The 116,209-nt window shown below is 48.6% G+C and overlaps 1 protein-coding gene across 4 annotated transcripts; it reads right to left on the bottom strand.

Moving 5' to 3' along the window:
* Positions 1–9,463: 9,463 nt before the first annotated feature.
* Positions 9,464–109,389, bottom strand: SEMA6C (semaphorin 6C). 4 transcript variants are annotated; one of them, XM_060269548.2, is made up of 19 exons: positions 109,093–109,389; positions 50,082–50,260; positions 49,643–49,757; positions 49,286–49,343; positions 48,937–48,993; positions 48,448–48,549; positions 47,440–47,530; positions 46,001–46,123; positions 45,438–45,526; positions 44,381–44,598; positions 42,960–43,091; positions 41,330–41,485; positions 40,518–40,691; positions 36,574–36,711; positions 34,809–34,886; positions 33,086–33,147; positions 32,255–32,305; positions 28,086–28,241; positions 9,464–12,927 (listed from the first exon to the last, which is right to left on the bottom strand). In XM_060269548.2, exons 2-19 carry the CDS (start codon positions 50,179–50,181, stop codon positions 11,681–11,683), a joined length of 3,147 nt encoding a protein of 1,048 aa, XP_060125531.2. In that variant the 5' UTR covers positions 50,182–50,260; positions 109,093–109,389; the 3' UTR covers positions 9,464–11,680. The 4 variants fall into 4 exon arrangements, with proteins under 4 accessions (XP_060125531.2, XP_088515865.1, XP_088515864.1 ...); XM_088659739.1 differs by lacking the exon at positions 109,093–109,389 and adding an exon at positions 87,838–87,898; XM_088659738.1 differs by lacking the exon at positions 109,093–109,389 and adding an exon at positions 55,566–55,688.
* Positions 109,390–116,209: the final 6,820 nt, after the last annotated feature.

Here is a 116,209-nt window from a genome sequence, read left to right as displayed (position 1 = left end):
GTACAGCTTTTTACAGCTGGAAGTGGGGATGTGCTACTAAAAACACTCGGGGGGGGGGGGCTTTACGGGCAAAGCTACTCCCCTGCCCCTCCAGCCCAGCTCTCACACACAACCAAAGACCCCCCCATTCCCTGCCTTTTTCAGACTGCAATTTTCATTTGCTCTGCAATTGTCCACCTTCCGATTTTAAACCGGGGAGGGGGGGAAGAATCCTGTCAAAAACCCGGGAGAGCTGCTACCAGTCAGTGTAGGCACAGACCCTCCAAGTGTCCCTATTTTCCAAGGATGCCCCAGATTTACAGAAACTGTCCCAGTTTCTGATTTGATCTCAGAATGTCCCTTAGGATGCCCCTATTTTCTTTGGAGAACTGTTGGAGGGTATAGGGAAGTTTTTTGATGTTTAATGTTTAATTAAGTTTTTATATATGTTGAAAGCCACCCAAAGTGGCTGGGGCAACAGAGTCAGATGGGTGGGGTATAAATAGTAACATTGACGTATAATAATAATAATAATAATAATAATAATAATAATAATAATAATATTGACGTCTCTATTTTCATTGGAGAAATGTTGGAGGGTCTGTAGGCAATACTGTAGTGGATGGGCCAGACTCAGAATAAGTATGATAAAAATGAAGTTTCTTCCAATCAGCTTGGGAATCAGGCTGCTTGGGCCTGTAATTTTTTAGCGAATCTGCACAGACAGGGAGGGCTGGTTTTTGTAGCTCCCTAGGCCCCCATGTTCTCAGACACCAGTCTTGAATTTATGAGAACCTACGCAGGAGTCATGTTTATACAGCCTGCGAGAGAGGGGCTCACGGCTCCCTTCTCATTCGAGTTCCATCTGATCTCACAGCAAGGAGATACTGTACCAAGTTTCCTTCCTTTTCAAGGTATCAAGCCACCAGTCTTCAGAGAAAAGCTGCCTTTTAAACAAGGACACAGATTGGGTATCAGAAATCGAAGCAGCCTGCAGCCCACCCAGGCTGGCAAGCTCTCCGCAGTGGCCAAACAAGGTGCCCCAGTGGGGAAACGTTTAAATTCCCAAAGTGAGGGGTGCTAAAAAGTTGTAATACGACTGGGGAACTCAGAAGACATTTTGGTTAAATTAATTTTAGTTTTGCTCGGTAGGTAAAATTGCAGAGAAAGCCTTAGAAATGATAGCCAGTTCCTGGCTGGCATCCGTCTGTCTCGAGAGACAATGGAGTTCGCCTCCGAGGGTGAAGTGGCACCGACATGACCTCGCTGGGGCGCAAAAAGAAAGAAAGAAAAGAAAAAGTACTTGCAGTTATTTATTTATTTAGCATTTCCTGGCATTTTCAGAAGGTAAAATTAAAATTCTTTGGTTTTTCCAAAAGCAGTTTGTGTGTTGCTTCATCAAATGCAGACTTGCCCAGCTAAATGTTGTCCAATCACATAAATAATAGATTTGAATTCCTCTCTCTCTCTCACCCAAATATTAAGACACCTCACTGAAGAAATTTGCAAAAATTAAGTTAGAAGGAGACACTTTAACGCAGCAGTAGGCAACTAAGTCCCATGGGCCACAAGCAGCCCACAGGGGTCGTTTAACCGGCCCCCGAGCCGAGCCGCCCGCTCAGTGAGTCCCCGTGCACTGCGCTAAACCGGCGCGGGGCGGGGACTCACTTTTGCGGCGCCGGAAATCATGTCTGCACATGCTCAGACGCCAGGAATTGCGGCCGCATGCGCTCACACGTGCGTGTGATCTGGCCCATGGAGGGATCTCTGCTGGAGTGAAGCAGCCCAGCCGAGGTAAACCTTGGCAATCCTTGCCTTAATGCCACAGGACAACTTCACACGTCGGCCTGTTGATGCTCTTCCAATGACCATCAAGGAGCAAAGGAACTTCAAAAGGAAGGTGGCAGCAGCAGGAAACAGCTGAACTGCGAATGATCTCGAGGTTCAATGCTATCATTTGTGGAGTGAATCAGGAGAAAAATTATTTTTTTAAAAATATCACAGTAGATCCATCACTAGACTCACCAATGCCTGGGTGTCTGTGTTATCGAGAACAAAGACTGGGTTCTCTTAATTGCCTGTTCTTCTCTGCAGTTTTCTTCTTTCCAACTTCATGGTTTACAGTTCCATCTGCCTGGCGATGGATGTGAACCTTGAGGCTGCAAAGACCCCCGAAATCAACCACATGCTGTTCAAGAGGGGCCTTCCTCCAGTCTGTTCTGACTCTCCTGCCTATTTCATTTCCGATGACGCAAAGTATCGCGAGAAACAAATCCTCTGTTCCTTCATGTCCTCCACACCTTGGCCAGTACTCAACAGGGCTGCAGGAACATGAAAGCATGGACTCCTTGAGCATGGGCAGAGTGCATTTCTTTCAGCATCCACGATCTAGAACGAGGTCGGTGGAGGAGAATAGCATCGAGCCCAGGAGATCCCTTTCTAGGCAGACTTGAGCCCGTTTGGAATCGACAGGAAGTACCGTAGCTGAGATTCTTGCATTGCAGGGGGTTGGACTAGATGACCCCTGGGGTCCCTTCCAGCGCTACAATTACGAAGCTGTTTCATTTTAAGTAGTTAGCAAGTGGGCGAGAAACCCCACTGCAGGGAACCATTTCTGACAATTTTTTTTCTTTCTTACCCTCTCTACCATTCCGGCAAATCTTCCTCAGGGGTTTTTTCCCCCCCTACTCCCCGCCCGTCTTTTAATCAGTTATTTGAAGTGGAGTTAAACAAAGACTCCGAGACAGCCTCATATGAAGTGAGCACTTAAACTTCCCTTAAGGCGCTCTCTGAAACATTTAGGAGGGAGCAGAGCATCTACGGTTATTTATGAGCTGGAGACGGGGGGGGGGAGAGGCAGGGAGGCCTGCTCCGTTAGGCTTAATGGGCGTCTCTTGGGGATGTTTACATCCCCCGCGGCCCAGGCTGGGCCGAACAAGGCACCCAAGGAGCTTCTGAGGGTGCCTGTAAATTCAGGGCGGCAATAACAGATGACTCTGGGGCAGCGCAGAACCAGACCCCAGCCCAGACCGTTAACCTAAAAAAACCCGGACGGTCAGGAATCGCTGAATTCAAAGATGGCGCTAACTCCCTATTAGCAAACGCAGGGCCTCCACAGGATCGGCTGAGTGTCACGCCTAAGGAGCAGAGCAGCTCGTTCCTGGCGGTCTTCTTTCGGGAAAATCCGTTGCTGAGACTGAAAGTTCCCGCCCCCTCGCCAGAGATTTCCCCAAGCAATCGGAGACTGCGCCTCCGTGCAGCCAATCTCTCCTCCGCCCTTTTCCTGCTTCTCCTGGTTCTGGGAGACAGTGCGGGACGGGTCAGTTGCCGAGACTGAAAGCGCCTGTCTCCCCACAGCCATCTACGTTCCCTCCTCTCCAAGTCTTTGTCCAAGCAATCTTGAGACAACAACTGCCACTGCTCCACCTGTTTCAGCCCTCTTCTGGTTCTGGGAGACAGTGCAGGAGGGAAGGTTATCTGCCTCTTGGCCTCCCTCCTCTCCTGCTTCAGCTTCTGCCTCCGATTCTGGACTTCTCTCTGCCACAGACTCTCCCCGCACGCTAAACGTCTCAGGACCGCAGTACCTCAAGGACCGCCTCTTACCATATGAACCTACCCGGTCCCTGAGTTCATCTTCTGAGACCCTTCTTCGTGTGCCGCCTCCTCAAGAGGCGGTGGCAACACGAGAACGGCAACACGAGAACGGGGCCTTCTCTGCAGTGGCTCCCCATCTGTGGAATACTCTCCCCAGAGACGTTCACCTGGCGCCTTCATTATACAGCTCTTAGCCTTCTTCCCTTGGGAGGTTCCCCAGCTGGTTCCTCCCACCATTCCCGAGTCCGACCAGTCCATGGGACATGGCTAGTAGCCCCGGATAGCCCTCTCCTTGATGGGTCCTCCTTGGCTCAGAGGCAGAGGCTCTGCAGGGTTTTGGGTGGGGGACACCCCAGCCCCGCCTGGAGATACCTTCAGGGACAGGACCTGAGATGTTCTTTGTAGAAACCAGGTGTGCGACCAATGAGGTATAGCCACTCCCTTAAAGCTCAGATTCTAGTCCTCTTGGTTCTGGAGAAAAGAGCTGATTTAGATAAGAGCAGAATGCAGAACCTTTTGCGGTATACCAAGTCAGGCTACGGGTCTATCTCGCTCAGTATTGCCTACACTGACTGTCAGCAGCTCTCTGACTCTCGCCCCACCTTAGCTGGAGATGCCGGAATCAAATCTAGGGGCTTCTGCAAACAAAACAATGCAGTGGCCCCACCGCTAAAAACAAAGCAAGAATCCAGTCCTCATTGTTCAGGGTGAATGGCTACTATTCCCGATGGCTAAGTACCACCTCCAGTATCAGAGGAAGAGCATGGTGGCTAGTATTCATCGACAGCCCTCTCTTCCACCTTGAATTCATAGAATTGTGGAGTTGGAAGGGACCCCGGAGGTCATCTAGTCGAACCCCTGCAAGGCAGGAATCTCAATCAAAGCATCCATGAGAGATGGCCATCCAACCTCTGTGCTTAAAAACCTCCAAGGAAGGAGAGTCCGATTCGTCCGATCTTCTTTCAGAGCCATCCAAGTAGGTGGTCCTTGCTGCTTCCTGTGGGAGGGAGTTCCACAGGCTAACTATCACAAAGTCCTTTCTTCTATCTGCCCTGAATCTTCCAACATTCAGCTTCGCCCGATGTCCCGAGTTCTAGTTTTAACACATCGGGGCATCTGCGGGGCCAGAGTGAGCTGCGAGAATGCCAGATTCGAGAGGTCTTTGGCAGGCACCCCCAAACTGCGGTCCTCCAGATGTTTTGGCCTACAACTCCCATGATCCCTAGCTAACAGGACCAGTGGTCAGGGATGATGGGAATTGTAGTCCAAAAACATCTGGAGGGCCGAAGTTTGGGGATGCCTGGTCTTTGGCCTCATCCGGCACACAAGGCCATTTCGATAAATTTTATTAAAGTGTGGAAGAAAAGCGTGCAAAGGTTTCCCCTCCTCGGGGTTTGTGTTTTCATTGAGATCCGTTTCTTTTATCTCCGATAACAATGACATTGGGCATTTAATATTAACAGGCACGGCCGTTATCCGCCCGAGTTTGCAGAGCGGCTGAATCCCCCCATTCCTTCCGGAGAGAATGAGGCCATCAGAGTAAATAATCAAAGAAAACTATGAGAGGAGGAGGAGAAAATGCAGCCGCCAATGGCAGTGGGCATCCATCGCTTTCTGCCCTGCCTTAGGAAATTAATTGAAAAATCTACTTGCTGCGGAACGGTGGGAGATTGAATTGTTGAGAAGGTGGGCGGCGGCAGGGGGGGGGGGAAGAGAGAAGGAACGCTTCGCAGCCCCCGCTGCAAGGTAATCACCGAGCAGAGAAAATCTCTGCTGGGTAATTTTCTGCTAAATCCTCCTAACAGCCGAGGAGAATTACACATCCTGTCTCCTTTATTACGTGTACACACACACAGTCGCTTGCCTAGGCCATATATATATATATATGGTTTTTAAAGGTGTGTTGTTGCTCCTTAAAAGTTATTTCCAAAGGAAAATCTCTGGAGGATCATCCCAGCTAAGTGCCGTGTATCATCTTGTAATGGGATTGGCAGATCACCCAGAACTATCGCCGGAAGGGAAAAAGCAATTTTGCAAACATCGGTGTACGTAAACATCGGCGTCAGGATGGCATTAAGAAAAAGAGAGATGGGAGGGAGGGGGCAGTCTGGATTAAAGCCCCCTTTCAGGTTTATTTTTTTGGGGGAGGGGGGCACTGAGACCCCAACAGTTTAATTTTAACATTGCATTTATATCCCCCCTTTTCCCCCTCCCTAAGGTGGTCCGCGTGGTTCTCCCTCTCATTTAACCCCCCCAACCTTGCGAGGTAGATCAGGCTAAGAGAGGCAGGGACTGGCTCAAGGTCACACCCTATGAACTCGGGTGGCTGGGTGTCAGGATTCGAACCCGGGTCCCTCCCAGGTCCTAGTCCGGCACTATCCAAACGCTACACCACACTAGCCCTCATTTAAAGTAGTTGCACTGCCAGCCTGGAGGGGACGGGATTGTGCTGCGTGACCTGCCATTGCCTACCCCAATGTGAAAAACCTCAAACCAGGAATATCCTCTCTCCCTTTCTCAAACCTCTCTGCCTTCCTCCTGCTCACTCAGTAGCCAGAGAGGCAAGCTGGTGGAGTAAACGAGGGGATCAGCCTAGACAACTGCATTGGTATTTACATGGGACTGCCCTTGGCGGTGCCAAAGGAAGCCACACTGGGAGACCCCGGTTCGAATCTTGCACACAGTCATGAAGCTCACCGGATGTGATCTGGATCTACAGGCCTCTCAGCCTAACGTACCTCATAGGGTTGTTGTAGACATGTAGGGATTAACTGAGGAGGGGCAGAACCACATACACCCATTGGAGGGGGGGATAGAAATACAATAAATAAATAAATACAGGAAATATATTTTTTTAAATAAAAAAACCCACTAAGGGCCTTTGTGATTTATTATGGCATCATCTTTTGTGAAGCATGACCAAGGGTGATGAACTGTAATAAATCTGTTAGGGTAAAATTATAAACAAATTATATTGCGTTCTAATAAATCTGTCTTATTTTCGGATGGGGTCGTTTTCCAAGCCTGCTGCGTTCTCAACCTTCTCCACCTGCAAAAATAACACGCCGCCCCTTAACTAATTCAAACAATGAATTCATCAATGGCTGGGAGATCAGGTGTTTCCTTGGTGAGTTGGGGGTCTTTCCTTACCCACCAGCCACCTGGGGTGGTGCAGGGAGAGAGGGAGAGGGAGGAGGAGAGAGAGCGAGAGAGAGGAGCCATGTGTCTGGGAAACAGGAAGGAACAGCAGCTGCCGTCCCCCCCCCCAAAAAAAAACCCATGGAGTCTCCGGCTCATAGCCATCAATTCTTCTTGCAGTCAATGCAAGTCAAGAGGGAGGAAAGGAGAGAGAAAATCTCGCCCAGACGTCTAGCAGGCGGCCCGATCAAACGGCGGCTTGGTGGAGGTCGTAGCAATTCACCAGATGTTCAGGGAGAGTTGAAACTTGCAAGGAGAGTGTATATTCCCCAGCAGCATCCGGCCTGAATTTTGCAAAAGGACCATGGTTCCAAAACTGACCCCTTACATCACCCCTACTAATTGCATTATTACTAGGCCAACCTAGCTGGGAGTGGCTTCAGAAATGAGACAAAAAGGAACGTGAGGAGAGGCCCCTCCCCATCTAGTCCAGCATACCCTCCAACATTTAGGGGCACCTCATCGACCCCATTGCTTGCCCCCTCCCTGTCACCCCTCTTAACTTCATCTGTGGCCTCTTCTTCCACTGCTTTGGGAGAAGCTCTGGGCCTTGGGCCTTGCACGGCCCACTGCTGCCAGCGCTTCCAGAAGTGCCGTTGGGGATGGAGGAAAGAGCACAACATAGGGGTCTTCCGTATTTTTGGTCCTGCGCTCTGGTGCGAGCTGACCGACTTGCGCCACTGCGTGGAACCCCAAAACGCCTGTCTTCTTGCAGCTCTGGTGTGGCCAGAGCACAGGAGCCAAAACAGGCCGTCCTGGATTGCGATCAGGAGCTTTTTGTCAATCTGGGGGTGTCCTGCGTAAAACGGGACGTTTGCAGGCTATGCTGTTGTCCCAGTGGCCAAGTAGCCCCAAAGACCTAGGAATCTAGATAGACTGCCTCTGGTCCTGCAGGTTCCATTAAAAAAGAGACTTGCGGGATCAAGCCGGTGGCCCGATTTGTCTGATCCTCTTTTAAAAACCCTCCAAGGTGGTGGCCATCACTGCCTCCTGTGGGAGCGAGTGCCAAAGTTTAACTAGGCGCTGGAGGAAGAAGAGATCCTTCCTCTTGTCTGTCCTGAGCCTTCCAACCTTCAGGTTCGTTGGAAGTGATGGCCTTAAAATGGCTTTAAAAGAGGATCGGACAAATTCACGGAGGGTAATACAGCTACCGATGGCTACTGGTCACGATGGATGGGGGCAGGGATGCTTCTGAATCCAAGTTGCTGGGAACCACAGGAGGGGAGAGTTTCCCATGTGGTGGGAATGCCGACCTATTAAACAATTCTGGAATGAAACAGATGAAGAAATCAAAAAGATGTTTTGGGTATAATTACAAATGATATTCCAGGCAATGAAAGGAAAGTATTCCTCTACGTGACAACAGCCACCAGGATGCTCATAGCAAAAAACTGGAAAGGGGGGGGGGAATCCCATCAATAAAAGAATGGCAAATTAAACTTTGTGAATATATAAATATATATATTATATACACATATATAATGTATAAATATATACAAATGAACTTTGTGAATATATAAATTTGGCAAGATTTACTAGGGCTTGCCGATCGGAAGGTCGGCGGTTCAAATCCCCACGACAGGGTGAGCTCCCGTTGCTTGGTCCCAGCTCCTGCCAACCTAGCATTTTGAAAGCACGTCAAAGTGTAAGTAGATAAATAGGGACCACTCCAGCGGGAAGGTAAATGGTGTTTCCATGTGCTGCTCTGGTTCGCCAGAAGCGGCTTAGTCATGCTGGCCACATTACCTGGAAAACCTGTCTGCGGACAAACGCCGGCTCCCTCAGCCAGTAAAGTGAGATGAGTGCCGCAACCCCAGAGTTGTCCGTGACTGGACCTAACGGTCAGGGGTACCTTTATCTTTACCTTTACAGCATTCTTAAGGGGGCAATCAGACCAAAAATTAGCAAAAGAATGGGATTGTGTCCAAGAATACATGAAAAAACATTGCTCTAGACTGGAGTAAGTATATCAGTATGTAATGAATGAAGCTTTGTAGGGTTGAAGAAATTGGGGAAAAAACAGTGCAAAAGGTATAAAGATTTACAATAGACACAACAATTCAGAAAGATTAAAAAATTTGAGAAGAAGGAAGTCAATGTGTACGTAAAGTTTAAGATAGTATGGTTTTCTATGTAGTTTTTTGTTCTTTTTGTTTCATCTTTTTTGGATTTTATGTTCGTAATTTTTGTTGTAATTTTGCATTGAAAATAAAATAAAAATTATATATATATAAAAAAGGAGGGAAGAGTTGCTCTTGTGTTCGAATCCTGTTTGTAGGTTTCCCACCGGCATCTGGTTGGCCGCTGTGAGAAAAGGATGCTGGACTGGATGGGCCCCCTTTGGCCTTATGGAATCAAACATGAAGAGTTGAGAGGCCACCCGGAGGGGCATGTATATTAAGGGTGCAGTTTTATGTACCAGAGACTGGGAGCATCTGTTTCTCTCCCCCCCACACACTTCTGGTGGTGCTAGGCTCCCTTCTCCTTTGCTCATCCCCTGTGGTCAGCATGACCAATGGTTAGGGCTGATGACGGGAGCCGGGACTCTTTCAGTAGCTGGAGGTCCCCCCCCCCCCACCAAACAAGATACAAGCCAAACTGGCAACTCTGGAGAAAACTCACAAAACGGGGTCTTCCACAGACGTCCCCGTTTCCAAATCCCCAAGGAAATGGAAAGAACGAAAAGAAACGGTTCTTCAAGACACAAAGAGATTATACATATATTTCAAGCATCGACTTGGGACAGATAATTCTGGATACCAAATGTACAGATCCTCAGCTCTGTCGTACAGGGCCTCTGGATTGGTGTTCCTACACAGTAGGATTAATTTATTGTTTCTGTTCTTTTCATATATGAAGTTAAACAAGGAAATATACACATCTATGTATACTTATGTACAACACTTTTTAAAAGACCTTCCGAGAGGAGTGTGCCAGAAAAAAACCACCATGTGTGCGTTTTCCCCCTCCTTTTTTTTTAAATAAAAAAATTGGAACGGAGGTTTTCGACCTCGTCTGACACCCGCTTGGTTTGTATTCGTGGCAGGATCAACTGTCCCTTTCAAGGCTGCGGAAGCAGACGATGGCTGCTGAATCCCTTCCAAGGGAGAGATTCCTCTCTGCTCCGCTTCTTGACTTGCTATCAAACCCATGAATGATGCAGCCAACAGTTTTAGGGACTGATGTAAACATCTGCAGAGATTCAAACTGGGGTCATTATTTTTAAAAAGAGTACCCCCCCCCCCCGCTTTTTAAAATATCTTATAATTTTTTAAATATGGTTGTGTCTAATCAATAAGGGAAATGGGGCTTTAGCCAGGCTTTCCCTGATCACCTCTGGCGAGTCAGAAATGTTCCCAGGTGACCAAGCTGAACTTTTGTAAACTGGGGAGCTAGCCAGTCCTTCCTGTGTTTTGCCTGCCGGTCATCAGCCCGTGCATGTTTTTATACGTGGGGCAAATTCCTTGGAAACGAGTCGGCCGGAGGTTTTGAGGACTAGCCACTTGTGTGAACTGGCTTGCAAAGCCGGCTCAATTCGCGGAGCTAAAAACAAAAGGAATAAAAAAAGGAGTGGTTAAGGGCCAAGGAATAAATGGACAATCTCAACTCCAGTGTCGGGAAGGTGGTGGTGAAAAGTCGGTGAAGGAAAGATACGAGGTTTAAGGGGATCTCAAATGCTACATTCTCCTCTCCGCACGGTCCAGAATATTCTTGCCGAAGAAGTAAATCGAAGTGGCATCCAGAGGACCGGGAGCAACTGTTCAAGTGTGAGCTACAAGCTTGTCCCTGTCCTGGCTCCACCGTCCTTCCAAAAGCCAAGCCCCAAAACTTGGAATAGTTCTGGAAACCTATCTCTCCAGGGAGATTGTCCCCACCTTTCAGAGTCTGCTACTTCACATTCCCAGGATGGCCGCACCAAAGAAATAAAATAAACGGACACCATGTTCTGGTCTCGAAGAAAGAAAAGTGCTACAATATTGGTTTGGGGGACAAGCTTTTCCCTCAGTGGGGGGCACCCAACATGCTACAGTCTAGACCCAAGGAAGGGTGCCCAAGCCCCCATGTACCCAGCCCCAAAGCTAGCAAGGCCTGGGCCATTGTGGCTTTCCAGCCTGCTCTGAGAATATGGTGAACCTCAAACGAAGATGGGAAGCCAATTCAAGGTGAAAATAGCTAAGCCTAAATTGGCCAAAGATGTGAGCCTACCGTGATTTTTGCCCAGAGGGTGCAGAAACTCGACATTCTAGAAAGCTCAGAGTTTGCGTTCTGCTTTAGCAAGCTTCTAGTCCTCAAGTCCTCAAACAGGGGGATCTGGACAGAGAAGTTGCCTAGATGTCTGCTACAACAACCAATTGCTACTTTCCTTCTCCCTTAATGAACCCCATCTCGGCCATCTGCTTCCTGCCCCCTAAACGAGCCTGCCCGAATTTTGGGAAGCAGAATTGCATGAAGGCGAGGCAAAAAAGAACTGTGGTAACCTCTTTTGGTGCATAAATGGCAGGTGCCCGGGATTCAGGCACGGCCTTTGCCCCTCAAAGCCACCTGTTTGAATGCCTTCAAAGACAGAGCAAGACAGGGAAAAGGAGCGGAATCTGCTTACTTTGGCAACATGGCTCAGTGGTCACGGGGAGGACCGGATAGGTCAAAGGAGCTGCCCGCAGCAGGAGGCAGCCAATGGGGAGAGAGGAAAACCCAGTGCTTCCCCTCCCACCATTTCCCGTATGCAAACGCCTCCCCCCTCCCCGGCGAAAGGCACGCTGGGAGTTGTAGTCCAGTTGTAGGCGGGTTGGGAGAAGCGGGTCTCTCTGCTAGCCTTCCATCTTGAAACGGCTACGGCGGGGGTCCCCATGTTAGACCTCGCTTGGCCCCAGGCACAGCTCCGGGCAACCGAAAAACAAACCCTGGAGGCTCAGTAACTGAACTGCCTGGAGGACTGGGCCGGGGGCGACGATGGCATGAAGAGCCCCTGGGCGCCCCCTCCTGGCTTGACCAGGGAGATCGAGCGCTTGATGCCCCCGTGGCCAGCCAGCGGGACCTGGTCGCCGTAGCTGTGCTGCCGGGAGAGGAAGATGGCAGGATGGGCTCCCTCGTGGGGCACCGAGGTCCCCGTGGAGTGCATGCGGGTCAGGAGAGACGAGGGCGGCCTGCCCGCCTGGCCCAGGCTGTGGTGCCGTGACAGCACGCCCCCGCCAACGTTCACCAGCTTGGGGGCCACGCAGAGCGAGTGTCTGTGTGCCGCGTGCGGCCGGGCGCCCGCTTTCTCGGCGGCCCCGGGCGGGTCCGGCGGCACGTCTAGCCTCCGCGGCAGGCTGTCCCTGGGCAGTGTGGAGGAGCTGTAGTACGGGGCGCTCTCCACGTCGGGGATCTGGGGCTGCACACGGTTGGCGAAGGACACGGCCGCGGGGGCAAAGCGGGGGCCCCCCAGGCCCTTTGCCGAGGAGCCCTCAGCCTCGTGGAGGTGTTTGAGGAGCTCCTCGAGGGCCGCCACCTCCACCCCTTTGGGCAGGTAGCACTGGGAGTGCCGCACCAGGACCCGTTCCGGGTTCGGGATCTTCTTCTCGTCCAGGTAGCCCGCCAGGGGGGCCTCGTAGCCGCGGAGGTGCCCAGGCCCCGCCATGGCGCTGGCGAAGGGGAAAGGGTGGGTGTTGGAGACCGGGGTGTGGAACAAGGGCACTTTCCCCTGCGACTCCTTGGCGTTGTTGAAATTCTGGTTCTTCTCCCACTGGTTGCGAATGGCTTTCATGTTCTTGACGGGCAACTCGGGGGTGGATTCCGGGGTAGGCAAGCCGGACAACTCCGGGTGGTGGTCCTTGACGCCCGCCTTGGCCGCAACGGAGGTGCCCGGCGGCTCCTTCTCACTGGGGAGCAGTGTGGTGTACAGCTTGGTGGTGGGGCCTTCTGCCAAGGCTTCTTTGGCCTGCGCCTCCAGCAGCCCGTTCATCTTGGCCAGGCTCCGCAGGGACAGCGGGCGCTGGAGGCCGCCCTCGGGGTCCTTGCCGGCCCTCTTGGCCTTCTGGAAGCTGTGGTTGCAGTAGCAGGAAACCAGCAGGCCCGAGAGGAAGGCCCCCAAGACAAAGGCCACGAAGATGCAGCCGATCAGGAAGGTGAAGTGGACCGTCGGGGCGTCCTCGCGACCCCCCGCCTCCTGACGCACGCCTGGAGCCAGAGAAACGGAGAGTTAGGGGGCTGGACGCCAACATGGCCGCCTCACCTTACCTGGCAGGTATGAGCGCGTCTCTGGCCCTCCAGGTTGGAGGTTGGGACAGCCACCTGACCTGCCAGGGATTGTTCAGATGTGATCCCTGCATGGCAGGGGGTTGGGCTAGATGACCCTCCGAGCCCCTTCCAGCTGCCCAGTTTTATGATTCGATAAAACTACAACTCCCATCAACCTCAGCATGCATAAGGCATACCTGTCAAGTTCCGGCCTGAGAAATAAGGGACTGGACTGGACGTAGCAGACCGGAAGTAGCGCTGCGGCCATTTTGGAACTGGGCGGAGCATGCTCAGAAGTGACTTTTGATGCTGCTCTGCCCTGTTCCAAAATGGCCGCCACACCAGAAGTCGCATTTTGGAACTGGGTAAAGCAGCATCAAAAGTCGCTTCTGAGCATGCTCCACCCAGTTCCAAAATGGCCGCCGCGCCAGAATAAACCGGGGAAAAACAAAAAAATCCATTTTTTTCGGCTGGGGACAGCTGGAAAAATGGGGGTTTCCCGGGGAATATGGGAGACTTGGCAGCTATGGCATAAGGAAAGATGATGGGAGTTGTAGTTCAACAGCATCTGGTGAGGGGGGAGCAAAGGTGCCTCATTCGTATTATACTGGGTTGTGGCCAGAGGAGACCCACTGGAATGACTAAGACTAAAAGTAGAATTGCAGAAGGAACCACGAGGGTCAACCCCCTTTGTCCATGGGACTCGAAACCACAGCCCTGAGATTAGGAATCTCGCGCTCTATCCTATAGTCATTAACTTCTATGGGTCTACGCTGAGTAGGGCTTGCGTGGCGTACAGCTCAGGTCCTTCCGAATACTAGGGAAGAACTGGGAAGCGTTTCAAGGAAGGGGCAGAAATAGTGGACTTGTTCCAAAGTCTTCTCGACTTTCCAGCACTTGCAGCCAATTTTTTAAAAATAGAGTTACTACCGAAATTTCACCTCAAGCAGACTTGAAAAGAAGAAAAGAAACAAACCCTCAACGTGGAAGAATCTCATATGTGAAATTTGGAGACCAGCCCAATGAGAGGAAGGTTTTGCTGTAAAGATTAGCAGAGCATCACAGCTAGGAAGAGAGCCGTTGGCGTATGACTAGCCAAATATCTCAATCTGTCTTGGATTTTCTCTCTTTCTCTCTATACACCAAAACCCACAGGGGTCACATCCACACCATACATTGAAGGCACATGACCTCCCCCAAAGAATTCTGGGAACTGTAGTTTACCCCCCTCAATAGCACTACAATTCCCAGCACCCTGAACAAACTATGTTTCCCAGGATTATTTGGGCGAAGCTAGGTGTGCTAAATGCGCTTCAAATGCACGGTGTGGGCGCGACTGCTATTCCTCCTCCACGGAGAGACAGAACGGCAATGAGGTGGGATGAAGAAGGTGGAGATGGCCGATGGAAAATGGAAATGGCGTTTGGTGGTTCAGCCACCGGGTGGATTTTGCAGGTGTGGGGAGACGGCGCCCCTCTTTACCCAGCTGCCACAAAGCTTCAAGGCTTCTCCTCCTCCTCCTCCCTGTGTGTCCACGGAAAGAGCCGGTACGATTCACAATGCGACCCTCTGCAGCTCTACTCGGAAGTCAGTCCTGCCGAGCTCCATGGGGCTGACCCCTGGGAAGTGGGGGGGCTGAACCAGGTTAGAGGGATTTCAGTCTATTTCCGGTTTGTGCCAATGCCGCATTGCCCACTCCACCCTAATATATTGCCCAATCCCCCCCCAGCAACCAGCCTGGTTAATAGCCAGAGAAGTTGGGTGTTATAGTTCGGCAACCCTTGAAGGGCGCCAGGCTCCCAATTGCTGTGGGGATCGAGAGCACCTGCCTTTCGTGCAGAAGGTCCTGGGTTCAGGCCCCGAGATCTCCCAGTGGGTCTGCCTGCTTGAAACCCTGGAGAGCTGCTGCCAGTCAGTGTAGACACTATTGAATTAGGCGAACCAGCAGCTCTGAATCAGGGCTCCCAGGCTCTGTGTATGCTAAGAAGCGCTCAAAGGTTCGCAGAGGCCTTGGCCCTGGAAGCACAGCCACAAAACCTTACGCAGATTAAAAATGCCGTATGCGTTTTTAAACATTATTATTTTAAGATCCCCTTTAAACGAGCCCTTTTAATGAGCTCAAACGGTACAATTAAAAGAAAATGGGTCATTTAAAATGGCTTTAAAAGGCGCTAATGTAAAATTTCCATTTATACCGCACTTTTAATGGACCAGAATAATATATATATTGCTATTTAATAATAATAATAAAAATCTTTATGCTATGGAAGATTGTGTCTCACTTACCCAGGGCACGGGAAAAGTCTAGAGTTTTATAACACAATATTAATCTCAATTATTTTTAATCTTGCTGCTTTCTTTCTTTCTACAGAAAAAGATCTTTAGTGCTGTGTCTCTATTGCAATTTTACCAGGACGGAAAAGGCAGAACATTATATGTATTTTAGTAATGAAGTTCATTTATTTTACTGGATTCCTGCTCTCCCCCCGTGCGCTCGGTTAATTATCTTTGATGCTTTCACTTTCGGCTTTTAAAAGTCTGAATGCCCCCATTTAATTAATTTCAGTATGTGAACCCGATTCTGCCTTCCCCTGTGTAAATAACAATCATTGAAGGAAAACACTTCCGAAAGGCAGAAAATACGCTATCATTTAATATGGGAGGAGGGGACCCTCAGGGCATTGCTCACAAGCGGCCCTCCATACCTCTCTTCTCTGGCCCTCAGAACTCCTCCATCCTCCTTGAGTGCTTTTGCCTGCCTGGAAGGAGACCTTGAAATACAATCACTCCTCTCTCTCTGTGCAAATATTGTGTCTTTTTTGTGGGCGGAGCCTACTATGCAACAGTCAATGGACTCTTTGGCCCTGCCCACTTTGGCTGTGACTCCGCCCACCATGTTCGGGGCGTGTCTGTGATGGAGAAAAGAGCACAAAAGCTCAGGAGAGCAAGAGATGGGCATTCTGCACATGCTCTGAGGCTTTCCATTATCCGACCTATTTTCCTAGAATTCCCTTTTAACTGTTCTGCTACTTTAATAGGTTTTATAGCAGATGCTATAAAAATGCTATATTTCCATGTTTCGATGCAACGGTTTGACCGTGTGTTTGAAATGCGTGCGCTTATCTTCTTTTGGCAAGTGATTTTCCGCTTTCAAACAGCTTGGGAGTCACCTTGACAATTAAACGGTAATATAATATATGATGATTAATGATGATGATGATACTACTACTAATAAATACCGTTGAATTATTAGGGTGACTTCCAAGCAAATTATTATTATTATTAATATTAATATTATTAATATTTAGATTGATATCTGGCACTGTCAGCAGGTTGAGAACAATGTCCCCAACTAAGTTTTACTCAGAGTAGAACCTATTGAAACCAATGCACGAAAGGAAGCAATGTCAATTCACGTCAAGGGCTCTACTCTTAAGGAGGACTAGCAATGGCCCCAACACTCTGGTCCAGTGGGAGCCTAGAACATTAATGGGGTGTTAGGAGAAAATTAGGTTTTTTTAAATTAAAAAAATGTTATTTTTTTGAGCGGGATAAGTTAGGGGTGTGTGTGCGTGTGTGGAAAGAATCCACATGCTTTAAATTAATCCAGAACCCGAGGCAAAGACTCGGCCAAATGGCTCTGGGATGAGATTGCACCTCCCAGACCTGGATGATCAGGAAAAGCCATCAAGACGCTGACCGTTTCGTAGTTAAAAATGTGGAAAAAGAATAAGGCTGGTTTTTTTTGGGGGGGGAAGAAGGCGAATAGCGGGGAAAGGAATAAAAGAAAAAACAGATGGCAGGAGGGGGGGGGGGAAGGGACAAAGGAAGGCCTAAAAAGCAAAAATCCGTAAAAAATAAAGGAATATACAAGGGGAAGATGAGAAGGAAAATGATAGCTGCTGCCTTTTCCTCCTTGAGAGGGTCAGTTCCACCCCGAATTGTGCCTGACAGTTTCTCTCTTTCCCACTTTAGGAAGAGAGGAGGAACGGGCACCTTCAAACTGGCTCAAACTGTGCAGGCACCCAGGTTTCACAGAGTTCTGTGTCACATGGGACGAAGAGCTCAGTGTTACCCAGAAGACTGGATTCAGCGACAGAGCTCCGCATGGCTTTGACCTCACCGCTTTTAGAGGGGTGGGATTCAGCTTCCTAAGGGGCTGTTGCTTCTGACAAGACACCTGTGCAGCCTCAGCTGTGACCCTCACCGCCAAGGTGGACCTGAACCGAATACATATTTCTTCCCTGTTTAGCCTCCCTGCCCCTTCTCCTCCCCTCCCCTCTCTAACATCTCATGTGTGGGTCAGTTTCACCCGCGCAGGCCTGGCCATGACCTGCAGAAATTGGGGGTCCATTTCAGAATGGAGGCTCCTAGGGGCCAGAGACCTACTTGCCTCGACAAACAACCTTCCCTTACCTGCGGATATTTATGCTGTTAAAGGGTACGGATCTTCAAAGAGGGAAGGTATTCGGGACACACAGAGAGGAAGAGGAGGAGGAGAAACCATGAAGCTTCAGGGCTCAATAATAGTCAAAAGTGGTCAGCTTGGGGGGGGGGGAATGGGGTCCCCTCTTCTTCCCTCCCCTCCCATCCTGTGATCCTTTTTCAGAAGTCTTGATGGTAGCCAGGAAGACCCCAGCACACACAAAAAGAACTAGCCCGCCATTCACTTGAACCAGACTTATTGGCTGCCGGGTGGTGGCTGGCTCCAAAATCTGGCTTTCTCTGCTCCTTGTGTGAGCAGAAGAGTTGGGAGATTTTTTTGTGATCACCCAAAGGCCATGAAAACCTCTGGACCAAGGCAGTTCCAGACACAAAGCCACATCCGGTGGGAGCCAAATGCGCCCCCCCCCGGCAAAACACATTTTTTTGTACGATGCACAACCTGGGATGGGGAGAATTGGGTGAAGCATTTTGCGGAACGGGCCAGCCTTTCCTCTCGAGGGCGCGATGAACCATGCGGTTAGTAACTGGGAAAATCTGAGAAGCGCAATCTCTTAGCCTCGCTTTTTCCCTCCCCCCCCCGGTTACCTGGAACAAACATGCACAAGTGTGTTAACACGAGGGTCGTGAGACACGTGCGGAAAAGGGCACCCATTCCGCGGGGAAGTTGCCAGGCTGTTAGAGGAGGGAGCAAGGAGCAGCGAGAAACACCGAGCCACGTCAGACCCGCTGCCACACATAACCAGACCACGTGCCTCAGCGGTTCACGTTCACTAGCCGGCAGCGTCGCACAATGGGGATGGAAAGTCCGTATTATCCAAACAGATTCTGCTTCTTTCGCTCATTTCAACAAATCTCTTGCCGGCACTTTCTGGGCCTCCATCTCGGGATGGCTGAATTTGAACCTGGTGCCTTCGGCCCCCAGAGTAGTGCTTGGCTCCTATTGCCCCTGCCCTGCCCCCCAGTCAGCATTGCCAATTGCCAACAATCCCCTTTATGGCACCAGTCGGATAAACACTACTCAGATAGATGCCTCTAGGAAGCATAAAGTCACACCTGTTAATTGCAAGGGTGCTACGCTCCCATAATACAGCCCTTCATCCTCTAAACTCTCTTTAAAAACCTCTCCCTCCTTCAATGCTAGAACCTAGAGGGTTATCTGAAGAGTCTTTTCAGACTCAGGAGTGGCTTGGTGATGGAATGCCTAGTAAGATGGAATAAACCTGCAGAACTCCAGGCCACAAGATCCGGCAGGGACCGGGGGCTTAGAGGGTTGGAAAAAGGATGAAGACAGGTCGTAAGAACCTAAGAAAAACCGTGCTGGATCAGGCCAGTGGCCCATCTGGTCCAGCATCCTGTTCTCACAGGGGCCAAAAAGATGCCCGAAAGCAGGACAGGAGGGCGACTCTCCCCATTTACGACCCCCAGCAACTGGTATTCAGTGGAGGCTGATGGGCCTTCCATGAGCTCATGTAATCTCCTTTTAAAGCCATTTAAGTTGGTGGCCTCTTGCAGCGGTGAGTTCCACAGTCTTATATCCATGCGCTGCACATGAATAACTCCTTCTTGAGTCTCCCAAACCTCGGCCTCCTTGGATGACCCTGTGATGGGTGACGATGGGGAGAAAAGCGCCCCTTTGGCCACTTCCTCAGTAACACAAATCATTCGAAATGCTCCTTACAGCGTCCCCTGTTCCCTGGATTTATATTTTGAGATCTCTTCCCCCTCCTCTAAGTTCATTTGCAGCTTAATAGCCCCAAAGTACGTCAGCCGGCGCAGCAGAGATGATCTCGTCTTCAGATTTTTCCCGTGGACAGACAGGCTCTCCCACTGGCTCTGCCCGGCAATTTCTATCTGCTGTGTTCTTCAGGGGTCAGCGGACAAAAGGATGGGTGTCTCCCCCCCCCGCATTATCCGTGCCTCAATTCCCGCCCCCCTCCCAGTCCACAGAACAAAGTACGAGGTGCGCAAGTGGGGGGTGGAATTTTGTTAGCTTTCGGGAGTTGCAAAAATCCCATCATTCTGTCGGAGAGACACGCGTAAGAAAGAAAGGCAAACTATTTCCCACGGAGAAAACAATGAAGCACAGAAAAAAGGCCCTCCATGGAAACTGAATTTCTTTCTTTGCTTTTTTTTTGTAAAAAGGAAAAACACTGGGTGAGCGGAGGAGAGGAGGACAGAAATAAACAAGACGGCTTTAAAACCCAATGAATGTCAAGGGCTATAGCTAGCTAGCACTCCAGCTTTTTAAAGAGAGGGCATTAAAAAAAAACCAACAAGAAAAGGTGGCAGTGCTTTCAATGAGTAGATTAACCAACTATTTGTCGAGTTGATTAACCTGTCAGGACCCATTTGTAAGCATGTGGGCCGGAGAGTTTGAAGGACAAAGCTGTCGCTTTTTTCAGAGGCCGCTTTGGCTTTGTTAACAGGGGAAGAGGAATGGGCAATATTTCCAGCCAGGCAGGCCTTTTTCTGCTAACAGCCTTCGTTGACCTAATCGTGGGCTGCACAAAAAAAAACAGGACATGGAAACTGTTGTTTCACCTGCTAGTCTGCTCCTGGACCTGGAGGCTCCATTTAAGTTCTCAAGCCTCTGATTGGCCCACCTGCCCTTTCCTAGCTGTTATATCCCTTCAGAAAACCTGAGCAGTGCCCCTTCTCTAACTCGCTTCAAACCCCCTCCTTGAAACCTTGTCTTTTCTGCAACCCTTTTGGCAGAATCCCCTGGTCTCTACATCCTGCTTTAAAACCAATAGAGTGGTACCTTGGTTCTCAAACTTAATCCGTTCTGGAAGTCTGTTCCAAAACCAAAGCGTTCCAAAACCAAGGCTCACTTTCCCACAGAAAGTAATGCAAAATGGATTCATCCGTTCCAGACTTTTAAAAACGACCCCTAAAACAGTAATTTAACATGAATTTTACTATCTAACGAGACCATCGATCCATAAAATGAAAGCAATAAACAATGTGCTGTGGTCCCACAATCAATCAATCAATCAATCAATCAGTAACTGAACTGGGTTCCAAACAATCGCAAAAAAAGAGCTGCAAAAAGAAAAATGCAAAATAAATAGCAAAAATAGACAGACCTCAAAGGAAGCCCCGTCAGACATTCCACTTCCAAAAGAACGTTCGAAAACCTGAACACTCACTTCCGGTTTCCAATCGTTCAGGAGCCAAAATGTACGAGATCCGGGGCGTTTGAGAACCAAGGTGCAAGTGTACTCTGTAAGCCCTTTGGGGCAGGGGGCTATAGGGTCCCCCATTGTAACACCACCATCTGCACAGACCATGCTACGTAAGCAAGTAAAGATAAATATTTTTCTAGCTTTAGGTATGTATATTTCCTGGTCTATCATCCTGTCCCCTAAAGCTGGAGGGGGGGGGGTTAAGCCCCACTGAAACCTTGCGACAGGAACATAACATTGCTAACTATTAACTATTATTTATTGACTATTTCCACCCATTGCATCAACAATCAGGACTAGCCGCTTTGGACGCACCATTCTGCAAACAAAATCCAGTTGTTGGGCTTGCGGGGAGGGGTGGGGTTTGAAGAAGAATATTTAACCATCTCCCTCCTGGAAAAGTCTGATTTCTCTCTCCCCTCCACTACAGTTCACCACTTCTTGTATAAAAATGGAAATTTTTACTCATCGGTTTTCCTGGGACTCACCCTCCACAAAAACCCCTCAAACATTTGGAGGGTTTTAGCAAGCAAGGCCCAGAATCTATTCAGATGCTGCAAGGTTCACAAGCATTTTTATAGGCAAGGTGGGTGGAATCTGTGGCCCTCCAGATGTGGCTGGAATCTCAACACCAGTCTTGACCATTGGTCAGGCTGGCTGCTGTGAGCTGGACTCCAGCAACAACATCTGCTCATTCATAAAACCCTGCGTGATTTTATTTTGTTGACTATTATAGCTCTGCACGAATAAAAAAAAAATCCAAACCACTCCCCCCTTTTAAGGACCTAAGTATAGAGTCTGGTTTCTGGATCAGGCCAATGGTCAATCGAGTTCAGTATCCTGTTCTCACATTGGCCAATCAGACGCCACTTTCGGGAAACTCAACATTTTGTTTGTCTTTTGGGGGCAAAGGGAAGAATGTCATTGCAAAATTCGGAGAGGTGTGAATTTCAAAGGGCGGCTGCCGTTCGGTTACTGTATTCTTTTGGGGAGTGCAAATTACTTTTAAACACAGGCTGAACTGAATTCCTTCCCCATCACTAAGCAATGCCTTGTTTTATAATGGGAACAACCTTGGAATGCTAAAATTATTACGGAGGTGCTTTTGAACACAGCCCTCCCTTTCGGAAAGAAGATTGACAAGCCACTGGTTCCTTCGATAAATTCTCTCTCCGAGACCCCTTTTCTTTCTCCTTAACCCCCTTCATGGAAAACAGGAAGTCTCAAGTCTGGCTTATTTTTCCTGCCTTTTCAAAACTTCACAATAAAAGTCACCCCAGCTGCAAGCCCAGATAGCAGCAGCCAACGGTCTTATTTCACTGCCTCCAACTCGCAAAGCTGTAACTTAAACCAGAGAGGCTTTTGCCCGGCTAAGCTCTACTTGTTGAAATTAAAGGACCTCCATTTGTCATGCCTGCTAATTGCAATGGGGCTACCCTGAGTAGGGCCCTTGCGTGCAACCCTCCTAAATTCTCTTTGAAAAATCTCTCCCTTAGAGGATAGTAGAACTTGGGGATCATTTTGGAGAAACTGCTTTGCAGCATATTTAGGAGTGACAAAAAAAGGGAAAGGCTTCATTGTAGAATGCGCAGTAAGATGGAACAAACCAGTGGAACTTCTGGGTACGAGATCTGGCAGCGGCCAGGGGCTTAAAGGGCTGGAAAGAGGAGGAAGAGAGTTCATCACCTAAGAAGAGCTTGCTGGATCAGGCCAGTCACCCATCTAGTAGTTCAGCATCTTCCTCCTCCATGATTTATCTAATCCTCTTTCAAAGCCCTTTGAATTGGTGGCTGTCACTGCCTCTTGTGGGAGGGGGTTCCACAGGCTAACTATGTGCTGGATCTATGGAAATGGAAACTAGAGAGGTGGCGGGATACGTTTAGCAGTAGTTGAGGGTTGCGTGTCAGGGCTCAAGTGGAGCTCTGCAAACTCCCACCCCTTTCAATGCCAACCCAATTCTTATTTCCCCTTCAGATGGGTCTTAAAACACTTTGGAACAAACTGTGCAAAAACTGCCCGAACTGTACAGGCCGCAGAAAACCACTTTCCTCAGCATGGGATTTCATTGTCCGGGAGCTTTTTTAAAAAAAAAAAAAAAGTGGCGTGCGGTCAAATAATTAAAATAATGCCGAACAAGAAGAGCATCTGAAAATGGTATACACAAACACCATCCCATTCACCCGTCCCAACGAGATCAGCTGAAGCAGGCCGAGTGGAAGGTTTAACGCTGAACAGCTGATCTCCAGGAAAAAAAAGGGAGAGCGTCCCTTTTAAAAATAAAACAAAAGACACGTTTGCCCCTTGGCAAGAATACCGCCAGCTAATTAATGGCGGGCCTCTGCCAAGACTGCCTTCCTCCTCCCCACCCCCAGTCAGGGCTGTGCAGTTTGATGTTTCGTTCCTTGAAAGCTGTTCTGTGGGTAGCTGTGCTTTTCTTTGCTCTGAATAGGAGGAAGCCCTCCTTTTGTTCAGAGGTTTGCCCCTCTAACTGCATCCCCGTTTCCTTGAGTGCTGTGGGGGCCTGTGTGTTTGGATCTGCACGCCAGGCAAATACGTTGAGCAGCACCCTGAGCTAAGGGTGGGGGAGCCTCAGGGCCAGGGGGGCTGTCTGGCCCTTGGAACTACAGGCAGGCCATTCGCTTTCTCTCTCAACCACACCCTATTTGCACCCCAAATATCATTTGCCTTTCTGGGACACGTATCTGGACTCTGAGCAATGCCTCTATCCTGCCTGGGTGGAAGACAGAGGGCGGGCAGGAGCTAGCCTGCAAAACACTACTAAACCTTAAAGGTAAAGGGACCCCTGACTGTTAGGTCCAGTCGCAGACGACTCTGGGGTTGCGACGCTCATCTTGCTTTGCTGGCCGAGGGAGCCGGTGTACAGCTTCCGGGTCATGTGGCCAGCATGACTAAGCCGCTTCTGGCGAACCAGAGCAGCGCACACAAACGCCGTTTACCTTCCCGCTTGGAGCGGTACCTATTTATCTACTTGCACTTTTACATGCTTTTGAACTGCTAGGTTGGCAGGAGCTGGGACTGAGCGATGGGAGCTCTCTCTGTCGTGGGGATTCGAACTGCCAACCTTCTGATCAGCGAGCCCTAGGCTCTGTGGATCAGACCACAGCGCCACCCGTGTCCTAAACCTTAGGTTATACATAAATACAATCCTAGTAACAACACGCACAACGTAACAGGCTGGTTTTGACTATGTAACTTCTATTTCAAACACGATTCAACCTATAATATCTCACAAAGTGTGATTCCATAGCCCAACACATCATGCTAACAGAACATGGTCAGGAGGCCATCCATCGGACTTTTAATTTCTCTTGACATGTTCTGTTTGCATGATGTGTTGGTCTATGGAATTACACTTTGCGAGATATTATAGGTTGAATTGTGATTGAAATAGAAGTTACATAGTCAAAAACAGCTTGTTACATTGTGCATGTTGTAACCAGGAGCTAGCCTGCGGCAGGAAGGTAACCTCTTCATTAACTGGATCACTCCCTTTTGCCTCTGGCTCCAGCCCCCATCAGAATGCGGCCCACTGGAGGTGGCAAAGAAGGGAAAGTGGCTCTCGGAGCACTGTTGGCTGTCAAAACGCTTTGGCAAGCCATAATTTGCTTTTACTTCCGAGGGTCTGGAAACCATGCCAGATGAGGAATGGTTGAAGGAGCTGGGTTTGTTTAGCCTGGAAAAGTGGAGACTGAGAGGAGACACGGCAGCCATCTTCAAATATCTCAAGGGCCGTCACATGGAAGAGGGAGCCATCTTGTTTTCTCCTGCTCCAAAGGATAGGGCTTGCAAGAAAGGAGGAGAGGGCCTTCTTGGTGGTGGCACCCGCCCTGTGGAACACCCTCCCATCAGATGTCAAGGAGATAAACAACTATCTGACGTTTAGAAGACATCTGAAGGCAGCCCTGTTTAGGGAAGCTTTTAATGACTGATGTTTTAATGTACTTTTAATCTTTCTTTGGAAGCCGCCCAGAGTGGCTGGGGAAACCCAGCCAGATGGGCGGGGTATAAATAGTATATTTATTATTATTATTAAACATCAGAAAAAAAATTCTGACAGTAGGAGCAGTTCAACAGGAGAATGGTCTCCCTTGGGAGGTGGTGGACTCTCCTTCCTTGGAGGTTTTTAAGCAGAGGTTGGATGGCCATCTGTCATGGATGTTTTAGTTGAGATTCCTCCATTACAGGGGGTTGGACTAGATGAGTCTTGGGGTCCCTGCCAACTGTACAATTCTATGATTCAGTGGATATGACACTTCATCGTATGTGGATTGTTTTACGAATGCCACAAAACCCCTGGACCTGTGCAGGATGGCTCTCAACCCTCCAAACTGAGGATTTTCCTGCAGCTACCCTATTTTCACAAGACCCAGACATGTGGGCAGGTGTGAGGATGAGAGAAGCTAAAACTGGCTGACCCAGTTTTGCCTTCCCAAAATAAGGATCTAGTCCTCATGGTGTTGGGGAGAGGTTAATGGCTGCCATTTATGGCAAAGGGGCAAAGTTGGAACAAGCCGGTGGAATCTCTCTCATTATATATACATATAAAGGAAGATGAGATAGCTCCCAAATTCCTTACAGGCTGCCTCCCCCACCCCTACCTTGGGCCATGATCTGTTTCCACATTCTGCTTTATTTAGGATGACCGGAACGTATACTGACTCAGGCACTTAGGCCTGTCTAGTTCAATATAGCCCACACTGACTGGCAGGCGCTCTCTAGGTTTTCAGGCGGGGACATTCTCAGCCCATCCAGAGAGGATGGCGATTGAACCCGGGGAACTTTCCCCTCTTCTGCCACTGAACTAGGTCCCTTTCCTCCTTGCAGAGATACAGCAAGGCCATATTTCTGCTAGAGGCAAAGTCTGCAGATTCACACCAAACAGATCAATCCATTTTATTTAATCCTCTTTTTAAAAAAGCCCTTTAAAGTGGTAGTCATTACTGCTTCATGTGGGAGAGAGTTCCATCGTTTAACTACGCACCATGTGAATAAATCCTTTCTTTTATCCGGATTTATCCGGAGACTTCCAAAGTTCAGCTTCATTGAACGTCCACGAGTTCCAGTGCTTGAAGGGAGCAGAAAAAAACTTCCCTCTTGCCACACAAAACTTTATAATTTTATAAAATGCAGATTATCACGTGAGCTTCCTCCAGGCGGTTGGCAGCATGTCTGCCTTCAATACTGATAACTGCAACCCTTATCCTAGTCTCTGCTAGACCAGCCCTGTGTGATTCTTCTCTGGAGACCTCTGAGTGGTTCAAAAATGAAGAGGTGCACAGACCCATAGGAATAGTATCAACATCTCCCACTGCCCTGCCGTGTGGGAAGGGAACCTCTGAGGACGTACAGAGAGGGACCTGGACTCAGAAGAGGCTGCGGAAACCATTCGAAAATCAGATTCTGCCTCAGGGCTGGCAGGAGAGAATGCTCACAAAACACTTTCCCAGGAGACCGGCTTCTCCCTAAATTGAAATACAAAATCCAGCTTATTTTTGGTGGCTGTTCTCTCCCCTCGTACACCTTTATCTTCCCTGCCAGCTTAATTATTTCATTTCTCCGCAGCTGTCTGGGGGCATTTTGTTTGCAATTTGAGGGCTATTTTGTCCCCCCCTGCCAAACACCCATCTCCTCACATTTTGCTTCGGAGTGGGGGGCGGAAATATACTGCGTGTGTTGTGTGTGGGGGTATACGCCTTGCTGTGTGCAGGAGAGTGCGTTTTTGCAATACGCATTACGCCTAATTCTCCCAAAATGGATCAGCTCTTAAGAGCTATTTCCGCTGGGGGCCATTTTTCTGTTCTTTCTCTCTTGCTTCATCAGGGTTATCTCCCCCCCCCCCCCGGACACACAGAAAGCTTGCGGTTCCCTTCCTCTCCATCCCATCAAGTCCTCCTCAAACTCTGCCTGCCAATGAGGCGATGGTGCCGACACACAACAACCCTGTGAGGTGGGACACACCAACATCCCCAATTTGATGTATTTTTAATCTTTTGTTGGAAACTGCCCAGAGCGGCTGGGGAAACCCTGCCAGATGGGTGGGGTATAAATAATAATAATAATAATTATTATTATTATTATTATTATTATTATTATTATTATTATTATTTACAGACGGGAAGACTAATTCAAAGCCTCCCCATGCCAGCTGAATCTCACAACTGAGCTGAGCCTAGAGACTTGAGAAGGAATTCGTTCCAGCTTGCACTTTAAAGCAAACCTCACTTCAGTTGCACCTGCTGAAAATATGATTTGTACTTCCCAGGATTTTACAAACTTGTGCAAAGAAAGGCATGCAAGCTGGAGGAAAGTGTGCATAATTAAAAGCACATATATTCAATGAAAATAATATAGGAGAAAAATGCATTTTAGGGAACACTGCTCAGGAAATGTGTACATCAGGCATCCCCAAACTGCGGCCCTCCAGATGTTTTGGCCTTCAACTCCCATGATCCCTAGCTAACAGGACCAGTGGTCAGGGATGATGGGAATTGTAGTCCAAAACATCTGGAGGGCCGAAGTTTGGGGATGCCTGGTGTACATATTATTAGGGCTACATTGAAGCTATACATCTAAAGCACTACAATACCACGTTAAACGGACACCGCTTCCCCCCAAGAGTTCTGGGAGAGGTCCTTTCTTAAAGGTGCCGAGAGTTGTCAGGAGACCCCTTGGTCCCCTCACCAAGCAATCCCGCAAGGTTGGTGATCTACCACGAAGCGACAGCCTTTGACGTAAACGCAAATCAAGGTTCTAGTCCTCATGGTTCTGAACTGGTTTAGGTAGGAGCAGAGGACGCTGCCTGAGACCAAGCCAGACCATGGGGTCCCCCCACCTCAATATTGGGGGTTTATCCCAGCCCTACCTAGGGATGATGCCAGATATCAAACTTGGGACCTTCTGGGTGCGAGGCATGGGCTGCCGCACTGAACTGCGGCCCTTCCTCATCTGAACGCTTAAAACACACGCCCCAACCCACAACTGAAATTTACAGAGGCCTCTCTCTCTCTCTCTCTCTCTCTCTCTCTCTCTCTCTCTCTCTCTCTCTCTCTCTCTCTCTCTCTCTCTCTCTCTGACACTCACAACTGCAAATAGAGAGACAAAGGTTTCACTTCCAGCGGGCGCAATCACACCTCCCATCCAGGATCCTAAAAAGACTCGCCAGCTTCGTCCTCTGCCTTGAGAGGGGCACCTGTAACCATGCACAGCTCACGCGCCCCCTGCTCCCTGACATGCAAGACACGGCGACGCAACCATTTCGCATGCCTCCGCATTCCAGCGCGTCCCCAGGCCCTCCCCGCGCGAGTTAGTGGTTCTTGCACAGCTCACTGTTATCACGGGGGTGCCATACTGCGGGGACGGGTGGGGTGGGGGGACACGGCACGTGTGTCTGTGTGTGTGTGCATGCGGGCGGAGGGGTGGGGGTCCAGGCGAGCGGCCCCTTCTTACCCTGCTTGCTCACAGCCACGTGGAGGGTGGAGTGTGGCCCCCCTGCGCCTGGGGCCAGGCGGGCGTCGGGAGCCAAGCTAGCGGGAGGAGACCCCGTGGGCACTTCTGGGAAGGGAGAGGAGAGAGCGGTGGCGGCTGCGGAGGTCTGCGTCTTCCCTGTGTTACCGGTGATAAAGACAGTGTCAGAATTAATGCGTGAAGGGGTTAAAACCACGGAGTAAGCTGGAAAAAGGTAATCAAGCCTTTCCCCCCCTATCCAGTCCACCTGTGGACTCAGTGTACGAGGAGGTCTGAGTTGGTTGCTCCAGCTCAGCCACATGGCTCTCACTAGCCTCTCTTGTGTTCCTATACCAATAGTTTAGGAATTTTTATCCATCTTGTAACTAAGCTACATTTTACTGTCTGTGCAACTTTTCTGACTGCTGTATGGAAATGCACATGAACCTGGCCTTTGGAGAGCTTGTAAGTAAACCATTTTTATACTATAAAAAAAACACGGCAGCAACGACGACGAGTGGAGGAAGGAATAAAATAATGACATTGGGGGTGGGGCAGCGGCCAGTTAGGGGGTAATGGGAGGAGCCCCCCCACAAGAGCCACAGCGAAGGCTGCAGACCCAGGAACGGTCTCCGCAAACACCTTGCAATCACATCTTATGCAGGGGATCAGTTCTGAGGTTTCCACAAAACCACATATATTCAAGCCACCCCTTTGGTTTGTGCCACCGTGCAAGGATTTCTAGGCTTCTGCAGTTGGCACGCTGAGTGGGCCTTGCAAGGCTGAGAGCTCAAAAGCTGTTCTTTTTACGCAGAGTAACTCATAGGGATCAGGTGTGGAAAGAGCTTTTATCCCTCACCTGCCAAGGCGTATGGGGAAACCGTCCTGAAAGGGTTGGTTGGTACCCAACTAAGTTCTACTCAAGAGTAAACCCACTGAAATGAATGGACCCAAGTTAGTTGTATTCATTCATTTCATGGCGTCTGCTCCGGCCACGACTAATGTTGGGTGCAATGCTAGTGCCGCTGAGAGGAGCCCCATTGAAAATAAATCAACATGGCTAAGTTAGTTCCATTCATTCCAGTGGGTCTACTCTGTGTAGGGCACACACCCTACGTTTAAGGCGCTGTGATACGGCTTTAAATGGTCAGGGCCTCGCCCAGAGAATTCTGAGGGCTGCAGTTGGTTGAGGGGGCTGAGAGTTGTTCAGAGACGCTACAAATCCCAGAGGGATTTAATGATTGCTCCAGGAAGAGGGATCACTCTGGGAATTGTAGCACCGGGAGGGGAAATGGTCGGCAGCTGCCAGAATTCTACAGGGGAATTCTATAGGGGAAGCCATGGTGGCTGAATGCGATTTAGAGTTTGTGCAACTGTTTTGCAATCCGCAGAGCCTCCGTCTGCTTGCGTGTCAGTTGCCCCCCCCCCAACGCCAAGCCAGCCAAGTTGCCTAATGAATCCCAGACGCATGCCCCCCCCACGTCCCCCGCCTGCCCCACTCTTGGCCCCCGCAGTCCTCGCAGGAAGTGGCGAGTGGAAGCGGCCAAGATTTGCAGCGAGACAGGGATAAGAAGAGGGGAGGGGGAGGAAGGGGGGAGGCCTGTTGCTCCAGAAGACCAACCCCCTCCCAACAATAATCACCTTCGGCTGACCCCGAAGCCCTACTCAGAGCAGACCTAACCTAAGTCAGCCGTGTCTGTTGCATTTCAACGGGTCTACTCTGAGTAGGACTGAGATCGGAGACGAGCCCGGAGAAGGACCGGTCTCAGGTCAGGAGAAAGGGGAGGCTTGAGAGAGGCCAGGCTTAACCCTGGGTAGGAAATATGTGTGCACCCCCAAATTTTGAAAAACCCCCCCCCGCAAGCGATGCTCACAGAACACAGCAGCCTCCTGTTCCTTCTGGGCTCCTTCCTCCCCCCACCCATTAAATCAAGAGATTTCTCCCCTGCTGGGTAATTAATGGAGTCGCTTCGGTTTTAATTTCCTTCCAGGCACCGGATTGGCTCTGCAGCTCTCTTGCTTGGGGGAGCTGGACTCAGGGGGTGAGGTGGGGAGGGCAGGGAAGCAGGGCCTCCTGCGGGGGGCTGATTGCCTGCGCAGAGAGCTTCATCGCCAGAGCTGCTCGCCCCATCTAAGCTCAGGAGTGTGCGCTTGTTGTCGGCATGCCAGGACGCCTGGGTTCTGCACAGCCTGGGCGCCTGGGTCTTGCATTCCCCAGGTGTCTGGGTTCCTCACACCCCGGATACCTGGGTCCTGAGTTTTGTGTGCCCTAGTCTTTTTTAACTAGAAAGTGTGCTGGTGTGTGTGAGAGAAGGTCTTTTCTACCCTACAAGCTCAAATATGAGACAAGAGGGGGAAATGCACTTTTTAAAAGGGTTCTGAGGAGATGGGGGGCCCTTGGGTGACATCACCCACCCATCCGATTTCAAGTCATGTAAGTGATGAGGAAAGGATTGAAAGGAGATATTTAGAGGCTTTAAATCAGCCATAGGCAACCTTGGCTCTCCAGATGTTTTGAAACTACAACTCCCATGATCCCTAGCTAACAGGGCCAGTGGTCAGGGACCATGGGGGTTGTAGTTCCAAAACATCTGGAGAGCCAAGGTTGCCTATGCTTGCTTTAAATGGTCCATATCCGTTCCATCCTTGACTTTGGCATCTTCTACTCCTCTGGAAAAAGCCTTCGCTTAGAGTAGAGGGAGCCTGAGAAGCTCAAGATGCTATTGGTCTCCCCCTCGGCAGAAATTGCTCCCTCATCAAATAAACAGAAGCCACATTTCAACCATGCATTTCATTTTCAACGGTAATGGCTCCCCGCCCAAAGAATTATGGGAACTGTAGTTTGTTTAGGGTGCTGAGAGTTGGAAGAAGGACTCCCCCCCCCGTTATTCCCCTCCCAGAACTACGATTCTCAGAGTGTTTTAATGGCCAATCCCTCTTCACGGGGAACCCTGGGAACCATAGCTCTGCGAGGGCAAACAGGGGTCTCAGCACCCTTATCAAACAACCCATTCCCAGAATCCTTTGGGAGAAGCCATGACTGTTCAAAGTTGCGTTACAGAGCTTTAAATGGCACAGCATGAACGTGGCCCAGAGTTGGTTCGATTTCAACCCTTCGGGCTCAACATAAAAACCGCAGCTGCGTTTGTGCTCTGATGAGGGAAGGTCAAATTCTGCCCCAGGAGAATCACACACACACACACACACACACACACACACACACACACACACACACAAGGAAAGGTTTCTGGGTTCACACGGAGACCATCCCTCTCAAAAGCCATAAAGGGGAGAGTGGGTTTTATACACAGCCTCTGGAAAGAGTACAAAGAGAGCGGCAGGGGGTTGGTTAACCGTAACAAGACCTTCCGCCCACCCCTGCAGTAAATGATGGGAGTGGGATGTTGGTGGGATGGATGAGGAAATGGCGCTTGATGTGACAGGAAGTGAGCAGTGATTTGTTCCTTCGAGGTGGTGTTAGTTTTGAAAACCAGTTTGTGGGAATTCCCACATTCCCCAGGCAACAGAAGTGGAGGGTTAGGGGTTCCGCTCCTCCTCCTCCTCCTGCTGCTTTTGAGGAGAGTTTGCCCCTGTTTTAAGAGAATAAACCTTCAATGGACTTGGCTGGCAGCCATCTTAGGCCTAAGCAACAGGTGGCTGGGAACCATGGCCACCGGGAAAGGCCTTGAACGGAGGTCGCTTTGTCCCAAGGGGTCTTTTGAGACCCTTGCGTGGGAGAAAATAGGAACATCCTGGCATCAGTTCACATACCAGTAGCCTTTTGGCTAAAAACCACTGGAAGCTGACTGGATCCTCTCAAGATGACGCCTCCAATTGGACACCATGGCGCCAACACGGAGGATCCCAAGATACAATGGCTTGGCCCTGCTTAGGCAGACCCGTTGAAATTGACAGACATGGCTAACGCAGGCCTATTAATTTCAACGCCTCCACTAGGAACAGAGCTGAGCTGGCTCTAACCCCAATAGTCCCATCCAACATGGCGGCCTTCCCCCATTTGAACCTCAATGGCCGAAACGCCACCGCTAGAGTGTGGGGCGGCGGGTGATTGATTTTTTGGGGGGCAGAATAAGCGGCGGAAGGAGACAGGAGGGGTAGGAAGGACGATGAGCTTGGGGAAGGAGGGAGGGAGGGGAGACGGACGTACTGACCATATGCAGAGTTGCTGGTGCCATCGCGGCTCCCGGGGGCTGTTACGACATCTAAAAAGCGAAGGGGAAGACAAGAGATGGGTACGGAAAAAAGGCAGAGGAACAGGGTGCAGCTAGGCAGCTAAGCATGGGGCAATCTGGAAAGGAAGAAGCAATTTGCTCATAGGTGGAGCGGGAAACATCAGGCCTGGCCCTCCAGGTCTCTCCATCTGGCCCCGGGAAGCCTCCTCACACTTCCCATGGCCCCTACTTTGCACCCCGAGGGTCCTCTCTGCCTGGAGTGTGCCCTTGAACCCAAGATTGTGCCTCTAGCGAAGAAACGTCTGCTGTGCAACCACTTTCTGCCTCCGGCCCCGTCCACCCCAAAATGCGGCCCTCGGGACAGTTGCTTGGAAAAGGGTGTGGCCCTCGGGGTGCAGCCCAGGAAGTAGCTGGTGAAAAGGGCCGGAAGAGGCATTTCCCTGGAGCGTCAAAAACAAGCTGACTCTGTGGTCAACGTCTCAGCGTTTCTTGAGAGACGTCTGAAGTGCAGCCCACTCAAGCCAAAAAGGGAGAAAAACCTCTTTAAGGGATGAGCACCCAAGAGCTGTTATTTCCTACGCAAAACAGCTTTTCAGACGCCCGCCAATGGAGTCGGTGTTTCTGTGCATGAGCAACAGGAAAAGGACACACGCCCAGCCATTTTTGTTTGGCTCAGTGAGTTTTATAGCCGGATCGGGACTCGGAGCAAGCTCCGGTTCTCTTCCGACGAGACTCGTGCGAAAACAGCAACGTGGCTTCCTGGCTGGTCTGGCTGTGGAAAAGACCCCCTTGTCCCCAGAGGACTCTCACCTTGGCAATTCCCCGTGTACTTGATGGAGCCTTCGACGTCTTGCTCGAACCCGCCTCTGTGGCTGGAGAGAGAAAGAGACAAGGGTGGAAGAGAGAAATCTCATTAAAACGGAGTCTGCCAGCTTGATTAAATCCTCCGCTAATTAATCAATTGGCTGGCACTCAGGAAAAAAAAAACGAGGTGGGAAATTAAAGAAAGCAGAACCCGACAAGTTACAAGCCCCCAAAGAGCCAGACAATTCACCCTCCTGTTCCCTTCCTTCACCAGTCAGAGATGTTTGAAGAGACAAGCTGGCGTGGGATGGCTTGTGCCGCAATGGCTGTGGGTCAAGGAGAATATTTAGAAAATGGAGTATACATGGAGCATTGTGGGGGGCTGGGGGTTTGTGGAGAGGGAGGAGGGATGGAATTCGGGGTGAGGGGCAAAAAGAAGCTCTTCGCAAAATCAGCTAAGTCCTTCAGTGACCCCCAAAGCCCCTTTGGTTCATTGTTTCTAAGCAACAGAAAGTAAAGTTTCTAGTCCTCATGGTGATGCAGAAAGGATGCTGGGGCAGAGTCAGTTGAGGATGCTCAAACTGACCAATCAGGGGGTGTCTTGGGGTTTCTAGGAAGCACCATAAGAGCCAAAGGGGGGGGGGTAGAAGTGAGGAGGAACTTGGCTTTATCTGTTAAATAAATATTTACATAGCCTGCTTCCCCAGTGTGCATTCAAAATGGTTCGCAACAGAGGGAACAGCAAACTTGCATGAAGATCAGCTTCCGCGATAGGAAATCATTAAATGCAGGAGGTAAAAAAGCAAAAGTATATATTTAAAAAAACCTCAAGAAAATGCATCTGTCAGCTGGAAGAGCAGCTCTTCAGGAGGAATTTGGTCCAATTGAGAGAAATAAGATGCTTTTACAGCCCTTATTTATATAACAGAATGTGTAAGGCCACTGAATCGTAAAAACTTCTAAGCGGATTGCACAAAATATGAAATATACATTAAGATGATCATAAAATATTCATTAAGAGACAAGTTCACCCAAAAGCAAATTATAAATGTAATCAGTAGTTGAAATATACATTGTAAAACAAAATTACGTATTAAAATGTGTGGTCCTGTCATATCTAAATAGGTTATGCTAAACCAGAAGTTTTTAGTAGGCGCTGAGAACAATGCAGTGAAGGTAGTTGCCTGGCCTCAATGGGCAGGGAGTTCCAAAGTTTAGGCGATACCACACTGAAGAAGAAGAAGAAGAAGAAGAAGAAGAAGAAGAAGAAGAAGAAGAAGAAGAAGAAGAAGAAGAAGAAGAGGAGGAGATCTCTTGAATTAGGTGTGGGGAACTGTTGCCCCTCCCTATGTGGCTGAACTACAACTTCCATCATCACCCCTGACTGCTGGCCACGCTTGCTAAGGCTGATGGGATACATAGTTCAAAATATCTGGAGGGCAGAAGGTTGCAGGCAGTGTAAGAAAGAGGAAAGAGGGTGTCGGAAGCCAAAGAAAGAATGAGAAAATGGGGTGTTAGAAAAGGAAGTCATGGAAGGAGAGGGGGTATCGGGAAAAGTAAGAAAAGGGAGGTGTTAGAAAAGGATGAGGAGAGAGAGGAACGGGTGACAGAAAAAGAGAGAGAAAGCAGGGCAATTCAGGGAAAACTTCTGGAGGGCCAAAGGTCCTTGCCCACCTGCTTCATAAGAACAGGGATGGCCTCCGAAATTCCTCCCCCCAGCCTGCCTCACCTGATCTCGCTGCTGAACGCAACGCAGGCCCCCGTGCTCAGCCAAACGCAGTACGGATCGCGGGATCCCAGGCAGCTCCTGCAAACGGAGAAGGAAATAAATGTGTTCGCTCGGAAAGCGGGAAGGTTGAAGCCCTCTGCCGACCCTCCCCGTAAGGCTGTGCAGTCAGGGCTGCACCGACTGCAGGGGGGGACCAAACCCCCCTGAACCCCCGCCCACCCCATGGGATTGCTTTTCACTGCACTGGTGATAATATATGGAGCTCCCATGTTCAAAAGCAGTCTACCGTTGAGCACCAGTTGCCAACAACAGGAGAGGGCGTTATAACCAGCTTGTCAGAAACCCCAATGCCCTTGTTCCAAAGGGCAAAACAAACCCCCAATATATATATTTTTAATGCACTCATATACGACTTTTTTTTTGGGGGGGGGTGCCACAGGAAACGTTGCTGAGAGCCGGCGTAGTATACTGGTTAGTGTCAGATTTGGATTCAATTTTCCGCTTGGCCCTGAGGCTCACTGGTTGTGACCTTGGGCCGGTGACCGCCTCTCTCAGCCTATCCTACCTCACAGGGTTGTTGTAAGGATTAAACAAGGAGCAGGGAGAAGCACGGACACCACCTTTAGTTCTGTGTGTGTGTGTGTGTGTGTGTGTGTGTGTGTGTGTGTGTGTGCAGGGGAAGTGGGATATGAATGCAACACACACACACACACACACACACACGCCAGCTTCCGTTTTGCTCTAGCCACTAGTCACCGCTTCCCTGCCCTGATTTCTGTGGAGCTGACAGGAAGGCGACCCAGGATGCCTCTCTCTCTCTCTCTCCCTCTCTGCCCCTAGAGATCTTTGGGTCCCTGCCACGCTGGGATTTGGAAAGGGGGACATGGCCTTTAGGAGAGAGAGAGAGCAGCTGGCTCAGTTGCCCATTAAAGGAAGCGGGCAGCTCTGGCCAGAATATCACGCCGTATGGCATTTCCTGGAAGCGGCGAGGTCTGGCACCCCACACCTGTTCGGGGCAGGAGGGGCTGTGTGGGATGGGTCACGCGAGGTGAATCAGGGGGCCATAGGACACGGCAGCCCCTTGTAAGGACCTTACACACACACACACACACCAAAAAAAAAAAAACCACACACACGAGCCTCTGTTGCCCTGTCGCAGCATGTTGAATGTTTCAGCTATCAAATTCCAAAAAGGAGGGGTGCTAAAAAAAATAGTAGCATGCCTTAGGAATTCAAAAGACATTTTGGTTGAATTTATATAATTTAGTTTCGCTTGTTAAGATTGCACAGAAATCATTAAAGATGATTGCCAATGAAAACCACAGTCAACTCCCCTGCAAAGAGGCCTGCAAACACCCTCTAAACCTTTAGAAACCCTTGTAAAACCCAAACTGCACCAGAGGAGGAGGATGGATTAATCGGCCTCCCCCTTTGGCTGGTTCTTCTGAGGTTCTTAGGAAGCCTTGGAGAGCCAGGTAGCATTCAGACAAACAGGCTGATTTGGTATAAGAGACCTCCCTAGGCTCCTGGTTCAAATGAGCCCATCACTTGGAATCATGAAGACAGGAATCTTGGCTTTATTTTTAAGGAGATCACCTGCTTTACTGGGGGTGGGGAAAGGCCCAGGTTCAATCTGCAGGTATGGGGCAGGGAGAAAGCGTCTTCCATCGTAAAATCCAGAGAGTTGCGACCAGTCAGTGTAGACGGGCAGAGTTAGGAAAGAAGGAAGAGGCAGAAAGCAGCAAAATTAGGTCACCCCACTAACCTGCGGCAGGCACTGTAGGCGGCGCAGCGACTGAGAGGGACTCGCACCACGCACCCAGAGAAGGCCACGTAAACGGCGTGGCTGGCTTTGTCAAGTTCGAGCCCCAGGACACGCCGGTCTTCCTTCCTGACACTACACCTGGGATGGGGGCAGAGAGGGGAAGACAACACTAAAGAAACCCAACATTATTGAAATCAAATCAAGCATTGCAGGGGGTTGAGCTGGATAATCTCTGGGTTCCCTTCCAACCGCACAGTTCTGTGATTCTCAGTCCATCTCTCCACCAGCTTTTGGGGCAGAAAACTGCCATTTTCCCTACGCACCAAATCGGTCTCCTCTACCCATTTCTGCCACGTCGTAACATTTACATTTCACTAACAGCCAGTGCCAGATTTACGTATAAGCTAAACGAGCTATAGCAGGCATTCCCAAACTTCGGCCCTCCAGATGTTTTGGACTACAATTCCCATCTTCCCCGACCACTGCTCCTGTTAGCTAGGGATCATGGGAGTTGTAGGCCAAAACATCTTGAAGGCCACAGTTTGGGGATGCCTGAGCTATAGCTTAGGGCCTCACTCTCTTGGCCCTCCCCCCCCAAAAAAAAATTAAAGGAAGAAAAATACTGGATGTACATTTCCAAAATGTAAGGTAAGTTCAGCAATTACTTTGATAAATATTTTGTTATGTGCAAATGGCTTTAGATACCTATTAGGTCCATAAATTACCATATAGCATATGTTCAACACAAAAAACAGCGCCCATTTGTGGTTGACAAAGGACAGCTGGGCATATAAAGGGCCCCGTTACCTTCAGGAGCTTAGGGCCTCATCAATCCTAAATCCGGCCCTGCCAACAGCACCCTTAAAGGCAGGGCTTGCCAATTCTGCCACATATGCGCCCGCAGCATTTCCGCTGGTAGCAAAACTGAGGATCTCTACCCCGTTAAACAAGGCTAAACGGTTCCCAGGATTCCTTGGTTGGGGGGAAAGCCATGGCTTTAAATCTATGGTGCCGACCTGCTTGGCAGTGGCTACTCACAGAATTCCATGGGGCGAGACAGACATGATAGGTTAAGGCAGGGGTCCCCAGACTATGGCCCCCGGGCCGGATGCGGCCCAATTGGCCTCCCAATCCGGCCCGCGACGCCCCCCGCCGCCTGCTGCCGCCGCCCGTTCTTACGGCGTGCTGCGCGGCGGCGCACTTCCAGATCTGAAAAAAATCGCCGAAAATCGTTTCTGCGCATGCGTATGGGCCTCTCCCGACCCAGAAGAGGTCATTTCCGGTGCACTTCCGGGTCGGGGGAGGCCCATACGCATGCGCACAAACAATTTTCGGCGATTTTTCTGGCCTGGAAGCGTGCCACCGTGCCAGTAAATGGGTGTGCGCATGCGCACTGGCGCGCACTCCCCCACCCTCCGGCCCACTGCGTGCGCACTCCCTCGCCCTTACCGGCCCGAAGGCGGGTAAGTCTGGGGACCCCTGGGTTAAGGCAACCTTATTTGGGCCATGCCCCACCTAAGCATCTCTAAAATCCTGATGCCCCCCACTGGGCATTATTATTCAAAAAGCGATCTCTTACTCACGTGGAGGAAGCCTAAAAGTACCTTAACTTAATAACTAATTCTCGAATTGCCCCCCTTAAAAATCAAATTGCAAAAATCAAATTGCATGTGCCCCACATTGGGAACCATGGGGTTAGGGCAGGCACCCCCAAACTCGGCCCACCAGATGTTTTGGGACTACAATTCCCATCATCCCTGAACTCTGGTCCTGTTAGTTAGGGATGATGGGAGTTGTAGTCCCAAAACATCTGGAGGGCAGAGTTTGGGGGAGTTTGGGTTAGGGTCTGTAGAGTTCGCCACCTAAGAGGAAATGGTCATATTTTACGAGGCATTCTAGCTGCGGTTGCAGAAAATTCAGTCGCTGGGAATGTTGGGGTTGGGTGAGTGGGGTCGGCAAATGGGTGGGCAGGGGGCACCCCGGGGAGATAAGGAAAATGGCAACGGGAAGTTGCGTAAAGGGGGATAGGAAACGGCTCGCCTCTCAAAACTCCTTGAAGCTCAAAGAAATTAAAAATGCTAAGACAGAACCCTCTCCCCCCTCCAAACTCCGATAAGATAAGGATGTTATTGCCAATTAAACTTGCTGTTCTATTTTTGCCTCGGTGGCTCCTGCCGATAATATTCAGAAGGCAAAAAACAGCAGAATTAAGGGGAGTTTGCATAGTGTGTGTGTGTGTCTGGAATCGTTGGGGGTAACCCCCCCCCCGCAAAAGAACCCCACCATGCCCCTTTGCTGAGACGGGAAGCCGAAAGAGACCTTCTACGCCTCCTCAGGTGGAGAGCGGGGCAGTAAATTTTCCCACACCTGCAAATGTGGTTAGTGAAGGCTGGGGAGAAGGTTTCAAATTCAAAATAAAGCACGTTCCTGCTGTGAGAAGGAGCCTATTTGAAAAGATAGTGTGGGTGGAGAAGGGCAGAGTTAAGCTTGCAGGAGGCGGGGAGGTTCTGGCAGGCTTGGGCTTTCTTATTATTATTTTTTAAGAGAAAGACTTGAAAGGCATGCAATGAAAGCTACCATTTGCTGGGACGTGCGCAGGTTATTATTTCCCCCTCCACAGATGACTTGGTCGAACAGGTCCGGCTGGCTTATGAGAAGCACGACAAAAACCTGCTGGACCTGATGTAGTAGGATAAGAACACTTGGAGGTGGACGGATGCTGTCCCCTTTCAGTCGCTCTCACATTTCTCATAGTTTCCTAGTTTTTAAGTTCAGTTTGCCACAATTTTTTCTTCTGAAAGTCCTCACAAAAACATCAGTGATTTAGTTAGTGCATGGTGCAACAGACACTTTTTTTTTGCAATCAGTTCCGTCCCCGTCCCCCCATGTAATGTGTGGTTTTTCTTTGTTATTTCCACTGACCAATGCATTTTAATGCATCCTCTTCCCCAAGCTGAGCAGTTTTGTACACTTCTCCCCACCCAAAAGATGGCGAAACTATTGCAAACTATTGCATTCAATTCCACATTAAGTTTTGCACTGAAATGTGCATTCAGTTCCACATTACGTTTTGCATTCAAATGTGCATTCAATTCCACATTAAGTTTTGCATTTCTCTATTGAAATGGGCATTAAAATTCACATTAAGATCGGCACTTCACACTGAGATTTGCATTAGATTTTGCGTTAAGATTTGCATTTTGCCTTCAAATATGCATCAAATTTTGCATTAGAATGCAGACCAAACCAAATTCTCCCCCATCCCAACTGTCAACACTCTGGAAGGAAGCAATGGCTGAGCTCCAATCCTGCAAGCAGAAGGCCTCGGGTTCAGTCCCATATACAGTGGTACCTCAAGTCAGGGCCAGCCCTAAGGCAAGGCTGGGTGGTGCAAGGTGCCAGGGCGCCGGGCCGCGCCTGCCACGCTGAAGCAGTGCCGTGCCCCGAGCCTCCTCCTGCTGTGGCCACTGAGGCATGGGAGCCAGGGAAGAGGCAGAGGCTGGATGCTGCAGCCGAAGCCTTCCCCTCTTCCCCTCCAGCTGCTGCCTGCCTCCTCCAGCCCTGCAAAACTTCCAGCAGCAGTGGAAAAGGTCAGCAACTCTGGGGAATGGCGTGGGGGGGGGGCGCGCCGGAGGGATCTTTGAACCACAGCGCTGGATAGGCTTAAGACGGCCCTGCCTCGAGTCGAGAACTTTGCCCCAGGATGAGAACGGAAGTCGTGTGCCAGCAGCGCCGCGGCAGCAAGAGGCCCCATTAGCGAAAGCACGCCTCTAGTTAAGAACAGTTTCAGGTTAAGAACGAATTAAGTTAAGAACAGTTAAGAACTGTTAAGAACAGTTTCAGGTTAAGAACGAATTAAGTTCGTAACTAGAGGTACCACTGTATCTCCGAATTAAAGGATCCAAATAAAAGACTGTGCATGGAAACAGAGGGTCAGGACTCACAGCGACGGGTTGTAGACAGACATCTCCTCCAGCAGCAAAGTCTCGACCGTGGAATTCTCAGTGGTGGTGGAGAGGACCTTCAGGACTGTGCCATCTTCTGAGCCCAGGAAGAGGACCGTGTGATTTTGAAAGGGGCCAGCTGTTGTGTCCACGCCCAGACGGGTCAGCTTGTACCTGGGAGGGGAATGGCAGGGAGGAGAGGAGGAATGGAAGGAGCAGGGAGAAAAGGCCACACTTTGTAGATTTTGCAAGGTTTTGCAAGGCTTGTTTTAAAGAACTTGCAAAAGGGACAAGGCTTTCAAAAGCTAGCAGTTCAGGTTGTACGATGCTTCGTTTAAAAGGAGGTTTCGCATGAGACTTTACCCCCTATCTAGCAGCTCAGGTTCTGCAAGGCTTATTTTAAAGGAGCTGGTTCACAAGGGGAGATTTTTCCCTAGCTAGTAATGGGAGATTTTTCCCTAGCTAGCAGCTCAGGTTCTGCAAGGCTTATTTTAAAGGAACTTGTTCACAAGGGGAGATTTTTCCCTAGCTAGCAGCTCAGGTTCTGCAAGGCTTATTTTCAGGTGAACTTCTTCCCTTCAGCTAGCAGCTCAGGTTCTGCGTGGGTTCTCTTCCAAGAAAAGGAAAGCTCAGGTCTTGCAAAGCTTCCCTTGAAATGGCTACTATCGTCGAGAGGAAAGCCAACCTCAGTGGAAACAGAGCTAACTCAAGAGAAAGGAATTCAAAAGTATCCCAGGAGCAGAGGGGGAAATTCAGCAGACCTGCACATGAGCTCCCAAACTTGGCTCTATCCACGACTGGCAAAAAGTTACCTGCTGGTGGTCTTCGTAAACCAGGGCTGCTCCGTGACCGAGGGCACAGCTTCATCAAGGAGAGGGAAGGACTTGATGAACCCAAGCATCTCATCCGGGAAGCTGTTGGAGGTTTTGAAGCTTGACGCTTTTCCGATACCAGCACAGCAGCCCGGTCTGGAAGGCATTGGGGGATTAGGAGCCAGGACAGGGTGGGCGTGGTAGGAAAAAACAGATCAACAGAAGAACCACACACATACCCAACCTCCAAGCCCCACTCCTGCTTCTGCACACGGCAGATTTCTACACACTCTGCCTACATGTTTGGAAACTGAGGACTAGAAACTTGCTTTTAAAAATAAATAAATAAATTGCAATGTGTGTGCAGGCCTGTGTGCACGTTTATGTGTGTGAGAGTGTCAACAATTATTTGAAATTTTGAGAGACAGGTTGATGGTGCATTTTCAGCTCTGGGCATGGCTGATTTCTTTAAACTCTCTGCCTTCCAAACATTTATTTACTTGAACCATGCAGCTTAAAAAAAACTAACAAAAAACCCTGATCTTTGGGGGAGTATATATATATATATATAGAGAGAGAGAGAGAGAGAGAGAGAGAGAGTCTCCTAGTAATGAAGCTCTGTAAACCAGAAAGTGAACAGCACACAGCACTGCTTACAATTATTTAAAAGAGTGGGAGAGGAGGTTAGCGACGGCTGAGGATGCAGTTTCAAAAACAGCTGCCATCTGCTCCTCAAATTCAATTTGAATCCTTTTTTTTTAAATGGCCACGTGTATCAGCTACCTCTGCATTGCATGACAATCTGCACTACTTTGCCCCCTTAAAATTAAGGTCTGCTGCGTCCAGGTGACCAAAACGCTGCACGCTCTGCCCGAATGATGTGAAGAATTGCTACTGCTTCTTCTGCAACTCTGAACAGCTGAGGACGTCAGGAGAGCTTGCTGGATCAGGCCCCTTTGAGGCCAGTATCCTGTTCTCACAGTCGCCAAGCAGATGCCTTTGTAAGGGGGGGGGATCTGCAATCAGGATTCGAACACAAGAGCGCTCTCCCCTCCTGCGGTTTCCAGCCACTGGTATTATTTAGAAGCAATTGCTACCTCTGACTGTGGAGTCAGACCATAGCCAGGGAGGCTAGTAGCTGTCGGTAGCCCTCTCCTCCTCCCTGAATTTGTCCAATCCTCTTTTCAAGTCGTGTCCAAGTTGGCTGCCCTCACTGCCTGCCTCCTGCAGGAGCGAGTCCCACAACTCGCTCCTGCAGTTGATTTCTACAAGGGCACCCCCAGCCCCTAGAAAACCTTATTTGCACCCTACTTTACGCTTCTCAAATTTCAGCAGGCATTCAAGCCTCTTTTCCCCCAAACGACACGGCCAGGAGCTAGATGTTAGGGGCTAGAAACCTGATCTGTTATTTTTAAAGATGAAAGCAGGGCTTCTTGGAAAGAAGGAAAGGCAGAAAGAAGAAGTGAAAAGGGGGAGAGGCCACCCTCCTTTGGCTCTTACCCTGCTCACAGCTGGCATGCGGCCTGACAGAGATTACCCCCTGTGGGAATGCCACCCTGACAAGGAAAAAAAAGCTTCTCTGCCCCTGATCTGTCAGTTCCAGGGGTGGGCGGGGAGGGGACTTTCCTACCTGGGCTTCGGTACTTTCTCCTCTGGGATGGGGGTCCACGCCGCGTCCACGTTCCTCTGCTCCTTGAACTTGCCGTTGAAGACCCTCTCTACTTCATCCATGTAGAAGGCACAGACAGCTGAGCCCGTGATGCTAGATGCAGGGGAGAGCAAGAACAGGGCCACCAATGAGGACTAGCAACTTACGACAATCTTTTTTGCCATTTATATTTTATTAAATTTCAAAAATTTCACATATGCACATAATAATGTTTTCTTTTGTTTTGTCAACTTCCCACCCCGTTTTCCACAGTATTTTTTTTAAATTTCTCCCCCTTTCTTCACCCTGTCTTCTCTCTATCATAACCACAATACAATAATCTCTAACTCCTTCTGTAGCTCATAGTTTGAATCCCGCTTGTGAATTCATCATGCTATAATCTTGCTTTAAATGTTAAAAAAAAAGTTTTCCATTCTTCCACAAAACAATCTTGATTAGGTTTTCTTATTTTTGGCTGTCAACTTTGCCAATTCTGCATAGCTCATTACTTTAATGATCCATTCTTTTTGGGTGGGAATTTCTGCTTCTTTCCATAAAGAAAGGATCCTAGCTGCTGTCGTTGCATGCATAAACCATGTGCCGTCTTTAGGAGAAAGAGCTATAGCTCGGTGGCAGAGCAGCCATGCAGACAGTCACAAATTCAATCTCCAGGAGAGACTTGGGAATATCCCCTGGGGAGCTGCTGCCAGTCAGTGTGGACAATATTGAGCTAGATCAGGCATCCCCAAACTTCGGCCCTCCAGATGTTTTGGACTACAGTTCCCATCTTCCCTGACCACTGGTCCTGTTAGCTAGGGATCATGGGAGTTGTAGGCCAAAACATCTGGAGGGCCGCAGTTTGGGGATGCCTGAGCTAGATGAACCAAAGGTGCATCTCCGTATAGGCCAGCTTCTTATATCTCTCCGAAGCAAAGCAGCCTAATCTTGTCGTGTGTTACAGCCGGCAGGATGCAAACCTGCAGCTCAGGTCTTGCAAGGCCTTGCCAGAAAGATGGGATTCGTACAAGCTAGCGGCTCAGCAAAACTTCCTGACCACCTGTCACATTTGTATCCTTCCTTTCCACCAAACGGTGGCTAATAGCAAAGAAGCCTTGTAAAAACAATGATCAGATCAGGTTCTGCTAGGCTTATTTTAAGGCTCCTGGAAAAGGCGCAAGACTCATTCAGGTTCTGCAAGGCCCATTTTAACCGCCTGAGCTCAGCGCAAGCTAACAGCTCAGGCCCTTTAATTCCCTTTAATTGCCAAAAGAGAGAAGATCCCTTCGAGTCAAGCGCTCAGGTTGGGCAAAGCCCATTTTAAGGACCCAGACAAGTTTCACCAAAGCTAGCAGCTCAGGTTCTGCAAAGTTTGGGGGAAGGCGAGGCTCTGCAGCAGCGGTTACCTGTTGGACTGGGTGGCAAAGACTGCGAAAATGGCCGCCCGCCCGTTCACCTGGGTCACGTCTGTGACAGCCTGAAGGACGTCGAAGTAGAAAAAGGAATCCCCAGGGACGGAGCAGTTGAGGCGAGCTTTGAGGAAGGAGGTCCAGTATTTCTCCAACACTCGGGGAGAGCCCCCCATGTCGTTCTTGCACACTCTGCCCACCCGGGAGAAGATAACCTGGAACCGGAGGTGGAGGGGAGAGAGATCAGGGCGAGTTGTTTCCCCAGGGGGACAAAATGCATCTCTGCCAGAATAGCTAAACAATGCTACCTTTGGATATTTAATAATGTTATCCGTGGCTACTGCTCCCCATTAGGCTTCCTTAGTCCCGTGTGCTATCATATCACAATTAAATAGCGCCATCATAAATTTGCTTTGTTTGTATATTGTCACGATCCACCTTGTAATAAAGACCCCCTCCCCCTTAAATTTAATAGTTTATACATTTAATAAGCTAGCACGCCAATGCTTCCGGTTACAGGAACAGGCTATTTCTCAGAACCAAATCTCTTAAAAATGAAGTTAAAGTTCCAGACCTCATGGTCAGGATAAGAAGAGAGGAAGCCACCTTATTTCACAGAATTATTGAGTTGGAAGGGACACCAAGGGTCATCTAGTCCAACCCTCTGCAATGCAGGGAATTTTTAAAAATTGATTTACATACTTTTATTGATTTATTGCTTTTATAGCCCACCCTTTTCCCTTCAAGGAGTTCAAGGCGATGTACATAGCTCTCTGCCTCCCCATTTCATCCCCACAACCTCCCTGCAAGATCGCCCTGCCCCAAGGTCAGCCAGGGAGTGTCATGTCTGAGTGGGGATATGAACCTGGGTCTCTCTCCCAGGTTTGACACTCTGACCACCAAAATAGTCTTACAGCAAATTCCCCCAGAGAGAAGAAGCCATGGCAGTTAAAAGCCAGCCGAGGGCGGGGCCCACGCATATGGCCCTGTCAAACGAGCACCACTCAAAACCCCAGAAATCTCATGCGCGCTTGCCGCCATCTTGGATGCTCACCCGTCCCAGCGTGGTGTATTCCATGGAGATCTCCCGGAAGAAGAAATAGACGTAATTCCCGTACTCGAGAGCATGCAGGAAATGTGGTTCTGGAAGGGTAGAAGTTGCTTTTTAAAACGTGGGCGCTTGGCGATTTCTCAGCAACGCCAGGCCATCCCGCCCAACCCTATTTCGTTGAGCAAGGGAAGGGAGCAGAAACTGAGCAGTTACCCCCATTCTTCCCTCAGGAGACGGGAGACTTCATTCATTTCCCCCTCCACCACACCATCTCCCCGCATATGCGCTTGGGGCGCATGTTCCCCTCGCAGAGGCATTTCCGCCAGAGAACCACACTGCAAAATTCAAATTTTTGCCTTCCCATTTGCAGATTGCTTCGGAAAGCGTAAACTCGGTCGGTTCCCTTTCCGTTTGCGAACCAAACCGAGCTGTTCTCCTTCACCCTTGCCCTAGACTCGCTCCCCTTTCATGGTCTCCGGAACATGGGCGAAAAAAGAGGGCTCTCTAATTGCATCTGTTGGTCACACTCCACCGTCAACATTTCCCGCTGCCCCCCCCACTCTCACCTCGCAGCCACTTGGAGTCATATTTGACAGTCCTCAACACTGGACTCCTCTCGCCCAGACTTCGGTAGATGACAGTGTCGCTGGCTTGGAAGTCTGCCACGGTGGCAGAATACAGATTCCCTTCTGTGAAGGAGAGGAAAAGGGGGGGGGGGGAGAAACATCCCAGAAATTCCCATGAGGTTGCATTCAATCGTGCCAAAACCATTTGCCACTTTGTGCTGCATGAACGCCATGTCGATGTAATGTTCTTTTTCGGGGGGTGGGGGTGGGGAGGAGCCTTTTATTCTAGTGAGGACTAGAATCTTGCTTTTAGGGAATCTTTTTGGCCTGCTGGGCCAGATATTTTATCTCCGCTACCCAGCACCACAGACCAACTTTGACAGGTAGGTGGGACCACCGCCCCATCTGTCATCTGCCTTCGGAACAATGCCAGGTGATTGACACCTGTCAAAGCACAAAAGCGGTTGCTAAAAATGGAAAATTTCCTCCTCTGCAGAAAAAACCTACATTGGCTCCCAGTATGTTTCTGAGAACAATTCGTAGTGTTGGTGCTGACCTTGAAAGCCCTAAATGGCTTCGGCCCAGTATACCTGAAGGAGCGTCTCCACCTCCATCGTTCTGCCCGGACACTGAGGTCCAGTGCCGAGGGCCTTCTGGCGGTTCCCTCCCTGCGAGAAGTGAGGTTACGGGGAACTAGGCAGAGGGCCTTCTTGGTAGTGGCGCCCGCCCTGTGGAACGCCCTCCCATCAGATGTCAAAGAGAAAAACATCTACCAGACTTTTAGAAGACATCTGAAGGCAGCCCTGTTTAGGGAAGCATTTAATGTTTAACAGACCATTGTAATTTAATACTTCCCTTGGAAGCCGCCCAGAGTGGCTGGGGAAACCCAGCCAGATGGGCTGGGTATAAATAATAAATTATTATTATTATTATTATTATTATTAAGCTTGTATTCCCATGGAGCATCTTTCGCCTTCTATAGAAATTTGCAGAGATCTTTGCACAATGCTTCCCCAAGCCCCCTCACCAGCCGGATATGGAAGTCCGGTGGGTCAAATTTAGCCGGGGGGCTGGAGGTTCCCCGCCTGATTTAGGGGAACAACCATAACTCACTCAGCATCTTCCAGGTAAGGCTAGGATCCCAAGGATGAACTCTTAAATATCCCATGCCACCTTTTTCTCCAAGGAGCTCAGAGTGGCGTACGTGGTTATTCCTCTGTTCTTTTCACCCTCACAACAACCTTGCGATGTAGGTCACCACATTAAGCTTCATGAGATTTGAACCCTGGTCTCTCCTGCATCCTTGTCATACACTCTCACCACATCACCACACTGGCTCTAAACTGGAGGCACATTGTTGGAGTCGAGCAATGGTCCAGGTACACACACACACAAAAACACACACCCTGAAACACACCATACAATTTTCAAAGACGGACCTGCGAAAAGCGCCACGTTGTTCTGCTTTGCGTCAAAGGGACACCGCGCCTGTCCGTTCAGCTCCTCGCCTTCCTGCTCCAAGTTGCTGATCTGGGTGCCGCAGAAATTGGGGTGAGTTTAGTCAAAGGCCGGCACCATGAGCCCCAAACCCAAGAAAGATTTCCCCCCACGCTCAGTTCCACGGTGCCACAAGGTCCCAGAATGCCTCGTGTTGCTGCCAAGTCCCCGCTCGATTTGCAGCAGGAAGGTGTCTCCCTTTGCGGGTGGGGAATCTTCCTCGGCTCAAGAGCCGCAATGACTGCTGAGGGCCGCATGCCAGAGGTAGGTGGGGCCAGAAGCAAAGGGTGTGGAGCAACACGTGCAAATTTTGCATGTGCAAATTTGGCTGTCATTTCAAATGCGTTTGCAAATTTCACCAGTGCAAAATTCGGAAAGGCAAATCTCACTGTTTCACGGCAGGTAGGGTTTCGATCTTGTCTTAAACCTATTCGTCGTTGCCGCTTTTAGTAATCTTATGTGTCAGTTGCCTTGAGGTGGTTTGTTAAGAAGGCAATTAATAAACCAATGAAGGCAAAATAAAATAAAATAATTTAAAAAAACGAAACAAATAAATTAAAAAAACAAAACAAAAATAATTTAATTTAATTTAAAAACAAAACAATAAAACAATTACATTAAAAACAAACAAAACAAAAATAATTTAATTTATTTTAAAAACAAAACAATAAAATAAAATAAAGAGAGGCTACCGTACTTTTGTCACACTCTCACATCCCCTTCTCCATCCAGAAAAGCAAGAGGCATTATCAGATATTATCCAGCTGGTCAAAAAACACTCTGGGAGGGTGTGACTCAAGGCCAGTGGAGGGGCGTGGCTTGGGGACAGGGGGCGTGGCAAGGGGCGTGGCGAGGGAGAGTTCTGTGGAGCAGAGACAGGTGGCTGCATTTGGCCCATGGGGTTACGGTTCCCGACCGATCCATCAACTGGTCCCAAACAAGCTTCCTACCTTGTAGGTCCGGCACATGGGGTTGAAAGCGTTTGTCCCACACGCCAAGAGGGTTTCTTCGTTCTTTTGAACCAATACTTTGATGTAGTTGTAACATTCATTCTGGAATCGGGGCAGAGTGAGAAAGGTCAAGGACTTACCCCAGAGTTGGGGGAACACTTAGAATAATTTTTTTTTATATTGTGATTTTATGTTGTAACTGCCCTGAGACCTGCAGGTATATTTAATAAATAAGTAAATAAAATAATAGAATAATAGAACCATATAGTGGGAAGGGGTCACGAGGGTCATCTAGTACTCCAACCCTCTTCAATGCAGATTTCTTTCGCTCCATGTGGGGCTCGAACCCACGGCTGGAGATCAAGAGTCTCATGCTCTACCAACTGAGCTACCCCACCTCACACAGGCAAATGCCACTGCCAGTCCCGAGGACAATCAGGATGCAGAAACCAATACAGATCCTAGAACCGAGATCCTCGCAGTTCTTACCCGGAGCTTTCCTCTCATCGCACAATTTTCCATGTCTTGTGTCTTCCATGTGAGGTGCTGAGGGGGTAAGGTGGAGGAAAGAGAAGCCAGAACAGGGCAATGGTTAGAGGGTGGTGAAATAGTGTTCTAGGTGATACATGATCTAGAACAAGCAAGGGACTGGTTTTTAAACATTGCAGACATTTAGCAGAATTCTTTCTAGGTAGTATGCTCTTCTCAGTGAAAGAGCAGTACTAGGCAACACACAAAAGATCCCACTGTGAAGGTGTTCTAGGTTCCTCATAGCAACGATGGCAGGTTTTAGGTAGCACAACCAGGCCTTAAGCCATTGGGTTAAAAAAAACCTCACCCTCTTTGGAGAGAAGTCATCCTTGGTCCGTTGGAGATCGAAGGCATAGACGTGGTCTCTGATGGCCAGCAGGGTGGTGGGGAGAGAGAAAGGAGAAATAGATAAATAACTCCCTCACGTATTACTCAAACACTGCTGAGGAAGGTAAAAGGTGAGAGCCACTTTGCATTTCAGGACGCGGTAGGTCCTCCACCTTGGAATCTCTGTATCCTGACTTTATTACGCCTTCTGCTGGTCCATGGCTGGTTCTCAGCATCGAAGGGCCAGATCCCAGCTCAGACCAGAACCCGGGACCCCAAATGTAGGAAACGCAAACAAAATGGCCGCCAGCACCACCTTCCCTGCCCTGTCACTTACCGCGCAGCAATGAAAAGGGTTTGGTTGAGTCTCAGCATACTCTGGAAATCCAGGCCTAGCTGGGCAGTGTCATTGTCCCCTGTGAGGCCACGGAAAACAGGATACTGGGATGTTCCTGGTGGGTGGGGAGGGGGAGAGAAAGAATGCCCTATTAGAAAAAAATACGTCCTTCTACAGAAAAAGCATCTTTAGGGCCAGTTCTCTCCCCCCCCCCGCCCTCCGTTCTTTCCAGTCGAGGGAGATGGGGAAAGCAACACCTGTTGAATACCTGTCCGCTTGTTAGAAAGAGTGCTTCCTTCCTTAGGAGACGCACCTTCAAACAGAGCTGATTGTTTTCCCACCCTCCAGTCAAGGGAGGATGGGGGAAGCAACACCTGTTGAATACCTGCCTGTCCTGGTTTCATTGTGCAAACAGCTTGAGACCGGGCTGCACACTCACCTGCCCTGCCGACAGTGCTGAGCGGAGTCAAATCCTTGGGGAAGGAAGTCGCAGACACCAGGAAGAATAAAAGGGCAGGCTGGAGGAAGGGAAGGATCATTCTCAGAACTTTCCCGGGAGGAGAGGAGAAGCGAGGGAGGCGGGTCCTAGGAGCGAAACATGCTTCCCTTCAGCAGGCCCTGGAAGACAGCAGGAAAGAGCAGGGTTGGGGTCTGAATGTGCAGGTTCTCTCCCCCTTTTCAGGGATAGTTCCAAAATCTGTTTTCATTTTAAAAAATATTTTTCCCCTCCCCATTTATTTTGGAGGAATGAGTTATCTATACTTAAAAATAAAAACCATTGCAACCTCCCACCCCAAATTTCACGAATGGTTCCCACACCAAATTCAACAGAGATTCTCCCTCCTTTTTTTTGTAGCTTTAAAATCTGTTTTTCTTTTTTAAAAAGCTATTCTTTTCCTATTTTGGAGGAACGACTCCTATTTGCATTTTTTAAAACAGCTGCAGGGGGGGGGTCTTCAACCCAAATGGCCCCCGAACCAAATTCAGTGGAGATACTTCTTTTTCTAAAGTTTTGGTACATTTTTTTAAACTAAAAAAAAGTTGCTAACAACTCTTAGCAGAGACCCTTAGGAAACTACAGTTCCCAGGATTATTGCAATAGGCCACAACTGGGATGATATTGCTTTGAACATACAGAACTTTACAGAAGTGTGTATATCAGGCAAAAATTCATGCAGACGTGCATATTAGGAGAGATTTGTTGATATATTTTCTTGAGGATTTTTTTTTTTAAAAAAAACTTTCCCAAAGTGATGTATGATTGCTAATAGGAGGAACAGCCCAAATATCAGAAATTAGATGGGAACGATTGGATAAAATAACCTCAGACATTGATACAGTGGTACCTTGGTTCTCAAACTTAATCTGTTCCAGAAGTCCGTTCCAAAACTAAAGCGTTCCAAAACCAAGGCACGCTTTCCCATAGAAAGTAATGCAAAATGGATTAATCCGTTCCAGACAGCAACTTAACATGAATTTTACTATCTAATGAGACCATTGATCCATAAAATGAAAGCAATAAACAATGTACTGCCTTCACACAATCAACCAACCAATCAATCAGTAGCTGAACTGGGTTCCACACATTCATAAAAACAAACAAACAAACAAAAAGAGCCGCAAAAACCCCAAAACAGGCAGACCTCAGTGTAACACTCAAAACGGAAGTGTAACACTCAAAACAGAGCGTGTTTGGCTTCCGAAAAAAGTTCGCAAACCGGAACACTTACTTCCTGGTTTGCAGTGTTTGGGTTCCAAGTTGTTTGAGTACCAAGGTACCACTGTATATCGGCCCCATTCCTCTCCAATTGCAGTCAAGCTGTGGGAAGGGCTAGGTAAATGAACTCTGCGCATGCTCAGATGCAACTGACACACTTCAGGTGCGAGCTGGAGCAGAGCTGAAAAACTGAAACAGCTTTTAGGGGGCAGGGAGGGTGAACCCACAGATTCCCGGGGGGGGGCAGCTGCGGCAGCAATCGAGCCCCCTAAAACTTTCCTGCTGACCCTGAAAAGAAAGGCGTTTTGCTAAGACAGCCTCAAAGCTCACAGAACCAAACGCTATAAATATCTAAGGTGTGCCCCCCCCCGATTCATTTAGTGAATTAACAGTGTGTACAATTTGTCTATTTCTAAATGCACGGCCACAAATCAGCGAAGGACAGCTGGTGTCCCGGATCGGGTTGCAATGGAAATCCCCTTCCACAGATCGGATGGAAACATGCTTCCCCCCCCCCAAAAAAAAAACTTTGGGGAAACGGGGACATCATCCCAGAGCCCTAGAGGTCAGATTGTGTGGGGCAGGCTGGAATCCGGCAAGGATCAATTAAGGCTCGGAGGTTCTCACTCTTTTAAGTTCCGTTATTTTTTTATATCTACATGATATGTATATAAATAGTCATTTCCTTAAACAAACAAGGCAATTACGAATCAGCACCACCAACACATAAGCAACAGGTATAAATTAGTATTCCCTATTGGTGTTTATTTATTTCATAAAATGCAAACACCGCTTGGTTGTAAAAAAATAAACAGACCTCAAAGCGGTTTACAATGAGAATTAAACAATGAAACTATCCGTAGAAGCAACTTTTTAAAACATCCAAATCAGCAATGAACTGAAAAGAGATTCATAGAATCATTTGATTTGGAAGGGACCCCAAACGTAATCTAGTCCAGCCCCTTGTAATGAAGGAATCTCAATACTACTACTACTACTAATAATAATAATTTATTATTTATACCCCGCCACTTTATTTATACCACTCTGGGCGGCTTCCAGCAGAAATATTAAAATACAATAATTTATTAAACATTAAAAGCTTCCCTAAACAGGGCTGCCTTCAGATGTCCTCTAAAAAGTTTGGTAGTTGTTTTTCTCTTTGACATCTGCTGGGAGGGCGTTCCACAGGGCGGGTGCCACTACCGAGATGGCCCTCTGCCTGGTTCCCTGTAACTTGGCTTCTCGCAGCGAGGGAAGCGGCAGAAGGCCCTTGGCGGCACTGGACCTCAGTGTCTGGGCAGAACGATGGAGGTGTAGACGCTCCTTCAGGTATACTGGACTGTATACTAAAACACATATCAACACACATCATTAAAACACATCATTCTCCATGTCTAGGCAGGGGCTTGTCTGAACAAAAACATTTTAAGCAGGTGTCGAAAAGAGCACAGCGAAGGCGTCTGGCTGATGTCAACAGGCAAGGAGTTCCAAAATCTAGGTGCCGCCATATTAGAATATCAATTTCTTACAAACGTGTGTGGAACAGGTATTATTTGGCCCCCTTAACAGTGCCTGTTCCACCGACTGAAGCCACCAAGTGCATACTAGCTTGGTAAGGAAATTTCACAGGTAAACTGGTCCCAGGTTGTTGAGGGCATTATAAACTAATAGCAACACTTTGAATTTGGCCTGGTAGCAAACTGGCAACCGGCACAGATCTCTGAGTCCAGGTGTCACAAGAGCCGTCCCAGTTTCTGATTTGATCCTGGAATGTCCCCATTTTCCTTGGGACATTCCTATTTTCAGCAGATAAATATTAGAGGGTATGGAGTTATGTGACCCACGAACCAAGGAGATAAGGAACTGTACAACCTTTAGAAGACATCTGAAGGCAGCCCTATATAGGGGAGTTTTTTAATGTTTAATGTTTCATTATGTTTTTATATATGTTGGAGGGTATTTAGTAGTAGTAGTGGTAGTAGTAGTAATGATGATGATGATGATGATGATGATGATAATAATAATAATAATAATATGTTGGAGGATTATTGGAGGATTATTATTACTAAATACCCTCCAACATATATAAAACATAATAAAACATTAAACATTAAAAACAACAACTTGGGTTTAATGTCAAAAAAAATTCTTGGGTTCCATGATCACTGCAGATGGTGACAGCAGTAACGAAATTAAAAGACGCCTGCTTCTTGGGAGAAAAGCAATGACAAACCTAGACAGCATCTTAAAAAGCAGAGACATCACCTTGCCGACAAAGGTCCATATAGTTAAAGCTATGGTTTTCCCAGTAGTGATGTATGGAAGTGAGAGCTGGACCATAAAGAAGGCTGATCGCCAAAGAATGGATGCTTTTGAATTATGGTGCTGGAGGAGACTCTTGAGCAGGCATCCCCAAACTGCGGCCCTCCAGATGTTTTGGCCTACAACTCCCATGATCCCTAGCTAACAGGACCAGTGGTCGGGGAAGATGGGAATTGTAGCCCAAAACACCTGGAGGGCCGAAGTTTGGGGATGCCTGCTCTTGAGAGTCCCATGGACTGCAAGAAGATCTAACCTCTCCATTCTGAAGGAAATCAGCCCTGAGTGCTCACTGGAAGGACAGATCCTGAAGCTGAGGCTCCAAGACTTTGGCCACCTCATGAGAAGAGAAGAATCCTTGGAAAAGACCCTGATGTTGGGAAAGATGGAGGGCACAAGGAGAAGTGGATGACAGAGGATGAGATGGTTGGACAGTGTTCTCGAAGCTACTAGCATGAGTTTGACCAAAATGCGGGAGGCAGTGTGCTCTGGTCCATGGGGTCACGAAGAGTCAGACACCACTAAACGACTAAACAACAACTACAACAACAACTACAACTACAACACAACCATCAGTTTTTCAGAGTATAATTCCTTTCCCAAGTTATCGCTCATCTTTTTTGTAAAGACTACAATCCACAGGCCATCGGCAGAGAAAACAAACATCTTATTTTCCGCTGCTCCCAGTACTAAATAATTGGCAACTGTGGCATGGATGGAGCTCTTATTACATACTGTACAGGCCTTGCTCTAAATAATTAGCATTTATAGTATTTATGAAGCTCCCATTACTTGCAGCTCCTAGCTCTATAATAACAAATCAGCACATTTATCGTATTTATGGAGCGCTGTTTCTGTACAGCTCCTAGCACGGAGTAATAACAGGCACTTCTAGCATTTAAACTCTTATTGCTTTCCTCTCCAAGTGCTTAATAATTAGTTAGCTTTTATGAAGCAATGATTATTATAGCAATTACAGGCTGCTCGATAGCCTGCGCCTCTCCCAGAGGTTTGCAGACCATAAGATAATTTTTTTAAAAGAAGAAGAAGATTGAAGTGGAAATCAACAAATCAAAGTAACGGAATTGTGTAAAATCCGCAATAAAACCAGCAGCGATGACTATAAAAATCAAATCACATCTCCCAGGTGGGGATTTCACTTTCCGGACAAACCTATAATGAAACGAAGGAAAGGCATCAGCTAAATATTCAGTTCACTGGGTTCGATACGAGCTGAGCAAGCCACTCAAAATTATCTAGGATTTATTACAGCAGAGGCGGCAATTCACAGGATCAGACACTACATAGAACTCCTGGTGCCAAACTGTTAAGACTGCATCTGAAAAGGTCCTACTCAGAGTAGGACTCTTAAGACTATCAATTTCAAGCAATTGATCCCCATCTTTTTGTAGCTGCCCAGTTCTACGCTGTAAGCTCCTTGAGGGCAGAGACTTTCCGCACCAGCCCTGATGAAGAGCAGTCGAGCACCGCCACAAATTACCATATTTTTCTGTGTATAAGGCTAGGGTTTTCCACTAAAAATGTCAAAAATTAGGGGGCGTCTTATACACGGATAGTGTATTTAGGATTTTCTTAAATCTGAGTCCCCAAAAATCCAGGGGAAAATATGGTAGTTCAGAATTTTAACAAGAGTTGTCTCCTACGGCTTCTCTCTCTCTCTCTCTCTCTCTCTCTCTCTCTCTCTCTCTCTCTCTCTCTCTGATTCTTTCTACTTTCCAGCACCGCTTAACCAGCACCCCTTCCCTCCCCACATGCCCCTGTCTCTCTGGATCCCCAAAGTCACAGAAGGATCGGCCACCAGCAGTTTGGTGACGTGAGAGGAGCCTCTTCTGGGAACTGTCTGTCTCCTTCCTCGACGTCTACCTGGCGCAGTTTTGCATCCTTGGGGAGCACAGCAGTCTCTCTGTGTGTCTGCATGCGCCAGAGGCCCAGATGTTCCTCCAATTACTGCGGGGAGAGAGTTGCACAGAGAGAAAACGGGATGCGTGCCTTAACGGCAGGATGGGACAACAAGATTCAATCCTGCTTCTCCGCAATACGGGGAGGTATTGTCGAAACGGCGCCTAGAATAGCCCTTTAAAAAAATATAAAAGGGGGGGGTCATAATAAGAGTAAAAAGTTGAAACTGTAATAAATACTGACTAATAATAATAAAAAATTAAATTATATATTGCTCTTTATCAAAAGATCTCAAGGCGGTGTACAACATTAGAAACATATTGCGAAGCATCAATGATAAAAACATAATAAAAACATAGTGAAAAGCATGCTGACAGGCAGCCTAGTTGCAGTGAAAACTACCTCTTGGAAATGGAGCCTCCTAACTCAAAAGCAGTCTATCTCCATTTTGGATCCTAACCAAGCCTGAGCATTGTGGCTACTGCCACATCGTATGGAAGCCAATCCTAAAATGTTAGACACGGTGTGAAGTGGAAAACAGAGGGCGAGAACGTGGTTAAGTCAACTTGAGTTTACACCCATTAGATAATGTCTTGCGGGGGGTTGGACTAGATGACCCCTGGGTCCCTTCCAGTAATTCTATGACTAGAGGCGGGCGCCCTTCAGGCATGTTTGATCCACAGTCCAGTTTCATGTGGGTGACAATTAGACAGAGAGAGAAAAGGAGTTAGCTCCGCCCACTTCCCAATCTGGCCACACCCACTTCAGACACTTTCTCCTTCTGCTGTTTGTATGTGACCCCCCCACAGATTTCACTATAATCATTCTACTGAGTGCTGGCCTCTAAGTCAACACTGTACCCCCACAAATCGTAGAAATAACCAGAAGCCATTTTATACGACTTTAGTCCAGTTCCCAATACAGTGGTAGTTCTGGATATATACCTGATCCGTTCCGGGGTGCCGTTCGCACCCTGAAAAGTATGCATCCAGAGCGGTGCTTTTGAGCGTGCGCGAAGCGCCAATAGAACGCTTCTGCGCACGTGCAAAGCGTACAGAATGCTCCTGCGCATGCGCGCGCAGCGAACCCCAGAAGTAAACACTTCCGGGTCCGCCATGTTCTTAAGTTGAAAATACGCAACCCGCAGCTACGCAACCCAAGGTATGTCTGTACAGTGAAGGCTTGATATCAACCGGCAGGGAGTTCCAAAGAGCAGGAACTGCCATAGCTCAGTAGTAGAGCATCTGTGTTCCATGGGACAGGCCCCAGATTCAACCCCCAGCGTCACCAGGTAGGGCAGGGGGCGTCCTCTATCTGAACCTCGATAGCTGCTGCCAGTCAGTGCAGGGAACACTGAGCCAATGGACCAACAGTTCGACTCGGCAGAAGTCCTGTTTCTAACATTAGGAAGGCCCTCCTGGTGGTCTGTGCTGCTCAGCAGACCGCCTAGAGGAGGCGTCAGCAAACTTTTTCAGCAGGAGGCCGGTCCACTGTCCCTCAGACCTGGGGGGGGGGGCTATTTTTGGGGGTGTGTGTGTGAATGAATTCCTATGCCCCACAAATAACCCAGAGATGCCTTTTAAGTAAAAGGACACATTCTACTCATGTAAAAACATGCTGATTCCCAAACCGTCCGCAGGCCGGATTTAGAAGGCGATTGGGCTGGATCCGGCCTCCGGTCCTTAAGTTGCCCACCCATGGCCTAGACACTTGTAAGCAAAAGGCTGGTGGCTGCCTGATTGGTGGATTTCCTGTGCCGGTGAGGGGTTGGACTAGATGCCCTTGGGGGAGCCCTTGGGGAATTTGCATACCTCGGAAGGTTGACATGGAATAAGATCCACAAATGGAATGAGAGGAGAAGGAACCCGAAGTGGATTTCCAATGCCCTGGCAATGGGGCAGCCCGCCCAGATCGAGGGGCAAAGCGCCAACCTTTATAAATAGCCCGTGGGTGGTGCACGTTTTAGCCATGCATGGCAATGAAAACAGCCGTGTGATATTTATGGAGACAGAATCCCCTAGCCAGGGAGAGGGAGAAGAGATGGAGAGCGTGTGTGGGGAGGAAAATTCACAGGGTCGCCTTTGGAACGAAGAGGTGAACCAACAGGAGTTTCGCACAAAACGGAGAAACACTTGGCTTTTAATTTTTTAAAAAATGTCAAGTTCATAGTCCTCATGGCAGGAGAAAACAAGTTGCTTTTATGAACAATAGCAATAATTGATTATTATTTATTATTTATACCCCACCTAGAGATTGGAAGGCCTGGAAAAAAAACTGGAGAAATTTGGGGGGAGGACTAGTCCCCCCCCCCGTTTTCCCCCGAAGCTGTTTTTCCCAGAAAAATGGGGGGGGGGGAATAGTTTGATATAGTTTGAATATTCCATACACCTTTCCCCTCCAATTTTTCCTGGAAAAAATGACTTTGGAGGTCTGTACCAACTGACACCAGGCAGGTCCTCTCACTGTACTCTTTCCGGAAACAGCTCAAAACATTTTTGTTAGGGCCAGCCCATCTGAACACGTAGAAGCTGCACGTGATTTAACCACTTTTAACCACTGTCGACTTTAATCATCTTTTGAATACTCTTAAATACCTTGCTTTTAACTGTGTTTTATCAATCATTTTAATGTTCTGTTGTATATTTGTGTAAACTGTTTAGAAGCTCTTTTACCATCATGCGGTTTATAATATATAATAACCAATTCAATTTTAAAACACACACACACACCTTTTCCTTTCAAACAGAATTTGAACCTTTGTGCAACATACTATTCAGTAACTGGATGTTGGTTCCTTCTGGGCCTGGCATGCAAAAAAATTGCCTTACGCTTTGCCTCGGCTGTCCTCAAGTAGAGATGGGAAGGCCTGGGGAAAAGCCGGATTTTTTCCCCCCAGAAGTCCATGAGAAAAATGACGAAGAGGAAGAAGAAATGGAAAATGATAGCAGTACTGGTGGCTCTCAACAGAATATTAAGAACACAATAAAATATCAGACATTAAAAACTTCCTTGAACAGGGCTGCCTTCGGATGTCTTCTTAAAGTCTTATTTCCTTGACATCTGACGGGAGGTGTGAACAAAATTGGTGTGATCTGAAACTGTTTTCGGACATGCATTTTGCACAAAATCGAGAAACCCTTAGCCGTTTTATTCTAGTCCTTTTATTCAAGTTCCTAGTCCTCATGTCGGAAGGGGGAAAAGGCTGGCTTTTACAGAGAAATAGTTTGGAGGCGAATTTGTTCCCCCCCACTTTTTAGAAGTGCATTTCTTTTTCAGATGGCTTTTACAGATGCATTTTGACGTGTGTGTTTTGGAGGAAGCGACTCTTTCTCTCCCTCCCATATTCCCTCGCTCCAGGATGCCAGGAACTTGGGCAAACAGCCCCCCCCCTCTCCACCCCCCCCCCTATACACTAGCAATCAACCATCTGAAATGAGTTTGCCAATGAACAGAACAGGCAGCCAACCTTATTTTGGCTTCCAGCTCCCCCCTCCCTCCCTCCCCCCTTGCAAACTACACGCATCCTTTTCTCAGGGAGCCTGAAAATTAATTTCCACCAAGATCTCCTTCCTTGAAGTCTCCTTAATCCTTCGATGAGGCGCTGGCTGGCTCGCTGGGGTTGTCTATGGGTTGTTGCAGAAGGGGTTTTTTTTTTAGGGGGGGGGGAATTACACACACAATATATATATATATTTTCTCCCAAGACGCGGACAAGGTGAGAAGACTGTGATGTCGGATTATGTTTACACTTGTTAAACTAAACTTTCCAGCTGGTGTATAATTAGAATCCAAGAAGCGAGACACCAGAGATAGAGTTGGTTTAATAATAATTCTATATTATGTATTTATATCGTATAGGGGAGGAGGATTCTAGAAGAGCACAAATACAGAAGGGTGCACTTCTGGTCGGCAGGCCAAATCCGGCCCCCCAGGTAGCAGAATGCGGCCCCCGGGACCCTCGCAAGGCCACACTTCCTTTTCACTTCCAAATACAGTGGTACCTTTTGTTCCGAAACTTAATCCGTTCAGGAAGTCCGTTCCAAAACCAAAGCGTTCCAAAACCAAGGCGCGCTTTCCCGTAGAAAGTAATGCAAAACGGATCGATCCGTTCCAGGCTTTTAAAAACAACCCCTAAAACAGCAATTTAACATGAATTTTACTATCGAACGAGACCGTTGATCCGTAAAATGAAAGCAATGAACAATGTATTGCGGTCCCACAATCAATCCATCAGTAGCTGAACTGGGTTCCACACAGTCACAAAAACAAAATAAAAGAGCCGCAAAAACAAACAGAAAAACGCAAAAAAAAAAAGCAAAAACAGACGGACCTCAGCGTAACACTCAAAACGGAAGTGTGGCACTCAAATCGGAAGCGTAAGACTCAAAACGGAGCACATTCGGCTTCCAAAAAAAGTCCACAAACTGGAACACTTACTCCCGGGTTTGCAATGTTTGGGCTCCAAGTTGTTTGAGTACCAAGGCGTTTGAGAACCAAGGTACCACTGTATCAGAACCGTCAAGCTGACGCAAGCAGGCATCACCAGCAAACCTTCTTCTCTTTCTCTCTCTCTTCTAATTCTTCAATTAGCACAGGGGTGAAACACTTGCACTGTGGCTCTAACTATCAGCTTGTAGGCGGCATTCGCACCCCTCTTTTCAAGGTGACTAAGCGTTGGCATTTCATGCCACACCAGATCAATTATATTATTATACAGAACAGGTGCGACGGACGCCTTCACCGCGGTGGCCAGATTTGGCATGCAGGCATTTTCTCTCTCTTCTGGCTCATCAAGACCTCACTGATTTGGGCTGGCGGAAGCAGCAAAACGAATGGGATTCAGGATGCGGCCTGGCCTTGGCTGACGCCAGAATCCTGAAGTGAATCGGGTTGGGGGATTTGAATCGCCTGAGCCAGGTGGAGACAAACTTGAGTCTCCCTGGAGCAGCAGAGAAGTCACTGGAGAAGCAGACCCCAGCAGGACCGAATCCTGCACCCAACAGCTGCAGAGTGGAGGATTAAATCCTGCGGGTTGAAGGAAGCTACTTTGCAAGCACCTTCCGGGGAGACGGTACCTCCTTCTCTCCCCACCCAGCGCCCACTCCCGACTGTATATTAAATTTGGGGTTAAATCCCTAATTAAACGTTAGCCCCCAACCCCTAACTGATTTGGGCCCCCGATCTGGGTCAGACGTTCCCCTGGAATCGGGCCAATCTAAGGTCCCCAATCGGATAGAAATTATAGCCCTGATCAAGATGATGATGATCAATTTGTAATAAAGATAATAATTTATTACAGTCAAGCCCCGGTTTGCGACCGCCTCCGTTTGCGACCGCTTCAGTTTCCGACCACTGCAGACCCGGAAGTATTTACGTCCGGGTTCCACGGCGCTCGGATGCGCAGAAGTGATCTGCGCAGCGTGTGTGTGCGCAGAAGTGATCTGCACAGCGAGTGCGTGTGCAGAAGTGCTCTATCGGCGCTTCGCGCAGAAGCGTACCTTCAGCGAGCGACTGGCTCCGTGGAATGGATTGCGGTCGCAAACCAAAGTACCACTGTATTTGTAAACTTGTGTTTCCTAGGAAGAGGGGGTGGCTGTTTAACCACTGGGAATTGCATGCCCTCCAACATTTCTCTGATGAAAATTGGGGTGTCCAATTCAATGATGATGATGATGATGATGATGATGATAACCCACCCACCTGACTGGGTTGCCCCAACCCCTCTGGCCGGCTTCCAACATACACAAAAACGTAATAAAACATTAAAAAGCTACCCTATACATGTCTGCCTTGAGATGTCCTCTAAAGGTTGTATAGTTATTGATACGAACTGCCAGGGCCGTCCTAAGCGTTTCCCAGCGTGGTGGGCGGGCAGGCGCAGCGCGGCTGCCACAGGTGCTGCTGCGCGGCGGGCAGGCAAGCACAGCGTGGTTGCCGTGGGCGCAGCTGCGTGGCGGACCAGCCGGCCGGCCAGCGGGCGGGCGCAGCTCGCGGTGCCCACCTGGCGGGCTGGCGCCGTGGTGCCCTGCGCCACCCAGCCTGGCCGTAGGGCCGGCCCTGCGAACTGTCCCCTTCCTGATAATCAGATCAATTATTTGATTATGACCTTCTACCTTCCTCGGCAGAGAAAAGGAAGACACTGTGTGTGCAGCACACACACGTGAGAACGAGCAATAATCACATGCATTCCTCGCTGCCTCCACCTGCGGCCCCTGGGTGGGCGAGTGCGGCCCTCGCTAGCCCCCCACGATACACAGCGATCACTTCCTGTGGGAGGAATTTATTATTTCGCCCCCTCCCTCTCGCTACCTCCGCCAAGCCTTCCATTAATTAAAACTTGTCCCTCGCTGCGAAAAAGAAGAGAGAAAAGGAGGGGAGGGGGAGATGGAGAGGTAATCGCAATGGAACAGATGGAAAGCAAGATGGTTCTGGAAGAGACGCCCGTCTAGCTTTCCACGGGGCGACAAAACACACCCCAGCAACGACGCCTGAGTGGGGTGTGAGGTTTGAAGGACAAAATGTGAAAATTCACAAGCTTGTGGGGTCGGGGATCTGGCTGGTCCGGGGGTGGGGGTGGGGCGGGACGTGCGCTGCAAGTAAATAGCACCGGAGCGCCCCCCTCCGCCGCCCCACATGAGGGTCTCCTCATCGCCCCTGGCAACTGCCTCTGCCTCTTCCTTCTGACCCAGATTGGTGTAGTGCAATTTATTTTGCTAGTGTGGTATAATGGTTAGTGTCGGACCAGGACCTGGGAGACCAGAGTTCGAATCCCCACCCGGCCATGAAGTGGGCCAGTCCCCGCCTCTCCCAGCCTAAACCTACCTCACGGGGTTGCTGGTGAGGATCTGTGTGTCCAAGGAGGACCCGAGTTCTAATCCCGCCTCAGCCACGGAGCTCACTGGGAGTGATCCTGGGCCGTCGCTGCCTCTCAGCCTAAACCTACCTCACAGGGTCGTTGTGGGGATTCAGCGAGGGGGGGGGAGAAGCAATATTATGCATCATCTCGAGCTCCTGGGAGAAATAGATGGGATTACAACGTGGGGAAAACAATCCCCGCGTTTCCCATCGGGGAAGAGAAACTGTTTGCATTGCCATGTGTTCTGGAGACTTCTGCGGCTGAATTTTATTTTTTGGGAGGGGAAACAAGAACCAGAAAGGGAGGGGAGAGAGAAGAAAACACACACAACAACAACAACAACAACAAACAGTGCAAAAGGGATAGACCTGTGTTATCGAGTGAGAAACTGCTAACACGACAGTGCCTGGAAAAACCATCTGTCGGCATCAAATGCTTCGGTTCTATAAATACAACCACGATCCAGGCGATTGGCTCTGCGTTTTATCCCAGGATCTCAGTCTACAATAGGACGGTGCAGGATCCAAGCCTCCAACACAATCACAAATGTGCGAGGAAGGGAGAGAGTTTGGAGAGTTCTAGTGCAGAACTCAAAACCCTCAATCCCACAAGAGTTACAAGTTCCTAGAAACACACACACAACACACACACACACACACAACACCTCGGTCCAAGCAAGCCAGAGGTATCATCCTGGCTCAAGGAAACATTCCCGACTGGGCAGAACCACTCAACGGGGGCGTGGCTTGGGCAAAGTCCCAGGGGCCAGATGGGAGACATTTTGCGGGCCGCATTGGGCCAATCTCCATAAACGGACAGAGTCATTTGGAAGGAAAAGGAGCGGAACCGGGGCAATTGGGCTCGTAAATGGAAAAAGCTGCTTTACGAAGCAAGGAGCTCTCCATGCCCTCCTCTCTGGCCCCCCGCTATAAGATTTTGCAGTTGTCTCGTGGCCCCTCCTCTGTCCCTCCCCTCAATTTAAATAATCTGTGCCCCCCCCCAGCTGTATTGTTACAAAGGATGCTCTTGAGCCAGCACACGCATCGTTAGCAGAGTTAATTACCGCCGTGCAGCCAGCAGCGTCTCAGCCATGCAAAGGCGGTCGCTTTTAATTACAGAGCAGGCCCACGGCCCCGGCAAGGAGTGGCACAGGGGCTGCAGGGAAGAGGAGATGAAATTGGAAGGCCGGGCGCTGGAACGGGCCACTTGGACGCTTCCCGCACAAATTGGTCGCGGGCTGGCAGAGCCTAAAGCAGCAAACAGCCCCATTCGGAAGCAAAATAGTTCTCAAAGTTGGGAAGATGTTGCAGTTTTATATATATTGCACAAGACCTGCCGGCCAGCAAGAGGAATGCAGCCGTTGCAAACAAGCTGTGATTGTGGGTTCGCGAAGTTTCCCACACAATGGCATTTGCAAAGATTGCAATTGCGGGCTCTTGGTAATTTTCACGCAATGGCAATTCCTCCCCAGACAGAGGGGTGTAGCCAGGGTCTTAAAAAGACATGGGTGCAATATTTGCTGGGTTAAATTATAAGAACAGGTGTTCCTGGGGACTTGAACAGGGTGGGTGATTTCTCCCTAGGGTGGCCCGTCATCCTGTATAACACAGAATCATATTTCAGTGTAAAATGCTATAGGGAATTTTTTTTATAATGTTTAATGTTTTAATATACGTTGGAAGCTGCCCAGAGTGGCTGGGGCAGCCCAATCAGATGGGTGGGGCCTAAATAGTAAAACAACAACCACAACAACCAGTGTTTTATTCTAAAAAAAAAAGTTTAGGGGTACTGTACTCTCATTTTGACTCAAGATGATCACCATTTAATAGCTCAAATCGGGGGAAATAAATACAGTAAATGGACAAAAGTACGAAGATTCACAAAATGTTTAGGTGTATGTGTCCCCATGCATCCCCTCAGAAAAAAGCACTGATTAATAATAATAATAATAATAATAATAATAATAATAATAGACTAGGACATCCCTGTTTTACCCGTTTCCCTGTTTTTATCAGAGAAATGATGGAGGGTATGTCAATACAGGACACAATTTGTCCTGCTTTCCCCCCCTCCCACCCCCACCCCAAGTTAGGGGTCTTATCCGAATGCATATGTGTGAAAGGATATGTGAAAGGTCATGTATTGCAGTTCTGAGTAGCCAAGCACAGACAGATTTAATTGTAATTTGCCAGAGCAAAGGGGGCTGCCCTGTTTTCACCTAACCCTGACCTGGTCCTCAATGCAAACACCTCGGAGGACGAGCCACAGGTTGAGAGCAGGCAGCCCCCCCCCCCGAATGTCATGCTGAGGATCCCCTAGAGGGACCATCTGGGTTGATGAAACCTGATGAAGTACCTCAAGAGGAGGAGGCAGGGGGAAAACCTGAAGGAGCGTCTCCATCCCTATCGTTCTGCCTGGACACTGAGGTCCAGTGCCAGGGGCCTTCTGGCAGTTCCCTCGTTGCAAGAAGCCAAGTTACAGGGAGCCAGCCAGAGGGCCTTCTCAGTAATGGCACCCGCCATGTGGAACGCCCTCCCACCAGATGTCAAAGAGAAAAACAACTACGGTACCAGACTTTTAGAGGACATCTGAAGGCAGCCCTGTTTAGGGAAGCTTTTAATGTTTAATAGATTATTGTAATTTAATACTTCTGTTGGAAGCCGCCAAGAGTGGCTGGGGAAACCCAGTCAGATGGGCGGGGTATAAATAATAAAAATTATTATTATTATTAATATTAATTAAAAAATCCCGGTGACCTGCTTAAGATGCTTTACTATGTTTTTATATATGCTGTAAGCTGCCCAGTGTGTGTGTGTGGGGGGGGATAATATGATTATAATGTGAGAAAAGGGTGCCAGACTAGGTGGCCCCCTTTGTCCTGGCCCAACAGGGTTCTTTCCTAGCTTCTTGCAGAACCTCCAGCTGCAGAGGCAGTCTATCTAGATTCCTAGGCTCTTTGGGGCTGCTGCGAGGAACAGGAGTCTGGATGGGATGAGCCAGTGGCCCGATGCAGCTTCAGGGCTCTCCATACATTCTTAAGGACTAGAAACCCGCAGCGGCCTTGCAGAAGCTGTCTGACCACAGCTGCTATTATCGTGCTGATGAGCGATGGAGACCCACGCTGCGCAGATGCCCACAAGCACCCCACTTTTGGAGGAAGACGGGGCTCCATTGCCTCCATGTTTTTGCAAGGATGCAAACACAGGACGCCGTCACTTTTAACAAGGCAGTCACCAGGAAACGGGTTTCTTTTCCAGTCCTGGGGTGGGAAAAGTGGAGGGAATCTTATCCCACCTGCACCGAAAACACTTGGGAAGGGGGGGAGCATTAAGAAGATAATATTTTTGGGGGGTGCCTATCAGAATCCAGAGTCCCCTCCTTGGAAATACGAGCACTTTCCTGAAAATTGGGCATTTGTTGGAGATGGGCTGGAGTCGCAGATAAAGAGTGACGCAGAGGCACAAACAGACGCTTCTGTAACCTCGCACCCAGCACAATCCCGGTATCAAAAACTCATTACTATGGTCTTACAGCCTTCCGTGCTTATTACAGACAGTCATGTAGCGAGAGCCACAACTGCTATTTTCTTCCACCCCCTCCCTCCAAGCTTTAACTGAAGGAGAGGGGGCAGCGCAAATGCTCCTCTCTCATCCCCCCACCCCCATCGCCATGCCCAGGTCTTTCCTTCACAGCTCCCAAGCAAAAGCAGAATACCGCTATGGCAAGATAGGCTCCCCTCCTCTGAAAGAGAGGCTCCGCAGGGTCCAGGGGTGTGTGTGTGTGTGTGTGTATGTGTGTGTGTGTGTGTGTGTGTGTGTGTCTTTTCATTAGACCTGAGGAGGCTTCTAGTCCTCATGAAGAGGGAACGTCTCAAACAAGTTCCTGCATTGCAGGCAGGCATCAGGCATAGGCAAACTTGGCCCTTCAGATGGTTTGAGACTACAATTCCCACCATCCCTGACCACCGGTCCTGCTAGCTATGGATGATGGGAGTTGCAGTCCCAAAACATCTGGAGGGCCAGGTTTGCCTATGCCTGGACTAGATGACCCACGGGGTCCCTTCCGACTCTACAATTCTATGGTTCTAAGTTCTCATTTGACCTGAGGAGGCTTCTAGTCCTCATGAACAGGGAATGTAGCTTAGCAAAATACAGGGGTACAGCCAGTTGCTAGCCCTTACTTCTCTTGGTGTTAATAAACACGAGCAATTTAGGTTCGTTATTTTACTCAAACTGAGTAAAAGATCACAACCTGTGAACTTTGCAGAATGGGCAGGCGCTCTTTCTGCTTTAAGGACTCCCCAACTCAGTAGTCTTGTTTCCACAGCTCACTGCTTCTTTAAAACACAGAAGCGAACAAGTCGCTAGCCCTCAGTGACTTTGCAGAAGATGCCAGCATTCAGATGATGCCAAAGATTCCCTGGTGATCCGTTCTCACAGCTTCTGCTAACTACTTATACCCCCTTACATTAGGCCTAGGTGCTGCTGAAAGATTTTATACTTTACTAGGTGGCCCGGCCACGTGTTGCTGTGGCTCATCCCTGTGTTTCCCATCCTGTCCCGATCCATGACGTATCTCCCCTCCCCCCCGGTTCATCCCTGTGATTCCCCCCACCCTGTCCCGACCCATGACCTATTCCCCTCCTCCCCCCAACACCCACCCAGGCGAGTCCCCACCTTCATCTGGCCTAGTCTGTAAAGGCGAGCTGAGGTGCTGTGGAGAGGGTGAAGGCTTTCTAATTGCAGTACCAGTGTAGCCGCCAATAGAGGGCGAAGGTTTTTCTAGCTGCAGTACCTGTGTAGCCACTGCTAGAGGGTGCTGTTTTGCAACCTCTTCTGGCTTCTTTTTCCCAGCATGCAATTTTGGGTGAGTTGCATGTTCTGAAACATGGGGTTTGGGGTTTTTTACCTTGCGCAGGTGTGACACCTGTCTACTCATAGTAGCATGGGGCGTTGTGTGCAAATTTGAACGCTATCTGTCAAGCGGTTTTGGTGAAAAGTGGAAATGTACCCACATGCCCTTTTTACATTAGATAGATAGATAGATAGATAGATAGATAGATGATAGATAGATAGATATAGATATATAGATATATATAGATATTAGGAAGCAGAAGGTGTTTAGGATAAGTTAACACAGCACAGATTTTTTTAAAAAGGCATGCTTCTGAATATCAGTTGCTGAAAGGGGAGAGTTTCTACTCGGGTCCTGCTTGCCAGCTTCCCGTTGGGCCACTGCGAGACCAAGATCCTGGGCTAGGCTGGCCTGTCCTAATGGAACCTCCAGCTCCAGAGGCAGTCTATCTGGATCCCTAAGTACTTTGGGGCATTTGGCCACCGCGGGGAAAGGATGCTTTTGGCCTTTTGGCCTGGATCTTGTGATGCTCTTGCAAAGCCACCCCGCCTCCGCACCCAATATTCACCGCCTAAACGCAGAGTGATTAAGCTCCGCTTCACAGAGCTGCAGCCAAGCAGGGAGGGGGCCTCTCCCCTGGGCCCTCTCGGCAGCAATCTGTGCTGGCCTCGCCTCACATCGGAGCCGCTTGCCACTTAAGAAGGACGGTGCCTTTCAGACGCCGGGAGGAACAGGGGGATTTATTCCTCTCTGAAAGAGGGAATACGCCCCCAAGTTTAAGGCCATTAAGAAGCTGGCGTGACTGCGATGTCGGTGGGTGGCTCGCCAGGGACTCGCGCGGGCGAACAGGGCCTGTCGCCGAGGGAACGGCACGCCGGCCCCTCACATCTCACTACCGCTAGGCCAGAGCCTGCCGCCTCAGATTGGGCAGGTGCCAAACCTCTCAGCCCAGTTTCTGGCCGCGGAAATCCCCGGAGCCAGGCTGTCCTGCGTTCGAATCCTCGGCTCGGCTGGCACGTTCGTGGCGGGGAAGGAGGCGGCCGTCAAAGAGAAGCAAATCGTGCGCTTGCCTCGTTCTTGCTTTGCATGCAGAACAGTCTCTGTGCATCGCCAGAGAGAAAGTGTTCCTATTGAGGATGAAAAAAGTGCCGGCGGTTTCCCTTGCGTGCCAAAATGCTATTCGCAGCTCCTCCTCCGCAGAAGTGGAGCACCACTTTGGGCCACTTGCGCCTCCTCTGAACGTTTTCTGTGGGGCCTCATGGACTCGTAAAATTGGAAGGGACCTCTGGGGGTCATCTAGCCCAACCCCTTGCAATGCAGGGATTTCGTGGTCCCCATCTCAATTTGACACCGTACTGGACTCTGCTTAGCTTTGCAAATGTGCCAGCAGATTTATTGCAAGGCAGATGCTCTACCACTGAGCTGCCGAGTTTCCCTTAAAAACAAAGTAAGGTTCCAGTCCTCATGGTTCGGAAGAAGCAGCTGGTATAAAGGAGAAGCAGCAGACCTAAATGGACAGGCCGCCGTTCTTTTGCGATATAAAAACCACGGGATGTCCTGTTTCCCCCAGGACATTGGTGGAGTATGCTACTCTGAGCACAAAGAAAAGGAACTGACATATATATGTCACACTCTCTCTTCCCAAAAAGCAAATCAGACGCTTTTCTTGTGTGCAGGAGACTCCTGCCCACCCTTCCTTCTGATTCCCTACTCACCGAGTAGCCCCCAAGGTCAGGAAGTGGTGCATGCTGGGAGCTGCAATCTTTTTACCCAACTTCACAGATCCCATAAGTGGCTCAAAGGGCCAGGAACTGTGGCAAAACTCTTACTATCTGACTAATAAAAGTAGCTTAATCATTCGCAGCCTTGGGAGGCAGGATGAAGCCCATCACCTAATGCATTGCCGCTCGTCGCCTTTACCCAGAAATCTTCTTGAATCGAGCTGACCCAGGGCAGGCAGATGTTCAACAAGGTCAGCAGCCTGTTGCTACACCTCCAGGCCATGCTAAAACTGCATTAAGCTCCTGTTTCTTGTGCAACTGGGATTGCCAACTGACCAAAAAATACCCCTGTCTCTGCCTGGCTCTCTCCTGTGGCTGCCAACAGCAGCTCGCTCTGTGGAAACCAGCTGCTGGAAACCACAAGACAAACAAGAGCTCAGTTCCTGCTTCCCCTTTGGGGCATCTGATTGGCCACTGTGAGCACAGGAGGCTGGACTAGGCGGGCCATTGGTCCATCTCCCATTGGTCCGATCTCCCATTGGCTTGAAGTTCTGATGGAGCCTCCAGGTGCAGAGACAGTCTATCTGGATTTCTCCTGAGAAGAGGATGCTGGATCAGACAGGTCCCCTTTGGCCTGATCCAGCTAACTGGTCTCTTCTTACGAAACCAGTGGGGGAGAAGAGGCAGGGAGAAGCGTGATCAGCCGCTGCCATCTGCAGACCGTGCGTGATCTTAAGGCGGAGGAGCGAGGGCTGGGAGAAAAGTTGGCAACCCGGTGTTCGAGCCAGCACCCTGTGAAGATATGGCTGGGGGTGAGGGGAGAGTGTTGGCTGCTCTATTCTATATCCGCCCTCCCACTCGGAAAGTATGAATATCAGTCCTCGCGGGTGTCTGGCTTCCTCAGTCGGCTTAAGACGTGCCACTTAGCTACCCGCTAAGGAGTTAAAACCTTGTCACCGAATTGATCGCAACGAGCTAACGGCCCCCCATTATGGGGCCAGGCGCTGCAAAAGATTCCCTCCTCGCATTAAGATTTAAGACCCTGCGATGGCGTGGTCTCCGAAATTAGACAATGTAATTAAATGAAATATTATGCCAATTAAAATCCAGAGCCCCCCACACGCCAGTCTAATCCTTACCCTGGGCCATCTTCGATGTAAATTTAATATATTACTTCTCATCAACTCCACATTATATTCCGGCGCCTCTGAGCAACGATGGGCTAATTTTAGAGAATTCTCCAGCTGTCTTGCTACCTCCCCATAAAGCAGGGAGAGAGAGAAAGAAAGAGAGAGAGAGAGAGAGAGAGAGAGAGAGAGAGAGAGAGATGACTTTGGGGGCGGAAAGCGGGGAGTTTGAGAAAACTGTCATCAGGGTTTTTTGGGAGGTGCTGACAGGGTTCCACATTGTTAGGCTTTCTACCTTCTTGGACTCTAAGCGTTTTAAAGCTGAGCAGGCTTCTAGTCCTCATGCACAGAAATTCTTGGAATCAAAGTGTTTTAAAGCTGAGCAGACTTCTAGTCCCCCTGAAATGAGATTTTTGGAATCCAAGCATTTTAAAGCTGAGCAGGCTTCTAGTCCTCATGAACAGAGCTTATTGGTATCCAAACGTTTTAAAGCTGAGCAGGCTTCTAGTCCTCATGAACACAGATCTTGGAATCAAAGCGTTTTAAAGCTGAGCAGTTTGCAGCCTGGGGCTCTTTCCTCAGCCCTACCTGGAGAAGCCTTCAGCAATCAAACCTGGAACCAGCCCCTCCCTCTCGGCTTCCGGCAAACACACAGACCTCCTTTATAGCTCTTTGTGTGTGTGTGTGTGTGTGTGTGTGTGTGTGTGTGTGTGTGTATACACACACACACACACACACACCAACCTCACAGCCGACACCACAATTCCTCGGACAGAACGCCTCCCTCAAAATAAGGATCCTGAATGAAAGAACAATTCAACAAGTTTCGGGGGGGGGGGGATCAGCATCACATTTTGCCAAATCTGAGGCAGGATTAGCACTTGGGCCTCTGGCTCCGCCCACCACCGGCATGCGGCCCCTGGAAGGCAAGGCGGCCCTTGGGTTTCGCTGTTCCTGCCTTGCAGTTTTCCTTCCAGGTACGGACAGCTCCAATCCTCTTTCGGCTTCTTCTGTACTGGATCGACTTGCAGGGGGGAACCCTGGGGGGGGCCTTCAAGGTGGGAGACCCACCCCCAATGTGTGGGTCCACCTTGTTCCAGCCACCAGGGGGCAGCAGCGAAGGAATCCGGTTGTCACAGGTCTCCCCCTCCCCAGCTCTTCCCTCCTCTGTCCGCAGGGCTCCTGCGCTCTGGCGCTCGCATTGGAAATTAAACTATAAATAATTCAGGCCCCGTTGCCGTTGCGAATGCGGAATATGGAAGCGGCAGAGGAGGGGGACACGGGAGTCACTTACGCAGCAAGCAGAAATGGGGCTTGTACCTTTTTTTTGGGTGGGGGGAGAGGAACCAACACACACACACACACACACACACACACACACACACACACGACACATCTCTCTTTCCCACCACTTGGAAACAGGAAGAAAAATTAGTAGCTGTGCACAGGAGAGCACTATTGCAATAAAATCCAGGGCAAGCAAAAAAAACAAAAACGCAAGCAGAACCCCAAAATATGATAAATTTCCTCTCTCTTAAAAAAAGAGAGGCAGTGTTGTGCAGTGGTTAGTCTAGGACCTAGGAGAGATCCAAGTTCAAATGCCCACTTGAAGCTCGCAACGGGGGCCAGATCACCGCATGGGGAGGTTGGGGCCCAGAGGAAGAGGTGGCGGCAGTCTGCACATGCTCAGAGGCTCCGCTGTTGCAGAGGTTGCAGAGGAGGAGGAGGAGGAGTCCCACTGACTGGGACAGCTCGTTCAAGGCGACGGAAAAGCCAGAGGCAGGTTGCAGTTTTGATCCAGCTGCATATTTCTGCACTGCAAGCGGTTGGACTATATTATCCTTGGAGTCCCTTCCAGCTGCACAATTTTATAAAGAAGACAAGGGTCCACGAATGCAGGAGAAATGCAGGAAAGCCTCGCTGCTGGGTGGCTTCCAAGGCCAGGCCGCAGCTGCCGATGGGGAGGAAGGTCGGACATGGTCGTCAGCTTGGCGTCTGGGCAGGAAATGGTGTGTATTTAATGGGATTAAGGCCGAGGATCTTTAGAAAAGGCCTGTCAGAGGTAAATCTCTGGATCCGAGGCAGCCTGTGGATTCCAGCCAGCCAAGCAGTTGGCTGGATGAGTAGACCCATTGGAATCCATGGGCACAGCAGACTCAGAGCAGATCCGCCTGCATTAATGGATGCGAGTAAAATTTAGCCCGCCTGCTTTCTTTCTTTCTTTCTTTCTTTCTTTCTTTCTTTCTTTCTTTCTTTCTTTCTTTCTTTCTTTCTTTCTTTCTTTCGTCCCCAGATTTTGAAAGATTAACATTTCAATTTTATTTCTTAAGAACGTAAGAAGGGCCTGCTGGATCAGGCCCCTCTTAAGTCCAGCACCCTGTTCTTCAACTGGCCACCCAGTTGCCTCTCGGAAACCACTAAGAAATAGGATTTGAGCACAAAAGCCCTCTACCCTCCTGCGGTTTCCTGCAACTAGCATTCAGAATCATCGAATCGTAGAGCTGGAAGGGACCCCGAGGGTCATCTAGTCCAACCCCCTGCAATGCAGGAATCCTGCCCACAGCCGTCCCTGGGTGGGATCAAACCACCAACCTTCTGGTTAACGGCCAGACGCTCTGACCCACGCACCACCTCTCTAGTATTGCTGCTTCTGTCCGTGGATGATGTGTACCCTGCTTTCATTCCTCCACGGAACTCAAAGATTTTCCACTTCTTCCTTTTATGTTCACTACAAGCCTGTGAGGTAGGCCAGCCATTGACACCACCACATGGTCTTCCATCCAGGCAAACGAGAGGCCTGAAAACAGTTCAAGGATGCCTTCCATAGCCTCTCTCTTTTTGGTCCCGAGCGCGGCCTGAGGTTCACGACTCCTGAATTAATGAAGGCCTTTTGACCCTCTTTGTCCCAGCTCCCCCCACGACAAAGGCTCCCTGAGCAACTTTTCGGCGACAAGACAGCCTTTTGCTCTTAACGCTCTTGAAAAGCCACGGCACAAAAGGAAATGAGGATTAGGAGGGAGGAGGAGGAAGTGAACTCTGGCACCTTGCGGGAAAGCTGCATTTAACTTTCAAGACGGCAATAATCTAGTCTTGTTTCACTTCAAAAGCAAAGAGGGCATTTTTGCGAAAAGGCCTGGAGGAAAATGTCAGCAAGCAGCCCCCAATTGTTTTGTTTTGTTTTTAACACGGGGATAAAAAGTCGCCGCCAAATGAGCTGCAATGGCTTCGATTTGCCAATCCCCAGAACGTAACTGTTGCAAATAGTAAAGATGGATTAAACCGGGGCACGTTAACTTACTTGGCAACGTCCCTCCCCTCTAAGCAAGTGCTAAAATTAACATGCAAACCAGCAACGAGCACATTGATCTATTCATACATAAAACGCTGGCTTGGTCTTCTTAGCTGCATTCACACTCGAGGCCTGGGTCATGATCTATAGGCTGCCCCACTGGGGGATCCCTGTGAAAATACTTCATCCTTTCTGATCACTATCTGCTCAAAATCTTGGGGAAGGGCCACAGCTCTGCGGGAGAACACCTGCATTGAATGCAGAAGGTCCCGGGTTCAATTTCCATCATCTCCTGGCGAGAGAAGCCCTGCAGAGCTGCTGCCAGTCAGTGTTGGAAATATTGAGCTAGATGGACCAATGGCCTGAACGGGTAGAAAGCAGCTACCTATATCTCCACGATGTCCTTTATGCAGAACCATGAGGACTAGGAACGTGCTTTATTTTACTCCCACTGCTACAACATTGCGCGTTGAGATTTCCTGGGCAAAGGGGTTACCAGGAAGAACGCCTCAAAAAGCAGGGTGCTGCGGAAGGCAAAACCAGAGCATCTCGCAAGACCTCAGCTGCCCGCCGGGAGGGGCTGAGCAACCCCAGATTTTCAGCTCCAATACATTTGGGAGAAACAGACGAAGACCCCATTTTTTATAGCTTAGGGTGCATTCGTCCCCCGCCCTGAATCCTGCTGAGGCTGCCCTTCTCTGTCCTGCCTCTCTGCCCCAAATTTCGGACAAGCAACAGATTCGCACCCCCTCTCCGCTCTCGGCAGGAGGCGAGTGTCTTATCACCCTAACGAAAGGAGAAAGATCGTCTCGGCGACCCTGAGTGAGATGTCGAAGGTGGGGGAACCCGAGCGGAAAACATATATATATTTGGCTCCCGCCTGACCGCGTCCGTGCCAGTCTCATCATCAGAGCCACACAGCAGGGAGAGCTTCTCGTTTCCAGCAAGGGACAGGGGAAGGCTGTAGCTCAGCAGGGGAACGGCTGCTCTGCACGAAAAAGACCCCACCTTCCACCCCCCCAAAGGCCTCCTTTGCACCAGCCCTCTGCCCCACAAGGACTAGAACCTTACTTTGTTTTGAAGAGAAGGGTTCCAGCACCCTCTCTGCAGGTTCAAAAAGCCCCGGGTTCAACCCTGGAAGGACTGGGAAATTCCTTGCGGGAAACTCTTGCTCTTGATAGGGTTACACTTCCTCTGGTGGAGCAGGTACGTAGCTTGGGGGGGGTCCTCCTGGATCCTTTGCTGTCGCTCGAGGCTCAGGTGGTCTCAGTGGCCCAAAGTGCCTTCCATCAGCTACGCCCCTATCTGGACAGGGATAGCCTAACTACTGTTGTCTATCCTGTGCTAACTTCAAGGTAAAATTACTGCAATGTGTTATATGTAGGGCTGCTTCTGAAGACGGTTTGGAAACTTCAGCTGGTGCAGAATTCAGCGGCCAGCAAGACGGTGTGAGCCTATTACACCGATCCTGGTCCGACTGCACTGGCTACCAATTAGTTTCCAGGCCCAATTCAAAGTGCTGGTTCTGACCTGTAAAGCCTTAAATGGCTCAGAACCACAATACCTCAAGGACTGCTTCTTTCCATATGGACCTACCTGGACCCTGAGATCATCTTCTGAGGCCCTAATTCGTGTGCCTCCTCTTTGAGAGGTCCGGAGGGTGGCAACACGAGAACGAGGCCTTCTCTGCTGTGGCTCCCGGTCTGTGGAATGCTCTCCCCCAGGCCTATGATGCTATGAAACTCTGGAGAGCTTCATACATTGTGATGTTGAAAAGCTGGTATCACCTAGCCCTAGTGTAAGAGCTAGGAGACCAGGGTTCGAATCCTCACTCAAGGTGACTTTGGGCCAGTCACTGCCTCTCACCGCTCAACCTCACAGGGGTGTCGCGAAGATAAAATGGAGGGGCGAGAGCTATGGACGCCATCTTGAGCTCATTGGAATGAAGCTGGGATAGAAATCCAATGAATAATAATTAATAATCTGAGGAGCTAACCACTAGGCCACACTGCCTCTTGGAGACCTTTCAGGCAACAAGTGATTCATAAATCAGATCTAAAATCATAATAGTAATTAATGAAAAAGGAGATTTGGGGCAGGAATGCAAAAGGGCCCAGGGACACCTCCTAAAAATGTATTCTTTTAGCCTTAGAACATCCTCATGCTTGGAAAGTTTTCATAAATTCAGACAGATGGGGAGGCAAGTGAGCCCCCTCATATTTATTCCACCCCAGGATCTTGAGGAAGACGTGTCCTGTCCCCGATCAGGAATCTTGCCCATCTGTCGCCGGCACAGACCCCGATTCCCAACCAGCCGGAAACCTCGCTCAACGCGGCACCTGAATTCAAACCCGCCGCATTTAATAAGGGGGGAAAGGAGTGCTCAGAGGCACACCACAGCTGCCTCTGCAACCTGGGGCTGCGCGGTGGAACAGGGCTGGTGCTTCTGAGGGGAAACAACTGCCAAGATTTCGCCCGCCACTCAACAAAGCACACTTGGCGCACTGTCTGTAAGCAGGCAGGCAAGCGGGCAAACTTGTAATGAGAGAGAGAGAGAGAGAGAGAGAGAGAGAGAGAGAGAAGGGGGTCTTTCTCTTTCTCTCTCTCTGCCCCTCCTGACTCTGCCCGTTCATCTCTAAATTGCTTCTTCAAAGCCGGCCGTCCCATGCTGGTCCGATGACCCTCCTCCTGACAGACACACTTCATTTGGGTGGGGAGGCATAGGGCTGGTGGGGGGGGGGGAAGAGTGAGAAGTTTGAGAGCTGTGTCCTGGGAACCAAAAGGAGATGCCAAGCAAATGCGAGATTTGCGGGAGCTCTAGGGGGCCTGGAGTGAAATGCAGAGGAGAAAAGTCAGGCTGCTTCCTCTTTTGGCTGCATCCCAGGCCACAGATCAAGAACACTGTGGTGCACAGATAGACTGCGCTGGACTACAGAGGCTCCATTTAGCCAAGTGAGGTCAACAGAACCCCTTTCTCCTCCAAGAATGTGCCAAATCCTTTTTTGAAAGTTTGTGGTGTGCCGGCAGAGGACACCAGCACCCGTTAAGGGTGTTAAGGACCCTGATGCGAGATCATACAGAGTTGCCGTCTTCCCCACCCGGTCCAGCCTCCAACAGCTGTTCAGACAAGGGCTTTTGACAAGCCCACAAGCTTGGGTACAAAAGCAGCAGCAGCAGTGCCCTGCCACTGTTCCTGAGCCGAGTGCCTTTTGTGGATAGGCTGCTCCTGAACCTGGAGGCTTCGTTTATGATTACGACTCATTTCTCAGGAAGAGAGGGAGAGAACACAAATCAGAAAACAAAGCCAAAAAAAATCCAAACCTATATACTTATCCTTGCAGCGCTTAAACCACTTTCTTGTCACTAAATAAATAAGTAAGAAAACCAGGGGGGACCTCACCAAATCTATCCAGTCACACAAAATCTGGCTGAGGGGAGGGACGGACAGATTTTGAACCTTGCCACCCTGTTTTGAACCTCTGGTTTCTGAGGTTTTCCATCCATGCATTGCCCAGAAACCCTCCTGGCTATGAGGACTAGGAACTTGAACACTTCACATTTCCCTTCTCTTCTCAGAACAGTGAGTGTTGCTGGGTGAGAATCCTGCACTCCTGAATCCACACTGGTCCCCCGTCCCCGGCTCATCAAATTTTATTTTACATGTCATAATTATAAACGAACACAAAGGACAAATTACAGCGCACTGCCGGGTGTTTGGAAGTGGAAGAGCTCCAGGAACGGCAGGCAGGCAGGAGCGCAAGGAAGAGGGAGATAAAGGGATTCGCAGCCTTTGCAGAGATCGTGATGCTCACGCAGGCAACCAGTTTGCTTTTTAATCCCCTCTCCGTGACCCGCTGCAACCTGTATTGAACCGGCGGGATTACGGCCTGCCTCCGTGCTACAAGGAGAGCTTTGCGGCTTCCTCGGCAATCCTGCCAGTTAGCAACGCCAGGGTGGAAGAAGAAGGGAATAATCACTAAAAAAGCAACCATCACCAACACCAAATATACACCTGCTGACACTTGAAACTGCAAGAGAAGAAGGTGCCACTCTGAATGTCGGTTGCTGGGGACGGCAAAGGAGGAGAGTTGCTGTCGTCCTTTCGGGGTTCCCTTTGCGGCATGTGGCTGGCCGTTGTGCCAACAGGACGCTGCCCTAGATAGGCCCCCTTTGGCCTGATGTGGCATCCAGGCTCTTCTGATGCTCTAGTGGAACCTCCAGGTTTAGTTGCAGTCTATCTGGATTCCTAGGTTCTTTGGGCCATTTTGTTTCTATGAGTAAAAGGTTGCTGGACTAGAGGAGCTCCTTTTAGCCTGTCTCACATGACTCTTCTTCTGCATATGAAACCCCAAAAAGGGGATGTCTTGAGGGCATCCTGAGCAAGTTTGCAGATGACATCAAATTGGGAGGGGTGGCTAATACCCCAGAGGTCTGGATCACACTTCAAAATGACTTTCACAGATTAAACAACTGAGCCAAAGCAAACAAGATGAATTTTAACAGAGAGAAATGTAAAGTACTACACTTGGGCAAAAAACAACAACGAAAGGCACAAATACAGGATGGGAGACACCTGGCTTGAGAGCAGTACATGTGAAAAGGATCTAGGAGTCTTGGTAGACCACAAACTTGACATGAGTCAACAGTGTGATGCAGCAGCTGAAAAAAGCCAATGCAATTCTGGGCTGAATCAATAGGAGTATAGCATCTAGATCAAGGGAAGTAATAGTACCACTGTATTCTGCTCTGGTCAGACCTCACCTGGAGTACTGTGTCCAGTTCTGGGCACCACAGTTCAAGGAGGATACTGACAAGCTGGAACATGTCCAGAGGAGGGAAACCAAAATGGTCAAAGGCCTGTAAACAGTGCCTTATGAGGAACGGCTTAGGGAGCTGGGCATGTTTAGCCTGGAGAAGAGAAGGTTAAGGGGTGATATGATAGCCATGTTCAAATATATAAAAGGATGTCATATAGAAGAGGGGGAAAGGTTGTTTTCTGCTGCTCCAGAGAAGCGGACACGGAGCAATGGATTCAAGCTACAAGAAAGAAGATTCCACCTAAACATCAGGAAGAACTTCCTGACAGTAAGAGCTGTTTGACAGTGGGATTTGCTACCAAGGAGTGTGGTGGAGTCTCCTTCTTTGGAGGTCTTTAAGCAGAGGCTTGACAGCCATATGTCAGGAATGCTTTGATGGTGTTTCCTGCTTGGCAGGGGGTTGGACTGGATGGCCCTTGTGGTCTCTTCCAACTCTATAATTCTAAGTCCTTTTCACTTCCCCAGACTTTAAGAAACTATTTATTCTATTTATTTTTAAATTTTCATTGTGTGGTCAGGTCAGGGGGTGCTCAAGATCCACAGCAGCAAACAAAGCTTGCTGGAGCCAGAGGCTGGAGTGTGCAGTCAAGTATTCTGTCGTGGTTGCTTCAGCTGAGATTCCTGCATTGCAGGGGGTTGGACTAGATGACCCTTGGAGCCCTTTCCAACTCTATGATTCTAAATTGAGGCAATGGCCAGTATCCAGGGTTTGAACCCAGCACCTTCTGCATGCAATCCAGCTGCTCAGCAACTGAGTTACGGCTCCTCACCCCCAAACAAAGAAAACCTCTAGTCCTCGTGGTTCATGGAAACTGCCAGATCGACTGAGTCGAACCCTGCCTGGGCGTCCACACTGCTCAACCCACCGATTCTCAACGGTCCAGCTTGTGAGGGTGGAGGACAGAGTTCTAAGGGAAGAAAACTGCAAATATCTAAACGCCTCCTCTCAGAAATCATGAGATGGCAGATTCAGTCATGGGGCCAAAGAGAAGAGACAAACAAGGTCATTGATCCGTTTTCCTGCCTCTCCTTCCAGAGAACGCCTTGTCCTCAGCGACTTACCTCCTGCAGACCTTGTGACTAAAATAAGATTAAGGACAGGGCGCTGGAAGTGGCAAGGCTGCCTTTCCTCTGAGGCCAGCAGAGCAGAGCTCAGAGGGCTCAGCTTCGAAAGCTCTGGAGGGCTCCGTTCGGCAGCAACGGGTTCGGCTATGAAGAGGAGCGCCAGACACCGAGAGATGAGGAAAGTCCCTAACCCTGCGAGTCGTGAAGTGAAAGATTCAGGACAGATAAGAGAAAGGACGTCTTCACGCGGTGAAGTTACAACTGTGGAGGGCAGCAATGGCCCACCAATTTGGACGGCTTTGAAAGAGCCAGCGTGCCATAAAGCTTAGAGCATTGGACTAGCACCTGGGAGAGCAGGGTTCGAATCCCCACGAAGCTCGCTGGGGTGGTCCTTCAGCCCGTCACCATCTCTCTCAGCCGGTCCTACCTCACAGAGTTGTTGTGAGGGTGAAATCGGGAGAAGGAATATACTACCTTGAGCTCCTTGGAAGACAAAGGTGGTTTATAACTTTAATAGAAAAATGAAAAAGAGGGGAGTTTAACTATGTCCTACGTGAAAGGAGTCCATTCTCTTCACTGACCTAAATCTCCCAACATTCAGTGTATGAGGTCTGGTGTTATGAGAGACGGAGGAAAACCATGAAACAAGGCCATGAATTGTTTTATAAGCTTCTATCTTGCCATCTTCTACATGCCTTTTCCCTAGACCAAGGGGTCCTTAAAGCTGCAAACCTTTGTCTTTGACAGGCAACTCAATCGAAAACAATCACAACTTTGGGGTTTGTTTTAAAAAAAGTTCAACAATTTGGGGGGGGGGTCCTAAAATAACACACACACACACACACACACACACAACCCCTCAACAACTGGCAAACCCTAGAAAATGGGGTGTTGGAAATAGAGGAAGTTTGGATTCCCTCCTTCTCACATTTTCATAGATTTTGGACTGGGGTAGAAAACACCCATTGGATTCCCACATGCCTGTTGATTCCCTTCTTGTTTGCTTTTGAACAAGGCCCAGGTAAAGGGCGGGGGAGCCTGATGTTCATCATCACCACATTGATTCCCTCATGATTTGGCGCCAGCGAACATCCCCCCCCCCAATTCTGCTCCCGACCTTGAAGATAAAAGTCCTTAAAACAAGGCCTTAGTTCACAATCGAAGCAGCAAAAACAAGCGCCGTTTCTCCGCCGTCAACTTTCCCCTTCAGAACTTTTCGACCCAAGCACAGAAACAATGCGAGGTTTCTTTTTTTAAAAAAATTGTTTTTTAAATGCGCCATCCATCAAAATTATAGACTTTGCAAGACAATGAAGAGGGGGAAAACAAAGGAGATGAAGGGAGAATTATTGACTTCCTAGATAAGGGGACAGGGAACAGTTGCCTGTGTAGGCTCACCGGATATTTCTGGACTACAACATCCATTGTCCATGACCGCATCAAGAGGGCGACAGGTATTCTTTCATACCTTCATCAGGCTTTGTGAACCTGGTCACAAATTCGCACAATCTCAACTTCAAGTTTCATTTTGCTTTTTTTAAAAACAAACAAACAATCGCCCCAAAAAACTCAGCATTTCACTGCAAATTTCTCCTGGCAATCAACATATTTATTGCCTCTCCTTTTGCCCCATATATACATTTTTTTTGGGGGGGGGGGAAGGCCAAATAATTCCCCTCAGTACAATGCATATTGGGAGCCTGCTTTTCTCCACAAACACATGCATTCTTCACCAAAAATCTTATGCATGTTTTTCAACTGAAGGAAAGTGCCAGAACCCCCACCCCCTCCTCGAAGCTCAAGTTTCAAAGAAGAGCAAATAAATAAATAAACAAACAAATAAACCCACATAAAGCGACCTCATTTTCTCCCTTAGTCCACAGAAAGGGCTACATCGACCTTGGGACATCCCAATCTACAACGCCATCTCTTTGGAAGTCCAAAAAACGCAGGCTCTTTCGAAATCCAGAGCCAAGTGCTCTCTGCCCCGATGAGCATGCAGTCTCAGGTCAGCCAGCAGAGAGAAATCAATGGAAGCAGGGTGGCTGGAAACCTCACAAGAGTGTGAGAAGAATCCTGCTGGATCAGGCCAATGGCCTATCTAGTCCAGCATCCTCTTCTCACATTGGCTGACCAGATGCCTCTTCTGGGAAAGCAGCAAGCAGGATTCGAACTGGCACCCAGAAGCCTAATTGCATCTGATTGTGGAGCAGAGCAGAGCCATTGTGGCTGGTAGCCATCAACAGCCCTCCTTCCTCTGTGAATTTGCCCAGTCCTCTTTAAAGCCATCTAGGCTTGTGGCCACTACTGCCTCCTGTGGGAGGGAGTTCCACAGTCTAACTGTGAACTTTGTCTGCGTTTTTCGCAGAGTTCAACAGCCTCTCCCTTCTTTCTGAGGTTACGGGCAACAGCTGGGAGAAAACAAGAGAGACACTTTCAAAACGCTCCGCTGGGCAGCAGCGACTTTCCATCCCAGCCACCGTGGCACCAAGAGCTCGCCCCAAGGCAGGCCCCATGGACTCCATAAACAACAAGCTCTGGAGGATCTCAAATAGATTTCTGCCACCCAAAGCCAAGAGGAAAGAGGAAAAGGCGAGGGAGAGGGAGGGGAGAGTAAGAACGATGAATCCTAAAGAGCAATTGTGGACGGAAGCCAATCTGATCCCTCGACAGGGCATATCCTTCCTTGGGATAGAACTGCTTCTCTGTCGGAGAAAATAAACAGTATTGTGGGAGCAAAAGGACGAAGGTTTTCTAACTGTTCTTGGGGTCACCAGGGTGGGTGGCTCGGTTCATTTCTGTCCCCAGGCTTGCACATTTTTTCCCAACCTTAAATTCAATTCTCCGCATTTCTGCAGTGATTTGCAATTAAAAATGAAAGAAAAGTCCTCATGAGTATTTGTCAGCCTTTCTGGGTGAATTTCTCCTAAAATGCACATCCTTTTGCATTTCTGCAAAACCATTCCCCCCCCCCAAAAAAACAGAAAACCTTTTTGGATGTTATCTTCACGGTTATATGCATCCTTAGGCACGCTTTCCCTCAGTACATGAGTTTGAGGCAGGAGATTTTCCACTCTGCCCTACCTGGAGATGGCAGGGATCGAACCTGGGAGGTTCGGTGTGAAAAACAGGAGCTCTCCCATTGAACTACTGACGTTCGCCCTGGAAAAAAAGCAAGTTACTGGTCCTCAGGGTTCCAAATAAAGAGCTGGTTTAAATGAGATCACAGCAAGCTGGGTTCTACTGAGTCAGAACACTGGTCCATCCAGCCCAGGGTTGGTCTACACTGACCAGCAAGAGTGCTCCCTGAAATTTCAGGCAGAGGTCATTCCTAGTCCCACCTGGAGCTGCCGGCATTTGAACCCAGGACCCACTGTGTTATAAACGGATCCTCTGCCACCAAGCGATGTCCCTTTCCCCATATCTTAAGAGAGATATCTCGCCTATCCCTGAGGTGCTAGATTACTCAATGCGAGGAAGGTGTTTCCGGAAGACCCACACATATTTGGCACCACCTGCAACTCACATAGCCAGACACAGCCCCTCTCGCGTCATGTGCCGATCGGCATGCGTCAGGCACGACGCAGCCGCCTCCAGCGCCCCGCATTGATTAATCTGTTAGCCGGCCCGCTTGACAAATGGTGTCTCTCCACCTGCCAGCGGGCAAGGCTGAAGCAGGGAGCCAGGCGACGGTGATTAATACGCAGCCAGGCACTAATTTGATTCACTTTGATCGGGGCAGCGGACCAAAAGCATCCTTAGTCCGTCAGGCCCATCCTATCCCCGCTGCCAGACAGGCAGATAGAGAGGGAAGTGGGGAGAGAGAGAGAGAGAGAGAGAGAGAGAGAGAGAGAGAGAGAGAGAGAGAGAGAGAGAGAGAGAGAGAGGTGGATGGGTCACAGCTTGGCTTTCAAATCTGGAACTTGCTTTTCTGAAGCACAGAGGATTGGCCCCAGACAAACAGCAGGAAGCTGTCCTCTTATCTTCTTATTTTAAAAAAATATTTTTTATTTGATTTAAAAAATATAAACACACAACAAACATCCATTCAAAATCCAAATGCTGAGATTACTCTGAATCTCCTGACTCCCCCCCCCCATTCCTTCCGTGAGTCCTAGTAAAAATAATTACAGTACAACTGCCTATCAATATTTGTCCAGGTATTTTTTTCTTCTAAATTGCCCATAGTTTCTGTTACTTTACAAGTGTGATTAAAACCCTGCCAATGTTTTAACCTGCTTGCAGTGGTCTCGTATAAAAAAAATAAACTTTCCCCATACTTTTTCTAAAGTTCTTGTCTTCTTGACTTCCGAGCTTCCCAGTTAGTTTTGCCATTTCGGCAGAGTCCATCATCTTGGTTTGCCATTCTTCTCTGCTTGGGGTTGACTTTTCCTTCCATCTCTGGGCCGATAGCATCCGTGCGGCTGTTGTCGCACACAAAAACAATCTTTTCTGGTCCTTTGGGATCTTTCCCGAAGCACAGAGGGTTGGCCCCAGACAAACAATGCAGGAAGCGGTCCTCTATCAAGACAGACCCTGCCTGCATCTAGCTCAGTATTGTCTACACGGACTGGCAGCAACTCTCCAGGGCTTCAGGCAGAGACGTTCGCAGCCCAGTTGCGTTCTTCAAGATTTGCACCCAGGGTGATGGCCGCTGTTGCCCCCTTTCCCCACGTTGCACCTCTGGTTCACAGCCCTACCTGGAGATTCTCGGGTGGCGAGCGATGCTTCTTATCGGGCACCTATGACACCTGTGCTAAGGGATATTGCACCGGCACTAAGCGCATGAAATCAGGGTTGGCGTAGAGAAAGCCGACAAGAGAGACATTCTTCTCCCCCTCTCCTAACACCCGAACTCGTGGACATCCAAATATGGAAGACCCAGGACAGGGAAAGGGAACTCTGCTCTTCACACAGAGCAGAGTTGAACTGTGGAACTCACTGCCACAGGAAGGCAGCAACTTGGGATGGCTTTAAAAGTGGATTGGGCAAATTCAGATGCCAACAGCTACTAGCCACGATGGCTATCTCTGCTTCCACAGTCAGAGGCAGCGGCGCTTCTGAATATCAGCTGCTGGAAGCCACAGGAGGGGAGAGTTGTTCTTGTGCACAGGTCCAGCTTGTGGGTTTCGACAGCATACTGGTCTTTATGGGCCATTGGCCTGGTCCAGTAATCTCATGTTCTCATTGATTCACGCTAGCTGCCTATTTGCCACTGGGATTTTTTAAAGGTCCTGCTGGTTATATATATAAATTCCTTTAAAAAAATACTCTGGACCAGGTTGCCTGAAAGAGTATCTTCCCTTCCATTGCCTGGGAACGTCATGCAGCTCATCAAATCGAACTCAGATCATTCTGCCACAGCCTTATCACTAACACAGAGGCAAGTTTGTTCCTTGGTAGCCCCAGCCTTGTGTAGTGCCCTCCCTATTGAAATACGAAAGGGTCCCATCAGCATTGGCACCCCGCCAGCTCTTGAATACACACCTGCATAGACAAACATTCCCCTTATCTCTGCGCTTGTTTCAATTGCTGGTTTAACTCTCTTAATTGTGCTGTTTTAATGGGCTTGCTTTATCGCACGTTTTAATTGTGAATGTTTTAACGTTTTGATGAAATTGTTTTATTGTGCATTTCAATTATGCGTGTTTTGCAATCGGTTTTTTTTTATACTTGAAGACCGGTTAAAAGCCATCTTGGCAATTGAGTGCCCAATTCTGATGGTGGTGTTGATGATGGTGATAATACTAATACTAACATCAATATTAACATTAATATCATCAATATGAATGAATCTGGGCCCTTCTGCAGAGAGAGCAGATGCTCTACCACTAAACCATGGCCTTCTTCCGCAAACAGGAACAGATGAAACTGCCTTGTACCGATTCAGACCGTTGGGGTTCATCTACCCCAGTAATGTTTCCACTGACTGGCAGTGGCTCTGCAGGGTTTCAGGCAGGAAATCTCTCCTGTCGCTACCTGGAGATGCCCGGGATTAAAACTGGAGCCTTCTGCATGCAGACTGAGCTCTGGAGCTCCCCTTATCCAGAACCTTTATATGCCCTTAGCCTGTCGCAGCTCAGAGGAGGACATGGACACAGTCCCCGGTCTATCTCTTGTGGATCGGGCAGCCACAGATCCTATAGCTAGACCTCCTAAACTCTGAGGATGTACGCTTGCCTGAGAGCACTGAGAAATGGACTTCTGACTCCCCTGAGGATTGTGAAACCCCCGCTGAGCATTCATGGAGCCAATCTCCACATTCCTGCCACCTAGAATGAGCCAGCAGCTCCACTTAAGAACAGGGGTAAACTGCCAGCACTAGAATGCCAGCCAACACTCCGCAAGGAAGTGAAAGGTCTGTTCAGCTAAGGAAAACAGTCATGCTTAAGAACGTAGAACATACGCCGGCGGAAACCTGCAAGCAGGATCTGGGCACAAGATCACAGACGACACTGTCACTTTAACCAGCAGGCTGCAGTGACCAAAGGCGGAGCTTGAACCTGGGTCCTCTGAGCCAGACCATAATGTTCCAGCTGTTGCACTGAGCCAGGCTGGTGCTGAAGCAACATGTTGCCTCTTGCTCTCAGCTAACAGCCACTGTCCGTGGTCCTGAAACTCTCACCCTTGAACTCTGACCCAGCACCATTGGCCCTGTCCAGGGTCCTGACCTCCCTCCAGCATGGAGCCAACTTGGGGAGTCCTGAGCTCCTGAGTCTTGAGTTCCTCCCTCTTGTTGGGGTCATAGTTTCTTAGTGCGACAGAGGTCGCTTTGAATCAGGACAACTTTATGGGTTGCACACAGACCAACAGCCGAGAAGCAAACTATTTCATGGTTGAAATGTGCATAGTATTAATTATATACAAAGTATCAAATATGGTGACAATAATAATAGTACAACAAAGCAAAACAACAACACCACAAACTGGCTAGTTGATATAAAACCAAATTTACTGGAATAATAGCTGGAATGGCACCTTAATATGTTTGATGTTTGAATGGTTACTAGCCTATCTCCATTCTAGCTATTATTCCAGTAAATTTGGTTTTATATTAGCTAGCCAGTTTGTGGTGTTGTTGTTTTGTTTTGAAATGTGCACAAAACAACTGCATTGGGGGGAGGAGAGAAGAAATTTGAGAAAGAAGTGCTAGAAATGTTTCCAGCAAAATAACGAAAACTTATATTTTTAAAATCTAAAAGGTGTGTTCTTTGTAATTTTGCAAAATTGTTAACCACACAAAAGGTACACCCTGATGTTAGTTTTATATTTAACTTCCTCGTTTTCAAATGAAGATTTGGACAGATTTTTCTGAGCACTTGGGGTCCAAAGGAAGTAATTTAAAACAACTGTTGTTGAGACATTTCGTTCGAAATCTGCTGGAATCAGGCAGAGGATGATGACAGGTGGGTATCCTGCCCCCCCAATAAATCCTGGCTACACCCATGACCCTGCCGTCCATGCTTGACACTCTCCTGCTTCCAACCATGTGCAATGAGCAGGACAGCAAACAGGTGACTTTGGGGTGCGTGCAGCCGCGAGAATCAAGGGCACGCAGCCACAAAACATCTCTTGATGCCGCCAAGGTCACAAGATGCTCCCCAGCAAGAAACAGATAATCTCCCTGACTGTTGTGTCTAAGTTTGCTGTATCTGTTTAAAAGCGAACAAGACCCTGCCAGGTTCTGCTTATCTTTTGCGCAAGGCTGGGGTGGTTTAATAACAGAAGCTGCTCCTGGAAGGTTAAGGACCGTTTGTCCATCACCCGGTCTCAAGGCTGCCTGGTGTTCCTGGAACCACTCCAGCTCTCCTCTCCCACTCTCTTCGTTCTGAGAAGCAGGGATTAGGCGCCCGTAATCACTCCCTAAACCAGCCCACAGGGCTTTTCCTGCCTCTGGGTCCGCCATCCCTCTGAAACATCCGAACACAGCCCCACGCGGCATAAATTGAGGAGGCCCTCCCTCCCCTCCAAGGCAGTGAAAACACACACACACATACACACATGCTTCCTGGCTTGCCAGAATAAATTTGGCAACACACCCGGGGGCCATTCGAGAGGAGAGAAGATGCGTGAAGAACTGGAAGTTCCAAGGAAGAACTTAAGAAAAGCTTTCTGAATCAGGCCCGTGATAGTTCTTATTCTGCTCCCAAAATCCTGCTTTAAAATTATCCCTGGCGCTGTGGTTAAACCACTAAGCCTAGGGCTTGCTGATCAGAAGGTCAGTGGTTCGAATCCCTGTGACGGGGTGAGCTCCCGTTGCTCGGTCCCAGCTCCTGCCCACCTAGCAGTTCGAAAGCACGTCAAAATGCAAGTAGATAAATAGGAACCGCTACAGCGGGAAGGTAAACGGCGTTTCCATGTGCTGCTCTGGTTTGCCAGAAGCGGCTTTGTAATGCTGGCCACATGACCTGGAAGCTATACGCCGGCTCCCTCGGCCAATAATGCGAGATGAGCGCGCAACCCCAGAGTCGGTCACGACTGGACCTAATGGTCAGGGGTCCTTTTACCTTTACGCAAGGAATGAACTCCAAAGCTGTGACGTGGGACAGACTTTTTCCCAGTACTTCATTCATTCTTCCCCGCCGCAGAAAATGTTCTGTTTCGTGAGTTCTTTAGTCACGACCCTGGCTGGGCGCCAACTGCATAGGCGATAGCAGGGCAAAAATGGGCAAGCGTCAAAGCTTTTGTTTACTAAATGCAAACAAAAAACAACAAGAAATTTTGCAGAGGAAAAGACACACAAAGTGAGATTGTGACGTGCCTGGAATTGAAATTTTTAAGAGGCTTAAATCTTACTATCACAAGATGGTTCAAAATGATTTGTGTGCTAAAACATTTTCTTTCATATTTGAGAAAGATAATAAAAGGCTGTTGTATAGCATATTCTTGCAATTTAAAATAAATTTAGAAGTTAAAAAAAAAAACCCAGAAAGGGTCCATCGGACCGCTCTCTGGGGCATCAGACCCCCTCTCTTATATTGGGAAATTCCCTACTTTCCAGTAACGTCCTTGAGGACTAGCACCTTGCCTAGTGGGTCCACGCCAATGCGATTCCTATTGGCATGTGCTAACTGGAAGCCAGCCACAACCATCTTCTTCTTGTTGTTTATAAAAAAGGAAATCATCCAAATTATCCAGAAATGGAAGAAATTGAGGCCAACATACCGCAGGGAGCGCATTTTGCTACAGTGACACCCACCCCTCTCCAAGGCGTTCCACCCGCCCCCCCCCTCCCCCAGCTTAGAAGGGGGAAAAGAATGTGTCTAAACAGCTTGAGCTGGTTCCCCAGCTCAGGGCTGGGTATAAATCACAGAGGAACAGATGTCAGATATCATCGGCTTTACAAATCAACCTCCTTCTCCTGTTCAGATATTGGGATGGGGGGGGGTGTGGGATCAGAAAGGAGTGTTGGGTGGGTGGGGAGACCTGGCCTGAACAGACCCCGCCCCCTTCCAGCACCAAAAGCACCTGCTTCAAATGTCCAGAAGTGGAACTGGGCAGCCTCTCTTACACCGGGGGGGGGGGGGGAACGGCATTTTGGCTCAGTCAACTATTTGTACTTTCAGGAACAGAAAGCGCTGCTTTATACAGAGGCAGACCTAGCTCAGTACTGTCTGTCCACACGGCGGGGGTGGGGGGGCTGGTTGCTTTTGTTTGTCATTATGGTATGCATTTCTGTGCCTTTATATTGCAAGCTACCCTGCGATCTTCGGATGAAGGGGGGGTGGTATGGAAATTTAATAAACAAATAAAAAATAAACACCGACCTGCAGCAATTCTCCAGGGCTTGGGTCAAGCCTGACCTGGAAATGGCAGGGATTGAAGCGGGGGGCCTTCTGTGTGCAATGCAAATGCTCTACTGCTGAGCTCTGGAGCTTCCCTTATAGAAGTAAAGTAAGGTTCTAGTCCTCATGGTCCCAAGTAAAGGGCTGGTTTCAATAAGGACACCGGAAGCTTAATTTTTTTAAATGATTAATTTTTGTTTTTTGTTTTTTAAAAACAAGTTTTAAAAGGATTCCAGCTCACAGATGCACATGGGGAAAGATCTCAGCTTTAAAAGGCTTGTTGGAAGAGGAAAGTCTTCAGATGGTGCCAAAAACACAACAGAGATGGAGCCTGTCTGATATACAGTGGGAGGGAGTTCCACAGGGCAGCTGCCACCACCCTAAAGGCAGAGACAGATTTAGGGGAGTGTGACCGGTTTAGTCACACCGGGCACAGAGCCTTGGGGACACCACAACCACATTTTGGTGCTGCGTTGGCGCTGCTGAAATTTGAGGCCCCCAAGGCACCCGCCACTGCTATGGGCCCAGTTCCTATCAGAATGGGACCTCCTGATAAGACAGTGGCTGCAGAAGGACCTCACGCCTGTCAGTGCAGTGATTGACTGGGTCTATAAGGCATGAGATGATATTTCAGGTATCGTGGTGCCAAGCTGATATTATGCACCAAAACCAGAACCTCAAACTTAGCCCGGTAGCTAGTGGCATAGCTGCCAAGTTTTCCCTTTTCTCGTGAGGAAGCCTATTCAGCATAATGGAATTTCCCTTAAAAAAAGGGATAACTTGGCAGCTATGGCTAGTGGCAACCTTCTAATGTACTGGCAACACGAGAACAGGGCCTTCTCTGTAGTGGCTCCCCATCTGTGGAATGCTCTCCCCAAGGAAGTTCGCCTGGCGCCTTCATTATACACCTTTAAGTGCCAGGCAAAAACGTTCCTTTTTAACCAGGCCTTTGGTTGATCCAATTTACATCCTATGCCTTTTTAAAATGTGTTTTTTTGGGAGGGGGGCAGCTATGGAGTTGTTGTTTTGATTTTTATTAGGTATTTTGTGGTTTTATATCTTGATTTTATTCTGTGAACCGCCCTGAGACCTCCAGCTATAGGGCGGTATGTAAATGCAATAAATAAATGCTTGTGAATAAGTAAATGCTTGTGAATAAGTAAATGCTTGTGAAGAAGGCGCAGCAGAGACTGTATTTTTTGAGAATTTTAAGGAAAAACCATCTTCCACAAAAGCTGCTGCTTGCCTTCTATCACTGTGCCATACAGAGCGTGCTCACGTACGGTTTATGTGTGTGGTACGGAAGCTGTACTTCCCAGGACAGAGCAGGGCTGTGTAGAATTATTAAAACAGCAGAGAGCATTATTGGCTGCTCACTCACCACCTTAGAACAAATTTACACCACCAGGTGCCATAAAAAAGCACTATATATATCAAGAGATCCAACGCACCCTGGTCACCATTTCTTTCAGCTCCTGCCATCGGGACGGAGATATAGAACTATGCAGGCACCACCAGGTGCCATAAAAAAGCACTAGATATATCAAGAGATCCAACGCACCCTGGTCACCATTTCTTTCAGCTCCTGCCATCGGGACGGAGATATAGAACTATGCAGGCAAGAACGAGCCGTCTCAGGAACAGTTTCTTCTCTAGAGCGATTTTGGCCTTAAATGGAAAGCCTGGACTTTGAAGTCATCTTATTTTACTTGTTATTTTGTATTATATTACTGTTTTTAATTAGGTTTTTATAATTTTGGATTATGCGGAATGCTTTATCGGAGTGGATGTAGCAACCGAGTAATTTCGTTGTTCCCGCAAGGGGACAATGACAATAAAGATATCTATCTATCTATCTATCTATCTATCTATCTATATAACTGACTTATGTGGGGGAGGGAGACAGTGGTCCTGAAGGTAGGAGTCTATCAAATGCTGAAGATGATCATCGAAATGTCAAGGACCAAATGGAGCAAGCAGCATGCAGACCTAGTGGTGGGACGAAAATATCCTTAAATAAGAGACATGGGGGAATGATCAACGGTCTTCAATGTCTGTATACTAATGCACAGAGCATGGGAAATAAACAAGATGAACTTGAGCTCTTGGTACAGCAAACTAAATATGACATAATAGGCATCACTGAAACCTGGTGGGATGAGTCTCATGACTGGAATGTAGTAATAGAGGGATACAATCTATTTAAGAGAAATAGACCAAACAGGAAAGGAGGAGGAGTAGCTTTATATGTTAGGGATATGTATACCTGTGAAGAGATCCAGGATTTAAAACTTCAAAGCCAAATTGAGAGTATCTGGGTCAAAATTAAGGGAGAGAAAAACAACAGTGACCTCATTGTGGGAGTTTACTATAGATCCCCAAGCCAAACTGAGGACACAGATGATGCCTTCCTGGAACAGATGGCCAAGCATTCCAAAGGAAGTGAGATAGTAGTAATGGGGGATTTCAACTATCCTGATATTTGTTGGATGTCAAACTCAGCCAAGAGCATAAGGTCGAACAGATTCCTCACTGGCCTTGCAGACAACTTCATTGTCCAGAAAGTGGGAGAAGCAACAAGAGGATCAGCCATTTTAGATCTGGTCCTAACCAATAGTGATGACTTGGTTAGTGGGGTAGAAGTGGCAGGATCATTAGGTGGGAGTGACCATGCTCTTCTGGAGTTTATTATCCAGCGGAAAGGAGCAACCAAGCATACTAAGGTCCAAATTCTAGACTTTAAGAAAGCCGACTTCAGAAAACTTAGGGAAACGCTGGGTGAAATCCCATGGACAGTAATACTAAAAGGGAAGGGAGTTCATGATGGTTGGGAGTTTGTTAAAAGGGAGATATTAAAAGCACAACTTCAGGCAATACCAATGAGACGGAAACATGGAAGGTGCCTAAAGAAGCCAGGCTGGCTATCTAAAGAACTTTTGACTGAGTTAAGATTTAAAAGGGATATGTACAAAAAATGGAAAAGGGGGGAAATCTCCAGAGAGGAATTCAAACATATAGCCAGCACGTGTAGAGACAAAGTCAGAAAAGCTAAAGCACAGAATGAACTCAGGCTCGCCAGAGAGGTTAAAAGCAACAAAAAGGGCTTTTATGGGTATGTCCATAGCAAAAGGAAAAACAAGGAAACAGTGGGGTCACTCAGAGGAGAAGATGGTGAAATGCAAACAGGGGACAGAGAAAGGGCAGAACTCCTCAATGCCTTCTTTGCCTCAGTCTTCTCCAAGAAAGAAAACAACGCCCGACCTGAAGAATATGGAGCAGATGATTCAGCAGGGGAAACACAGCCCAGAATAAGTAAGGAGGTAGTACAAGAATACTTGGCTAGTTTAGATGTATTCAAGTCTCCAGGGCCAGATGAACTACATCCAAGAGTATTAAAAGAACTGGCAGAGGTGATTTCAGAACCACTGGCAATAATCTTTGAAAATTCCTGGAGAACAGGCGAAGTTCCAGCAGACTGGAGGAGGGCAAATGTTGTCCCTATTTTCAAAAAGGGGAAAAGAGAGGACCCAAACAATTACCGCCCAGTCAGCCTGACATCAATACCAGGAAAGATTCTAGAGCAGATCATTAAGCAAACAGTCTGTGAGCACCTAGAAAGAAACTCTGTGATCACTAAAAGTCAGCATGGGTTTCTGAAAAATAAGTCATGTCAGACTAATCTGATCTCATTTTTTGACAGAATTACAAGCCTGGTAGATGAAGGGAACGCTGTGGATGTAGCCTATCTTGATTTCAGCAAGGCCTTTGACAAGGTGCCCCATGATATTCTTGTAAAGAAGCTGGTAAAATGTGGGCTAGACAATGCTACCATTCAGTGGATTTGTAGCTGGATTACTGACCGAACCCAAAGGGTGCTCATCAATGGCTCCTCCTCATCCTGGAGAGTAGTGACTAGTGGGGTGCCACAGGGTTCTGTCTTGGGCCCAGTCTTGTTCAACATCTTTATCAATGACTTGGATGATGGGCTTGAGGGAATCCTGAGCAAGTTTGCAGATGACACCAAGTTGGGAGGGGTGGCTAACACCCCAGAGGACAGGTTCACACTTCAGAATGACCTTAACAGATTAGACAACTGGGCCAAAGCAAACAAGATGAATTTTAACAAGGAGAAATGTAAAGTACTACACTTGGGCAAAAAAAATGAAAGGCACAGATACAGGATGGGAGACACCTGGCTTGAGAGCAGTACATGTGAAAAGGATCTAGGAGTTTTGGTTGACCACAAACTTGACATGAGTCAGCAGTGTGATGCAGCAGCTAAAAAAGCCAATGCAATTCTGGGCTGCATCAATAGGAGTATAGCATCTAGATCAAGGGAAGTAATAGTACCACTGTATTCTGCTCTGGTCAGACCTCACCTGGAGTATTGTGTCCAGTTCTGGGCACCACAGTTCAAGAAGGATACTGATAAGCTGGAACGTGTCCAGAAGAGGGCAACCAAAATGGTCAAAGGCCTGGAAACGATGCCTTATGAGGAACGGCTTAGGGAGCTGGGTATGTTTAGCCTGGAGAAGAGAAGGTTAAGGGGTGATATGATAACCATGTTCAAATATATAAAAGGATGTCATATAAAGGAGGGAGAAAGGTTGTTTTCTGCTGCTCCAGAGAAGCGGACACGGAGCAACGGATTCAAACTACAAGAAAGGAAATTCCACCTAAACATTAGGAAGAACTTCCTGACAGTAAGAGCTGTTCGGCAGTGGAATTTGCTGCCAAGGAGTGTGGTGGAGTCTCCTTCTTTGGAGGTCTTTAAGCAGAGGCTTGACAGCCATCTGTCAGGAATGCTTTGATGGTGTTTCCTGCTTGGCAGGGGGTTGGACTGGATGGCCCTTGTGGTCTCTTCCAACTCTATGATTCTATGATTCTATGATTCTATGATCTAATAATAATAATAATAGCTGGGATTCGTAACCCTGAGCAGCTCCTTTCATGAAGCTGAACGTTGGAAGGACTTCTTCATGTAGCGCATGAAACCTTGGAACTCCCTGCCACAAGAGGCAGTGATGTCTGCCAGCTTAGATGGTTTTAAGAGAGGATTGGAGAAATTAATGGAGGAGGAGGAGGAGGAGGAGGAGGAGGAGGAGGCTATTAGTCCATAGTTGGAGGCAGTAAATGCTCCTGGATTCCAGTTGCTGGAAGCCACAGGAGGGGAGAGGGCTCTGGTGCTCAGATCCTGCTTGCAGGATTCTCATTCAGGCATCGGGTCGTCCACTGTGACTCAATGGGCCATTGGCCTGATCCAGCAAAACTCTTCTTATGCTCTTATGTCAATGTTTCAGAGCATTTTTTTAGGCCTTCAGCTGCTTTAAATTGTTTTGTGAACGGATTACAAATGGTTGCAACCAAGCCCAGTAACACAACCCCTGGGAACTGCCAGATAAGAGACTTGGGCTGAGATTCCTCCTTTTGTCCAGGGAGCAGAGTTACTCGCTCGGTCAGAAAGTGACCCTTACTGGCCTAACCAGACTGCCTTATCCCATTGCAAAGCAGGAGGATGCACCTCGGAAGGCAAAACCCAGCAAAAAACCTCGTCAGATAAAACCCGCAAGCAAGCCAGAGATGGCTGGGAACCGTACGTGCAAAAAACCACAACTTGAAAGGATTGCAGCTGCAACTTGTTAGGGATTAAAAAGATATAGTGGCAATTAACATAAAGTAAACAGAAGCAGGAGCACGGAGGGTGCCCAGACAAGGACCGAAAAGAGATGGGTTCGAATGCCCCCTCCATCAAGAAGAGCTGCTGGATTTCCTTAGGCCTTGGGTCCTTTCCCACACGAAGGGCCGGTTTCTCTCTGGGAAAAGCTTTCGGAGGCCACATGCTGGCAGTGGGAGGAACTCAATGCAAAACAGGCGGAGCACCGTTCTATTAAATTCACCTTTAAACTGACGTCGGCTAGTTTCTACACACTCCTCTCAACCCTACACCCAGTAACCCAGAGGCATCACAGAGTCCCCGAGGGCCAGAAAGAGAGTTTGGGAGGGCCACCTCCAGCTCTGAGGTTCCCCACCCCGGCACCATAACGTTTCCCAATGGGAATTTCCCCAGAAAACCTCCATCCTCGATCCGTCGCTCAGCAGTTGAGCAGTGCATGCGGAAGATAACCTAGATTCAATCCCCGGGATCTCCAGTTAAGGAAATTCTGGGGTGTCGAGAATGGGAACGACCCTTCTCTGCCTGCTCCCCCCTGAGAACACGGAGCAGCTGCTGCCAGCCAGAGTAGGGAGGTGGGGCTATACAGACTGACTCAGGATAAGCAAGGATGATGGATTCAACCCACTTCCCAAGAGGTCACAAGTCAGAGTCGGTGTCTTCCCCATCCCTCGCCTGCCTCCATTTTTTTGCTTCTCCTGCATGAGATGTGGGGTTTCAGTTACACACTGCCAACACACACACACACACACACACACACACACACACACACATGCATTCCATCCCCTCCCCTCAAAAGACAAAAGACGTCCCATCTGCGTGAAATAGGCACCAGCTAATTAATATGCACGGATGCAAATTGAGAAATAATCACTGTAATTTTGCCTGGAATACAATGCACCTCGCCGCAGGGAAGGAGACTGCGGCCAGGTGACCTGAGGGCGCCAACTCAGCTGGCAGCCCAGGTGCGGAGAAATGGCGGGTGGGCAGCTGCAAGACGCCTACATCCCCCCCCCCAGTTTCCCCTCTCAGGGTTCTTGATCCTTAAAGGGGGGATTGGACGGGACAACTCTTCGGACAGAGCAGGGCTCCCAAGAGAGGGCTGTCCTGTAAAACAGGCATTCAAAGAGAGGACTGCCCAGTTGGGGGTGGGCAGTATATCCCAAGGAAAAGGCTTAGCGGGATACGACAGCTCCACACACACACACACCCCTCCAAAAATGAATGAACATCCATTTGCATTATATTTGTACATTCTAATTTACAGGCAGGGATGGAAATTGAGAAACAATGCCTGCTATTTGAAAGGAAAAGGCAGCACGTCTTGCTACGGTGGGGAGGACAGAGCTCTGTTCTGCTGGGCAGGTGTAGACTGTGGAAGGGAAACTTTAATTAACAACAACAACAACAACAACAACAACTGGACTAGGACGAAGAAGACCTTCAACTAGTGGACTGTAAAGGAGAACACCCAGAGCTCAGTTCTGCTGGGTGGGTGTAGACAGTGGAAGGGAAACTTAATAATAATCAATATTAATATTAATATTAATATTAACAACAACTGGACTAGGACTAAGAAGACCTTCAAGTAGAGGACTGTTGAGTAGCAAACCCAAGCAATGTGCAATGTCCTAACTGCGGGTGGGGTGTGGGGTGCGCAATCTTTTAACTCAGATAGGAGAGTCTTTCAAAGACAAGGTGCCTTCAAATACCGAAAGAGAACTTGATTTCGCAGAGGAGGACAAAGAGGAACCTTTTCCCAACTCCTGGCATTTCATCGCAGTTCTTCCGCATTAGGACTACAGATGGAGGAGAAATTTGCTTGCGTTTGCAGTTTGAAGGTGATCCTACCTAACTTGTACTTTTTGATACAATACGACAACCAAAAACACGGCCATTTGTTGACGCTTGCCCTCCTCTGAATTTTGCAATGCGGTTCCCCAATTGGGGGGGGGGGAGGGAATGTTCATAGAATGTGCACACTAGGGTAAAGCATGCATACAAATGCATATTATTTGTGTCATATTGGGGGAAAGGGCAAAACTGTGAAGGTTGGGCATGGGAGCCAACTCCAAGGGGCCAAGGTCCCTTCAGCCGCCCTCCAATAAAATATTTGAGGGGGCTTGCTCCCCCCAGTTGATGGGTATTGCCATTCAAATGACCTCTTGCGATCGGTTCTGTGGGGCAGAGCTTACCTCTCACCGCAGTATTTAATTCAAGATGGCACCCCTGACGTTGGGTAAAATTGCATTCAAACGGCTGACTGTTCAGGTAAATTTGCACTAAGAGGTGGGTGAATTTCCATGAGGACTTTTTTTTTAAAAAAAGAAGTGTGTTGATGTGGATAAACGAGGAACAGAAATGAAGCGGTATGCTCCTCTCTAGCTAGTTCACAGTTGAAAAGAAGTGTGTGTGTGTGTGTGTGTGTGTGTGTGTGTGTGAGAGAGAGAGAGAGAGAGAGAGAGAGAGAGAGAGAGAGAGAGAGACAGACAGACAGACAGACAGACAGACAGACAGACAGACAGACAGACAGACAGACAGACAGGGACTGTGTGTGAATGAGAGAGAAGAGGGACAGACAGATGCAGCTATCTATTGATCGCTCAATCAATCTTGTTTGTCTGAGAGAGAAAGAGACAATTTGTGTGTTTGAGAGAATCGGTGTGCGAGAGAGAGTTTTGTGAGTGAGTGAGATAGAGAGAAGGAACACAAGAGAAGCCATCACTCCTAGTTTCCCTGTCCTCATCCTATTGTGCTTCGAAGGAAAAACACTCCCCAGAACCCGCCGGATGCTTTGTTGGCCTTGACGATGGAGGGCATCCCCCCCCCACCGCGGCCTCCCAGCGTCCCAGGCAAGCTGTCCTGAGAGTCATGGGAAGGGCCGGAGGTTCGGCGACTGAGGCTGACCCTGCCATACTTTCGTCCCGCTGCTGCGTCCTTCCCCAGGCCCTCCGGGGAGCTGCCGGCACAGAGCCTCCATCCCGAGGGGACCAGGCGCAGGACTTTTCTGGGAACTGCTGCGTCCCCAACAGCTGTTCCGGGAACCTCGGAGCTGCAAACTTTGCACCCTGCGCGCATCGGCACGTTCCAAAGTTTCCGAGTGTGGGAAAAATGGATCCCGGCATCTCCCAGGCAATCTGGGACACCTCGGGAGGAAAGCAGAGGGGGGTCTGTGCGTGCGTGCTTGCGTTTCTGGCACAGAAAACCCGGCCAAATGTATATCACTGATCAGAGTTCAACACACACACACAAACACACACCCAGATCTGAAACGCAGAGGTCTGCTTGTTTATTGCTTCTTGGCTTCATGCATCCATTGCTCCGAGTCGTAGAATTCTAGAATTGTAGATTTGGAAGGGACCCAACGGGTCATCTAGCTCAACCCCCTGGTTTCGGTAAAAAGCAACTAAGTATCATTCACTTCATCACTCTGTTTATCATCACTGTCGTTATATAATAAATAGATTCCTGCTTTAGTGAAGTGAATTAAAAGTAATGATGACAACTCTGGAATTAGAATCAATTCCAATCTTTAGTTTTTGATTCCTTCCATTCACTTGTTTCTAACACCCCCACCCATTTTGTCACCCTCGTGCTATGCACAGACCTGCAAAAATAGTCATTTTGCTGTGAATCGACCTACGGCCCTTTTGAGGGCAGAGTTTTCGTGGAAAAGCAGAAACACGAAGGTTCGGAGGGGACCCCCGTGGCCATTCAATCGGCCCCCGCTCCTACCCAGTGCGTAAATTTTGCAACTCCAGCATCCTTGAGGAATTTTATCTTGAATCAACCACACATGCAGTCGCTGGGATTGCTAAGGTGGTGTGTTTGTGTAGGTACCTCACCACCCGATGTGCCCGACCCAACCACCTACATTTTATTCACAAAACCAGAGGTAAAAAATGAGGCTTCAAAGGGGCAGCTGATCTAGGCTGTTTCCGTCATGGATCAGGCCCTGCCTCCTGGCTGCTCCCTCCTCACAACGCCACACATCCAGAGGCCACTTGGAGCTGGAAGAATTGATGAGCAAGCCATCTAATTTTATTATTTTCCATATCGGAGGGGACACCAGCTATGCCCCCCCAGTCTGTTTTCTACACCCAAGAACAAGAGAGGATTTTCTTTCTCCCTCGATGGTGGGAAGGAGCCTCCACACAGAGTCTGTTTTTATAGGAAGAGTTTAAGCACAGGCACAACATGGCCCTATAATAATCTCCTTTCCTTAAAGTTATACATGACCCATCTGGGAGGGAGTGGAAGGTGTGGGGAGACGTAGGGCCATAAAATATTCCCATAAAAAAAGGCATCGAGGGATCACTCAGCTTTCCTACGAAGGCTGGCGGGTAATTTCGGAGAAGGAAGTTGCCCAACCCCAGAATTGCCCAGAAGATTTTTGAGATTTAAAAACTATCCAACAAAAAGTAGCTATTGGGGGGGGGGGGCTGTTCCCAGGCCCAGGCAGGAAGTCAACAGTGGCCTATTCGGTGGTCCACAGAGACTTTATTTATTCATTTTTTTTAATGTGTACCGCTTTATAACAGCCCTCTCTAATCAGTTTATGAGGAACGCAAGGCAATGAATGGGAACTAAAATCAGTTAAAATCTGGGATGCGCCCAAGGAGGCCCCGAGTGCGGGAGCAGCCCGCTCCCCACCTCCGTTTGCCAAGCCTTTCAGCTTACCCAACCCGTCATAGCTGTGCTGAGGCCATAGATCAAAGAGTCATAGAGTTGGAAGGGACCCCGAGGGTCATCTAGTCCCACCCCCTGCAACGGAGGACTTATTTGCCCAGCACGGGTCTCGAACCCACAACCCTGGGATTAAGAGTCTCATCCTCTACCGACTATCATCCCGACTGTGGCCTGCGCCTCAGGCCCAGCGCTCTCCCTCTCCCCACAGCCGGTGTCCTCTTTAATTGGGAATTCAAGCCACGTGGCGGCGGCAGACGCCGATTCAATTTCTCCCCTCAGTCACCTTTTTAATAAAATTATGATGAACAATCCGAGGCCTTAAAATAGAAAGCAAGGAAGGAGAGGGAGAGGGGAGAAAGAGGGGCCTTCTTTTTCACCAAACCGTTCCACAGTATTTCTTTTGGGGGGGAAAGCGGAAAAGAAATACCCTTCGATTCCACCCCTTCCCCTATCACAGCAGACTAACTCTGCAAAGGCTAAGGAGAGGTGAAACATTGAGGGGAGAGAGCAATTGCCAGCAGAGAAAGGCCACCCCCCACTTTAAAATAAGAATAAGAATAATAAAACCTTCCTACTAAGCTTCACTTTGCCGTTGGCTCATTCTCCTCTTCCCGGTGGGATATTCGTCTGGCTTGATTAGCAATTAACGATGCAGAAATCAGCTGTCACTCGTTAACAGCGCAACTGGAACGAGCCAGTTGAGATGTTCCCTTCTGCACACCAGCTTATTTATAATTTTTTTTAATTAAAAAAATGGCTTCCACACTGAGCCTTGCTGTCATCGAACACCACCCCCCTCCCCTCCTGCTGCCTGCACCCACAAATTGGGCCATGATCCGAACTCAGGATCCTTACTCCCAAGAAAGGTGTTGGGGTTGGAGAACAACTCTGTTCCCGAGTGACCCTGGAACATGCGCAGAGGGGAGGCGGGCCAAGATGACTGAGGCTCTGGAAACCAAGCCTGATGAGGAATGGTTGAGGGACGGAGGGATGCTTAGCCTGGAGAAGAGAAGACTGAGGGGTGATAAGATGGCCATCTTCAAATATCTTGAGGGCTGCCGCATGGAAGATGGAGCAAGCTTGTTTCCTCCGGCTCCAGAGGGTAGGACTCGAACCCAGGTTACAAGAAAGGAGATTCCAGCTAAAGATCAGGAAGAACTTTCTGAGGGACGGTAAGAGCTGTTTGACAGTGGTGGTTGACTAACATTCTTGGAGGTTTTCAAGCAGAGGTTGGATGGCCATCTGTCATGGATGCTTTAGCTGAGATTCCTGCATTGCTGGGGGTTGGAATAGATGACCGCTGAGACCCCTTTCAACTCTATAGTTCTGTGATTCTATGACCCGATCCTCAGAGCTGCTTTTGAGATAGAAGAGGGCCTTTGGAAGCTCAGCAGTTGTGGCATAGGAGAGAGCCTTCTCTGTGGCAGCCCCTAAGTTGTATTCATTTTACAGCTTTCGATGAATGCTGAAGACTCACCTCTTTGACCCCTGAGATATGTGTTTTTAGGACACCACCCTGTTCTCAGGGCTGTAAGTGGTTTCAAACAGTTTTTTAATGTTAGGTCTTAAATGGCCATGACACTCCCTTGGACCTCAGGTTGAAGGATGGGTAATAAATCAAAATAATAAATAATAATCTTGCTCCACCCACTTAGTCTCTGGCATCACCCACATGTGGCCCCCGGAAGGTTGACCAGAACGGAATGTGGCCCAAAGATTCCCTGACCTTAGAGGATCGCAGTGAGGCACCACACAGTCAGAGATGTAATAATAATAATAATAATAATAATAATAATAATAATAATGGGTTTGGGGCGCCTTTAACGCCAGCAGGAGATCTTGTGTGGACTGCAGCCTACTTCAGCACATATTGGGAAGCAGATTCTCAATGATTACTTGGGGTTTTTTTGGAGGGAGAGCTGCGAATGGAGAGATCAGAAGGAAAAGGAAATGCAGAACAGCATAGACAGAGATAATTACATAACGAACAGCAATATTTCACTGCTGCTTCAATATTCAAAAGCTGGTTGGCATTTTAGTTTCCCAGGGTACTCTGCAAATTTCCTTAAAGTGGCCACCCTGGAGCAAAGGAACTTCAAAGAGGGGCTGCCGAGTGAAACTGCTGAATTATAACGCACCCAGAGGTTTGGTGTGATCATTTATGGCCTGAGCGGAGAATGAAGTGTTCTTAGCGTGTTACCTGGGTCAGTTGGCTTACCAATGCCAGGATGTCTGCATTTTGTTGTTTAGTCGTTTAGTCATGTCCGACTCTTCGTGACCCCATGGACCATAGCACGCCAGGCACTCCTGTCTTGCACTGCCTCCCGTAGTTTGGTCAAATGATGTCTGCATTATCAACAACTTTTTTGGTTACGTTTGCATTTCTCTGCTTGTTCCCTCTGACCTCGTTGTTCTACAACCTTCCATGCCTCTACTTCAGACCTGTCACTCAAGATCATGCTCCATGCATCTGAAAAGGGCTGTGATCCACACAAAAATTATGAATTTGTTGGGGCTGCGTTCAATGTTAGTCCTGCGGACCCATTGAAAGACGTCCCCAAGGTTCATTAAACTTCGGTTCATTCATTTACCAATAAGTCAACTTCTGTGAGCCAGCGTCATATAGTGGTTAGAGTGTTGGACATGGGAAAGACGAGGGTTCAAATCCCCACTCGGCCATGTGGCTTTGGGGCAGTCACTGCCTGCCTCACCCTCGCCAACATTGCAGGATTGTTGTGGGCATTAAACGAGGGCAGGGAATTATTTAAAAAGGGGGTAGTTTAATGCATATCTTTTAAGCTTTGTGTATAGATCTTTACATTAGTATAACTTTTAAAAGTCACTTGTAATAAGATGAAAAGGTTTAAAATCAGAATTATTAATTATATAAGGTTTTAAGGATGTGCGTGAATAAGTTCTAACCAATGAAACCACGAGGGGGAGTGGAGGGAAGTCAAGTAAAAATTATGGTTTAAAAAATTGGTTACAGGTAGGTAGCCGTGTTGGTCTGGGTCGAAGTAAAATAAAAAAATTCCTTCAGTAGCACCTTAAAGACCAACTAAGTTTTTATTTTGGTATGAGCTTTCGTGTGCATGCACACTTCTTCAGATACAGTGAAATAGAAGTTTAAAAATTGGTTTAAAAAATTGTTGGTGATGTTTTCGTGTTTTTTGTTTTTGGAAAATTAATAAAAATGTTTTAAAAAAACAAAACCCGAGGGCAGGTAGAACCAGGCACATCACTTTGCGCTCCTTGGGGGAAAGGCAGGATAGAAATTCAATACAGTCGTACTGTACCTTGGTTTGCGAACGCCTTGTGAGTCGAACGTTTTGGCTCCCAAACACCACAAACCTGAGTGAGTGTTCCAGTTGGCGAATGTTCTTTGGAACGCGGATGCTGGTTCCGCGGCTTCCAATTGGCTGGAGGAGCTTCCCGCAGCCAATCGTAAGCCGCACTTTGGCTTCTGAACGTTTTGGAAGTCGAACGGACTTCTGGAACGGATTCCATTCGAGTTCCAAGGTACGACTGTAAGTCAATGTTGAGTCCAAATTGGTTGGAGACAAGTGATTTTATTAACCGACCCCTTCTGGAAATCGGAACATCAAAGGTCTCCCCCCAAACTGCAGGACTCAAGACATCGAGATATTTGATCCCCGTTCCCTGTAAGGGAATCTCCACATGGTAACAAAAGCAAGCAGACACCAATGTACTGGACACCTCCCAAATTTCGACAGAGGCGAAAAATGATGATCGGAGAGGTTCTAACAGCTTTCCAAAACTCAACTCAAGTTCGATCGATTCCCTGACTTTCTGCTCCCCCAACCGCCAACTGCCCATCCTCGGTCTTTGGGCCCCTCCTTGTCCTCCTGCCTGAAATCTATATAAGCAACATCAATTGTTGCAGAAATTATTAACCTTGCAGCTCGTTCAACGCATATCGATCCGTAAGCTTGTTCGATGCAGCCTTAATGCTACGAGAAAAAGGCACTGGGATTTCCCATCCATTCAAAACCCAGGACTTAATTCACGCCCCGGGTGCGGTTCATGAATCTTCGATGCTCAAGCTTAACCCTGGCCCATCCAGAGATTAAAAGAAGAAGAGGGTCCCTGAGAAAGTGCAGAGTGCACTTCCGCTGGAAAACTGGGAAGAGTCCGCACACATGCGGAATTGGGGGAGCGGCCCTCAGGAGGACCTAAAAACCTGAGAAACAGAGAGAGAACAGGGTTCAAATCCCTGCTCAGCCATGAAGTTTTTTCCCCTGGGTGTGACCTTCGGCTAGTCGTAAACTCTCTCACCTACCTGACAGGGTTGTTGTGGGAAATAAGAGAGGAGGGAGAGATGAACCATGGATGAAAAGGCAGGATGTAAATGCAACAAATAAATAAATTATCCCATTTTTGTTTTTGTTTTTTCAAGGAAATACGCAATTAAAGCACGCTTTTAAAACTGTTGCGCCGCGTACGAAATGTTATCGCCGTGCTCACAGCCCTGATCTTACTCTTTTCCGCACTGATCCTGGGCGAAAGGGATTTCGAAAATAAATAAATAAAGGAGCGAGCCGCCAAAACGCCAGCGTTATCCCCAAATTAATCGCGGGAGCGGATAGTGAGCCAGCAGCAGCGAAAGCCCCCCACGGCATCTCGGCGTCGCTTGACAGAACGAGGGCAATGGACCCTTCAGATTAAGTGAGGAGCAACAGCCCTCCCCCCCAAATGCTCTGCAGAAACCAAGGCGATTAAATTCCCCTCCCGCCCAAATCCCTGCTATGAAACATTCCAGGGGAAAGCTCCCTTAAGTAACCTTTCAAAACTTTAAAACTGGGAGGTTGGGGGGGGGATCCTATGGCAAGCATGCTCAGTGGGCAGCAACCTCCTTTAGGGGGCTATAGGAATTCACTTTCAAGCATAAAAATCTTTGAGTTTATCTACTGCTCTTTCAAACACGCAGAACATTCCCTTATTCCCATTGACAGCCTTACAAACACACCCCTGCAAGGTAGGCCTGCGCTGTTTCAATGCATTTGCTCAACAGGTTAAAAACAAACATGTACCACCAGCCCCCCAAACACACTTCCCAGGGTGTCCACACCGCCAAGATTTAAGATGAAGAGACAATAGACAACTTGAATCAATAAAAACGACAACATAGTGCCCCCCTCCAAAGTTCTTAAAATCTCAGTAAAGTAACAAAACAGCTCCATAGAATCCTAGAATTGCAAGGGACCACAAGGATCATCTAGTCCAACCCCCTGTGATGCAGGAATCTTTTGCCCAACATGGGGCTCAAACTCACAACCCTGAGATCAAGAATCTCATGATTTACCAAGCATGAGCTATCGCCCATCAACAACCAGTAAAACAAGTTATTAAAAAGCAGAACCACAAAATGTGGAGCAGAACAAAAACAAGCCTTTAGGGTTCTCCTGAACGCCCATGCAGAGGAGGCCCACACACTTTCCTCCTTTCTAGGGAAGATATTGAAAGCCACAGGAGGCCACCACAGAGAAGTCCCTGTTTTATTTCCCTATGAACGAGAGCCTGTGATGAGGTCTTTGGCAGAGGCAACGGTTGGACCCAGGAGCTGCAGGCAAGGCTAGTCCTACTCAGAAAACTCCAGTGGCTCCCCAACTTTTGGGGGCCACTTCCCCCTTGGTGCCATAAACTCATCCCCGGGGCCCCTTACCCTATAAAAAGCAGTATTTGTTGCATGTTGCTTTGGGCTGCCTTGGGCAAGCTTAAGCAATGTACAAATTTAATTAAATAATAATAATTCGGAATAGCAGTTTGGACGACTCACTAGGGAAGATAACAACACAATGAAATTCAGAACAATTAACCGCACATTTGTTCAAAATCCAATTAAAACGATTTAGCTTAGTTCAACAGAACTGATGAATTCGATCCAGTCACCAGCTTCTCAAAGTCTGATAGTCATTTAGCAGGAATTCTTCAATGCCACATTTAGTAACTGCTGTACTTCAACGCGCGGTAAATTCTTAAAGCGATAGATGGGCTTGATGGAGAAATACCAGTTTCCGCTATGTCTGGTTTAAGGCCACATAGCAGGAGACTTGAATCACCCCCTCCAGTTGCCCTGCCTCTGAGTGCCCCCCTAAATTATCCCACTGCCCCCCACTGGGACTGATCGCTCCGGGAACCATTGAAACAGGCCCATCAAAATCAATGGGCATCACCAACTTGGGTTTCTTCATTTCAATGGGTCTACTTAGAGTGAAACCTATTTGGCGACAACCCCTGGGCCATCCGATCAGTCCTAGGGGGCTAGGCCTGTGATTGTACCCTCTGCCAAAGGGCTGAGACCCCTCCCCCATTTCTCCCACAACTGCCCATGTACACAAACACCCGCCCAGTTTATAACTTCTCTGACAATTGAGAGAGTGCAAATCCGACACACACAAAATCCCAAACCACTTGCCGATATGACCTTACAAACCTTTCCAGACATTGCCACAGAAAAGACACTCTGCCCGTGCTCAGAGACACTGCCTTGGCTGGTGTTTCCTGTACAGTGGAACCTTGGTTTATGAACACCTCGGTTTATGAATTTTCGGTTTACAAACGCCGCGGACCCATCTGGAACGGATTAATTCACTTTCCAATACTTTCAATGGGAAAGTTCGCTTCAGTTTATGAACGCTTCAGTTTATGAACAGAGTTCCGGAACCAATTGTGTTCATAAACCGAGGTACCACTGTATTTCTGGGGCTGAATGAGGTCTGTGGCAGAGGGCTAGGAATTGGGTTCTAACTAAAGTTCAAAGCAAACCCCTATGCTGTCTTATAACACTATCATCATCATCATCATTATTTATTATTTATACCCCGCCCATCTGTCTGGGCTTCCCCAGCCACTCTGGGCAGCTCCCAACAGAACATTTAAAACTTCCCTAAACAGAGCTGCCTTCAGATGTCTTCTAAAAGTCAGATAGTTGACATCTGATGGAAGGGCATTCCACAGGGCGGGTGCCGCCACCGAGAAGGCCCTCTGCCTGGTTCCCTGTAACTTGGCTTCTCTCAGTGAGGGAACTGCCAGAAGGCCCTCGGAGCTGGATCTCAGTGTCCGGGCTGGACGATGGGGGTGGAGACGCACCTTCAGGTATAGATTACTATTATTCCTCAGGAGCAAAGTTTCTGGAAAGCTACAACTATTGCCATTCATTTCGCACGGGGAGATGGAGTATCAGTGGCTGTACAGATGTTGATGGGCTGGCTCAGGGATGATGGTGGGGGTTGGAATCCGCCAACATCTGGAGGCACAGGCCACAGGTGCCTCCCCATCCTTGGGACATGCCCGCGGGGTAGGCCCATCTCAGTGTATTCCACTCTCCCCACCTGGAATTAACACACCATCTCAGCCCTCAGTTGCCATCTCTGTCGCAAGGACCAGGTGTGAATGAATGGGGTTCTGGAAGGGATGGGAATCTCCAGCTCAGAAGACAATCCTAATGAGGGCGTGCTCAAAAGTCAGCCCAACACAGAGTTTGGCAAGGTTTGTGCACATCAGAAGAGCCCCATATCAGCAACAGGTAAAGGAGCCCCCCCCTCCTCCAGCAGCCTGTCCTCCCAGTGGCCAAGCAGAGGCCCACAGAATCGTAGAGCTGGAAGGGATCCCATTGGTCATCTAGTCCAACCCCCTGCAATAGGAACCGCACAAGCAGGACATGAGTGCGAGAGCAGCACCCTCTCCACTGGTAAATCCCAGCAACTGGTATCATTCAAAGGTCTTTCCCGCTGCCTTCTACAGAGTCCATCTAGCTCAGCATTGCCTGCACCGACCGGCAGCAGCTCTCCAGGAATGCAAGCATTTCCCAGTCCTACCTGGTGCTGCAAATCACAGGAGTGGGAGAAGAGTTCTCTTGAACTCAGGTCCGGCTGGGGGGCTTCCCATTGAGGCATCTTTTAGAATTTTAGAAGACATCTGAAGGCAGCCCTGCTTAGGGAAGTTTTTAATGTTTGAAGTTTTATTTTGTTTTTAATGTTCTGTTGAAAGACGCCCAGAGTGGCTGGGGAAACCCAGCCAGATGGGCGGGGTAGAAATAATAATTTATTTATTTATTAATCAATCAATCATCTGGTTGGCCACTGGGAGAACAGGAGGCTGGAGAAGCCCCCCCCCCCACTTTGTCCTGATCCAGATACTTCAACTCAACTCAGAGGACACCCATCAAAATTAAAACTCAATTCTTTCCACAACATTTATACTGTATTCCGCTCCATTGCATTAAAAAAACCAAACACCAACCTCATCTAAGCATTTACAAACAAAAGATGAACCAAAGTTTGCCAAGTCTATTTACTGCGAAAGGTCTACTCAGAGTAGGGCTAGCATTGGATTCAACCCTTTGTGTCTTCCCCCAACACACACACTTTTTTTTGGATCCTGGCAGTCCCAGAAGTCAGCTGAGCCTACTTTGTCCAAGATCAATGCCACAAAAAGAGTTTCAGAGCTGGCTCCTCTGACTCTGCCTCCTCCCCCTCTCCCTCTCCGAGTACGAAGGGAGCTCAGTTACAATTCTCCAGCTGTGTGAGTTTTGGCTTCACTTAATTGTTTCAAAACAAGAGTTTTTTTGGCCACAGGATGGGAGCCCTGGAACTCCAGCCAACTCCACACACACACTTTTTCTCTCTGTGTTGCTTGCTCCCTTAAGCGCGCGCGCGCACACACACACCAAAATAATAGCCTGATTATTTGGGGAGGAAAGGAGAGTCCGGTTGGAAAACAAGCTCGTGGCTTGATCCGTTGAAAGTAAACCGAAGTCACCCAAGACAAGAGACATAATTCGAGGATCCCAGCTCCTGCCCGTAACCACCACCACACTTCCTCCTCCCTGCCTTTCTCGGAGAAGTTTCCTTCCAAGCCAAGAGCAACAAAGGAGCCGAAAGCCAAAGCAACAGGACTGGAAGTTCACCAGGTATAATTTCGCCGTCAGCAGCAGTTCTGGGCGAAATTGACTTAGAGGCGCTTTGGGTTCGAAACAGTGGCGCAAGCTGGGCGAAGGAGTCGTGCAAATAGAATATTAACAGAAACACAAATAGAATGCAATACAAATTCGTGTGTATTTATACGATTTGTATGCGATTTTGGCTTATCACCCAACCAGTTACTGGTTACTATTACGGACACTGCAATTGAGCTCTGATGGTTTTTGTTTTGTTTTTTGAAAAGCGACGCTTGTTGTCCTCCTTGTTAAACATCTAATGCAAATTATTATTATTTTAAAAAGTGCGTGCGTTTATTTATTTATTTATTTAAAATGGGGGTGGGCAATAAAATCGACCAGCTTCTAAAGTTGAAACTGAGGAGGGTTCTGTTTCGCGATCCACGGAGTGGATCGGAACTGACGCGCAAAGAGAGGGCGCGCGCTGGTTTGGAGGAAGAATGGTTTGTTGTATTTTAGGAAGGGTGAAGGGGGGGTGAGTTTTTCTTTTCTTTTTGGGGTGACTAGATGAAAGCCACCCCGCGCGCCAGCCGCCGCCGCAGCGAAAAGACCATCGCCAGAGCGCGCTTGGCAGTGCAAGCCCGAAGCGCATCCTCGCCAAAGCAATGCCACCCCCCCTCCCCGAAAGAAAGAAATAAGGAGGGAGATGTTGCTTTACCTTGGGAATCCAGGAGCTCCTTTTCTCGCCTCTGCAGAGGAGGAGGGATGGGGCGAACCGTCCGAGGGAAGGAGGGAGGGAAGAAAGAGAGTGGTTCTGAAAAGGCAGAGCCAGTACAAAAAAAAAAAAAAATAAAAAATAAGGATCAATCTGGTGCAAGATTCTCTGCGCGCCTGGAGAGGACTTAAAGAATTAGATGGCTTGCATGGAGCTCCGATGGCTGAGCTGGAGGAAGGAAAGGCATAAGGCAGGGGTGGGGGAGAGAGGGGAAAAAAGAGGTGGAGAGACGGCGAGAAAGCTTACAAACAAAGCCCCTGGCAAGGCACAGGCTCGTAACTCAACGCCCCAGCGCAGGCCGGCCCGCCCCTTGCAGCAGGGCGCGCCAATCTGCGCCGGGCGCCCTTGCGCGCAGCTCCGCCTCGCCTCGCCCGGCCCGGCCAGGCCCGCCTTCGCCTCCCTCCGCGGCCGCCGCGAAAGCCAGGATCGGGGCCTCCGGCGGCAGGAGGCAGGACCTGGGCACGGGGAGCAAGAGGGTCCGGGTGACCTTCAGGTTCCTCCGGATACCAGGGCGGTGAGGGAGAGGAGGGCGCAGGATGAAGGAGGGGGACAAGGAAGGAAGCAAAAAAAAAAAGCCCTAACTCAGCACTTTGCTAATGCAAGGGGGTGGGGAGCCCTCCTCGGAGTAGACCCGTTGGGGTTGGAGAGCGGGGCGGATCCGGCTTGGGGTGGCAAAGTTGCGCTGGGGTAAATAAGCGTTTGTAGAGTTCAGACGTTGTTGTGGTTGCAGAAGCAAAGCAGCAGAAAAGGAAGGATCTGAATTTGGGGTGTGTGTGTTGCAGGACTGAGCCCCCGTGCAGGATTTAATTCCTAGGCCAGCCTCCCCCGTGTTAGAAGCTTTTTTTGTAGAATCATGCCGTTCTGCGGAACAATGAGGACTGGAATCTTAACTTCATTTTAAAGAGCAGTGCTGTGGTTCAGGGGTGGAACAGCTGCTCTGCATGCAGATATTCCCTGTTCAGTCCTCCTCATCTTCAGGTAGGCTTGGGAATGTCCCCGCCTGAAACCCTGGAGAGCTGCTGCCGGTCAGTGTCAACAATATGGAGCTAGATGGAACATGGTCAGACGCAGGATAAAGCCGCTTCCTAGGTTCCTATTTGAAAACATTCTAAAACAGCTGCAGGATATCTCCGCTGGTAGAGGATGAGACTCTATCAATCTCAGGGTCGTGGGGTCGATTCCCAAGTTGGGCAAAAGGATTCCTGCATTGGAAGGGGTTGGACTAGATGCCCCTCGTGGTCCCTTCCGATTCTATAATTTCACGAGCAACACCGTGTGTGCAGGGGTCAGCAAACGTTTTCAGCAGAGGGCCGGTCCACTGTCCCTCAGACCTTGTGGGGGGCCAGACTATATTTTGAAGAAGAAAAATATGAACGAATTCCTATGCCCCACAAATAACCCAGGGATGCATTTTAAATAAAAGCACACATTCTACTGATGTAAAAACACGCTGATTTCCAGACTGTCAGCGGGCCAGATTTAGAAGGCGATTGGGCCAGATCCGGCCCCCAGGCCTTAGGTTGCCTACCCATGGTTAAGTGCAACAGTCAAATAAAACAGGTCAACAGAAGCTGAAGAATTAATTTGTTTTCTTCTTAAGCACCTTTCTAGATCCTGCAGCACTCACCCACCCACCCCAAGATAGCTCTTTCCCATAGCTGAGCCACAGTGTGCCTCTGAGCATGGGCTGAGTGCAATTCCTGCATCTTCCAGTAACTGTTGCCTGCCTTCCACCCATCCAGAAATGGGCCTAAGGAAGCTCAAATTCTTGGAACAGTTCAGGGCCTCAAAATGACTTTAGGCAACTATTCAACATGTTTAAGCGCCCCCTCGGTCAGTTGCGGACTCTACTACATTGAAGGCTTTTAAGCAGAGATTGGATGGCAGGAGGGGGCGGTGGAAAATGTCCTCTGCCTCCCCCAATGCCCCGATCCCCGGCGTGGTGGCGATCAAGCAGGAAAATGACCTGGCGGACATGCTCTCCGGCATCGGGGCACCCGAGAAGGCAGCCCAGGAAGCAGGAGGAGGACAACGACCAGGAGCAGGGCCGTCTTTAGCAGATGCAGAGGCTTGGGAGGGAAGCTGCATGCCCGCCAGCCATATAGTTGGGGGGGGCGCAGCTGGCGGGTGTGCAGGGAAAGGGGAGACTGCTGGCAAAGCCACGCAGCTCCCCCACTCGCTGGGGCACCCCTGAGAGGCCGGCGCCCATGCGCAACGAACCACTAAGACCAATGGGAAAGATGGCTCTGAGCATACAGCCCAAGAGGTCCCCCCCCAGGACCCCCCAATTTGTGATTATCTGTTTTTCTTGCTCCTCGTGTCCCCTTCCGTGGTGCCAAAAAGTTTATATGACCACCCCCAGCCTCTGCCTCCCAATTTTGGAGCATTTAAGTTTAATTTTTATTCTGAAACTGGGCTGCCTGTATCCAACCTTAGAGTAGACTCACTGAAATGGCTGGGCCTGTTTAATTTAGATCCATCAATTTTGCTGGGTCTACTCTGAGCAGGACTTAGCTTATCGCCTCCCTTTGTTTCATTCCCTGCTCTTGTGACATGAGAAGGTTTTAGCTCTATTAATTTCAGCCAGTTTACTCTGCCAGTCTGTGTAATACTGAGCTAGATGGGACCAATGTGTTGCTATATCGGGGCTAAGAAATCCCCACAGCACCAGCTCTCAAGGATTCTTGGGGATCCTTGGAAGTATCCACTGCCATTTAAACTGAGGAGGTTTCTAGTCCTCATGAATTGCAGGAAGGGAGCATCACATAGCAATATGGTCTTATGTCTAGTGCAGGCACCCCCAAACTTCGGCCCTCCAGATGTTTTGGACTACAATTCCCATCTTCCCCGACCACTGGTCCTGTTAGCTAGGGATCACGGGAGTTGTAGGCCAAAACATCTGGAGGGCCGCAGTTTGGGGATGCTTGGTCTAGTGCTAGGCCTGCTCAAAGTAGACCCATTACAACTAATAGGCATGGCTAGCTTAGATCCATTCATTTCATTAGGTTTACACAGAGTAGAACTTCTCTATAATTACTTTTTGTGGGTCTCCTGCTGTGATTCTGTAACGCCTAAAGGTTTTTGGTGGTCCTCCAAGGCTGACAAAATGTATCCTTAAAGCAAAAAAGGCCACACACAGAGACACACAATTTACCCTTTAGTGGCATGGCCCTCCGCTATGGGTCTATGTGGCCCCCGGCTTGAAAAAGTCAGCCACTCCATCCCTACCTAATGGTATGATTTGTTTGACAGTGGAACTGTCCGCCTCATGAGGTGGTGGACTCTCCTTTGCTGTGAAGTGTTCCAGCAGGTGTCTGTGTGACTTTTGGGCAAGAACCCGTACTCCCGTTGGGGGTTGGGATGGATGACCTCAAAGGGTCCCCTGCAGCTCTGTGGCTTTAGGGTGAATGGGAGTCAAGAAGAAGCTCCATTGTTATATGAATACTTCTTCGCAGATGGTACTTGCTGTAAAATACATACCACCTTTTTTAAAACAAAATAATAATAATACAAAGCCTGCTTTTTTGTTTTCCTTGAAGACTGTTTTAGTCACAAGCAAAATTTCAGCAATTAATCAACTGAGGGTTTCTTGAAGGAGGTGACAGCTGTGATCTAGAGAACAAACAGTGGATCTCTCTCTCTCAGATTATACATTTATTTGCTTGTTTTATTCAATCTGTTTGTCGGCTTTTTATTTTTTATTTGTTGCATTTATACGCCACCTCCAAAAGAGCTCTTGGGGGCATACATAGTTCTCCCTCATCCCCATTTCATCATCACAACAACCCTGTGAGGTAGGCTGAGAGAAGCAGCGATTGGCCCAGGGTCACCCAGGGAGCTTGGTGACTGAATGTGGGGATTTGAACCCTGATCTCTCGGGTCGTAGTCCAACACCCTAAGCGCTTCACCACAATGGCTTTGTTAACTGGTTCCAGTTGGAGAGTGAAACCCTCATCTTTCATAGGGTTTCCCACCTCTGTAAAAGTCAGACAGTACCATCAACACACTCACTCTGAATCATAAAGTCGTGCTTTTAAGTTAAGCGTTTTTATTTTTTTAAAGAGAGAGCAGCTATAGAGCTTGAAAGCAGAATTGAACACAAGTAATAAAATACCTGCCCCTAAACGCCGTTCCGTGCCACACATTAAAATAACTCGGCAGCAAATCCTCAAATGCTCCAGTAAAATATTGTCAGAGCTAAAATATCATCAAGATTGGAAGATTCAGGATAGACAAAAGAAAGGACATTTTCATGAAGAGCATAGTTAAACTGCGGAACTCCCTGTCACAAGAGCCTTGATATGACTGAACTAGGGGCTCCGCCCCTCCTCATGTTGCTGGCCAACTCTGAACTGCCTTGTGACAAGACTTTTTATCGATCCATCTATTTATATTATTTTCAGTTTCAGTTTAACAAAATCTTCCTTTACATTTGTATCCCTCGTTTCGACTTCCCTCCCCCCCTTCTCTGGTTACATAGAAAAATCGTCTAATTAAACTGCACCTTTTGACTTCTTTTTTAGATTCTATCTACTTCCCCTCCCCCCCATCACCTTTTAACTGCTTGTTTTTATCTGAAGGCAGCCCTTTTTAGGGAAGTTTTTAATGGTTTATGTTTTATTGTGTTTCTAATATTTTGTTGGAAGCCACCCAGAGTGGCTGGGGCAACGAAGTCAGATGGGCAGCATATAAATATTATTATTATTATTACCCAGAAATCCCGCTAGGGATGGAACTGAAGGACTTCTGCGTGCATGCGCTACTATCTTCCTATATAAATAGAAATGTAAGGTGTCGTCACGAATAACCTTTATCAAAAAAACAGAAGCCTGCCCTTTAGGGATAATAGGACATACCGAAATTATTTATGCATGATGCGCAGAAATGGATAGAAGATACCGTCCCAACCAAGGAAGAGTGGCAAGTAAAATTAAGGGACTATGCAGAAATGGCAAAACGTATGGGAAGAATAAGAAATCAAGACGAAAAAGAGCCTTAAGTAAAGAACAGGGAAGTTATGTAGATTATTTAAAGAACTATTGCAAACAACAACAACCACAACAACATTGTTTATATATACTGTCCATCTGGCTGGGTTGCCCTAGCCCAGGGGTCAGCAACCTTTTTCAGCCATGGGCCGGTCCACTGTCCCTCAGACCATGTGGTGGGTCGGACTATATTTGTTGGGGGGAATGAACGAATGCCTATGCCCCACAAATAACCCAGAGATGCATTTTAAATAAAAGCACACATTCTGCTCATGTAAAAACATGTTGATTCCCGGACCGTCTACAGGTCAGATTTAGAAGGCAATTTGGCCGGATCTGGCCCACAGGCCTACCCATGGCCCCTAGCCACTCTGGGCTGCTCCCAGCAGAATAGTAAAAGCACAATAAAACATCTAACATTAAAAACTTCCCAAAAAAGGGCAGCCTTCAGATAAAATCAAGCAGTTAAAAGATGATGGGGGGGGGGAGTAGACAGAATCTAAAAAAGAAATCAAGGGGGAGGTGCAGTTTAATTAAACAATTTTTCTATGTAACCAGAGAGGGGGGAAGGGAAGTCAAAATGAGGGATACAAAAGTAAAGGAAGATTATTGTTAAACTGAAAACTGAAAATAATATAGATAATAATATAAATTGATCGTTAAAAGGTGTTGTCACAAGGCAGTTCAGAGTTGGCCAGCAACATGGGCATGGGCAGAGCTCCTCGTTCTGTCATATCTAGGCTCGAATCCTCTACCCATTTCCTGGTAAGAAGCCCCACTGAACTCCGTGAGACTTACTTCCAAGTAGACATTGTGTCATCAATACAGGTTGTGCTATTGTTGGTCTGTCTGAAAGCTTTCGACAGAGCACCTCGCCAAAGATTCCTCAGCAAGCTTGGCAGTCGAGGAAGAAGTGAAGAGGTTCTTTTGTGGGCCAGGAATTGGTTCAGTTGCAGGAAGCAAAGGGCAGGAATCAATGGGCAGTTCTCCCGAATGGAGAGAAGTAGAAAGGATTAGTATGGGAACCTGCGTTTTTTATATTGTCCAGAAAGGATGTTTAGACAGGAGCGAGCAGTGAGGTGGCCAAGTCTGCTGAAGTTCAGGGTCAGTAAAACAAACAAACAAAAAAGAGATTGAAGGACCTTTCCTGACTGGGTGACTGGCCTGATCCAGCAAGCTCTTCTTGTGTTGGACTTGCTGATCGGAAGGTCAGCGGTTCAAATTGAGCTCCCTTTGCTCTGTCCCAATTCCTGCCCACCTAGCAGTTCGAAAGCATGCCAGTGCAAGTAGATAAATAAGTACCACTGCGGCGGGAAGGTAAACGGTGTTTCCCTGCGCTCTGGCACTCATCTTGTTTCTCCGTGTGCCAGAAGCGATTTAGTCCTGCTGGCCACATGACCCGGAAAACTGTCTGCAGACAAACGCCAGCTCCCTCGGCCTGAAAGCAAGATGAGCGCCACAACCCCATAGTCGCCTTTGACTGGACTTAACTGTCCAGGGGTCCTTTGCCGTTACCTCTTGTGTTGGAATAAATCAGGCATCCCCAAACTTCGGCCCTTCAGATGTTTTGGACTACAATTCCCATCTTCCCTGGCCACTGGTCCTGTTAGCTAGGGATCATGGGAGTTGTAGGCCAAAACATCTGGATGGCCGCAGTTTGGGGATGCCTGGAATAAATAAATATATATATGGGATGATGGGAGGGGAGATGCTCTCAAATGACTGCTGAAGACCAAACAAATAATAATAATAATAATAATAATAATAATAATAATAATAATAATAATAATAAATGCTTCCAGTAGCACCTTAGAGACCAACAAATTTGTCATTGGTATGAGCTTTCGTGTGCAGGCACACTTCTTCAGATACACTGAAACAGAAGTCACCAGAACCTTATGTATAGTCAGAAGGTGGGGAGGGGTATTACTCATAAGGGTGGTGGGAATGGGTGATTGGCTGATAGGAGTGGTAAACCTGTTGATGACTGCTGAAGACCAGAGAGAGGACTGCGGCACAGGCACCCCCACCCCCCCAGAGGCCAGCACAACCAGGAAATAACAGGATGAGGC

Source organism: Zootoca vivipara, chromosome 16 (genome assembly GCF_965207765.1).
Source record: "Zootoca vivipara chromosome 16, rZooViv2.hap1.1, whole genome shotgun sequence".
Lineage (NCBI taxonomy): Eukaryota > Metazoa > Chordata > Lepidosauria > Squamata > Lacertidae > Zootoca > Zootoca vivipara.
Note: the sequence above shows the minus strand (reverse complement) of the source record. Positions and strands in the feature narration are given on the sequence as shown.

Bases quoted from the DNA above. Each gene is read 5' to 3' on its own strand.
- SEMA6C (XM_060269548.2), bottom strand. From the start codon at position 50,181: ATGATCCTTCCCTTCCTCCAGCCTGCCCTTTTATTCTTCCTGGTGTCT. The intron at 43,092-44,380 runs GTAACCGCTGCT...CCCTGCATCTAG, and splicing joins TTTGCCACCCAGTCCAACAG to CATCACGGGCTCAGCTGTCT. The intron at 32,306-33,085 runs GTGAGAGTCCTC...TTCGCTTTTTAG, and splicing joins GTACACGGGGAATTGCCAAG to ATGTCGTAACAGCCCCCGGG.